At 40.3% G+C, this 144,179-nt stretch overlaps 2 protein-coding genes across 26 annotated transcripts; both read left to right on the top strand.

The window, feature by feature from the left end:
• Nucleotides 1–9,259: 9,259 nt before the first annotated feature.
• On the top strand, nt 9,260–27,309 carry LOC131258038 (uncharacterized). Of its 5 annotated transcripts, XR_009177796.1 has the most exons (6): nt 9,260–9,597; nt 9,679–10,263; nt 10,360–10,440; nt 14,378–14,445; nt 17,895–17,966; nt 26,501–27,309. XR_009177796.1 is itself a non-coding variant. In XM_058259071.1 (4 exons), the coding sequence occupies exons 1-3, from the start codon at nt 9,574–9,576 to the stop codon at nt 10,408–10,410; spliced, it is 660 nt and encodes a 219-aa protein (XP_058115054.1). In that variant the 5' UTR covers nt 9,262–9,573; the 3' UTR covers nt 10,411–10,440; nt 26,501–27,309. The 5 variants fall into 5 exon arrangements, 1 of the variants encoding a protein (XP_058115054.1); XR_009177798.1 differs by lacking the exon at nt 17,895–17,966 and having other exon boundaries at nt 14,378–14,497; XR_009177799.1 differs by lacking the exon at nt 17,895–17,966 and having other exon boundaries at nt 9,261–9,597; nt 14,378–14,463.
• Nucleotides 27,310–64,798: 37,489 nt separating this feature from the next.
• On the top strand, nt 64,799–143,715 carry LOC131258036 (uncharacterized). 21 transcript variants are annotated; one of them, XR_009177788.1, is made up of 10 exons: nt 108,739–109,359; nt 109,440–110,024; nt 110,122–110,202; nt 113,393–113,460; nt 119,776–119,887; nt 137,597–137,667; nt 137,761–138,043; nt 138,279–138,393; nt 138,501–138,619; nt 142,944–143,703. XR_009177788.1 is itself a non-coding variant. In XM_058259070.1 (8 exons), exons 3-7 carry the CDS (start codon nt 65,691–65,693, stop codon nt 138,576–138,578), a joined length of 396 nt encoding a protein of 131 aa, XP_058115053.1. In that variant the 5' UTR covers nt 64,799–64,870; nt 64,952–65,536; nt 65,633–65,690; the 3' UTR covers nt 138,579–138,619; nt 142,944–143,714. The 21 variants fall into 21 exon arrangements, 5 of the variants coding, with proteins under 5 accessions (XP_058115053.1, XP_058115050.1, XP_058115052.1 ...); XR_009177790.1 differs by lacking the exon at nt 108,739–109,359 and adding an exon at nt 64,799–64,870 and having other exon boundaries at nt 137,597–138,043; nt 142,944–143,705; XR_009177791.1 differs by having other exon boundaries at nt 108,737–109,359; nt 113,396–113,460; nt 137,597–138,043; nt 142,944–143,704.
• Nucleotides 143,716–144,179: the final 464 nt, after the last annotated feature.

Genomic DNA, 144,179 nt, shown 5'->3' with positions numbered 1-144,179 from the left:
TTCACCCATGCCCATGTGGCCATAAGACAAGTTAGATTTTAATTGACCATCATGGTGAGTCCTATCAAGGTTTCAATGATTGGTATTATTATCATTGCTGTTTCGTGTGGCGTGGCCTACTTGAGCCTTGGATCTGCCTATTTTTTAGTTTGCACCCAAAATTGGTATGGCAAAATGAATGTACGGTGTAGATACATCCCACGAATCATAACTGCGCATATGCAAATTTTGTTGGGTGCAGCTTCATTGGATCCTCCGCCATAGACACACCGTACGTCCTTAAAAATCAAGTCAATTCATGACTTGGGTGAGCCTACCTAGATGTGGTTCACAAATCAAGCCCATCCATAGTGTGTGCATGTGTTCCACTTGGATGGGAGGTCAGACCAAGTTTCAGCTGTATGCAAAACTCATGTGGACCCCACCGAGTACTTTTATATGTTTTAGGTATGTCTTCCTATAATTTTAAATGGTATGACTCACCTGAGTTCCATATATGCGGATTATTGTGGTATGCCCTAACCTAAAGGAAACCCATCAAATGCACGGTATTGATGTTCACCACACTTCACAGTGGGGCCCACACACAGACCGCATATATATGTAGTCTCTTCATCCTGATCTCTGTGACATTATGAATAGATTGGATGACAAACAAACATCATATGGCCTTCATGAAGCTTTTAATAGTGGGATTCAATGACTACAATTTCGTGTGATACGGTCCACCTAAGATTCGGATATGTTTCATTTTTTTCTTTAGCATTCTAAAATCAGCTGTTAAAATGGATGAGCAGTTTAGAGGGTAAAAACGCACATCACATGGACCCCACAGATAGGGATCCAGCAACCTCGGTGGATCCCAAATCACGCCAGGTCTTTTTTAGCGGCCGGGTCCACCTCCACGGCTCAGCGCTAGACCGACATTGTTTCAACACTGATATTCCGGACAGAGTGACACGTGGCGTGTGCAAAAAACAAAAAAAAAATTCCAAGCATGCGCTTACCAACTATCAGATACGAGATTACCATGTAATTCGAAGTTTGCTTTCTTATCACGCGGATTTCTAGATCTGCGACAGGAAATTAGGTGGGGCCTCCTATGACGTTTTTGAAAAATCCATCCCCAGCCATCGCTTTTTGACAGATCATGGTAGCTAACTATTTATTGGGCGCCGGCATGATCTCCAAAATAAAGTATATTCAAATACCAGGTTGACCATAATACAAGATACGGTGTTAAATAGTATCGACCAAGTAAAATCTTTTCGTGCACCACGAAAATTTTTGGATCAAGCTGATATTTGTTTGGTCTCTTCATATGGGTCTCTTGGAACTTATTAAAGGTTGGATGGCAAGTAAACATTCTAATAACCCCTATGAAGTTTTTAATGATGGGGATTTCATCATTGTCATTGTTGTTTCTCGTGGTATAGTCAACTTAAGATTTAGATTTCTTTCATTTTTTAAATCAGGCCTAAAATGAGCTTTAAAAATGAATGGACGGTGTGAATTTAGAGCCTGTTTGGCGGGGCAGCTTGGAAGGGATTGGAAGATAGATCCCGGGATTGGCCAGGGTGCCAAACAGACAAGGGATGCTGATCCCGGGATATAGCAATCCCATGGATCTTAAGATAATCCACTACATCACCGTCGTTACCTTTAAATCCCATCCAATCCACCCCAATCCCTTCAAAATTGCCTTGGAAGTGTTTGGTTCGAGGGATTGGAAGGGATTGGAAGGTTCAATCCCAGGATTGGCTGGGCGTGCCAAACGTACCAGATATAGCAATCCCATAGATCTTGCACCAATCCATTGAGCAGCTATCATTACCTTAAAATCTGTGCAATTCACCTTAATACCATCCAATCCCATCCAATCTGCCCGGCCAAACAGGCCCTTAAGCCACATACATCACAATGGCCCACTGGATCTGGATATCCACCCACACCACTTCCCTGTTCATTTATAATATTAAGATAGACGGCAGCTGTCCCACAATGCGGCGGACGCACTCCATCCATGACAATGTCAGACGTGCAGTTTCCACGTCCCCAACTGCTCCCCTGTTCGTAGCTGTGGACAGGCTGAGGCTCCAGTCCCACTGGGGGTCCAACATGATAAATAAATTTTATCCACACCGTTCATTCATTTTTAAATATTATTTTATATTATAATCTCAAAAATAGCAAAGATCTAAGTCTAAAATGGACCACAAATGGGGATTAATAATGTTGAAAACTTCTTAGAACCCATGTAAATTTTGAATCAAGATGATATTTGTTTTCTCATTTCATCGAGGTTTATATTACCATATCAATAGGTTGGATGGCAAATAAACAATATGGTGGACCCTGAAAAGTTTTCAATGTTGGGCATCCTCAGCACGGTTACTTACCATGGTGTGGTTAACTTGAGATTTGGATCTGTAGTATTTCTGGTCCAGTACTCTCAGCTGATTAGGAAAAATGGATGAATGGTGTGGATTAAATTCATATATCTCATTGCCACTTCAGTGGCCCTTGAGCCTTTGCCTATCCCTAGCTCCGGCAGGTAATAGGGGGCGAGAATTTAGTACTATCCGGACCGAGGCTCGGGCTACTGAGGGGCAAAACGTGATGTATGAATTTTATTCACACCGTACATCCAAGGGCCACTGAGGAGCCAACGTGATGTGTGAATTTTATCCACACCGTCCATCCAATTTTAAATATTATTTTAGATTATTATGCCAAAATAGCAAAGATCAGAGGCTTAAATGGACCACAATGTGGGGATTAAATTACTACCGCTGAAAATTTCGTGAGACCACAAAAATTTTGAATCAAGATGATAATTGTTTTTTCCACTTTTATGCAGGTGTATATGACCATATCAACAGCTCGGATGGCAAATAAACAACACGGTGGAGCCTGAAAAAGTTTCAATGGTGGCCATCTGTAGCACGTTTGCTTCATGTGGTGTGGTCCACTTGAGACTTGGATCTACCTTTATTTTGGTCCAGTACTCTAAAGTGATTAGGAAAATTGATTGGACGGTGTGGATAAAATTTATGCATCAAGTTGACCCTAGCTATCGGAGGCGGCTTCCAAACAGGAGGGGTAGTACCCAAGTCATGGTGAGAAACCGGACAGCCTAATAGTCGATAGATGCTCTTGACCCGTAGGAAAGGCGTTGATTCGGGGACGGGGATTAGCCGCTTACTAGACTCCTGCTCAAGTAACGTCACTAAGTTCTATAGGACTCACCATGGTGCATGTGTTGTATCCACACCGCCCATTCATTTGGAGATATAAATTTAGGACATGAGCCAAAGAATAAGTCATATCCAAATCTAGAGTGGACCCCACCACCGGAAACAGGAGGAAGAGTGACGCCGATAGTTGAAACCTTCCTAAGGTCCACTATGATGTTTACCTGAGATCCAATGTCTTCATAGGTTAAAACAAACGTGGAAGAAGAGAAAACACAAATTTCATCCTTGATAAAAATTTTTAATGGTAGGTGTCACTCTCTCCTATGTTATGTGGAGTCCTATTGAGCTTTGGATTTACTCGTGCTCTAAATTTATGTCTCCAAATGAAAGAACAGTGTGGATATAACACATACGTCATGGTGGGTCTCACAGAACTTGGTGATATCACTTTAGTAGAGTCTCCCTACTCAACTTGTCATTAGCTCAATAAAACACATACATTATGGTGGGTCCCACAGAACTTGTGAACTAGCTTGAGTAGAGAGTATAGCTACTCAACCTGTCAGTATCTAGTCCACCTCCTTGATTTTGTGGATTTGGATAAGACACGGATTAGTAATTGGCAGTTTAGTAACAGATTCGACATTGAAGTCACGTCACCAAGTTTTATATGCCCCACCATGATGTATATGTTGTATCCACATCATTCATCCATTTTGATAGATAATTTTAAGGCATGATACAAAAAATGATTAAGATCCAAAGCTCCAATGGACCCATCACAGAAAACAGATGAGAGAGTGAAGCCCACCATTAAAAGCTTATAAGGTTTAAAAAAGTATTCAATCAAACGTATATTTGTTTTTATCCCTTATTTCATTTCTTTTTTTTAAAAACCTTATGAGCAGGTTGATTCTTAAATAAACATTATGGTGGACCTCATGAAGGTTTCAATTCTGGCCGCACTCTCCCCAATGTTTTTTTTGTGGTGGGGTACACTAGTGCTCTATATCTGCCTTATTCTTTTTCTTGTGCCCTGAAATGATCTCTCCAAATGGAGGGACAGTGTGGATAAAACACATACATTATGGTGGGGCTCACATAATTAGGTGACCTTACTTCATAAGCGAGTCTTGTTACTCGACTTGTCATTAGCTAATCCACATCCATTCCAATAACCACCAACCATTGTGGTTTGTGACGTGGCATCATTTGATTGAATATGTAGACCGGCTCACATAATAAGTGAACTAGCAAGGATTTTTAGACTAAACATTTACATCGAGGCCCACGTAATGAACGGTCCGATGTTGCACAGACATTCCATGTCAGCACGTGCGAGGCGATTGTGTGTGCTCTCTATTAAAATTAAAAACATCCATCTGCTTTATTGAAACGAAGAGTAAAAAGCCAAGAGTCATGTCTCGTAAGCGAGGTACACGGAAAGGGAAGCGGACTTGGTGGTGTACCACGCGACATCATGGCCCATCATGATTTATGTATTATATCCGTACTGTTTATCTGTTTTTTGAGATCATTTCAGGGCATGAAAGGCTAAATTAGGCAGATCAATAGATCAAGTGGACCATACCACTTAAAGGAGTGGGGACAAGGATTCCCACCGTTGAAACCATATTTATTTTCCATCCAAACCGTTCATAAGGTTATAAAGACTTGGATAAGAAAAAAACATATATCTGATTGATCCAAAACTTCTATGACCTTTGAAAGCTTTCAATGGTATACGTTCAATCCCCATTGATTTATTTGGTGCGGTTCACTTAAGCCTTGGATCTCTCTCATTTCAAGCCCTAATACGGTCTTGAAAACTGAAAGGTCGCTTTGGATGGAATACATACGTCTTGGTAGGGCCCAAATAAGTTGGTGACATGAACTCACGACGGTCATGATGCAAGGGAGTTACTGGTATTTTCGCCTGCATACGACAGTCTTACGATAAAATAATAATACATGTGGTAAATATCAACTCAAAACAGGGCGGATTAAGTGTTACACCTTAAGGTAGACCACACCACAAGGAAACAGTGGTGATTGAGTGCCTCACCGTTAAAAATTCCCAAGGGCTCATGTAAGGTTTCTGTAATTTTATTCGCAATCAAACTCGTTGATACTGTCAATAACTGATAATGCAAAGATAAATTGATTCAAAATTTCAGTGGCCCACAAAAAGTTTTCAGTGGTCATTAATCACCATCTGTAGTGGTATGGTCCACATGAGATTTGAACCTTCTTAAGGTTTGAGATCACTTACTAAAATGGGATTTAAAAAAAAAAAAAAAAACACACACACGGATGGACAGTTTAAATATACAACAAATACCCCACATGGTTAGGATAATTAACACCCCTAATCAGCTACTTCCAAAATAAACCAACTAAATTCTGTGAACATCCTGTATCAAATTGGTTACAAAAATGAAAATTATGGTGGAGTCCATTGATAAAATGGCTACATTGGTGCAGGTGCAGTAATAATGGATGAGACAAAAGTGAATAGACTAGACAAAAATTTAGAAGAGGGTTTGAATGGAATCCAAGGTGAGAAATAATAGATTAGACAAAAGTTAGGAAAAGATACGCGAGAAGAGTTTAGAAAAGGGTTTGAATGGAACCTGAGACGATGACTTGGGTAGAAAATCTTAGTTCACGTATTCTTTTTATAATACTATTAATGTGTAGAAAACGTATGGGCTTATAACGTCGTACTCTAAAATTCGGGTATCGAATAGAGTATTCATGACCCAAATTTTAAACCCGTGACATGTGAAAAAGATAAAGTATGATAAGTAAATATGTATTTCATTTCTTCCCACCATAGTTTACAAATTTTAAAATCCAAATTATATGTTAAGATAAATAATTTTATAATATGTTATTATATTGATGCATAATTATTTAACTTAATTCAAAGTAATAAAATTATAAATCAAATCCAAGACTTTATTACATTTATAATTCCAATATAAAATTAAACTAATTTTGTGCATAATGGCATATCACGTACATCCAATCACATCTAATGCTCCTAATACTAATAGTATCATCTAACATCTTTGAAATATTCATGGCATGAAATGATTAAAACATAATGAGTTGACAACTCAATATGATTGCATCAATCTCAAATTGAAAGCTTCACAAATATTACTAAATATAAGCCCAACATATCAATCAAAATGAGGCAAGTATTGGATTTAAGAACATAATTAATCATTCATCATTTATGAATATAAATGAATAAATTGTTCTAATACAACTTTCCTAAAATATTAAGAATATGAGTGGGCGAAACACTTATGTGTGCTAATCCTTTTAGAGAATAACCCACGACAGAGCACCGGTATTAATACTTTCAGAGTATGACTATTGGCAGAGCACCAGTACAAATTTTTAGGGACAAAGGCCCATGGGAGAGAATCCATGTGCGCATATCTTTTATAGAATCACACAGGGCAGAGCACCTGTGCTGATAATTTTGGAAAAGACCTTGGTAAAGCACCCGTATCTTGCTGGTCATTTCGGGAATGACCCTGGGTAAAGTACCCGTATCGTGCCCATCATTTCGGAAATGACCCTGGGCAGAGCACCTGTAAGAATTATTGAATCGTTCCATAAAAATAAGATAGTTCACATATGACACATTAATTCTATAAGTTTACAGCTTACATGTCGATTTACCATTTTAGATTTTTAAACAATATTATTTACCATATACAACATATCAAATTAGCAACATCAAATACACATGCAATTTGAATTCAGATTATACATCAATATCTAAAAATAATAATGTCTATACTCATTCATATTTAAACTATGATAGTAATACACCTAACTAAGACTTACATTTCACATACAATAACTAAAGAAACAACATATATTGTATCTATATTTACACAAATAAATTCTATTATAAAGACTAGATAATTTATAATATCAAATGGAAAAACAATATTTATATTGGCTCATTTCAGTCAAAAACATCTCAATGTCTAACTCATATAAGCTAATTATTTATGAATTTTTCAATAAGAAATGATCACCTATTTAGTTTAGGCATGAGAGGTTAAGTGACTTGACTTGAACTAGTACTAATGTAATTTGTTTAAATCAATCGGTTAAAATTAAAACTAAACACCTCAATTGGGTGATGACTTTGGAGAAGATTTGTCCAAACTCACGATCAATCTACACACAGAATTCAAAGATTAATGGTGATTTCATATAGGAAATTATTCATGCATATGGAAATTTTAAAGATATAGATCCGAATGCCTGATTTATATATACATGATTCATGCGTGACAGAAGAATACCTATTACGAAATCTAAATCAAAATGTAGCAGATAAATGATATTATGGATGTCATTTAAATGAGGAAGAATTGATGCTTCTCAAGAGGTTTCAGCTTATCCAAATGATGATGATCGATATCAAGGAGCTTGATATAACGAGATGTGAAGCTTTAATAGTGATTTTCCAAGGGTTCAGTGGTTCGTGGCTTTGGGGCGGCTAACACATGTTGTTTATATATATATAGTTAACGAAATCTGCCATATGGATAGTCTTAATAAGATCGGTGTGAAGCAATTACGTTGTAAAGCGATGAAAATGGGAGAGGAAGTAGGTTATACTGATTTTATAGAAATGTGTGTTCTACATCGAGTGCGCGTGTGTGGGTTTTTTCATATGATAGGTCAAAATGGCGGGACCCACCTACTGAATGGTTTGGATCGGGCTGTAAGCCCACATTACTGGTGGTTTAGAGGGGGTAGTGGGTCCCGAAACCCTTGTGTTAACGCGGAGGAGATGGGAGAGAGTCGGAGGAGTGGGAAAGTTATTTTACCACCTTTCATTCATTCATTTTTTTACGTAGTGGACCTCATAATGGTGTTACGACAAATCCATTATGTTCATCTGCTTCACTTGCCCATATTAGGGCATGTGCCTAAAAATGAGTCTGATCCAATGCTAAAGTGGTACACACCAAATAAAATAGTGGGAGGGGTTCCTATCGCTGATTTTGAAATGCAGGTTGTTACATATAATGTGCTTTATTACTTAGGCTCAATGGCCTAATTCTTTCTGACATTCACCGATCTAATACTAATGTGTATGAGGAAAAACACAAATATCAACTTGATGGAAATCTTTCATGGCTCTTGAGAATTTTTCAATAGTAGACATTCAATTCAATCTATTTCCTATAGTGTGGCCTAATTGAATTTTAAATATGCTTCATTTTTTAGTCCAAGCCTAAAATTATTTAGTAAAATGGATGGATCGAGTGGATAAAATACATGAATCATGTTGTATGCTACAAAATTTACTGAGTTTACTTAGGGGTCATTTGGTACTATAGATTTGGGAGGGGTCGGAGGGGATTTCAAATCCTAAGGTATGTTTGACACATAAAATAGTTGGGGTTTCAGGTACAGGGGTTTGAAATCCACCTTAAAGCTTGGATTACATCTAAAATTATTCCAAGAGTTGCATGTGTAATATATGTGTCACTAGACTATTAATCTATTAGGCATGTAACTCACTAATGATATCCCAAAATAGTTAGATTATCAATTGCATCACTATGATTACTTTAATACGATGATATGCCCTATCCACACATTATCCATGTAAATCAATGGTTAAAAACCGTTGGTTGGTCACTCGGACGTGATCTTGTGCCTGTGGCCTATATGAGGCTTAGAATTTTATCATTTTGAGACAAAGTATATATTTTAATGAGCTTATTACAATCATTGTGTCAAACATTACATATATAGGCTAATATATGCTAATATACTAATTAGAGATATTAAAATTGATTTAATAATCAAATTCAAATCCCTGTAAGTATAATATGCATAACTATTTTGGGATCAGAGGGCTTCTAAATTCCCGTGCCAAACACAATTGGAGGTTTCCAACTCCAGGGGAATTCAAATACAGGGGTTCCGAATCCACGCTCCCAAACAGGCCCTAGGCTACTGAGTTACTCAGCACTGTCAGCAGGCCATCCGGTTCCGCAGCAGTTGAGCAGAGCAAAGTACAAAAGAAAAGTGAAGGAAGAAAGAGATTCGGATTGCCAACATTCATCTAAAAAAGGCCCCACACGCACGCTTCCAAATACCCAACCATTTTCAATGCCGAAAAGAAAATTGACTTTTTGAGCAGCTGAATTCTTCTGGTTGTGGAAGCTTCGTGCAAGAAATTCCACGAGAAAATGAAGAAACTTGGAAAGCCTGAAAAAAGCTCACCGCCCATGTCCAACGCGACCGTCTATTCTATAAATCAAACCTTGTATCGTTCTTTCCTCATTCTTCATCCAATCTGTCTCCTCTTAGAAGCTGATTGATGACCCAATTCTCCCCTCATGAGGTAAAATCTAATCCAATCAATTTTTGTACTTGTTCTTCATATTTCATCGCAAATCAATAATTAGGGTTTTGATTTTTGCAGAAAGGGGGCTCTCATCAAGATATCGAAAAGGGCGGTGTCGACGTTCCAGGGCCGTCAGAGAGTCTCAACATTGCACCACCGTCGTTGGAATTGATGATTACGATCATCAGTATAGTATGGATGATCGTGGCGTTCCTCTTGAATCTCAACTATCCAATCAGTGATGGCAACAAAGTCCTGAACGCTTTATACCTTCGGCATAAGATGTCCTTCTACTCTATTGTCATGATCAGCGTCGCAGCCTTCTACTCCACGTCCGTGTGGATGATGATGATAGTGGGTAGATGCCGGCCCCCCATAGCCAGAAATCTCATCCTCGTTATCTTGGTTCTTGGAGTACTAGCTTCCACAGTATTACTGTATGTCCTGCTACCAGAGAGGTCCAGTTGGATCGTATGGTTCTTCTTTGCACTGACCATCTGGGTCATGTTGATTATGCAAGAGTGTGAGTGGGCCACCCAATTGAAGGGCAAGATTTGCAAGCCGGTTGAGGAAGGGTGTAAGTTGGCCACCCGATGGACCATAGACAAGATTCACAGCCTTTATGGTTATTGTTTCTGTTGTCTACCTATTCGCAGTCCCAGTGTGAGGGATGCAATTCCTATCTGTTGAATTCGTGGAATTTCTTTCCCAGACTTAAATTGTGTCTAGATTGCTAACTTATGATGGTTGCTTTTGTAGTGTAGAACGAGCCAGACAGTGGTAGTCATCCTCATCATCATATTCATATGAGATATCTATGCCGACAGATCGTTTATACAGGTATGATCTAACCCATGCAATTTTAGATTTGTTGAGAAATCTTATATGATCATGGATGGGAGGTACTGGATAGACGGGTTTTGTTTCTAAAATGCAGAGAAATGTTTTACTCAATTGCAATCTCCCTGCAAAAAATAAAAAAAAAAACTCAAAGGAGTAGGTGACCTTGTTAATCATAAGTTCAAGAGTAAGAGAAAAGGTAAAGGGAATTTGAAGAGGCTTTATGGGAAGATAGGGCACTTTAAGCATTAGTGAGAAGCATAACCATAGCATAAAGTAGAGATAGTGGAGGGATGGATTAAGGTTGATATCATGCCCTAAAATCCGATGCCCAGGTTGGGCAGACCCTAATCCTGCATCCCAGGACATGACTTGAATATAATATAAACATAAATTGCAATTCATTATACAATATCATTCCACACAACATACACTTCCTTAATACAAACATTAAAATATCTAATCACAACCATCTAAAAAGCCAATCGCTCTTCCCACTATAACTCTTCTTATAATGAATTTGAACTTGAAAAGGGTAACTAGACTAGATAGACAAAAATAAAAGGCTAGAACTCTGCTCCATTTGCTCCCCTGACTTGATCTTGATCCTGAAACTGAATTCCCAAGAGGGTGAGCTTATACACGCCTAGTGAAAAAAATTCTTACAAGTTAAAAAAAATAAAATAAAATTTCAAATCTAGTATGAGTTCAAAAAATAACATGTTCTAAATATGGCAGATTTTCAAATACAGTAAGTTTCCAAATATGGTAGGCTCACAAATATAGCTTTTATTTATTTATTTATTTATAGAAACTAGCACTTAAACAAAAACGAATAATACAATATGGTTAGAATCATGAATGATCGCAAGAAAGAGCTAGAATTCGATGCTAATAGAAATCATGATATCAAATCAAATAGTGCATGAATGCAGTATACAAGAATTGTGCCATCATTAACAAGTACGGATCATCAAAACACCAGGGCCTTTTTATCATCAGCAGATCAAAACTCTCTTAATCGTGACCTTTTGCAGATTCTATCATGCTCAATCATGTGAACTCATAGTGAGGGATGCGATCAGCTTGTTCAGGCAAAATCTACCTGCGTTCTTGTGTAAGTGACATACGATCACTACACCTGGGCCAAGGTAGGCCAAGAAGATCCAATTAGGGTTTAAGGCTGTTTCAACCTCAAGATCACAGAGCCCTCTTATTTTGCTTTATGGGATTTTCAACCTATGTATTGTTAGTGTTCCAAAAATCCATGATCAATCTTCAGTATAAGAACATTTTAAAAATGAGAGTTCCCTAAAGTGGACTTTTCATTTAAAATAAAAAATAAAAAAAATTGCCGAAAATAGAATTTCCATGATCAAAAGTTTCTAAATCTAAACCTTCCATGAATGTACTTTCTAAAGATAGAATTTTCAAAATATTTATTTTGTTAACTTATTTTTTCCAAAGCAAACCTTTCAAATTCACATACCATTCCATGATTATTTTCAAATCATGATAAAAATTAACTTCCATCAACATACATGCTTAACCAAGCAAGAATCCAAACCCTTTCAACACATAAACGAAACATGCATGGATTTCTAAAAATTTCAGCAACAAAAGACTTAATAAAATCATTGTTGGACTTTAGAGAATTTGAAATAAAAATCTTTACAATTAGTATATTTCACATCATAGTTATAAGATCACAACTATTGAACAATACATCATAGTTTTCAAGTCTAACCACTTGAAAAATGTGCATCACTATCCCTAACCTAATTGGGATTCAAAGTAATTTATTATTTAACCCTAGAATTCTAGAGAATTGGGGGAAAGAATCCTAGACTTCTTACGTTTACAGGAAATTGTGCATAATCTCCATATTCGGGTGAATTCGGTGTAGCATCAGTATATTTATTGTCCAACGGATCTAGAACTTAGGGATTTTATAAAAATTTCTCTATTCCAACATGATCGGGTAGGTTTAGTACATGCTCAGTGGTTAAAAGTGAACTAGTTTATGAATGAATATGTGACTTATATGCATGAGTGTTGAGAATGAACATGTACACGCACATACATATATTTATACATATAATTATATAATTACTAACTTTAAATTAATCTAAGTCATAAGTGGGTCTGTTTGGTATATAGATCAATGGTTAACAATATACAGGTCTAACATACATATAAATGGTTACACCTAGCATATATTGATGGATGCATAGCTGATCATGTATATGCATCACTTTTAAATATCGACGATATCGGCCGATACATCCCACGATATATCTTGTATCCCACCAGTGCGATACGAAACGCACAAGCAGTGCGATATATCCCACATGTTCGATCTAGTGAGCATTTTAAAATTTCGATGCTCTTATTTTCTGTAAATCATGTTAAATTAGTATCAGATTGTTACAAATTCATTATTTTTCATGTTCTGCATGAAAAATTATGGATTGGGATCTTTGATTCCGAGATTTGGAGGAGATGGGCCGAGTTGCGAAAAATTGAAAAAAAAATATTTAAATTTCCCAATTTCTCGCAAATCGTTTGCAATCTTTGTGTTCAAACATCACATCAAACATGTCTATAACCTAATCTAGTGATTCTTCTTTTGCTTTTGAATGTATTGCTTGTGTTTCCACTTGTCTTCTTACAATTATAAATTATATGAATAGACATTGAATATACTTGCATCAATTCAGTTAGACAACGCATAAATTAGGATCCCATACAAAGAAAACCTATTATGTGTACTTGGTTTTTGTAATGTTTTAATTTATAAGTGTGTATTGATGTCTTTTTTAATAATCACTGAACTTTCATCGAAAAATTCAACCAATTTCTCAATGTTTCCCCATGTTTCCAACAACAGCGATACATTACACGATACAACCGATATATCTCATGCGATAACCGATACATATCCGTATCCCAAGAATGCAATACGCCACGCGATACCAATATTTCGAACACTGATATGCATTGATGAATGGATAGATCTATGCATGTGTGCTTGGATGAATGCAAGTGCACATTTATTCGTGTACATGAAAGCATACAAAAATCCCAGGTTATTACATTCTACCCCCTTCAAAAGAATTTAGTCTTCAAAATTCAAGCATGCTTACCATGTGAACGAAAGATGATGCTTCTCTCTAATCAACGGTGTGTCTAAGCGTCTGCTATATTTTGTGTGTGCACAAGCGTGTATGATTGCCTACAAGAATCTGGGTTATTATAGTTGATGACCTAGTTTTATATTTTGGTTTATGGACCTAGTCATCGTTGTCCGTTTGTTTGAGAAATGGAAGTTTTAATCGTTTATTTGGTTGGTTATGATTTATCCTAATATTACTACTACTCTATACTTACTAAGCCTTATATCTGTGATTCATTATGTGGATATGTTATAATTGGTTTTCTCCACTCTCCAAGGGAATTTTGAAAAAGGGATCAGGTACTAAATACTATCCATAGATCCTGGAGAGATGCTGCGCACATGTGGCTCAGTTCCATTGATGACATCTAAAATATAACTCCATTGATGCCTCTGATGATGTCTAATGAGTGGAAAGCATGAGTCTGCACAATATGCTAACCTTCAACTAATTACACATCCGTATCTTCTTAGAGGATGGGTGTCACTGCCTATGATCTAGATAGTGCTGATGAGATCAATGATTCTGATTGTATCACTAGATGATACATGTTGAAATACAAGTGTGCTGAAATCCCATAACTGCAAGCATATATGGATGAATGATATGTTGATCTTACCCTGATCGTGAGCACTAGGGACTAGGGAGAGATGTTGATCACTTAATGTGATCACGGTATGGTTCTTTCCTCTCGCTTTAGTTTCCGCATATAAATTTTCATTGACATGGACTAACAAACTGTTAAACTGTTATTTGGGCAGAAGATATGAAGGAAGGAGGAGGAAAGTGAAGCCAAGGTTGAGCGCATATAGATCAGGTGTGAGGAAGGGTACAAGCTACGACTATAGTAAAGAGTAGTATTAATGGACGACTGGTTTAGGGTCTTTGACCAATATTATGTTTTAATTTTTGAACCTTTCCATTCTACTGAGAACCGATAGATTGATAATTATTATGACTGGTTTTTATTATTATTGCTCCTAGTAATTGTTATTACAATGCACTTTGCTTATATTATGTACATTTATGTGTGTGATTCACATAGTGGATATAAGGTGATTGATTTTTCTCCACTCTTTAAGAGATTCTCGCGTTATGGATTATATTCTGGATTCCATCCATAAAGCTTGAAGAGATACCACAAATCCATCATTCAATTCCATTGATGCCTTTACTTGTGTCATTTGATGATATATGTTGAATCACAAGTGTGTTGACATTCCACAACTGTATGTATATGTGAATGAATGACATGTTGTTATTATGCTGATTGTAAGCATTGGGGAGAGATGTTGATCAGTTTATGTGATAAGGGTTCATTACTAGTGTGGTTGTTTTTCCTACCATGATTGGTTGGATCTAAGGCTTTACTAAAATGAAACCAATTGAAAAGTGTTACTTGGGAATAAATGTTGAAATGCAAGTCCTGCCTGCTGACAGAGGTTCCCAAAATATACTGATGTACGCATGGAAATACAGATAACGGTTGTCTTAGCCAATGGGAGGAAAAACCACACACCGCAATAACCGTGATCTATGATGGAGGTCGTTCATGTTAAAACAACCTTATGTTTCCACATGAGTGGATGAAGTGCTTCTCGTGATGATATGATGTGACTATAGCATACCTATGTCTCTTGTAGGGTGATAATGGTCGATCAAGCATGTGACATGCTGGGTAGTTCCATGATGATCCAAGTGTGCTTATATGGCACAAGATCACTCCCTCGTGGATCATGGGGTTCTTGGTTGAACATGAGTTGGCGGGTGATCAAATCCTGATCATAAAGGATAAATAGGCAAGCATGTAAGACAATGATTGAACTAAGTATATGTAGCTGCGTTTCTTTGAGAATGAAAGTTGACTTTTGAGAGAGTGTGTGAACTTTAATAGCATTAGTATGATTCTGTAATCTTCTTGGCTAAGGAGTTCTGGTTCGACAAGAATGCTTAATGGATTTGAGCACAAATTGGTTTTAGGGCAAGTGAGAGATTGTTGGAGTATATACCCTAAGAAACCTTGTGAGCCCTAATCCACTAGCCATGTGGGTGGGACATGCTATTATACCTTAGGTTGTAGTGTCACCTTGAACTTATGTACATATATGGGTTAGTTGAGGAGTGAGTCCTTTGGTAGTCTTTGAGTGCTAGAGATTGGACACCACTGTCATTGACTGAGGAGAGTTATGATGCATAGATTTTAGTACCTTATATAGACTATGATCGTCACAGATACATAGGACACACCTGTGGACATTCATTTATGAAACATACTTGTAATCTTATGTGAGGGAACTGACTTGGGTCAAGATGGACAATCTCCACTATCAAGTTGTCATCTTAGTGTTGTTGTGCCTTCGCCCTTAACCCACATAAGACTGTAAGTGTACTACATATATAAGATCCAAGTCAAGACCTTTAGAACCTACATTGGCTGAATTGTGTTCAAGTCACTGGTCTGGGGGCCGGGATACTTTTCCCAATTAGCTGAGATAAATCCTACTTAGAGCTTCTGTGGCTAGAATAAATATAGCTCTAACTTGACGAGTCCTTCTTCGTGGAGACCTATGGATGGCTTGCAGAAACCGAAAATCTTATAATTGACCAAGGGGTCAAGAGCTTTAAGAAAATCTTCTATATGCAATTGTAGAGGCTTATTGGCTGAAAGTCCGACAATTTATATATATATATATATATCAGGCTCGTAGATTCTCTCTCCCCTTCCATGTACTTGCATACTAAATTAAGAATATCTTCCCCCACAATTTCCTAGAAGAACGTGAAAAAACTGCTTAAGTAGCCATCTAGTCTCGACACACTATCTTGAAGAGTAGAAAATGTTGCCGCCTTCACTTATTCCATATCCAAAGCGTGCAAAAGGTCCGCATTATATTGGTCTGGAACTAAGCTTAGGATGCTGCGGGATGCTGCTAAGGATGTCATCTGCTAGACCAACACCTTCTGATGTATAAATGGAGCTGTAGAACCTGGCTACTTTTGTCTCTGTCTCTGACTGAGATTCCAAAATAACTCCCAATTCTGTCTTTATCCTATTTACAAATAATCAATGTCGTTTCTCCATGACGGAGTCGTGAAAGAATCTTCTCCATGACAGAGTCATGAAAGAATCTATTGTTGCATTCTCCTTCTGGCAGCCACTGGCTTCTTGACTTTTGCTTTCAGAAGATTTCTTCCTAAAGGAGAGCCATAACCAGCTTGGATTTTGCATCCTCAAGGGCTGCACTATGTTCCTTTGATATGGACAACGTGAGATCATGTTCAGCCTTCAAAGTTGCATCATTTGCGACTCCGACGCTTCGGAAAATGTCCCCAAATTCCTTGTTTCATTCCCTCAGCTTAGATTCCAACTTCTTCATTTTTCAGAAAGACTTTGACAATCAGTGATGCAAACAACTTCGTCTCCCATATTTCCTTCACCACCTCTTTAAATCTTATTTGGTTTGTCCACATTATCTGAAATCTAAATGGCTTCGAGGAGTTCTCCACTAGTTCCTTCACAGGCACCAGAATAGGAGAGCGATTGGATAAGAGATAAGAGAGGTGAGAGACTTTGAAGGTAGAGATTCCCTTACCCACTCCATGTTAACTAGTACCCTATCAAGTCTTATTCATGCTCTCCTATGACCTTGTTTGTTATTACACCAAGTAAACCTTGAGCCTTCAAAACCCGCATCTACTATATGCCAACCTCATTTATAACTTGTTTGAATTCTTCCATAGCTCTAACTTCTGCAGTGTTGCCCCAAGCCTCTCTTTAGCATCCAATTGACATTAAAATCACTACAAACTACTCATGGACCCGTGATCAAGCCTCCCAGCTTTGCATTTCTACTCTTGCACCTTGATCGTGGAACTTTGCTCGGAGGCTTCTATCAAATCCCAATTCCTATGCTACTTAAGGTAACTTAGAAATATTAAACATAGGCTCTTGAAGCATAAGAATACAAGCCTTACGATTTCTCGTGTTTTTTTAGGCATTCTCTTTTTCCCATCTCATTTGTTCCTCTTTCTTTTCCTTTCAGTTTTACATAACTCTACATGGTATTAGAGCGGATTTCATTATGATTTACACCACTTTCTTTTCTTTTATGTCATAAATTCTTCCTTTTCTTTTCCTATTTGCTCTTCTAAGGTTTATTCTTTTTTGTTTTTTAGTGTGGTAAGCCTTCGTAATGGTCTGTGTGTTAAGAGTGTGAATGGTATGTTCGTGATCATCGCTCGTGTTCGATTGAAACGTGTGAGTTGATTGTTCGTCAGGTGTGGTGTGTACAATATGTGGAGCTTGCAATTGGAGAGTTCTTAGATCTAGAAGAGTCAGCTTGCATCCATGTAAGCATTTTGTTATTCTCTTTATTTCTTATAATTGAAATTAAGGGTGATCAAAGATTTGGGTTTCTAAATCCATATGATTTTCTAGAGGTTCAAATAACTTGCTATAAAACTTTAAATAACTTACCATAAAACTAAATGAAGCAAATTATCTATAGTGGTCTATCCGAGTGGTTTTTTTTGCGACCAAAGGCAAATTAAAATATTTCATTGTGGTGAAACCAAGTCGAAAGTGATGGCACATACAATCAGTGGCTTTAGGAAAATGCTCAGATCATGACGTGGTTGTGGAACAGTATGGAAACATCTATTAGTGAAAATGTGATGTTTTCAGATATGACAAATGAGGTTTGTGATGTGTTATGAGAGATGTATTCATCCGATAAAAAAATATCTCATACATATCAGTTGTTTGAAGAGATTTTTGCATTTTAACAAGGGGATAAGTATCTTGGTGAAATATTATTCAAAACTCAATGTAACACGGGAGGAGATGCATGTGTATCAACTACTTACTAATGATCCGGAGAAACAACATTGACAACGTGAAGATTTTCATGTTGCTAAATTCATGTTTGGCTTGAAACCAAAACATGAGCCAATGCATGTGCATATCTTGGGTGGCAAGGATGTTCCATCCCTAAAAGGAGTTTATGTTCACCTTCAATGTGTATAACTTGGCTCTATGGGTAGAGCAAGTGATAATTTTCATTTGACATTATTTGTTAGATGTGGAGATGAATGCGTATCAGCTACTTACGAAAGATCTAGAGAAACAACGTTGACAACGTGAGGATTTTTGTGTGGCTAGATTCATATTTGGTTTGAAACCAAGACATTAGCCAGTGCATGTGCATATCTTGGGTGGCAAGGATGTTCCATCCCTAAAAGGAGTTTATGTTCGCATTCAACGGGTATCACTTGGCTCTATGGGTAGAGCAAATGATAATTTTGATTTGACATTATTTGTTAGATGAGGTAGAGGTGGTGATTGTAGTGGCTAAGGTAATTAATCAAGGATGTGGCAAAGGTAATGAAGGTGATCATAGTGATGCAACAAGGGGTCGTGGACCTAAACAGTGCACTCACTGTGGGCATACAAATCACATTATTAATAAATGGGACATGGGAAGTTAGTTGGGCAAATGGGGCATCTTATTTTGAAGAGAGTAGTGGGTCTCGTTCTGTTGGTTCTACTCCTACAATTCAACAGACAAGTACATGTGATGACATAGTCATGCTTACCAAAGATGAATGCTTGAAGTTATTGAAGAATTAACCCATCTCTGTCGCTACTTTCACTTAACCACACTCATCAACTCAGGTATGACTTGTTTAGGGTTCTAGTCCTCTATGCCATGAATTATTGACTTTGGAGCTTCTGATCATATGACATGTAGTCTGGTGCCCATTCCTTTATTGATACATTATTGCTGAGTTCATTAGTCTCTTTGGGAGACGGTGCCTAGTCTTAAGTGTGTGAAATGGGTATTGCTCGTCCAAATTCCTTTCTTTCATTGTCATCAATTCTCTATGTACTTAAAATTTAATTTTAGTTTCATGTCTGTTAGTAAACTCAAAAAATCACTTAACTGCTCTATGGTATTCTATCCTTCACATCGTATTTTCCAAGATCTAAAGACGATGAAGTTTATTGGTGGAGGACATGAACATTGTGTGTTTTAGTATCTTGACTATGAAGTAATTGGAGTAGTAGTGCAAAGCAACATTTGTCCTTACTAGTGATACTGTCGTCTCGGTCACCCATTTTTGAAGATTCTCAAAAGTTCCATTCCTTTATTATTGCATTATTGGCTATGTCAACTTTAGAATGTGAAGTGTTTGAATTAGGTTTAGCATCATCGAATCACTTTTCCACCACATGTGGAAAAGCATAGTCTAGTTTCATCTTCTTTGGTTCATTCAAATATTTGGGGACTTGATTGAGTTTTAGTGTGTGAGGGTATAAGTATTTTGTTACTTTTGTTGATGATTTTTCAAGAATGACTTGGCTTTATTTAATGAAAAGATAGATATGAATTGTTCTATATTTTAAAGATTTTTTGTATGGAAGTAGATAATCAATTTAACTCCAAAGTGTGTGTGTTTCATTTAGATAATGCTAATGAGAATAAATCCAATTCTTTTAGCTTTTATTTATTTGAAAATGGTTGCATCAAACATTATGTGCCTCCACAACAAAATGGTGTTGTAGAACGGAAAAACCGTCATTTGCTTGAGATGTCACGTGCCTTGATTCATATAAATTTCCAATTTTTTTTTGAAGTGATGCAGTTTTAATAGTGTGCTATTTGATCAATAGAATGCCCTCTATTATATTGACGAGTTAGTCCCCTCATGCAATTTTGTTGTCAAGTCATTGTTCTCTATGCCCCACAATGTTTTTACATGTGTATGCTTTGTTCAACAATTAGAGTTGGGCCAAGATAAATTAGACCTTAAAGCAATTAAATGTATTTTACTTGAGTATTCTACAATACAAAGGGGTTTTATAGGTGTTACAGTCCTCATCTTTGAAGACAATTTATTTGTGCCCATGTTGCATTCTTTGAGCCCACTCAATTCTTCTCAAATAAAGGTAAATCTCCTGACTTGGAAGCTTCACCATCTCATCCCTTAGTGCCCACACCTATTCTTGTTGAAGAAAACACTATCTCGTTGCCCATGTCCACTGGTTCGTCTATTCTTGATTGTGGCGAGAAAGAAGTTCGATGAGAAGAAGAAGAGGAGTTAATCATCTATTGAGTACATTAGCATTTTCAATCCTAGGAAATCACATGGGAGTGGGAGGAAAAGGACGCGAGAGTCAAAAGTCATTGGAGCAAATGAGGCTAGAAGATTAACATTTTGAACCCCATCCAGCGAAGCTGTGGCATTTCGTGTTCGTAAGGCTTCCTTCAGACCTTTGGCAAGGAGAAGCAAACCCCAACCTTCACTCCAGAAGTAAATCCCCAAGGTACGTCTCGCGTGTCCCTTCTCGCAATCTGCTGGGTACCTCTCTTTGGCAGAGGTTTTCACACGCATAGTCCTTCTCAGTAGGCTTTCTAGAGAGAGTTCTAGGGTTATTAGCAATCAGTACCCTGATTTCCCTTCCCATTCTTCTATCCCCAATTCCCCCGTCTCTCCTTCCCATAGTTGTGTCATTATTTCTTCCTGTCTCGTAGGGGGTAGGCTGCCGGGCATCTTGGGTTAAGGTCCGGTTCCACTATCGCAATCGGTTCATCTGGCTAAGGGTGATTGGACTCAGGTTGTAAGAAGAAAGTCTCATGAGCTAAAGAATAGGGAGCAGAATCCTAGTAGCGTGAAGAAATCTCCTTACTCAACTTTTGCAATTTTCCCAACCCTCTCTGTTGCTAATTTGCCACAATCTTGTGATGAAAAAAAATGCTATCTAGGGTCTTCACCAAGGGAAAGTTAAGGAATCTGTAATCCCTAGGACGAAAGGGTCCTTGAAACCACAGAGTTTTGCTTTCGTTTGCATGGTATTTATGGATGCCACCTTTGCCATTGACATCCTTCTTCGGTCCACAACTATAATAGTTGACGTATCTCAGTGCAGATGGCTCGTTATGGACCACTTCATCTTCCTGCAGCCAGGGTCCCAACCAAATGAATAGAGATGTCTCCTGATTGCAATGCATCGATGATATAACAATACACTTTTTGAAAATATCATTGTTATAAGTTTCTGATATTGTCGATACATTTGCACATATTGATGATATCGCACTTGTGTTGGTCCTATTTCAAAATTTTTAGGAAATTTGCCAAAAATCTACAAAAATCGATTTTCCTTTTAAGTTTTTATTTTATTTTATTTTAATACTGAGATCAGTTTTTGAAGTATCGATATCACTAGAAACTATATTGATATTGCCGATAATCGTAAATGTGGGGAACTGGGGGGAAATGGTGGAATTTTTAGCGAAACTTTAGGATATGCCAAAATACACATATTTGGATATTTAGGAATTAAAAAAAAAAATGAAAAAGATTCCATACATAATAAGTTTCCATTTAATTGGAGCCTAAAAGCATGTTCTTTCATAAGCAAGTTATTCAAAATTGGTTGCATAATGGTTACGGACGTTACATAATGGTGACGATCATAACCATTATGCATTATGGGGCCGAAACGGTCGTAAAGGCCGTTATAGAACAAACAAGCCATAGTGGCCATGTAATGGTCTTATAACAGTTTTTTTTTTTTTTTTTACAAGGGGGGTAAAAAAAAGAGCCATAACGGCTGATATGGGGGTTGTAACAGCCGTTACAACCCGTATCATAATGGTAATGGTGGTGGCCATTACGGTCACCATTATAGTTATGGAACACCTTGATCATTAGAAATCAATCCAACCATCCCCATCTATTCATCCAACCATCCCATGTATCTATCCAACCATCCAACTTTCCATCCGAACGCCCATCGATATTTCAGAATATCGACAACACAATATTTAGCCATGAAATCATTGGCAACTGGAAAGGAAATAAAAGATTATGGTCTTGATATTGCCCATGTTGTGATAACAATAATATCCTGATGTTATTGATATTATCATCGACAAATTGAACATTGCTTAAAACCATGTGCCCATAAAAAATTTTTAATATGGATTTTTTTAATAAACAAAATTTTGATGATATCGATACATTGGTGATATAATCAAAATATTGTTGAGAGACTGGCGATATGATACCTAGAATTTACATAGTTGAAAATATTGGCGATACATTGGTGATATCGAAATACAAGCAACATCTAGAATTTACATAGTAAAAAATATTAACGATATCAATACATTGGTGATACTCAACGATACATTGCCAATACCTGGAACTCTTGATACTATCGGTGTTATCGGTATCGCTACCAGTGTTATTAGTATCGTCGAGCTAGAGACACAGATAATATTGGGGATATTTTGATAATATTGGAGATACTTCAAACAATGACTGTGATTGTATTGCTAAAGGGATTTCAACCAATTCTTTTCATTTGTTTGGAGGGGAAAGGGAATTTGGGTGTTGAAATCGAGACGGGAGAGCATGTGGTGAGTTTTTGCTAATTTAAATTGTTTTCTCTTGTATAAATTTGTTGGAATTTATGGAATTAAGTTAGTAATTCATGATTTTGCATGTTTCGTACTTTCAATTATGGATTTTGACCTTTGATTTTTGAATTTGGAGAAAATAGGCACCCATTTAGCTTGCAATTAGAGTGTAGAAAAATCATGTGAGAGTGCTTGAAGGTTGATTTACAGATTGACGAAACTTTTGGGAACTTTCAAAAAATTATTTTTTAATTAAAAATAATCAATAAATAAATAAATAAAATAAATTACTCATGCCTAGATGGTAGATTCAGAAGAGTTTCAACACGAGGTCGTGGGTTCAAGTACCCATTGTGGTGAAATCCCACTGCGGTGTGAGTGCGTGGGTGTGTAAAATAAATAAATAAATTGTTTGAAAAAAATTACATTGACCAGATGTTACTTATGTACTTATGAGTGCTGATCTTAACATCAGCTGCACTCATTTATTTACTTCAAATTTTTTTTAAAAAAAATTATAAATATAATTTTAAAAATATATATTTTAAATACATGCACTGTATAGTGAAGGACAAATTTGGCTTTTGAATGTATTGATTGTGTTTTCATACATGTCTTTTATGATTTATATTACATGAACTGATCTTGAATATAGTTGCATCACTTTTGTCCAACATTGTAGAGTTTAGGACCTTATACGAAGGAACTTATGATGTGTAGTACTGGTTTTTTATGATCTTTTGAATTCTAAGCGTGTATTAATGCCTATTATAATATCTCCTGAAGTTTCATTGAAAAATTTGACCAATATTCTGATGTTTCCTAAAGACAACAATACATTACGCGATACACATTATATTTCCCATGCAATGCCTAATATGTTTCCATATCCCAAGCATGGTGTGCCAAAACGGTTACGTATCGGCCGTTACAACGGTGGGAACCGTTACGCGTTTTGGTGTCGTATCGGCCGTTACCCGATTTTGTACCCGTATCGGCCGATACAGGCCCGTTACGGGGTGTAACGGCCGTTACGGGCCCGTATTGGCCGAATAACGGTAACTTTTTTTTTTTTCATTTTAAGCTCTGTTTTTGCTGTTTTTTTGAAACCTCTTGCTTTCAAACTGTTTCTCATTCCTTCTACTACTAATTTCGACCAACCTTGGCTGGGTATTTGAGATAAAAACACATTATATTACGGATTTTCATGAATCAAAGCTCGGTGGGCCATTTTTCAGAAATTCGTCAAAAATAGGTATTTATACTTTTTTTAAATATGTTTTGCTGTTTTAATCATGCCATATGATGTGTTAATCATAGTAGAACATGTTAATATGCATTTTACAGATTTGGGGTGCCATTTAATAATTTTTTTATATTTTTTTCTATTTACGCATTTATTTTGGCCCTTTTTTTAAAATTCGAAAAATCAATTTTTAATGGTTGTTTTGCTGTTTTAATCATGCCATTTGATGTGTTAATCATAGCAGAATATGTTAATGTGCATTTTACAGATTTGGGGTGCCATTTTATATTTTTTTAATATTTTTTTCTATTTACGCATTTATTTTGGCCCTTTTTTTGAAAATTCAAAAATTATTTTTTAATGATTCTTTTGTTATTTTAATGATGCCATATGATGTGTTAATCATAGTAGAACACGTTAATGTGCATTTTACAGATTTGGGGTGCCATTTTATATTTTAAAATTTTTTTTTTCTATTTACGCATGAATTTTGGCCCCTTTTTTTAAAATTCGAAAAATCAATTTTTAATAGTTATTTTGCTGTTTTAATCATGCCATATGATGTGTTAATCATAGTAGAATATGTTAATGTGCATTTTACAGATTTGGGGTGCCATTTTATATTTTTTTCTATTTACGCATTTATTTTGGCCCTTTTTTTGAAAATTCGAAAAATCATTTTTTAATGATTCTTTTGCTGTTTTAATGATGTTATATGATGTGTTAATCATAGTAGAACATGTTAATGTGCATTTTACATATTTGGGGTGTCATTTTATATTTTTTTTTAATATATATTTTTTTTCTATTTACGCATGAATTTTTTTTGGCCCTCAAAAATAATTGCAAACACCTAAATGTAAGATATTGTCATATTACATTCATTCCAATGTATCTATCATTGATAGTAGATAGTTAGAAAATTAAATATATGAATTTTGTAGTCAAATTCAGGTTATCTGGTTCATAAATTCATTAGACAGTCCGATACAACTTCTCACCAAAGAGTGGACCGTTACACCACCATAAACATGTTCCAATTTATAAATGAATGCATATTTGGAATGATTAGAATATTCTGGATTTAATTCATATTTTTTCATATTTTTTTGGGAAAAAAAAAATTTTGCGCTGTTATGGGCCGTTACGCCCCCATATCACCGTTACGCCCCCGTATCCGTATCGGTTTCGGAGGGCACCGTTACACCAACCGATGCCGATACGGGACACCTTGATCCCAAGGGTGTCATATATGCATCAATACTGACACTCGAAACACTGCTCATATCTTCTATATATAATGGGAGTAAACGGGCAAAATTTCCAGCATTTAGTTTCCTGAGAGGCTAAAAGCTTGTGTTACTCAAGGACATGATAAAGGGTTTTAGACTGAAATGATGGGCATGCAGGTAATTTGGAGAAGTTATTTGGCTGTTTGAAGATGCTCCTCTCTTTATAATGAGAAATTCTCTTTACAATGAAAAAAGCTTTGATAATGTGGCAAAGTATGATAATTGATACATGAGCATTAATAAATTTGTGCAAGTGGCATGTAATGAACTCAAAATAAACCATAAAAATCGTGGGTCCATTTGAATCTCTTAAACAGAGGATTGCATTGATTTGATTTCTGTTTGGTGGGTGTTGAATGAACAGTTGAAATAAAAACAATTAATGGCACAAAATTCAAGAAATAGATGTTTATGGTGAGCTATTTAAAGTGGATCCAACCTGGAGGTCTTGGATGGTTTGAACCATTACTATTTTAAAACTGCCCCTCCACCGATTCCCACTTTTCTTACACACCACTCCCTCTATTTATTACTGCTGCACACTCTCTTTACAATCATGTGATACGGGGCTGTAAAGCCCGACCTGTAAAAAGGCCTTTAAAGGCCTGATATGGGGCTGATACATTCTATTTCCTTTAAAGGAAGCTTTGACCATTACAAGGCCGCACGGCCTGCATGGTATCCGTCATACAGCCAGCCGTTACCATTTCTAAATACCTTGCTCCACATGCATTGTATGTGCTATATCTACTAGTATGTTAAATGTTACTCCATAATATTTGTTGATCGTGGAGATTTATGTTTCTAATTCTTATTGATCTTGTTTCTATTATTCGTTTTTGGAAAATTACGATTTTGTTTGCAAGCCAACTCCTGCCATTGTTATGTTATGTAATAAAGTGATGCATTTTCTTACAGGAAAGATTGTCAGGGGCAGTGACATGTCCGTCTTCATTTTCTAATGCATCCATTGGGAATAAAACATATGGTTACTTGCCTGTAATCGAAACCATAGAGCATCAGAACCATCAATTCCATTCCTGCCCTTCAATTCTCAAAACAAGAGAAATCAAAAGAGAAGGCTAAGATGGTAGTGATTGAAACCAACAAAACAGCTGGTATCGGAAATGCAACAGAAGCAAGCAGTTAGGTCTAGTTTCGGCAGTTGGTGAATCCTTTTGCAAAGGCATCTTACAGCGATGAGAAGTTGAAAGAGAAGAAAAAGGCAGGACAAGAGAAGATGGAATTGAATACAACTGCCAGTGAGGGTAGTGCTAAGGAAGATACAGTTTCAACGGCTTAAGAATCCTTTCAGAAAGGCATCCAACAACCAGGAGAAGTCTCTGTTCGAGTCTCTCAAGAATATGAAGAAGGTAGGCTATGTTAGGAAAAACAAGGGAGGAAAATAGGAGCGGGCTGCTTTAGCACCTTTGCCACAAAAGAACCAGCCCTGAGATAGAACAGATAGCTCCCAGCACTCGAGCTTCATGCAATTGTTGAGTTTCTGTTATTGCCATGAAGTAACAAAATGGTGATATGATTGATATCATCGACATGAATGATGGCATATATTTCAATGGTGATTATGTAAAGTTTGCTATGTTTATCAACAGTTGTTAGTCATTCATTGTATGGCTGGAAATCTACTCTTAGATGTGCTTGGATGGGTGCAGCTCATGTATTGAAATGCTTGAGAAATAACAAAGAAAAATGCTGTCGTCCCATCATTCCCAGAATTTTTAAGTAACATTTGAACAGAAATGTCAAATCTGCATTTGTCCCTCGTCATTATTGACCAGTCATGATGCAAAGATCGAACTGAGCTGATGATCCCAACCATCCGATTTAATAGCATGAAAGTTAGGAACTGTAGATCAAGGTTTCAAGTCTAGTATAAGCACTGGCCGACTTGTCCGAGTTGAGTCAAACCTGATTAGAACAGATCCCTTTTGACACTGCAATTCAGCGATGAAAACAGGGGTGATTCGATCAACTAAACCAAGTTACCTCAACTAGGGAAGCGGATTGGCTGGTGTACCACACACCACTGACATCAGCGGTGTGTTGACATCACCAAGTTCTGTGGGCCTGATCATGAGGTATGTGTTATATCCAAACCGTCCATCCATTTGGCGAGATTGTTGTAAGTCTTGAGCCTAAAATTAAGATAGATTCCAAAGATCAAGTGGACCACACTGCAGAAAGCAGTGAGAGATAGAACATCTACCATTGAAACCTTCATGGGTCACAGAAGTATTGGATCAATATGAGATTTGTTTTTTAGTTTTTTTTCTTTCCTTCATCCACGTCTATGTTACCTTATGAACGGATTTGATGGAAAATAAACATCATGGTGTGCCTTACAAATGCTTTAACGTTGTGAATCATTGTCCCAACTTCTATTTGTGGTGTGGTTAACTTGATCTTTGGATATGACTCATTTTTCATGCTCTAAAATGATCTAGCCAAATGGATGGATTGTGTGAATATAATAAATATATCATTGTGGGGCCCACATAACTTTGATTTCCTTTCCACCAAGGCCTTCCGCTTTGCACACCATTGAGGTCAGTGGTGTGTGGTACACCAGCCAATCCGCTTCCCTCAACTAGGATGAGTGGTGAGTGTGTCATGGAAGGGAAATCTCCACTCAGCTCTCAGACCTAACTAGTTGAGTCGATCCTTTACTGAGTTACCCCTGAGTCCCTGACTTTGACTTAAGTTAAGACCCAATGACTCAGTTTGAGTCAACGAGTCTTGAAACAACGGTCTAGATCGAGTAGAGATACAAAATACGTCCAATCATCATATTGAAACGTCCAATGAGACCAAACTTGTCTTGCTTATGATTTCGAAGCACCTTTATAATTTTGAGAATTGGGGGGTCAAGATCCGGTAATCCAGACCGTTGGTTTGTAATTCGCTCCAATAGTACTCTCTACGAATTCAATATCCAGATACCACTGTTTTGTTTCTCTTCCTAACTATTCATATTTGCACAAAAAAAAAAAAAAGCCAGAGAAAAACATTCTTCTTTTGAAGAGTCTATCCATGGTGAGAAGCAGAGATCTATGGTCTAGATTACCAGATCATGGGACCCACTTTTTAGAACTGTAGCTTGTGTATGCAAAAGTACGGTGGTCACACACTAGTAATTTACTTCTAAGATTGGGTACTTCGGTCATTTATGAATTCCAGTGGTTGAAATAAATCTGGCCACGCATAGGGTAGGGCGTGGATTGGGTACTACCCCACCCGGACCTACCTAGAGAGGAAGGTCCAGTCAGGGGATTGGTGGGACCCACAATAATGTATATGTTTTATCCACGCCATCCATCCATTTTTACTGATCAATTTAGGGCATGAACCTCAAAAGGAGGCAGATTAAAAGCTCAAGTGGACCATACCACAGGAATCAGTAGGGATTGAATTCCTACGGTTGAAAACTTCCTAGGACCTATCATAATGTTCATTTGCCATCCAACTTGTTAATAAGGTCACATAGTCCTGTACGAAGGAAAAGCATAAATATCAACTTGATCTAAAATTCAATTCCCCGTGGAAATTTTCAGTAGTAAGTTTTCAATCCCCACATGTGGTGTGGTCCATTGAGCATTAAATCTGCCTCTTTCATCAGCTAATGCCTTAAAATGATATGTCAAAATTGGTGTTTTATATGAATAAAACACGTATGTCATGGTGAGTCATGGAGCCCCGACAGGACCATCTGTCTCTAGTTAGGTCATGATGAGAAGCAATTTTGTCCTCCCTCTGCCTGGATGTAAATTAATCCAAACAGGGGATTTGTGGGGCCCACCGTGATGTATAGATTGTACTCTGTTCATTTGTTTTTAGATCATCAAAGGTGTAAGTCCAAAATTGAAACAAGTGAAAAGGCTTTATTGGACCTCGATGTTTATTTGTTGGATGAATGGAAAGAACAAATCTCAATCACAACCCGTGAAGTTTTGAACGTTGGATGTTCAATCTCCATCTTATGGCTTACTAGTGCCTTGTATTTATCTCAATTTTAGACTTATATGCTTAAAATGAAAGCGGATTGCGTAGAAATGTGTGAGGTCCACCATGAATTATGTATTTTATCTGCTCTGTCCATCCATTTTATCAGATAATTTTAAGGCTTAATCTCAAAATGAGACATATATAATGTTCAAATGGACCAAGCTACAGTAAACAGTTGAAATGAATGTTTACCATTGAAAAATTCTTCGGCCCACAGTAGTTTTAGATCAAGCTTATATTTGTGTTTTCTGTCCTTCCATTTATGTATAATCCTATGAAGAGGTTAGATAACAAATAAACATCACGGTGGGGCCTAAAAATGTTTCAACGGTAGAAATCATTATCCCCACTGTTTTCAGTGATACGATCCACTTGATCTTTGGATAATTTTAGGCTCGACCCCTTAAGTGGGCCCAACTGAGTTTACTCAATACGATGTCGTATTGAGTAACTTAGCAGGCAATCCGATTTCAGTTAAAATGATATTGAAAATCTGATAAACGCCTTAAACGGCAATCCGCCTTCCTTCAACCACGCCTACCTTACCTACTATGTTTTTGAGAAATCTACTCTGTCTATCCATTTTGCAAGCTCATTTAATGACATGCAACCAAAAATAAGGAGGATTAAAAACTCAAGTGGGTCACACGAGAGTAAAAAACGGTTTTTCAACGAGCACCGTTGAAATATTATTCTGGTCATAAAAGTATTGTATCAGCCTAAATTTGTTTTGTTTTTACTTCATCCAAGTGGGGAATAACCTTATAAGCCGTTTGGATGACATATAAACATCAAGGTGGAGCTCAGAAAGGTTTCAACGGTGGAAATTTCTTTCCCCAATTTTCCATTTCATGAGACCCACTTGAGTTTTTAATTCTCCTGATTTTTAGTCGAACGTAATGAAATGATCTCACAAAACGGATGGACGGAGTGGATTTCTCACAAACACAGCAGTGGGTCCCACATACCATCCTTGCGCAAAAACTTCATGGGAAAGGCTTTCGCTGGAAATCACCGTCCACGGCTCAGTGCTGGACCGGTACGCGGATTAGATACAGACTGGTTTTGTAGGCCCCACTATGATCTATGTGTTGTATCAACACGGTCCATACATTTGGAGAGATCATTTTCGAGCATGAGCTAAAAATCGAAGCAGATCCATATCTCAAGTGAAACTCACCGTAGAAATATGTAAAGATGGTGACGCCCATACTCGGTTTCTTTTAAACAGTAGGTTCTACAATTGCCTTTGTTGTGGCCCAACAGAGCTGTGGATGGCCCTCATTTTTGGAACACATATTCTAATTTGATGGGCAAAACTAATGAACGTTGTGGATTTATCATTTGATACCTGTGGGGCCCATTCTTTAAAAAAAATTCAATTCACAAAGTGACTTGCGTCAACCAGCCCTCTCCTCCACGACTCCCTCTCTTTCCCACTTCTCTGCGGCACGGTTGTTGATGTGACCCCATCCACCAAGCATGATATCATCATGGTGGGGCCCACTAATCAATCTAAACCGTCAAATGAATTCCCAACCCACTAAACTCACCTGACATTATTTTTATACCTCATTTCTCATGCTACCTATAGAAAACAATAGAGAAAATCACAAAAGAAAGATTGTGAGAAGAAAAGAGATATCAAGAGAAGGGAGAGTATCCATGAGGGTTCAACATCGAGTTCATGACTCACTGACTCAATCCCCAATGATGCGTTGTCGGTTTTTCCAGTATTCCTTACAACTATTTTAGAGAGAGAGAAATCCTGAGTGGAGATAACGTATATCGAGCCGTTCCACCAAGTTGACTGAATCTACCGAGTGTAGGTTAACCTGAAGATCCTTCTATAACATCTGATTTTTATGGAGATGGATGCATTTATATGAAGTTCTACTTCCCAAGTTGGGTTGAGTTCAGAGTTAGTCAATCCAAGTTAATACACGTAGAAATTAGCATCGCTTCAGATTATTTTCCTCCCATCAAACAATTTTTTCATAACAGGTAGGTGATCATTCTCCATTGAAAAATTCATAAGTAATTGCCTTGTATAATTTAGACATCGAGATATTTTATTTTTTTGACTGAACCAATGCAAATATTATTATTTTTTCATTTAATTTTATCTATAGGTGATAATGGATATTTATTATGTGAACATAGACACTATATCTGTCATATTTCTTTGTAAGTTAGATGCATTTTATGTGAACTATTTTTTTAATACAATGATTCTTATGGGTGCTCTGCCCAAGGTCATTCCCGAAATGATCAGCAAGACACGGGTGCTCTTTCCAAGGTCATTCTCAAAAGGATTAGCACGGGTGCTTTGTCCTAAGCGATTCCCTGAAAGGATCAGTACACACGGTTGCACTGTCTTGGGCTTTTGTCCCTAAAAGGTTATACCGATACTCTGCCGAGGGTCATATGCCGAAAGGATCAACTCCGGTGCTCTGCCGTGAGTCATCCCCTAAAAGGATAAGCACAAATAAGTGTTTTACCCACTCCAAATCTTAGTATTTTTAGAAAAGCTATGTTAAATAATTTATCTATTTTATATTCATGAATGTCAAATTATTAACTATAATTTTACATCCAAGGTTCGCATTATTTTGATTAATATGTCGAGGTTAAATTTGATAATATTTGTGAGACTTTCAAGTTGGGATTGATATGATCCTATTGAGTTGTCAACTCATTATATTTTAACCGTTTCAGGTTATGAATATTTTGAAGATGCAGGATACTTCTATTAGTAGTGGAGCATGAAATGTAGTTGGATGCACGTGGCATGTCATTCTAAATAAGATAAATTTTATTTTATTTTAGAACTCTGAATGTAGTAATATTTGGCTTGATTTTCTTATTTTAAGTTAAGTTAAATAATCATGCATCAATGTAATAACAGATTATGTAATTAGTTATCTTAGTATGTGTTTGGATTTTAAAGTTTTGGGCTATGGTGGGCAAAAATGAAATGCATATGAAATTGTCATACTTTATCTTTTTATTTTTATTTTATTTTATTTTTTTTATAAGTCACGGGTCTGGAATTCGGGTACTGGATACTATATTCGGGTACTCGAATTTTAGGGCGTTACAACCATTGATTCATTCCGAGGCCCACCATGATGTTTATTTGATCTTAAACCTTTTTATGAATTTGTGGTTTAGGGTTTAGAGCATGGATAAATGGAAAACACAAATATGGGCTTAATTGGAAACTTTTGTGGCCACCAAAAAGTTTCTAATGGTAGGTATTAGATCCTTGTTGTTTTCTGTTGTGGGTCCACTTATCTTTGGATCTGCCTATGATTTAAAATGGTCTCTCGAAATGGATGGACGGTAGGTGTGGCTTACATAACTTGGTGATGTCACTTCATTAGCGATATTGCTACGTAGTAGCTAATCCCCGTCCGCTGGACCGGCTCTGTCTCGGACGTAAATCAGCTACTGACAGAAGTAGGGTGACTTGCTACTTTAGTGATGTTACCAATTTCTGTAGGCCCCACCATGAGAGACATGCTGTATCCACATGGTCCATTCATTTAGAGATATCATTTTAAGACAGACAAAGAATTAGTCATATCTAGAGCAGTAGTGGACCCCACCACAGAAAACAGCGGGGAGAGTGACACTCACCATTGAAACCTTTTTAAGGCCCACCGTGATGTTTATTTGAGATCCAACCTGTTCATAAGTTAACACGGAGAAGAGAGAAGTGAAAACACATATATCGGCTTCATGACAACTTTGTGGCCCTTAGTAGTTTCGAGGGGTGAGCATCGGACGAGGATCAGGTACTGACAGGTTGAACTGGGAGACTAGCTACTGAAGTGATGTCTCTAGTTATGTGGACCTGATGATGACATATGATTTGTATCCACTCCGGCCATCCATTTGGAGAGATTATTTTAGAGAAATAGCCAAAGAATGAGTCTAATCCGTGGACCACATCACAGAAAAGAGTGGGAGAGTGACGCCCACCATTAAAAACTTCTAAGGCTCATAAAAGTTTTAGATCAAGCTGATACTTGTGTTTTACTTATTTCATGTCTGTGTTAACTTGTGGACAGTTTGGATTTCAAATAAACATCATGGTGGCCCTTAGGAAGGTTTCAACTGTAAGAATTACTCTCCCCACTGTTTTCTGTGGTGGGATCTACTAAAGCTTTGGATCTGCCTCATTCTCTGGATCATTCCCTAAAATGATATTTCCAAATGGATGGACGGTGTGGATACAACACATATATCATAATAAGCCGCACAGAACTTAGTGACGTCACTTCGATAGCAAGTCTCGCTACGCAACCTGTAAGCAGCTAATCCGCGCCCAGTATCTTAACACTGATAACAGGGACAGAGTGCGACGTGGTTTGTGTAAAAAACAAACAAGGAGTTCCGTGCATGCGCTAACCAACCCTCAGATATGATATTACAATATAATTCGAAGATTGCTTTCTCATCACGTAATAGGCTTTGCATTGGGATCGGATTGTATACGCAAAGGGGCACTGAGTTTACATGTCACAAGATTATTGGCTCTAAGATATGAGGCTGCTTCCCTTCTCTTTCTTCCTCTCTCTTACACCTGGAAGGTTCTACCGGGATGCCGATTTCCTGCGAAAGACTTTCACAGAAAGTTCCTTTACAAGATTTTGTGTGGGTCGTACGTAGTTGTTAGTGTGAAATTTAACTCCTCTGTCCGTTTTTTAAGCTCATTTTATGACATGGGGCCAAAATCGAGGATGATCAAAAACTCAATGGATCACACGAGAGGAAACAGTGAAGATTTAGCGACCATCGTTGAAATATTTATGTCCATAAATGTTTTTAACGATATAATTTTTTTGATTTTTTTTCACTTTATCTAAGTGATAATGACCTTATAAACGGTTTAGATGGCATATAAACAGCAAGGTAGAGCCTAAGAAGGTTTCAACGATAGGCATTCCTTTCCCTATTGTTTCATCTCCTTGAGTTTTGGATCCTACTCATTTTTGGTAGAATGTCTTAAAATGAGGTCGAAAAATGGATAGACGGCTTTGATTTCTCACAAACATCGCAGCGGGCTCCACCTAGAACCCTAGCATAGGAACTTACTGCAAAAGGCTTTCGCAGGAAATCCGCGCCCGATCTACCGCTGGATATCTAGCGGATTGTGTACCGAGTTACTTAGTACGGTTACAGAGTAAACTTACTTGGCCCACTTTGAATACATGTGATCTATCCACGCCATTCATTAGCGTACTGAGTTAGTCAGTACACAATCCAATTCCCCTTGTATAACCACCTGTCCAGCTTATTACACTTTCGGGTCCCTATCATGGCGCCTTGATATAAAAAAAAAAAAAAAACCGCGGATTTCCAGTGGGGCCTCTGTGAGACTCTGACGTTTTTGAAAAATCCATCCTCATCCATAGCTTTTTTACGGATAATGATAGTTAACTATTTATTGGGCACGGCCATGATCTCCAAAATAAAGCAGATTAAAATATCAGGTGGACCGTAATACATAGGTACGGTGGTGATTGGTACTTGACAAGTAAAACCTTACCGTGGACCACAATTTTTTAATCCAACTGATATTTGTTTGATCTCTTCGTCTGATGTCTTTGTGAATTTATCAATATATTGGATGATGGGGATTGAATCACTACTATTTTCTGTGGTATGGTCCATCTAAGATATGGATCTGCTTCATTTTTAAAATCATGCCTAAAATGAGCTTTAAAAATAAATGGAGGGTGTGGATTTAATGCACATACATCACGGTGGCCCCACTGGATCCGGTTATCCATCCAAACCCCGCAGCTGTCCCGCAATGCGGCGGACGCATTATAATATTTAGATAGACGGCAGTTGTCCAGCAATGCGGCGGACGCATTCCACCTATGACTATGTCCATGTGCAATTGCCACGTCCCCAATTGCTCCCCTGTTGGTAGCGGGGGACTAGCTGAGGCTCCGAGGTCACTGAGGCTCCAACATGATATATATGAATTTTATTCATATGGCTCATTCATTTTTAAATATTATTTTATATTATAACTTCAAAAATAGCAAAGATACAAGTCTTGAATAGACCACAAACTAGGGATTAAATTCATACGGAGGCTTGATCCCAAAATGAGACATATATAATGTTCAAATGGACCAAGCTACAGTAAACAGTTGAATTGAATGTTTACCATTGAAAAATTCTTTGGCCCACAGTAGTTTTAGATTAAGCTTATGTTTGTGTTTTCTGTCCTTCCATTTATGTATAATCCTACGAAGAGGTTAGATAACAAATAAGCATCACGGTGGGGCCTAAAAATGTTTCATCGGTAGAAATCATTATCCTCACTGTTTTCAGTGGTATGATCCACTTGATCTTTGGATAATTTTAGGCTCGACCCCTTAAGTGGGCCCAACTGAGTTTACTCAATACGGCAAGAACGTATTTATACGGCAATCCGCCTTCCTTCAACCACGCCTACCTGCTACTAAATAAAATTACTCCGTGATTGGATATTTTCCTGCGTTTTCAGCACATCTTCCGTGGTAAAGTCTGCCAAAGCGGCCATTTTAAAGTCAGATTACTGGAGGAGTCCTAGACCGACTCTGTTCCACGGCTCAGGCACGCGGATTTTCAGTTAAAGCCTTTGGCAGGAAGTTCCTGCACAAGGATGCTGGGTGGGACCTACCACTATGTTTGTGAGAAATCCACTCAGTCCATCCGTTTTGCGAGCTCATTTCATAACATGCAACCAAAATCAGGGAAGATTAAAAACTCAAGTGGGTCGCACAAGAGGAAAAAGTGGGTTTTCAGCGAGCACCGTTGAAATACTTTACTGGCCATAAAAGTATTGTATTAGCCTAAATTTGTTGTGTTTTTACTTCATCCATGTGGGAATAACCTTATAAGCAGTTTGGATGAGATATAAACATCAAGGTGGATCCCAGGAAGGTTTCAATGGTAGGAATTGCTTTTCCTAATTTTCAATCGCGTGATACCCACATGAGATTTTAGTTCTCCTGGGTTTTTGGTCGACTGTAATGAAATGATATCACAAATTGGATGAACAGAGTGAATTTCTCACAAACATAGCAGTGGGTCCCACCCACCATCCTTACGCAGAAACTACGCAGATTAGATACTAACTTTTTGTAAGCCCTACCATGATGTATGTGTTGTACATATATTTGGAGAGATTATTTTGGAGCATGAGCTAAGAACCTAAGCAGATCCATATCTCAAGTGGACCCCCACCATAGAAAATAGTAGAGATAGTGATGCCTTGATTCATTCCTAGGCACACCATGATACATATTTGATCTTAAACCTGTTTATGAGTTTGGGGTTTAGGGTTTAGGGTTTAGGGCCTGGATGAAGGGAAAACAAAACCATCAGCTTGATTGAAAACTTTTGTAGCCCCAAGAAGTTTTTAATGTTAGTTGTTATATCCCGTTGTTTTCTGTTGTGGGTCTTGATCTTTGATTCATGCTCTGAGGTAGATGGACGGTGTAGATATAACACATACATCATGGTGGGCCTAAATAACCTTAACCTGGTGAGGTACTTCATTAGTGAGATTGCTACTCAAGTAGTCATTAGCTAATCCGCATCTGCTGGACCTCAACAATGTAACGGACAGAGTGCCATGTGGCATGTGTAAAAAAAATAAAAATAAAAATTAGGAGTTCCATGTACGCACTTACCATCCATCAGACACAACATTACAATAAGTGGACACAGATTTCCTTCGAAAGGCTTTCATAAGAAGTTCCTGCGCCGGGAACCTAGGTGAGACCCACTGTGATGTTTGTGAGAAATCCTTGCTATACATCAGTTTGGTAATTTCATTTAGGACATGATGCCGAATATGAATATGAACCATATCCAATGCTCAAGTGGACTGAAAACATGATATTTGAACGAAGATAATTGAAATATTCATGGGGCTACGGAAAGTTTTGAATCATGCTAATATTTTTATTTTCAGCTCATACCAGTTGTAATGAAGTTATTAATAGTATAGACGGCATATAAATACTACCGTCGAGCTCAAGGAGGTTTCAATGGTAGGAATTTCCCGAGCCATCTTTTCCTTTATCTTTTCCTTTACTACGGCTTACTTGGGCATTAGATGCTGTTCATTTTTGGCATCATGTCCTAAAATGAAATAAAAATCTGACGGACGGGGATGATTTCATAAAAACATCGCAGTGGCCCCACCTGAGTTCCAGCGCAGGAACTTCCTGCGAAAGGCTTTCCAGGAGATCCGCGTCCACGATGAGTTACTTTCTTATCACGGCTGGTGTACCACACACGAGCTATATAGCTGGTGTAGAAACGTGTCGTGCGAACACGACCGCCAACGCTCGTCGAACTCCCAGCTGTACGAAATATTCAAATGAAGTCAAAGTTATATGGCCTCACGATGATGTATTTATTATATCCACACTGTTCATCGAATTTTAGAGATCAGTTTAGAAGATTAGGCAAAAAATGAATCATATCCAAAGTTCAAATATACCACACCAAAAATAGCAGCCATGATAATGATTTTCACTGTTGAAAAATTTGTAGGGCCCACTATAACATTTATTTTCCATCCAATTTGTTAATAATGTCACAAATACATGAATGAAGAGTAAAAATAAATTTAATATTGATCCGAAACTTTTATGACCCCCAAAAGGGTTTCAATGGTAGACTTTTATGACCCCAAAAGGATTTCAATGGTAGATGTTGGGGATAAAAAAATACAAGTCCGCAGACTCGGACTTAATGCCTCGGGTCACAGAAGGATGTGTCAAGACCGAGGCATGATTCGCTAAACCGAGACAAAGGTTGAGTCGGTTCGGACGAGTCATCAGCGTCCCGGGCACGCATCGGGCGGACCACCTTGCCAGACCGACCATCGCTAGGACGAGTCTCATCCCGGATATCTCGGGATAAGATCTCCGACCCGAAGCTCACGGGATCGGATGAAGGCTCAAGATGGGCACGATCCTATCTCCGTGATCCCAGGAGAAGATCCCGCGCCCAGTATCAGGAAGAGAATCCTTGTGCGACAGAATGCCCCAGTAGCTATAAAAGAAGGACCCCGGTCACCTTGAGAGGTACGAAAAAATTCCTTCTAAAAACCTTTCAATACATTTAGACCCAGAGTCCAGGCCTGACTTTGGCATCGGAGGGTCCCCTGCTCGAGCCAGGGTCTCCTTTGTCCTCTTTCTGTGCAGGCATACAAGGGTCTAGGAGGACGAACCAGACATTTGCATCAACAGCTTTAACCGCGTCTGTGGGAACGTACAAAAAGCCATCTCGTATCTCTATACTGATTCCAATGGTGATGACTAGAAGGACGGTCCCAGAAGAAGATTTGAATGAGAACGCGATTACAGGGCCAGCGGGTCCAATCGCCGTTCCCCCAGCCCAAAACCCACCTAACAACCGCCGACAAGGGGCTACCGGAACAAGCAACAATCAGCGGGGTCGCGACGATGGGCGGTTGGACAAGGAGGTTCAAGAAATCCGCTCCGATATGAATATGATGAAGCAGATGCTGGAACGAATGTATCAGCAGCAAATGCAGCCACTCCCGCATCCTCACGAGGAGACAACGCACGTACCGACGGCGGCGGTTGATCCTCAACCTTCCGCGCCGCAGTCTTTCCGGCCGAGCCAACCCCAAGGCGGATCAGAACCATCTCCAGCGCAGTCAGCCAACGCCTCCCTCCCCCCGACTGATCTTCGGCACGAAATAGAGCGAAGAAGGCGCAATCGCCCTTCCATGGAAGGCACGGCAGAAAGCAGCGAACCTTGGAAAGCCGACATTCAAAATTTCAAAAAAGAAGTGCGGGAAGAGATGGCAAAAGAGATGGCGGACATAAAGCACGGCCGGAATGTATATTCAACCGGGTCCGAAGCGAAAGCGTCCCCCTTTGTGGACTCGGTACTGAAGGCCCGATTGCCCGAAAGGTTTCGATTACCTCAAATCACTCCTTTCACCGGCAAGACCGACCCGACCGAGCATATTGAGTGCTTCAGAACTTATATGGAACTCCACGATGCCTCGGATGCAGTAATGTGTCGGGCCTTTTCTCTTACGTTGACTGATGTAGCTCGACTGTGGTTCAAACAGCTGAAACCAAAGTCCATCAGTTCATTCGTTGAGCTGAGCGACGCCTTCCTCACCAACTTCATCGGCGGAAAGAAGAAATTGAAGCCCCCTGCACATCTGAATAACGTAGTTCAGAAGCAGGGAGAGCTATTGAAAGATTACATCAAGCGTTTTAATTTCGAATCCCTTCAAGTTCGAAAACATTCGGAAGAAACGGCCCTCAATGCGCTCGTGCAAAGAGTTAGGGATAAGCCATTCCTGGCATCTCTAGACAAAACTCCGCCTGATACTCTGGCGGAGTTTATGGCACGATCCGATAAATATGCCAACGCCGAGGAAGCGCGAATCCTGCGTGAAACTAAAACCTCGGCCAAAGAGTCGACCAAAAAAGAAGCCGACTCGGCCGGAGGAAGGAAACGCAAAGAGGATCAAGCGCGTGACGAGCGAAGGTCAGGAAAACGGCCGGATCGAAAATTTTCCACATATACTCCCCTGAATAAGACTCGGGAAGAGGTACTGATGGAAATAAAAAACGAAGGCTTTGTTAGCTGGCCCAGTAAGCTCAGGAGTAATCCCAATCGGCGGGACAAGGATAAGTACTGCCATTATCACCGCGATCACGGGCATAACACAAGTGATTGCCGTCACTTAAAAGAAGAGATCGAACGACTCATAAAAGACGGCCGACTCAGAGAACATATGGTCAAAGCTGGGGCATCTGAGGCGCGCCCGACCGAGAGTCAGCCTATGGAAGAAATCCGGACGATTATCGGCGGTCCACAATGTGGGGGCGACTCAAACAACGCGCGAAGGAATCACGCACGAAAACTTAGTCAGCCTCAGTCCGAGCTCATGATTATAGATCGGCCATCAAAGGAAAAGAAAAGAGAAAGATATTGCGTATCGTTCACTGAGGAAGACGCCCGAGGTATCCATCACCCCCACGATGATGCGTTGATCGTCTCCTTGGCGATCGCTAACCGAAAAGTGTTTCGGATACTCGTCGATACGGGGTCATCTGCAGACGTGTTATTTACCCAGGCGTTCGACAAAATGGGAATCGAACGATCCACACTGCGCCCAGTTCGGACCCCGTTGATCGGTTTTTCCGGAGGACAGGTCCTGCCTGAAGGGATTGTCTCGTTACCACTCACTGCTGGCAGCGCCCCATGTCAGACGACGATGATGGTTGACTTCTTGGTCGTCGATCAACCCTCAGTATACAACGCAATACTCGGCCGACCTTCATTGAGTCTCCTCCAGGCCGTGGTATCTACGTACCATCTTTCAATGAAATTCCCGACCGAGTCGGGAGTCGGGATTGTCAAAGGAGACCAGCAGGATGCCAGGCGATGTTACATGATAGCCGTAAAAGGAGCCGCCGACAAAAGTCCGACCAACATATTAACAATCGAATCGTTGGACCCTCGGGGCGAGAATTATGAACGAGGACAGCCGGTCGAGGATCTTGTCTCGGTCCCCTTGGTCGAGACAGATGGATCCAAGACGGTACGAATTGGCTCGTCTCTGCAGTCCCCTTTGAAAGAAAAGCTGATAGCCCTGCTCCATAGGTACGCCGACGTCTTTGCCTGGGGTCATGAAGATATGCCCGGGATCGACCCCTCTGTGGTGACTCACCGACTCAACATCGATCCGTCGTATCGACCGATCCGACAGAAGCGGCGACCGCTCGGCCCTGAACGATACACTATCATCGAAGAAGAAGTCAACAAACTCCTCCAGGCTAATTTCATAGAAGAAATACACTATCCAGAGTGGGTCGCGAATGTCGTGCTTGTAAAGAAATCCAACGGGAAGTGGCGAGTCTGTATTGACTATACCGACTTAAATAAAGCCTGCCCCAAGGATAGCTTTCCGCTTCCGAGGATAGACCAGTTAGTAGATAGTACAGCCGGACATGAGCTCCTTAGCTTCATGGATGCATATTCAGGGTATAATCAAATTGTAATGCACCAAACAGATAAATCAAAAACTACCTTTGTCACCGACAAAGGCCTTTATTGTTACCGAGTGATGCCATTTAGTCTGAAGACCGGCGCAACTTATCAAAGGTTAGTTAACAAAATCTTTGCTCGGCTTATAGGCCGAACCATGGAAGTATACATCGACGACATGCTCGTCAAAAGCATACACGCGGCAGATCATGTGAATAATTTGGAAGAAATGTTTCTAATCCTACGGAAGTTCCGGATGAAGCTAAATCCAAGTAAATGTGCTTTTGGAGTAGGCTCCGGTAAATTCCTCGGTTTCTTGGTCAGTCAGCGAGGAATAGAGGCAAACCCTGAGAAGATAAAGGCTCTGATTGATATGGAATCCCCCAAAACCATTAAGGACGTCCAAAGGTTGACCGGACGAGTCGCAGCACTTAATCGGTTCCTGTCCAGAGCAACGGATAAGTGTCTCCCTTTCTTCAAACAATTGAAAGGAAGACAAGCGATGGGTTGGACGGAAGAGTGTGAAGCAGCATTCCAGCAATTAAAATCATATCTCGGTTCTGCACCTCTCTTATCAAAACCCGAACCGGGGGAGTCGTTGCTCCTCTACCTAGCTGTATCCGAGGCAGCGGTTAGCTCGGCTTTGATACGAGAATCCGAAGGAAAGCAACTGCCGGTTTACTACGTCAGCAAAGCGTTATTGCCAGCAGAAACGAGATACCCAAGCTTGGAAAAAGTGGCCTTGGCTTTAATAACTTCCTCTCGGCGACTTAGGCCGTATTTCCATGCCCACACCATCATTGTAATGACCGACCTTCCGCTTCGCCAGGTACTGCAGAAACCAGAAGCTTCCGGCCGACTCACCAAATGGGCTATCGAGCTGAGTGAGTTTGATATTCAATACCGACCAAAGGCAGCAATCAAAGGGCAAGCCGTAGCTGATTTTATCGCCGAGGGAACGTCTTCAACCGAACTTTCAGTAAATGATACACCGAAGGACGGTGCAGTTCCGACCTCAACCGCTCCCCCTTGCCCTATTCCGTGGAATCTGTATGTCGACGGTTCTTCCAACTCGAAGGCCAGTGGGGCTGGGGTTGTGCTGGAAACCCCCGATCATACCTATATACAGTATGCCTTACGACTTGGATTCCAAGCGTCTTTAAATCCTGCTGAATATGAAGCGTTGTTACTCGGCCTCCGACTCGCCGCTAGCATGGAGGTCACGCACCTAAGTGTTTTCAGCGACTCTCAGTTGGTTGTTAACCAAGTTACCGGTGTATACCAGACACGAAAAGACCAGTTAAGGGCATACATGCAGAAAGCAAAGGAACTTATCAACGGATTTCAACTCTGTCGTGTCACTCGGATCCCTCGTACGGAAAACAGCAAAGCCGATTTGTTAGCAAAGCTCGCCTCAGCCGATGAAGATGAGATACCCAGGTCCGTCCCTGTCGAATACGTTGACAAGCCAAGCATAGATGAACCAATTAGCGAGGCCGTCAATACAATCGACTCGAAACCTTCCTGGATTGATCCAATCCGCCAATACCTTGACGAAGGAAAGTTGCCCGAGGATCGTGCCGAGGCTCGACGAATTAAGATTCGAGCCTCCCGTTATACCATATTCAACGGAACCCTCTACAAGAAAGGTTACTACGCCCCGTTGCTGCGGTGCCTCAAACCCAGCGAGGCAAAATATGTGTTACGGGAAATTCATGAAGGAATCTGCGGAAACCACTCTGGAGGGCGATCCCTCGCCTACAAGGTCCTACGACAGGGATACTACTGGCCCACTATCCAACACGACGCTCGCGAGCTCGTTCAAAAATGCGACAGATGCCAACGGTTCGCGGCAATTCCGAGGCAAGCGCCCGAAGCACTAACGCCGATGACTGGTCCCTGGCCTTTCGCACAGTGGGGCGTCGACATCATAGGACCGCTCCCTATGGGAAAAGGTCAGACCAAGTTTGCTGTGGTAGCTGTTGACTATTTCACGAAGTGGGCCGAGGCAGAACCATTAGCTAAAATAACCGAGCAGAAGATCACCGAATTTGTATGAAAAAACATTATCTGCCGATTCGGGGTACCCCGTACCATCGTTACAGACAATGGAAGGCAATTTGATAATAGAAGCTTTTGCGGGATGTGCGACAACCTCGGAATCAGAAACGTTTACTCTTCGCCTCATCATCCTCAAACCAACGGACAAGTTGAAGCGGTTAATAAGATTATCAAGCATCATCTTCGGACCAAGCTTGGCCGGGCCAAAGGAGAATGGGCTGAAGAGCTCCCGAAAATTCTTTGGGCCTACCGAACCACCGCTCGAACAGCCACAGGGGAGACTCCGTTTTCACTAGCTTATGGCTCGGAAGCCGTCACTCCCGTTGAAATCGGATTACCTTCGGCTCGAATCACCACATTCAACGCAGAAGCAAACGAAGAACTCCTTGCACTCGGACTCGACCTTCTGGACGAACAAAGAGAAGTGGCACGGCTGCGCACGGAGGCGCGGCAGTGACAAGTGGCTCGGTTCTACAATACCCGAGTTAGGATTAGAAGATTTCGAATGGGAGATATGGTTCTTCGGAAAGTGTTTTCTAACACCAAGGAATTTGGGTCGGGTACACTGGGACCCAATTGGGAAGGACCCTACATCGTCTCGGGCACCATTAGACCGGGAACGTATCAGCTGGAAGACCTAAACGGACAGCCGTTGCCTCACCCTTGGAACGCTGAACACCTCAAAGTCTACTATCCTTAGTTCTATATTCAACGATTAAAGACTCTGAACTAAGAAAGGATAAAGCCAAGTCAAATAAGTAAAGATAGGCATTTCTCTTTCATTCATCAAAACATATGTATGTACAAAGCAAGCGAATACATCAAAGCAAAAAAATATATATATATGTCCAAGGGCCCCGGTAACGGTCCTCATGCACCGGCCTCGTCCCCAACAGTATCTTCAGCAGTGGCGTCCGGGTTCTCGGATCCCGAGGCTGCTCCACCCTCGATTTCTGAAAGGTCAAGGTCAGGGAAGGATTTCTTTATGTCCTTGACGCATTCCAGATATCCGCTTTGGAACAAGCGGTCCCTTTCATCCTCGAACTCCGCCGACTCGAGGAATGCTTGAACGGCTTGGTCCCTAGCCTTCTCGGCCTCCCGAGTCTTCTCGACGGCCTGCTGAATGTGCTCCGCCGCCTCAAGCTTAGCCCGAGCTAAGTCATCCGCGCACGAAGCATGGATCGAGAACTTGCGATTCTCTTCTTGACTTTGGAGAGTAAAGCCGATGCACGAGCGACCTCGCCTTCGCCGTCCAGGGCTCTTCTGGTGGAAGCCACCTCTGCCCTCGCGTCTTCGGCAGCTTTCCTGGCAAGGGCCGCCTCGCCTGTCAGGACACCGACCCGGATCTCGGCCTCCTCGCGTCGACCTACGGCCTCAGACAGAAGAGCCTGCAGCCGATGAGTTGAGGATAGCTCCTTGCTGGCCTTGATCAAGCAAGGAGCGAGTTCAAAAAGCATCCTGGCAGCGTGGCTGACGGTCTGCGACGACGGGGCGTTGTAGAGTTTCACGAACTCTCTTTCACACCCGTGGGCCAGGGCCCAAGGAACCATCCCCGACACCACTTGCTGCAGGAATGACGGCCCCTCCTGGTTCGTCTCCTCCCCTCGGGAGGACGCGGTCCTCGTCTCTCCCTCCCCCCTGGAGGACGCGGCCCCGGTCTCTTCCTCCCGAGTCGGAACATCCGTCTCAACGCGTGCCGAGTCAGGTGCCGCCTGAGGCTCCGAAGCAGCAATCGCCGTCTCTTCCGCCCTTTCGTCCGGGTCGGGAATCACGACGACGGAAGGGGCAGAAGAGCTCGCTGGCTCTTTCTCCTTCCGCAGCACCCTTTGCCTCTTCGGCGGCCGAGGCTCCGAAAGAAGAACTGACCGCGGAGGAGCCTTCAACTTCGTGACTGGCCTAAGGGCAGGACGAGCTCCAGTCATCTCCGGTTCGAGGACAATCCTGAGGTTGGGACGAGCTTCGGGCAGATCTGTAAAAAAAAAAAAAAAAAACAGAGAATAAGTTATGGCGAAGTAAGTCGGGGGAAATTCGGAAAATCCAGAAGATTCATTCTCAATTACCTGTAACTTCCGAGTCCAGACCTGCAAGATGAAGGCGCTCCGGCTGTAGAAGCACCTTCCAAGACCTGTTCCTCGAATCCAACGACCTCAACTCTTTGATCCGAGCCGAGGCACTGGTGCCGAGCTTCGGCCGCTTCTTCGGAATATCTGCCAAACACAAGCTCGTCAGACTCAGAATATTACAAAAATAAAAATAAAAATAAAAAGGAGGGGGAGAGAAGACCCAAGTCACCTGCTCTTTGAAACGCCCGAGGGACACGAGCCTCGCAGGACCCGGACTCATCCGTTTCCCAGCGACCACATGCCCAAAACCAACGCTCTCTCCAGTGTTTGTTGGAAGTGGGAGGGTCGGTTATCAGGGAACCGCCTCCGCCTCGCCAAGCAGCGAAGACGTAGAAGCCGGGATAGTTCGGATTTACTCGCACTTGATACAGGTGGAGAAATTCGTCGACTGTAAGCGGTGGCTGTTCCATCTCAGCCCACAACACCGCACATCCGAGTAAGTTCCTTCACCCATTCGGGACTATCTGTCCCGGGGCAATCTGTATGCGAGACAAAACTCCCCGGACGATGGTCTGAAGGGGCAGACGCAAGCCGCATTGCATCGACACTTGGTAAATCGCGACTGCCCCGGCAGGAGGGTGATCCGGCAAGTCATTCGGACGGGGGAGATAGGTGATGACCGACTCGGGAATATGATACCCGACTCGGATTCTGTCCAAGTCCGTCTCAGTCAAGACTGAGGGAACCGGACCACTTAAATCTTCCCCCGATCCTTCTTCTTCAGACTCGGCTTGCGCCGATTCACCAACAGGAGCAGGATTAGGGGTTCCTTCGGTGATTAAAATTTCTTCCTCCTCATCTTCCTCCACGTCCCTTGGCAAGTTAGGCCTTCCCGGGCGGGTTAATAGAGACGACCCGCCCCGAGAAGGAACGACGGAAGCAGGGCGCTCCGCCGGAGCTTCTGTGACTCTCTCAGATAGAAACGCAGCGTTGGCATCCACTGCTATCTCCGTCAGTAAGGAAGGCGATTCCGCAACATTCCAAAAACGTTGCGCTTCGCCTTCGTCTCCGGAAGCTCCCCCCTGGGGACTTCGAGAACCCCTATCCGCCATTATTATCTAATAAAGAGGAAGGAGAAACTCACCGGAGGAAGAAAGGAAAACGGAAATGGCGGAAGGAAGCGCTGACGGTTAAGAGAGAGGAAAGGAAGAAGATGAAAGACTGAAAAGGCTCCAAAGGGAATGAAAAGTAGGAATGACAATAGAAGTTCAAAATGCGGGACCCCCACCAATTTATAAGGTTGCCATACGGCGGGAGTAATTAATGAGGAAATGATTCGACGCCTGCATCGATTCCCCCACTCGACACGTGGCGCTCGTCGACTGACGGTAATAATGTCCTTGCTACGTGTCCAACCCTCATTGGCGGGATGAGCGACTTGACGGCTGACGGCGCATGAGATGTCAGGAACCGAACCGCCTCTCGTCAGAGGCGGCATGGAACGCATTAAATGACCACCTGCTGTCTTGGACTGGGTTATGAACCGACTCAAAACTCGCTACTCCTAGGTGTCATATGAAACACACGGAGTAGGGGGGGCTTACTGTTGGGGATAAAAAAATACAAGTCCGCAGACTCGGACTTAATGCCTCGGGTCACAGAAGGATGTGTCAAGACCGAGGCATGATTCGCTAAACCGAGACAAAGGTTGAGTCGGTTCGGACGAGTCATCAGCGTCCCGGGCACGCATCGGGCGGACCACCTTGCCAGACCGACCATCGCTAGGACGAGTCTCATCCCGGATATCTCGGGATAAGATCTCCGACCCCGAAGCTCACGGGATAGGATGAAGGCTCGAGATGGGCACGATCCTATCTCCGTGATCCCAGGAGAAGATCCCGCGCCCAGTATCAGGAAGAGAATCCTTGTGCGACAGAATGCCCCAGTAGCTATAAAAGAAGGACCCCGGTCACCTTGAGAGGTACGAAAAAATTCCTTCTAAAAACTTTTCAATACATTTAGACCCAGAGTCCAGGCCTGACTTTGGCATCGGAGGGTCCCCTGCTCGAGCCAGGGTCTCCTTTGTCCTCTTTCTGTGCAGGCATACAAGGGTCTAGGAGGACGAACCAGACATTTGCATCAACAGTAGACCTACTTTTTTAAGTGTTGTTCACTTGATCTTTAGATCCATATTATTTTTCATCTCAATCCTTAAGACTAGCTCCACGAGTAGATGAAAGGTTTAGATATAACACATACCTTACACTGAGACCCACAAAATTTGCTAACATCAATATTGCGGCTACGTAGCCGGTGCGTTGTACACCAGCAAATTCAGCTATAACGGTTCAAAGGAGATCAAAGTTACATGGGCCCCACAGTGATGTATTTACTATATCTACACTGTTCATCTATTTTTAAATATCATTTTAAAGCATTATCCAAAAAATGAATAATATCCAAAGATCATCTGGACCACACCACAAATAGTAGCGGAGATAATGATTTTCACCGTTAAACAATTCATAAGGCTCACCATAACGTTTATTTTTCATCTAATCTACTCATAAGGTCACAAAGACCTGAATGAAGAGGAAAAACAAATTTCATATTGATCCAAAACTTCTGTGACCCAAAAAAGGGTTTAAATGGTAGACTTTCAATTTTCCACTACTTTTTGCAGTGTGGTCCACTTGATAGTTAGATTTGTCTTATTTTTCGTCTTAAGCCTTAAGACGAGTTCACCAAATGGATTGACGATTTAGATATAATACATACTTGATGATCAAACTCAAAGAACTTGTTGACATCAATACAACCGCTATATAGATGGTATGAGCTACACTAGCCAAGCAGTTTCCGTTCAAAGGAGTTTAAAGTTTTATGGGCCACATTGATGTATTTATTATACCTACACCGTTCATCTTATTTGAGAGATCATTTTAGAACATTATCTTAAAAAAATATCATATCCAAAGATCATTTGGACCACACCATAAATAACAGCGGATATAATAATTTTTACAGTCAAATAATTTATAGGGCCCACCATAATGTTTATTTTCCAATTCATTTGTTCATAAGGTTACAAAGACTTGAATGAAAAGGAGAAACATTGACCTAAAACTTTCGTGACCCAAAAGCTCCAAAAAGGGTTTTCATGGTAGACGTTCAACCCTGCGCTGTTTTTTGCAGTGTGGTTCACTTGATAGCTAGATGTCTTATTTTTCATCCCAAGCCTGAAAATGGATGAACAGTTTGGATATAACACACTTCATCATGGTGGGATACACATAACTTGCTGACGTCAATGAGCAGCTACATATAGCTAGTGTGTGGTACACCAGCCAATCCGCTTCTGCGACCGGCTTTCTGCAGGTGCGTATAAGCCCCCTGTCCATCTTATTACGCACTCGGGTCCCTATCACGACGCCTTGATAAAAAAACCATACGCGGATTTCTGGATCTGCGACAGGAAGTAAGGTGGGGACTCCTGTGACGTTTTTGAAAAATCCATCCTCATCCAAAGCTTTTTTACGGATAATGGTAGTTAACCATCTATTGGGCGCCGCCATGACTCGAAAATAAAGCAGATTAAAATATCAGGCGGACCATAATACAAAGGTGCGATGGTGAATGGTAATTTACAAGTAAATCCTTCTCGTCGAACACAATTTTTTAATCAAACTGATATTTGTTTGATCTCTTCATCTAATATCTTTGTGAATTTTTCAATATGTTGGATGGCAAGTAAACATTTAAGTAAATATTCCAATGTCCCTATAGAGTTTTCAATGATGGGGATTGAATCACTATTATTTCTTGTGGTACTGTCCAACTAAGATTTGGATATGCTTCATTTTTAAAATCATATCTAAAATGAGCTTTAAAAATGAATGGAGGGTGTGGATTTAAGGCACATACATCACGGTGGCCCCACTGGATCCGGTTGTCCACCCAAACCCCGCAGCTATCCAGCAATGCGGCGGACGCATTATAATTTTTAGATAGACGGCAGCAGTCCCGCAATGCGGCGGACGCACCCATCTCTGACCATGTACATGTGCAGATGCCACGTCCCCAACTGCTCCCCGGTCGGTAGAGCGTGACAGGCCGAGGCTCTAACGCCGCTGAGGGCCCGTTTGGCCGGTCGGATTGGAAGGAATTGGATGGTATTGGAAGGGATTGGAACTTAAATCTCGGAGAAAATAACCACTGTAGACAAAACCTTTTATCCAGCGGTTTTTATGAAGGAATACAAACTTAAGTGACCAACTTAGACTAGCAGGTGCGGACAGTGTCTTTAAGGACGAAACTACCCCTGCCCTCTATTGCTACGGATTTGGTGGACATCTATGGCTAGGGATTATAACCGTAGCTACAGGAGCCGCAGCCGATCTAACAACTAACCCAACAATGGGGCAAGACATTAAAATGGGGTCGACCAAGTCAATGGGATGTGGTTTTTTGAGCCATGCTCTATCCACATTAAGTTGATTCAAGTAGCATTTTTCTACTGCAATATGAAAAGCGGTAGCTACGATTTGAATAACATTTTTCTAATGCAAGATGAAAACAATATGAATTTGCGAATCTTTTCTTTCAAAATCATGCATCATGATGCATTCTTCTTGCATTTGGGCATCAAATACAATGGGGCAAATTTCACATGCATCATTTACCAAATCACCTCTGAATCTAAACACGTATTGAACAATCATTCCTGTAAAAAAAATAAATTAGAGAGGCAAAGAACAAGAAGCAATCAATTTCTTAGAGAAGAAAATGAAAAATAATCCAACATTCTCATATGATGGTTAAATGATCTAACATGCATAAAATCCATCCCATCCCTCAGGTAAACCATCCTTATTTGGCCTTGATCCAAAAATCAATTGATTCAACAATCGACTTGTTTAAAAGTATACAGAACGTCAGAAACCACTAAATTCTCATGGTATGGCCAATACTGGGAATCGAAAAAGAATATAAAGAAGAAGAAGAAGAAGAAGAAGAAGAAGAGACTTCTCTATCCATGACACTCTCATTCTAGAAATCAGATTCCATTGAACTTAAGTGGGGAGTTCCACACATCTAAATAACCCCTAAGACACTTCATCGAAACCAACTAACCATGTGAGACACCAAGGAAAGGAATTGATGGCAAGCCAGGTATACTCATTCAACTAAACAAACAGAATAAGAAAACTCAACTGATCATGGATACAGATTGTATAAATGAAAGATAAGGAAACATAAAATTTACTAATAATGAGAGCAACAACATGCAAAGTATGTATTTTAGTACTAGTTAAAGTATGCTTTTTAATTAGTGGTAGTTAAAAACCATGTCTCTGCCTAAAGTTAGAACAGCCAGTAGTTGGGCATAAGCAACTATACAAATTGAGATAACTCAGATTCCAAAATAACCAGCTAAAAGTCAATGCAACCAGAACCAACACGGTGGAAGCAGCCTTCCAACAAAAGGTTAGGTTCAAATTGGCACAACAACTTAACCCATTCGATTAGTTTGCAATAACCTTAAAAAATTACTGAAATAACAGTATTCCAAGCATGCTATGAATTGGACTAAGCCATGTGGCATATTGACTATTATCTTAAAGCTTAGAACAGTCCAAAAGGGTCATACCCCAGCCAAATTGAGAGAGGCAACCTAGGATTTGAGTGAGGCAACATAGAAATTGAGCGAGGGAACCTAGGAAATGAGCGAGACAACGTAGAAATTCAACGAGGAATCCTAGGAATTGAGCGAGGGAAGCTAGAAATTAAGCAAGGAAACCTAGAAATTCAGCAAGGCAGCCTAAGATTTGAGCGAGGGAAGCTAGAAATTGAGCAAGGGAACCTAGAAATTGAGCGAGGCAAGGTAGAAATTCAGCGAGGAAACATAGGATTTGAGCGAGGCAACCTAGGAATTGAGCGAGGGAAGTTAGAAATTGAGCGAGGGAAGCTAAAATTTGAGCGAGGGAACTTAGAAATTCAGCGAGGCAACCTAGGATTTAAGCGAGGTAAGCTAGAAATTGAGCGAGAGAACCTAGAAATTGAACGAGGCAAGGTACAAATTCAGCGAGGAAACCTAGGATTTGAGCGAGGCAACTTAGGAATTGAGCGAGGGAAGTTAAAAATTGAGCGAGGGAAGCTAGAACTTGAGCGAGGCAACTTAGGATTTGAGCGAGGGAAGCTACAAATTGTGCGAGAGAACCTAAAAATTGAGCAAGGCAACTTAGGATTTGAGCGAGGCAACGTAAAAATTGAGCCAGGGAACCTATGAAATGAGCGAGGCAACGTAGAAATTCAGCAAGGAATCCTAGGAATTGAGCAAGATCAGCTAGAAATTAAGCGAGGGAAGCTAGAAATTAAGTGAGGGAACCTAGAAATTCAGTGAGAAAACCTAGGATTTGAGCGAGGAAAGCTAGAAATTGAGCCAGGGAACCTAGAAATTGAGCGAAGCAAGGTAGGAATTGAGCGAGACAACCTAAGAATTGAGCGAGGCAACCTAGGAATTAAGCGAGGGAAGCTAGAAATTGAGCGAGGCAACCTACGAATTGAGTGAGACAGCCTAACAATTGAGTGAGGGAACGTAGGAATTGAGCGAGGCAACCTAGGATTTGAGCAAGGCAACGTAGGAATTCAGCGAGGCAACGTAAGATTTGAGCGAGGCAACAGAGGGAACCTAGGAATTGAGCGAGGAAAGCTATAAATTGAGCAAGGAAACCTACAAATTGAGCAAGACAACCTATCAATTGAACGAGGTAGCCTAGAAGTTGAGCGAGGGAAGCTAGAAATTGAGCGAAGTGATTGAAATTGACCGTGAAGTGAACTTAGAAATTGAGCGAGGCAAACTGAAAATTGAGCGGGGCAAGGTAGGAATTGAGCGAGGGAACCTAGAAATTGAGCGAGGCAAGGTAGGAATTGAGCGAGGGAACCTAGAAATTGAGCGAGGCAAGGTAGGAATTGCGCGAGGGAACCTAGAAATTGAGCAAGATAAGGTAGGAATTCAGTGAGGGAAGCTAGAAATTGAGCGAGGCAACGTAGAAATTGAGCGAGGGAAGCTAGAAATTCAACGAGAAAACCTAGGATTTGAGCAAGGCAACCTAGGAATTAAGCAAGGGAAGTTAGAAATTGAGTGAGATAAGCTAGAATTTGAGCGAGGGAACTAGAAATTCAGCGAGGCAACCTAGGATTTGAGCGAGGGAACCTAAAAATTGAGCATGACAACCTAGGATTTGAGTGAGGCAACATAAGAATTGAGTGAGGGCACCTAGGAAATGAGCGAGGCAACGTATAAATTCAGCGAGAAATCCTAAGAATTGAGCAAGAGAAGCTAGAAATTAAGCGAGGGAACCTAAAAATTCAGCGAGGCAACCTAAGATTTGAGTGAGGGAAGCTAGAAATTGAGCGAGGCAGGGTAGAAATTTAGCGAGAAGACCTAGGATTTGAGGGAGGCAACTTAGGAATTGAGCGAGGGAAGTTAGAAATTCAGCTAGGGAAGTTAGAATTTAAGCGAGGGAACCTAGAAATTCAGCGAGGTAACCTAGGATTTGAGCGAGGGAAGCTACAAATTGTGCAAGGAAAGCTAAAAATTTAGTGAGACAATATATAAATTGAGCAAAGGAACCTAGGAATTGAGCGAGGTAACCTAACAATTGAGCGAGGCAACGTAAAAATTCAGCGAAGCAACCTATGCATTGAGCGAGGGAAGCTAGAAATTGAGCAAGGGAACCTATGAATTGAGCGAGATAGCCTAAGATTTGAGCGAGGGAAGCTAGAAATTCAACGAGAAAATCTAGAAATTGAGTGAGGGAAGCTAGAAATTGAGCGAAGGAAGCTAAAAATTGAGCATGGAAGTTCCTCATCATATTTTTATGATATCTCTATCAAATTTATGAATTGCTCTGTTATAATTCCTACATTGCCTCGCTCAATTCTTAGCTTCCCTCGCTCAATTTATACGTTGCCTCGCTGAATTTCTAGATTCCCTCGCTCGATTCTTAGGTCTTTCCTCAATCTATTCCTAGGTTACCTCGCTCAATTCATAGGTTGCCTCGTTAAATATCTACGTTGCCTCATTCAATTGCTAGGTTCCCTCACTCAATTTATATGTTGCTTTGCTCAATTTTTAGTTTCCCTCACTCAATTCCTAGGTTGTCTCACTCAATTCATAAGTTGTCTCACTAAATTTCTACGTTGCCTTGCTCAATTGTTAGGTTGCCTCGCTCAATTCCTAGGTTCCTTCGCTGAATTTCTAGCTTCCCTCGCTCAATTCCTAGGTTGCCTCGCTCAATTTTTAGCTTCCCTTGCTCAATTCCTTGGTTCCCTCACTCAATTTATAGGTTTTCTCGCTCAATTTCTAGCTTCTCTCGCTCAATTTCTAGCTTCCCTCACTCAATTCGTAGGTTGCCTTGCTAAATTTCTACGTTGCCTCGCTCAATTGCTAGGTTGCCTCGCTCAATTCTTAGGTTCCTTCGCTCAATTTATATATTGCCTCACTGAATTTCTAGCTTCCCTCGCATAATTTGTAGCTTCCCTCACTCAAATCCTAGGTTGCCTCGTTGAATTTATAAGTTCTCTCGCTCAAATTCTAGCTTCCCTCGCTGAATTTCTAACTTCCCTCGCTTAATTCCTAGGTTGCCTCACTCAAATCCTAGGTTTTCTTGCTGAATTTCTACCTTGCCTAGCTCAATTTCTAGCTTCCCTCGCTCAAATCCTAGGTTGTCTCGCCGAATTTTTATGTTCTCTTGCTTAATTTCTAGCTTCCCTCGCTCAATTCCTAGGATTCCTCGCTGAATTTATACGTTGCCTCGCTCATTTCCTAGGTTCCTTCGCTTAATTCCTACATTGCCTCGCTCAAATCTTAGGTTGCCTCGCTTAATTTCTATGTTCCCTCACACAATTTGTAGCTTTCCTCGCTCAAATCATAGGTTGCCTCGCTGAATTTCTAGGTTCCCTCGCTCAAATTCTAGCTTATCTCTCTCAATTTCTAACTTTCCTCACTCAAATCCTAGGTTGCCTCGCTCAAATCTTAGGTTTTCTTGCTGAATTTTTAGGTTCCTTCGCTCAATTTCTACGTTGCCTTGCTCAATTCCTAGGTTGCCTCGCTCAATTTTTAGGTTCCCTCGCTTAATTCATAGGTTGCCTCGCTCAATTTCTAGCTTCCCTCACTAAATTCCTACCTTGCCTCGCTCAATTTCTAGCTTCCCTCGCTCAATTTCTACCTTACCCCACTCAATTTTCAGTTTGCCTCGCTCAATTTCTAGGTTCCCTCACTCAATTTCTAAGTTTACTTTGCGGTTAATTTCAATCACTTCACTCAATTTCTAGCTTCCCTCGCTCAATTATTAGGTTGCCTCGTTCAATTAATAGGTTATTTCGCTCAATTTCTAGGTTCCCTCGCTCAATTTGTACCTTTCCTCGCTCAATTCCTAGGTTCTCTCGGTTGCCTCGCTCAAATCCTACGTTGCCTCGCTGAATTCCTGTGCTGCCTCGCTCAAATCCTAGGTTACCTCGCTCAATTCCTAGGTTCCCTCACTCAATTGCTAGGTTGCCTTGCTCAATTCGTAGGTTGCCTCGCTCAATTTCTCACTTCCCTCGCTCAATTCCTAGGTTGCCTCGCTGAATTCCTACCTTACCTCACTCAATTTCTAGATTCTCTCACTCAATTTCTAGCTTCCCTCGCTCAAATCCTAGGTTGTCTCACTAAATTTTTAGGTTCCCTCGCTTAATTTCTAGCTTCCCTCGCTCAATTCCTAGGATTCCTCGCTGAATTTCTTCGTTGCCTCGCTCATTTCGTAGGTTCCTTCGCTCAATTCCTACGTTGCCTAGCTCAAATCCTAGGTTGCCTCGCTCAATTTTTAGGTTCCCTCGCACAATTTGTAGCTTCCCTCGCTCAAATCCTAGGTTACCTCACTGAATTTCTAGGTTCTCTCACTCAAATTCTAGCTTCCCTCGCTCAATTTCTAACTTCCCTCGCTCAATTCCTAGGTTGCCTCGCTCAATTCCTAGGTTTTCTCGCTGAATTTCTACCTTGCCTCGCTCAATTTCTAAGTTCCCTTGCTCAATTTCTAGCTTCCCTCGCTCAAATCCTAAGTTGCCTCGCTGAATTTCTAGGTTCCCTCGCTTAATTTCTAGCTTCCCTTGCTCAATTCCTAGGATTCCTCGCTGAATTTCTACGTTTCCTCGCTCATTTTCTAAGTTCTCTCGCTCAATTCCTATGTTGCCTCACTCAAATCCTATGTTTCCTCGCTCATTTCCTAGGTGTTCCTTCGCTCAATTCTTACATTGCCTCGCTCAAATCGTAGGTTCCCTCGCTCAATTTCTAGGTTCCCTCGCATAATTTGTAGCTTCCCTCGCTCAAATTCTAGGTTGTCTCGCTCAATTTCTAACTTCCCTCACTCAATTCCTAGGTTGCCCAGCTCAAATCATAGGTTCTCTCACAGAATTTCTAGGTTCCCTCGCTCAATTTCTAGATTCCCTTGCTGAACTCCTACCTTGCCTCCCTTAATTTCCAGGTTCCCTTGCTCAATTCCTACCTTGGTCCGCTCAATTTTCAATTTGCCCACTCAATTTCATGTTTACCCCGCACAATTTCTAGTTTGACTGCGTAGTAATTGAAATTGACCGTGAAGTGAATGAAATGTATTTTCGACCATCGACCTGATGGAATCTTGGAAAATAACTAGGTTGGTTGGCTAAAGTAACTTCTCCTTCCCGAAAATCATTTGTGGTACGTCAAGTAACTAATTCTAGTTTAAAAGATATTCTTGTTAAATGAATAAAGAAAGAAATGAAAAAAAAAAAAAAGAGAGAGAGAGAATTTATATATATATATATATATATATATATATATATATATATATATATATATGTATATATATATATATATATATATATATATATATATATATATTAGAGAAAAATGTAGGTAAAGTTCTCCATGTAAAAAATAAGAATAGAAAGAGAAAAAAGTGCATAGCATTATAGTTATGCTACGGTTATAATCCGTAGCCATAGACCCAGCTCTGACCCGGTCGACCCCAACACGCTGGTTTCTTTCCTTTTTTTTTTCCCTGATGTAATCCCCACCAATTTTTGTGGGTCCCATTATGAGGTATGTGTTATATCTAAACCGTCCATCTATTTGGAGAACTCATATTAAGGCTTGAGATGAAAAATAAGACAGATATAGCTATCCAGTGGACCACACTATAAAAGGCAGTGGGGAATTGAACGTCTACCATTGAAACCCTTTTAGGGGTTACAGAAGTTTTGGATAATTATGAAATTTGTTTTTCCTCTTCATCTAGGCCTTTGTGACCTTATGAATAGATTGGATGGAAAATAAATGTTATGGTGGGCCCTATAAAATTTTTAACAGTGAAAATCAATTTCCTCGTTGCTCTTTGTGGTGTGGTCCAGTTCATCTTTGGATATGATTATTTTTTTTTTTTTGGATAATGCTCCAAAATGATCTCGAAATATGGATGAACGTTGTGGATATAATAAATACATAGCTATGGGGCCATGTAACTTTGATCTCTTCTAAGCCGTTCGTACAACTCTCAGTTGGAGGAGCGTCAGCGCTCGTCTTCGCAGTGAAAAGGAGGGGTAGTTTCGTCCTCAAAGTCGCTGTCCGCACGTGCTAGTCTAAGTTGGTAACTTAAGTTTGTATTCCTTCATAAAAACCGCTGGATAAAAGGTTTTGTCTACAGTGGTCATTTTCTCTAAATCCCGGGATTGGTCAGGCGTGCCAAATAGAATAGGTGATCTAATCCCAATCCCATGGGTCTTAAAGACAATCCACTAACAACACCATCATTACCTTTAAATCCCATCCAATCCACCTTAATCCATTCAAATTTGCCTGAGACGTGTTTGGTTCCAGGGATTGGAAGGGATGGGAAGGTTTAATCCCAGGATATAGCAATCCCATGTATCTCAAAACAATCCACTAACAACACCATCATTACCTAGAAATCCATGCCATCCACCTTAATACCATTCAATCCCTTTTAATCCACCCGGCCAAACGGGGCCCTGAGGGTCCAACATGATATATGAATTTTATTCACATCGTTCATCCATTTTAAATATTATTTTATATTACATTGGTGCAGTTTCCCGGCAGACCTTCTTAACTTACACAAGCAAAAGTGTGAGACAAAGGAGGCCCTAGTTTGTACATGGGACTCTCTGATGCCTAAGTAAGGCTTGAGGTCTCTGAAGTGGGGTAGGATCTTCAGAAAAAAGACCATCGAGTATTAGGATTTTTGTAAATGTACCTCAAACGGTTGGAGATGTCTATACATTTATAGGAGAGAGAGGATCCCATAGTATAGGGATTTTTTCCTAATATCTTGGAGATCCGCTACGATCCAGGATCTTTCCGAGATTGTAGGTTCTTGCAATTGTCAGGATTTGATCTTATCTCCCGAAGATCCTGGGAGAGATCTTCGAGACTTAGGAGGATTCTTTGAATCTATAGTTCGACTTTAGGTTGAATCTCAAGGCGAGTGCTAAGTTGGAAATGACTGTTGTTAAACTGATCGATAGATCTGCATTCACCATTTTCGATCGTCAGTCGAGTGGGAAGGTTCGTGTTCCCTTTCCTTTATCTGGGTGTTGAGACCTTTTGACCTCGTTAGGGGTGCCGTCGACCTATGATCGTGTTATGGCTAACTTATGGCCGATCTATGGCCGATATATGACTGATCTATGATCGTGTTATGGCTGACCTATGGCCAATCTATAACTGATCTATAGCTGATATATGACCGATCTATGGCCAGTCTGTGACCGATTTGTGGCCGATCTGTGACCGATCTATGGCCAAGCTATGGTCAATTCGTAATCGACACGTGGCTGATTTACAGGCAATCCATAACCGTCATTTAGCCAACCTATAAATTAGGTCAGTATCTCAGCCACTTGTGTGAGCTTGTATGCGAGCTCTTTAAGTGTCCTCATGGTTGTGTCGACCTCCTTGAAGGTTGCTATGTTTTCTGGACGTAGAGGTCTTATCAGGCTTGGGTTTCCATGGCCCCGTGCTGGCTCAGTAGAGTTGGTCCATTCCATAAGCCAACTTATGGACTTGTAGATTTTTCCCCAACAGGTTCGATGACATCGAATAAGGTCCCAAAAATGTCCAGCAAGGTTTGAAGATAAATCACGCATAAATTCGAGGAATCAAATTAGATTCGATGACATCTAGATTCAAACCTCGATGACATTGAAACGGGTTCGATGACATTGAACGCTGTCAGATTCTGACAATTATATTACCATTGGACTTTTTGCCTTTATAAACAGAAGCTCGGTTCTAGTAATGTATTGAGAAAAAGAGAGAGTTCCAATGAGGTAACTTCTTACCTACCATCATTAACCTTCTTCTCATGGAAGTTCATTCCCTAACCCCTTCTTATTCATTGAATACTCAATAGATTAGACTGGAGAATGAACTTCACCATCAAGGATCTTCCAGCAACCTCTTAATGACAAATCATTAGGTTGGAATCTCTTGAATGCACAAACCATGGAATTACTCTATCTCTTTAAAGATTCACAATTAATAGAGTAGATTCCAACAAGCACCTTGACCCAACCCTAGCTACTTACAGTAGAGCATCTTCAAGTGTTACAGTTCAAGGGAGTTGAAGAATCTCCGTCATTAAGGGCGATCATCTTCATCAGGTGTTAAACGGGGCTCACCTACTTTCAGGTAAAGTTTAAGAGTCCACAGACCCTGAGGATCCTCCTTTGTGTAGGATTGTAACGCTCCGAAAATCGGGGGTCGACCAAAAGCTAACTCCCAAGTTCCAATGCATCACTTATACAACATAGATAATGATGTTTGAATGTTGACCGTATTAGTGCATTAAACATGAGTGAGATTATACTAAAACAACATATCATACTTCAGAGATAAATTATGCAAGCGGAAGACTGTGATAAGTACATATAAGCATATAAGTGACTGTAAGTCCCCAGAGAATGAATGTCACTAAGTCAAATAGTTACATGTACTATACCAAAATTTACAAAATGATCAAGTGTAATGTCATCTAGTCCATATCCCTATAGCCCCGATACGTAACTTCAAGTCTACATAGACCCACCAGAGAGTTGCATGTAGAAGAACTCCTCGTCATCATAAAAGACAGGCTTCATCTTGTAGGCCTCGTCATCACCTGAAACTACAGTAGAGTCTAGTTGGTGTTTTAAAACACCGTCCCAGAGTGGGAGTGAGTGATCAACTCAGTGAAGCTATAAGGTAAAGGTTAACATGTTATCAATTCAATCAAGCAGTAATGATAAAGCAGTACAACAATCATATCCTAAGTACTCCTGTTAATGCAGGAATGGTATACGATAATGATGTATGCCCTCGCCTACACTCCCTCAGCGACATCATCTCATGATCGCGTCATGTACCACTCCGGATACGTGCACTTCCTCGCCAAAGCACATGCATTGCATGTATGATCGTGTTAGCCCATTTCTTAATTAGGTTTATTCAAACAGCAGGTTTAGGAAGCTAAGGTACCTCCCTTTATATCATTGACCCAAACAATGATCTATCTAGGGTCGTTAATCCTAGTTAATCACATATGATAGGTAGTTCTAGGTCGCTATGGAGAGGCTCGTTACCTCAGCGCAAGCCTACTTTATACTCGAGGTCACTACGGAAAGGCTCTCGTCACCTTAGCATAGTTCTAGTGTATACTCAAGGTTACTCCACCGACGCCTTACCAACTGACAGTCTATTTTTGAAGGCTCGTCACCAACCCAACTGGGAACCGTAGCAATGCTACGCTGAGGTAGACCGACAGCTCGAATACAGTGTCCCATACCACCGTATTCAGCTCACGAGTTTGGGTTGCTCATATGTCACTACGGGGAGGCTCGTCACCCCAGTGTAGGCCGACAGCTCGATCACGGTGTCCCATACCACCATGTCCGGCTCATGAGTCTTAGCGGATCGTGGTACCAAGGTTGAAATGGGTTTTGCATTGGTAAGTGGTACCTTAGATTCAAGTAGTAGCGTCTTTACATGGTAAACACACAATAGGCCAATCGATTTATTAAACAAGTTCGACTGGTACGAGCGTACGCTGAATGAATCGACATGGTACCACTATCGACAGTCATCGTACGACTCGGATTCATTGAACGCATCAAGTGTGGCGGACTAATTCGGCCACTCAAATAAGAATTGTTACCGATTGCCCGGACTACGCAGTAGTCCCAATCATACTCCAAATACCATAGGCATTCATATGTGCTAGTCGAAACAGCATGTATCAACCAATTCAAATATAAATCTCATATAAGCATTTTAACGAACACATAGATTACATGTTAACATACATAAGCATTCATCCATAAAACACGTAGCAGCGAGATAGATTACATGAGGAAAATTGTAACTACAGATAAGGTGATTGAGAATCTTCTCTCAATACCCTCATTAAATACATTTCAACAAGCATTTTCTCATTCAGACATTTTATCAAACACTTGGACTACACGTATCAACATATATGTAATATAGTAGTTATAACAGGTATTATAGCAAACCCTTTCACAAGGGAGTTGTCATACGTACAACAATCGTGTATCCTCAAACAACAATCATGGCAAGCACAAATCATAATTCCATGTTTATACAAACATTTAAACAAACACATGGAATGCAATATTTTTAACATAGGTCATATATCTGTGTAATATACAGCAATCATCGTATCTAAGTACATGTGATAACAATCAAGTCAGTTATAAATCATTAACTGGCATTGAAAGCCTTAAAAACCATAACCTAAACGTTTATAGTCCGCACCTTTGGCTGGTAGACTCGTATCGAGGTCAGTTCTAACAATACGTTTTGGTCTACGGCACAACGGCTACCTATAACATGAAATAGGTTAACTATCTCAGCATTTCCTCTATTTAGATCCCTAAAACAGATTAGGGTTAGGATTTCTTACCTAAGTATGGAGTCGAAATCATCGGTGTAGCAATACGGGTAGGATGATTCGACACGTGGAGCGGTGGGATCGAATCCCAGCAACGATCTCTCACTCTCTCTCTTCTCCTCACTCTTTCCTTCTCTTTTCCTCTCTTCTCTCTCCTAAGGTTTGAAATTCGTATGGAATGAGAGAGGGGTGGGTAAAGGTCCTTATATAGGCCCAGAACTGATGAGAATGGCCCCAGGGCCATTGTATACTTAGGTTATAGCTAAAGAGTGGCTGTTTCGGTCCAACAGGGCTCATCTGGAGGCCCATTTTCTACGTACAGTCCAGAGAAAGTTTTCTGATAATGGATCTATGTCAACTTAAGTTTTTAGTCCGATCAGATCTATGGATCGACCGTAGAGGACCAGTTTCAGTTCAACGGTTGTCGTCACTCGATCATGGCCACAAGTACACTGACATGTGTTGAAAATTTTTCCTGATCCAAGAATGTAATTGGGTCAGAATCTGATGGTTTGAAACTTTACAATTGGCCTGCAAGTGAACGGCTCAATTCACTTAAGTTTCAGTTTATTTTTTAAAGATATTCGCGTTTCCCACACACTTCACTCAGGGCTCAAGTCGTGCATTTTTAGATACTATTTGGACTTGATTCCCACGATGGTTGTCAAGCCCAGTAAGGCGGTCATAACCGTATAGTTTCGCGGTAATCGGACTTTCGACGAGCGGTCCAGGTCCGATATGGAGTTTCAAGATGCTCTCGAGAGCAACTGGGTTTTAAGATTGATCATAGATTTCTAAGTAATGTTGGGTTTGCGATTCTAATAGTTTTCGGTCTTGTAGTTCGTATAGAAAGTGGTTCAAGCCGAATCCATTAATTATTTAGTTTAGTACTTAATGAAATTCCGCCCTAATTATGACAGAATAAGTTCCTAGGATAGGAGAAGCTGATCTATCCAATTAACCTATTTATTTTATGAGATTCCATAGGGTTAATGGTCAAAAGCCCATTTTATTTATGTATTTACTATTTATAGTAAGTTTTAGTTGAAGTATTGTTCTTCATCATTTAAACTTTAGGATTAGTGTCTAATGTGAAAGTACTTAGAAAAATTTGAAGAATAAGGTAGTGAAATGTGAGATTTTAAAGGAAATGAGTTGAAAAGGGGATTTAAGACTTTAGGATTGAGTTATGAGAAGTCATTGAGGTGTTATGATTGACTCATTGCCCAAGGACGTTTAACTCTTGGTTGGCAAAAATCTGGGGCGTTACATGATTCCTCAGGTTGTGTGTTACAGATCATCAAGACCTTTTACAGGCCTCCGATGGGAGAATACGTATAGAGTCCTTCTGTAGGACATGTTGTGCCTTGTGTAGGCAAGTTTGTTTGCCTTGTGTACGCATGTATGTTGCCTTGTGTTGCATGTTTAAGTCCTTGTGTAGGACGAGTTGCCTTGTCTAGGCATGTATGTTGCCTTGTGTAGCCATATTTGAGTCCTTGTATAGGACAAGTTACCTTATGTAGGCATTCTTAGGAACCTTATGTAGGCCCTAGTGTCAACCTTGTGTAGGTTGTTACGGTTTGAGGTGAACCTGATTTGAAACCTCCGTTAGTAAAATCCGATACACTCAAGGGTTGAGTGCGTCCACCGGGAGTGGAATAGGCACATGGCCGAACCACTATATATGATTGTGTTTGAGATTACTATTTGTGTACTCATTTGATCATGCTTATTTTAATTGCTTAAAATGATGCATGTGAATGGTTAAAACTAATAAGAATCACATTCCACACGCTTATACATCCTACATAGACCAATTGCTTAAATTATTCATTTTAAGTAGTCTATTGTTTGAATCCTCTACTTGGCTTGGAAGCTTGTAGAGTTAAGTTTAATACATCTTGATTAATTGCATATTAGATCAAGATTGAGGAACTAGGATTTTAAATTGGCATAAATTTTATAAAGTCCTCTTCACCCTCCTCTAGGACACTTTGACTTATTCCATACTTCTACTAGAGCGATCTAAACCATAATTTAAATTGGTATCAAAGCATGGTTCCTCTTCAGGATTTAATCATCTAGAGGAAGATCTCAACTGAAGTTGGAATTATGGGCAAAAGAAATGGAACATCAATCTCATGTCCTCCCATATTTAATGGCCTAAACTATGTGTACTGGAAAGCAAGAATGATCTACTTCTTACAAACCTTAGATCATTACGTTTGGGAGATTGTTGAGAATGGATATGTTTCACCTACTGAACAGGTGGTTCTCGAAAATGCAACAACAATTTCTAAACCCAAACCAAAGGAGAAGTGGACTCAATATGACAAAGAAATGAGGATGTGTGAAGCCAAAGCCATGAATGCAATTTACTGTGGAGTTTCACTAGATGTCTTTAATCATGTGCAAACTCAAAGGCTGCATGGGAGTTATTAGAAACTACCCATGAAGGAACTAACACAGTAAAAATGTCAAGGCTGCAACTTCTGACATCTCAATTTAAACACATAAAGATGGAAGAACATAAGACATTCATAAAGTTTTACACTAGGTTAAGCGGCATATGCAACTCCATGGGGGGACTTGGGGAAAGAATTCCGGTATCTAAAATTTGTAGGAAAATTCTGGGATCTTTGCCAGAACGATTTAACCCCAAGGTCACCACAAGGTACAGTTGTATGTTGGTCCCGTAAAAAGTGTCCGTACAGTAGAGTAATAGCTTGGTAATATAAGTTTTGACAGGCACAGAAAGTACCGTGGGTTAAAAGTAAGGTATACAGTCATAAAAAACGCAACATACAATTGACTTTTGATCAGCTGAATTCTTCTTTTTGTTTTCTTAAGACACATGGTGTCCCGAAGTGAGACTAATCCCTGCGGTCCCCATCTCGAGACTAATCATCCGTGAAACACCGAGCAAACCTTTCGGGGAAACACCGACAACATGAAGAAACTTGGAAAACCTGAACAAAGCTCACCTACTCTATAAATAAATAAACGATTTTCATTTCTTTCCATATTTTTAATCAAATCCATCTCCTCTTAGAAGCTGATTGATGTCCCAATTTCCCCCTCATGAGGTAAAATCTAATCCAGTCAATTTTTGTACTTGTTTTTCATATTTCATTACAAATCAATAATTAGGGTTTTGATTTTTGCAGAAAGGAGGCTCTAATCAAGATATCGAAAATGGCGTTGTCGATGTTCCAGGGCCGTCAGAGAGTCTGAACACTGCACCACCGTCGTTGGAATTGATGATTACTATCATCAGTATAGTATGGATGATCGTGGCGTTCCTCTTGAGTCTCAACTATCCAATCAGTGATGGCAACAAAGTCCTGAACGCTTTATACATTCAGCATAAGATGTCCTTCTACTCTATTGTCATGATCAGTGTCGCAGCCTTCTACTCCATGTCCGTGTGGATGATGATAATAGTGGGAAGATACCGGCCCCCCATAGCCAGAAATCTCATCCTCTTTATCTTGGTTCTTGGGGTGCTAGCTTCGACAGTGTTACTGTATGCCCTGCTACCAGAGAAGTCGAGTTGGATCGTATGGTTCTTCTTTGCACTGACCATCTGGGTCATGTTGGATATGCAAGAGTGTGAGTGGGCCACCCAATTGAAGGGCAAGATTTGCAAGCCGGTTGAGGAAGGGTGTAAGTGGGCCACCCAATGGACCATAGACAAGATTCACACCCTTTATGGTTATTGTTTCTGTTGTCTACCTACTGGCAGTCCCAGTGTGAGGGACGCAATTCCTATCTGTTGAATTTGTGGAATTTCTTTCCCAGACTTAAACTATGTCTAGATTGCTAACTTATGATGGTTGCTTTTGTAGTGTAGAACGAGCCAGACGGTGGTAGTCATCCTCATCATCATATTCATATGAGATTTCTATGCCGAAGGATCGTTTATACAGGTATGATCTAACCCATGCAATTTTAGATCTGTTGAGAAATCTAATATGATCATGGATGGGAGGCACTGGATAGATGGGTTTTGTTTCTAAAATGCAGAGAAATGTTTTACTCAATTGCAATCTCCTTGCAAAAAAAAACCCAAAGGAGTAGGTGACCTTGTTAATCATAAGTTCAAGAGTAAGAGAAAAGGTGAAGGGAATTTGAAGAGGCTTTATGGGAAGATAGGTCACTTTAAGCATTAGTGAGAAGCATAACCATAACATAAAGTAGAGATGGTGGAGGGATGGATTAAGGTTGATATCATGCCCCAAAATCCGACACCCAGGTTGGCCAAACCCTAATCCTGCATCCCAAGACATGACTTGAATATAATATAAGCATAAATCGCAATTCATTATACAATATCATTCCACACAACATACACTTCCTTAATACAAACATTAAAATATCTAATCACAACCATCTAAAAAGTCAATCGCTCTTCCCACTATAACTCTTCTTATAATGAATTTGAACTTGAAAAGGGTAACTAGACTAGATAGACAAAAATAAAAGGCTAGAACTCTGCTCCAGTTGCTCCTCTGACTTGATCTTGATCCTGAAACTGAATTCCCAAAAGGGTGAGCTTATACGTGCCTAGTGAAAAAATTCTTAAAAGTTAAAAAAATAATAATAATATCTTTCAAATCTAGTATGAGTTCAAAAATAACATGTTCTAAATATGGCAGATTTTCAAATATAGTAAGTGTTGTGCAGCACACCAACAACGCAGTGAGCCTAGATCCAATCTCAGGCCTCACCCACAAACGATAAACAAGAATAAATATAAACTAGAAACAGATGAAAGCAATGCGAACAAACCACAAGACAAGATATACGTGGAAAAACCCCAAACTAGGGTAAAAAACCACGGATGCAAACTTTCACTATGAAGAACGAAGATTACAAGGCAATATACTAACCTCTCCCTTGGAAGTACAGAGAAAATCTCTTGCCCACACCTTAGAAATATATCCCAATATTCACCTTGTCCCTAGAATAGCCCAAGGGACCCCAATTTATAGTTTTGGCAACTTCCCTTTCGCACCCTTTCAAAAGGCGACACCGAAATTCGCAGTTCGCATCAGATTCGGAAACGAATCTGCGTAACCACGATCGGTCGAGCAAACTACATGACCAGTCGAGAGGACCCCACGACCGGTCGAGCACCTCGGAACCAAAAATCTTATGCTCGCTGGACTTTGAGTCGAGCCAGTCCACGACTGGTCGAGCAGGGGCCACGACCGGTCGTGCGACCCCCAGATGTGGCTCCACATCTCAACAATCTCCCACTTAGAGACACATCGCCATAAACCTTTGTCTTCTTCATCTGGAGTGCATCACCTCCCCGTCTTCAATCCTAAAGACCAATCAAAGCTAAACAGAGCTTCAGCTTCTCCCGTGTGACCGCCTTGGTTAGCATATCCGCAGGATTCTCACTTGTATGAATCTTCTCCAAAGCAATCGATTCATCTTCCAGTAACGAACGTATGAAGTGATATCTGATGGCAATATGCTTGGTCCTTGAATGAAAGGCTGAATTCTTAGCCAAGTGTATTGCACTCTCACTGTCACTGTACAGCTTGCAATCTGCTTGCTTTTTACCCAACTCTTCCATGAAACCTTGCATCCATACCATCTCCTTGCACGCTTCTGTAGCCGTAACATATTCTGCTTCTGTCATATTAATAGATACTATCTTCTATAACTGAGAGACCCAACTGACTGCAGCACTACCCAGAGAGAAAACATAACCTGTAGTGCTTCTTCTGCTGTCGATGTCTCTTGCCAAATCTGAATCCACGTAGCCTTGTAACTTGATTTCTGATCCACCATAATACAGCCCTACATCCTTAGTACCTACCAGGTATCTAAGGATCCACTTCACAGCTTCCCAATGTTCCTTCCCGAAGTTGTTCATGGACCTGCTAACAACTCCCACTGCTTGAGCAATGTCTGGCCTCGTGCTCACCATAGCATACATGAGACTCCTTATCGCTGACGCGTATGGGACTTTAGCCATGTAGTCCCGTTCCTCCTGCGTCTTTGCACCTTGCTCCTTAGATAACTTGAAATGGTTGGCTAATGGAGTGCTAGCCGGCTTTTCACCTCCCATATTGAATCGATCAAGTACCTTGGCTATGTACTCTGCCTGTGACAAAACTAGTTTCTTGTTTTCCCTGTCACGCTTTATCCTCATGCCTAGAATTTGTTTTGCAGCTCTTAAATCCTTCATGGCAAATTCTCTAGACATTTGAGATCTGAGATGTCCTTCATGCTTGAACCGGCCACAAGCATATCATCAACGTACGGAAGAAGGATGATGTACGACGTATCAAACTTCTTCAAATAACAATAGTGGTTTGCATGACATCTCCTAAAACCGTTTCCCGACATGAAACTGTCGAACTTCTTGTACCACTGTCTCGGAGCCTACTTCAGGCCATATAGACTCTTCTTCAGTCTGCACACCTTGTTCTCCTTTCCTGGTGCCACGTATCCTGTCGGCTGATGCATATATATTTCTTCTTTAAGGTCCCCATGAAGAAAGACTGTCTTAACATCTAGCTACTCTAGATGTAAGTCCTCTGTAGCCATTATACTCAAGACCATGCGAATCGAAGACATTTTCATTACCGGTGAAAATATTTCAGTGAAATCGATACCTGCCTTTTGTTGAAACCCTTTCACAACCAATCTAGCCTTGTACCGTTTCAAACCATCGTGCTCCTCCTTCAGTCTGTAAACCCACTTGTTATGAAGAGCTTTCTTACCCTTGGGTAGAGCGACTAGCTCCTATGTACGATTAGACTCAAGAGAGTCCATCTCATCATCCATGGCCTGCTCCCACTTAACTCGTGTATCTGATTGTAACGCCTCTTCAAAACACTCTGGCTCACCATTATCTGTCAGCAGTAGATAATGTAAGGAGGGTAAGTATCGGACCGTGGGTCTCCTCTCCTGAGTAGACCTCCTCACAATCGGTGTATTCGGCTCTGCCTCATAATGCTCCTGTGCATGATCATCCTGTGGCGCTGTAACACCCGTGTTCAGTAACTCTTCCAACTCTATGAATTCTTTTTCTTTGGCCTTATTTTCTTGCACACTGCCCTTATGCATCACTTTTTCATTGAAGATTACGTCCTTGCTTCTGATGATTTTCCTGTTTTCTGCATCCCAAAACCTGTAGCCAAAATCATACTGCCCGTAGCCTATAAACATGCACCTCTTGGACTTCGCATCCAGCTTATTTCTGTGCTCTGCATCAATGTGAACATATGAAGTGCAACCGAACACTCTGAGATGTGCAAGGTTCACTTCTTTCCCAGTCCACGTTTCTTCTGGTAACCCACCATCCAATAGTACTGAGGGACTTCTATTGATGAGATATGCGGCAGTATTCACAGCATCTGCCCAAAAGGTCTTAGCCAACCCTGCATGTAGCCTCATGCTCTTGGTGTGTTCAAAGATGTTCCTGTTAATGCGCTCAGCCACACCATTCTATTACGGTGTCCCTGGAATCGTTTTTTGATGTTTGATTTCATTTGCTGCACAATACTCCTCAAATCTCTTATCACATTATTCTCCCCCATTATCAAATCTGAGACATTTTACTGTTTTACTTATCTCGTTTTCTACCATAATTTTTCACTTCTTAAATACATCAAATATATCAGATTTGTGCTTTAAGAAATAAACCCACAGTTTTCTACTAGCATCATCAATAAAAGAAACAAAATAACGTGAGCCACCAAGAGATAATACCTGTGCCGGTCCCCACACATCAGTGTGTACAAGCTCCAACAGATGCATCTTTGGAGCGCGTCCCGTCTTCTTGAAGCTTACCCTCTTCTGCTTGCTATACACGCAGTCCTCGCAGAATTCCAAGTCAATAGACTTCAGCCCCGGTAGCTTCCCTTTTGACAATAGCACTTTCATCCATTTCTCACTCATATGTCCCAACCTCTAATGTCATAACTGTCCATTCACTCCAGTTGATGCTACTGAGAGTGAACTATACGATTCTAAAGTCACATATAAAGTACCTTCCTACTTGCCTCGAGATATTACCAGGGCATCTTTTGTGATCTTCTAGGAATCACTAGTGAATGTCGTCACATAACCAGTATCGGCCAACTGCCCCACTGAGTTCAAGTTACGTTTCAAACTCGGTACATGTCTGACATCCTTCAATTTCAAAACTGTTCCGTCTTTCTGATTTACATGAACGTCCCCCTTTCCAACAATACTACACGGCTCATCATCACCCAGGTAGACTCTCCCAAAGTCACCTGGCACATAATCACGCAGAACTTCCTTACATGAAGTAGCATGAAACGAAGCACCCAAGTCTATAACCCAAGACTCATTCCTCGCATCAAGAGACAAGATCAATGCCTCTGTGTCACTCTCCTCAGATAGATTCACTGAATCCTTCCCGCCTTGAGAGCTTCCTTCTTGTTTCTTGAGCACCCTACAATCACGTTTCATGTGCCCCTTCTTGCTACAATGCCAACACCCGTTTTTGTCTTTCGGTCCCCTGGATTTCTTCCTCGACTTAGACCGCTCGTGTTTATGGCCTCATTCGTTCAGCGATCTTCCTCTTCCTTTAACGTGTAGAGCATTCCTTGAATCCCCTGAAACTCCTGATATCTTTCTTCTAGATTCTTCGCTGAGAATTAGACCGGCCACATCATCAAATTTCAGCTTTGTCGACCCTGGAGAATTGCTCATAGCAATCACCAAACCATCCCAACTGTCTGGCAAACTGGATAAGATCAATAAAGCCCTGACCTCATCCTCAAAAATAATGCCAACGGATTCCAACTGGCTTGTGACTGTATTGAACTCGTTTAGATGTTCAGCCACGCTCCCACCATCTGACATATTTATGTTGAATATCTGTTTCATAAGATGAACCTTGTTGGACGCTGAGGGCTTTTCATACATGGTGGCTAGGGCTTCCATTAATTCTTTTGTAGTTTTCATCTTAGATATGTTGAAGGCAACGCTCTTAGGCAAAGAGAGTTGGATCGTTCCTAAAGCCTTCCTATCCAGTAAAAATCATTCATCATCTGTCATCTTTTCTGGTTTCTTCTCTTTTCCTCTTAGAGGAATATAGAGATCCTTCTGATACAGATAGTCCTCCATCTACATCTTCCAGAAGGCAAAGTTTGAACCATCAAACTTCTCAATTCTAGTTTTCCCTTCTTCTGTCATCGCTCCCAATAGAACTAAACCAATAGCTTTGATACCAGTTGTTACGCAGCACGCCAACAACGCAGTGAGCCTAGATCCAATCTCAGGCCTCACCCACAAACGATAAACAAGAATAAATATAAACTAGAAACAGATCAAAACAATGCAAACAAACCACAAGACAAGATATACGTGGAAAAACCCCAAACTAGGGTAAAAAACCACAGATGCAAACTTCCACTATGAAGAACGAAGATTACAAGGCAATATACTAACCTCTCTCTTGGAAGTACAGAGAAAATCCCTTGCCCACACCGTAGAAATATATCCTAATATTCACCTTAGCCCTAGAATAGCCCTAGGGACCCCAATTTATAATTTTGGCAACTTCCCTTTCGCACCTTTGCGAAAGGCGACACCGAAATCCGCAGTCCGTATCAGATTCGAAAACGAATCTGCGTAACCACGACCGGTCGAGCACCTCGGAACCAAAAATCTTATGCTCGCTCGACTTTGAGTCGAGCCAGTCCATGACTGGTCGAGCAGGGGCCATGACCGGTCGTGCGACCCCCATATGTGGCTCCACATCCCAACAGTAAGTTTCCACATATGCTAGGCTCATAAATGTAGCTTTTATTTATTTATTTATAGAAACTAGCAGTTAAACAAAAACGAATAATACAATATGGTTAGAATCATGAATGATTGCAAGAAATAGCTAGAATTCGATGCTAATAGAAATCATGATATCAAATCAAATAGTGCATGAATGTAGTCTACAAGAATTGTGCCATCATTAACAAGTATGAATCATCAAAACACCAGGGCCTTTTTGTCATCAGCAGATCAAAACTCTCATAACCGTGACCTTTTGCAGTTTCTATCATGCTCAATCGGGTGAACTCATAGTGAGGGATACGATCATCTCTTTCAAGCAAAATCTACCTGCGTTCTTGTGTAAGTGACATACGATCACTACACCTGGGCCAAGGTAGGCCAAGAAGATCCAATTAGGGTTTAAGGCTGTTTCAACCTCAGGATCACAGAGCCCTCTTATTTTGCTTTATGGGATTTTCAACCTATGTATTGTTAGTGTTCCAAAAATCCATGATCAATCTTCAGTATAAGAACTTTTTAAAAATGAGACTTCCCTAAAGTGGACTTTTCATTACAATTAAAAATAAAAATAAAAAATGCCAAAAATAGAATTTCCATGATCAAAAGTTTCTAAATCTAAACCTTCCATGAATGTAATTTCTAAAGATAGAATTTTGAAAATATTTATTTCGTTAACTTATTTTTTCCAAAGCAAACCTTTCAAATTCACATAGCATTCCATGATTATTTTCAAATCATGATAAAAATTAACTTCCATCAACATACATGCTTAACCAAGCAAGAATCCAAACCCTTTCAACACATAAACGAAACATGCATGGATTTCTAAAAATTTCAGCAGTAAAAGACTTAATAAAATCATTGTTGGACTTTAGAGAATTTGAAATGAAAATCTTTACAATTAGTATATTTCACATCATAGTTATAAGATCACAACTATTGAACAATACATCATAGCTTTCAAGTCTGATCACTTGAAAAATGTGCATCACTATCCCTAACCTAATTGGGATTCAAAGTAATTTATTATTTAACCCTAGAATTCTAGAGAATTGGGGGAAAGAATCTTAGACTTCTTAGGTTTACAGGAAATTGTGCATAATCTCCATATTCGGGTGAATTTGGTGTAGCATCAGTATATTTATTGTCCAATGGATCTAGCACTTAGGGATTTTATAAAAATTTCTCTATTCCAACATGGATTCCAACATGATTGGGTAGGTTTAGTACATGCTCAATGGTTAAAAGTGAACTCGTTTATGAATGAATATGTGACTTTATATGCATGAGTGGTGAGAATAAACATGTACACACACATACGTATATTTATACATATAATTATATAATTGCTAACTTTAAATTAATCTAAATCATAAGTGGGTCTGTTTGGTATATAGATCAATGGTTAACAATAGACAGGTCTGACATACATATAAACGTTTACACCTAGCATATATTGATGAATGCATAGCTGATCATGTATATGCATCACTGTTTTAAATATTGAAGATATCGGCCGATACATCCCACGATATATCTTGTATCCCATCAGTGTGATACGAAACGCACAAGTAGTGCGATACATCCCACATGTTTGATCTAGTGAGCATTTTTGAATTTCGATGCTCTTGTTTTCTGTAAATCATGTTAAATTAGTGTCGGATTGTTACAAATTCATGATTTTTCATGTTCCGCCTGAAAAATTATGAATTGGAAGCTTCGATTTCGAGATTTGGAGGAGATGGGCCGAGTTGCGAAAAATTGAAAAAAAAATCTAAATTTCTCAATTTCTCGCAAATCGTTTGCAATCTTTGTGTTCAAACATCACATCAAACATGTCTATAACCTAATCTAGTGATTCTTCTTTTGCTTTTGAATGTATTGCTTGTGTTGCCACTCGTCTTCTTACAATTATAAATTATATGAATAGACATTGAATGTACTTACATCAATTCAGTTAGACAACGCATAAATTAGGATCCCATACAAAGAAAACCTATTATGTGTACTTGTTTTTTTGTAATGTTTTGATTTATAAGTGTGTATTGATGTCTTTTTTAATAATCACCGAACTTTCATCGAAAAATTCAACCAATTTCTCAATGTTTCCCCATGTTTCCAACAATAGCGATACATTACACGATACAACCGATATATCCCATGCGATAACCAATACGTATCTGTATCCCAAGAATGCAATACGCCACGCGATACCGATATTTCAAACACTAATATGCATTAATGAATGGATAGATCTATGCATGTGTGCTTGGATGAATGCACATGCACGTTTATTCGTGTACATGAATGCATACAAAAATCCCAGGTTATTACATTCTACCCCCTTCAAAAGAATTTTGTCCTCAAAATTCAAGCGCGCTTACCATGTGAATGAAAGATGATGCTTCTCTCTAATCAACGGTGTGTCTAAGTGTCTGCTATATTTTGTGTGATGTAAGTTTGTGTGTGCACAAGTGTGTATGATTGCCTACAAGAATCTGGGTTATTATAGTTGATGACCTAGTTTGATACGTTGGTTTATGGACCTAGTTATTGTTGTCCGTTTGTTTGAGAGATGGAAGTTTTAATCGTTTATATGGTTGGTTATGATTTATCCTAATATTACTACTACTCTATACTTACTAAGCCTTGTATGTGTGATTCATTATGTGGATATGTTATAATTGGTTCTCTCCACTCTCCAAGGGAATTTTGAAATAGGGATCAGGTACTAAATACTATTCTTAGACCTTGGAGAGATGCTGCGCAGATGTGGCTCAGTTCCATTGATGACATTGAAAATATAACTCCATTGATGCCTCTGATGATGTCTAATGAGTGGAAAGCATGAGTCTGCACAATATGCTAACCTTCAACTAATTACATATCCTTATCTTCTTAGAGGATGGGTGTCACTGCCTATGATATAGATAGTGCTGATGAGAGCAATGATTCTGATTGTATCACTCGATGATACATGTTGAAATACAAGTGTGCTGAAATCCCATAATTGCAAGCATATATGGATGAATGATATGTCGATCTTACCCTGATCGTGAGCACTAGGGACTAGGGAGAGATGTTAATCACTTAATGTGATCACGGTACGGTTCTTTCCCCTCGCTTTAGTTTCCACATATAAATGTTCATTGACATGGACTAACAAACTGTTAAACTGTTATTTGGGCAGAAGATAGGAAGGAGGAAAGTGAAGCCAAGGTTGAGTGCATATTGGTCAGGAGTGAGGAGGGTTACAAGCTACGACTATAGTAAAGAGTAGTATTAATGGACGACTGAATTAGGGTCATTGACCAATATTATGTTTTAATTTTTGAACCTTTCCAATTCTACTGAGAACCAACAGTTTGATAATTATTATGACTGGTTTTTATTATTATTGCTCCTGGTAATTGTTATTACAATGCACTTTGCTTATATTATGTACGTGTATGTGTGTGATTCATGTAGTGGATATAAGGTGATTGATTTTTCTCCACTCTTTAAGAGATTCTCGCATTATGGATTATATTCTGGATTCCATCCATAAAGCTTGAAGGGATACCACAAATCCATCATTCAATTCCATTGATGCCTTTACTTGTGTCATTTGATGATCTATGTTGAATCACAAGTGTGTTGACATCCCACAACTGTGTGTATATGTGAATGAATGACATGTTGATATTATGCTGATTGTAAGCACTGGGGAGAGATGTTGATCAGTTTATGTGATAAGGGTTCATTACTAGCGTGGTTGTTTTTCCTACCATGATTGGTTGGATCTAAGGCTTTACTAAAATGAAACCAATTGAAAAGTGTTACTTGGGAATAAATGTTGAAAGGCAAGTCTTGCCTGCTGATAGAGGTTCCCAAAATATACTGATGTACGCATGGAAATACAGATAACTGTATGTCTTAGCCAGTGGGAGGAAAAACCACACACCGCAATAACCGTGATCTATGATGGAGGTTGTTCATGTTAAAACAACCTTATGTTTCCACATGAGTGGATGAAGTGCTTCTCGTGATGATATGATGCGACTATAGCATACCTATGTCTCTTGTAGGGTGATAATGGTCGATCAAGCATGTGACATACTGGGTAGTTCCATGATGATCCAAGTGTGCTTATATGGCACAAGATCACTCCCTCGTGGATCATGAGGTTCTTGGTTGAACATGAGTTGTCAGGTGATCAAATCCTGATAATAAAGGATAAATAGGCAAGCATGGAAGAAAATGATTGAACTAGGTATACGTAACTGCGTTTCTTTGACAAGGAAAGTTGCCTTTTGAGAGATTGTGTGAACTTTAATAGGATTAGTATGATTCCGTGATATTCTTGGCTAAGGAGTTCTGGTTCGACAAGAATGCTTAATGGATTTGAGCACAGATTGGTTTTAGGGCAAGTGAGAGATTTTTGGAGTATATACCCTAAGAAACCTTGTGAGCCCTCATCCACTAGCCATGTGGGTGGGACATGCTATTATACCTTAGGTTGTAGTGTCACCTTGAACTTATGTACGTATATGGGTTAGTTGAGGAGTGAGTCCTTTGGTAGCCCTTGAGTGCTAGAGATTGGACACTACTATCATTGACTGAGGAGAGTTGTGATCCATAGATTTTAGTACCTTATATAGACCATGATCATCACAGATACATAGGACACACATGTGGACATTCATTTATGAGACATACTGCTAATCTTATGTGAGGGAACTGACTTGGGTCAAGATAGACAATCTCCACCATCAAGTTGTCATCTTAGTGTTGTTGTGCCTTTGCCCTTAACCCACATAAGACTGTATATGTACTTCAGATATAAGATCCAAGTCAAGACATTTGACCAAGGGGTCAAGAGCTTCAAGAAAATCTTCTATATGCAATTGTAGAGGCTTATTGGCTGAAAGTCTGACAATATATATATATATATATATATATATATATATATATATATATAATGTTAGGAATCATGTAGATGAGAAAGCTACCAAAGGCTCGCAGATTCTCTCCCCTTCCATGAACTTGCATACTAAATTAAGAATATCTTCCCCCACAATTTCCTAGAAGAACGTGAAAAAGCTGATCAAGTAGCCATCTAGTCTCGACACACTATCTTGAGGAGTAGAAAATGTTGCCGCCTTCACTTATTCCATATCTAAAGCGTGCAAAAAGTCTTCATTATATTAGTCTGGAACTAAGCTTGGGATGATACTAAGGATGTCATCTGCTGGACCAACACCTTCTGATGTATAAATGGAGCTGTAGAACCTGGCTACTTTTGTCTCTGTCTCTGACTGAGATTCCAAAATAACTCCCAATTCTGTCTTTATCCTGTTTACAAATAATCAATGTCGCTTCTCCGTGACGGAGTCGTGAAAGAATCTTCTCCATGAAAGAATCTATTGTTGCATTCTCCTTCCGACAGCCACTGGTTTCTTGACTTTTGCTTTCAGAAGATTTCTTCCTGAAGGAGAGCCGTAACCAGCTTGGATTTTGCATCCTCAAGGGCTGTACTACATTCCTTTGATATGGACAACGTGAGATCATGTTCGGCCTTCAAAGCTGCATCATTTGCAACTCCGACGCTTCGGAAAATGTCCCCAAATTCCTTGTTTCATTCCCTCAGCTTAGATTCCCACTTCTTCATTTTCAGAAAGACTTTGACAATCAGTGATGCAAACAACTCCGTCTCCCATATTTCCTTCACCACCTCTTTAAATCTGATTTGGTTTGTCCACATTATCTGAAATCTAAATGGCTTCGAGGAGCTGTCCACTAGTTCCTTCACAGGCACCAGAATAGGAGAGTGATTGGATAAGAGATAAGAGAGGTGAGAGACTTTGAAGGTAGAGATTCCCTTACCCACTCCATGTTAACTAGTACCCTATCAAGTCTTATTCATGCTCTCCTATGACCTTGTCTGTTATTACACCAAGTAAACCTTGAGCCTTCAAAACCCGCATCTACTATATGCCAACTTCATCTATAACTCGTTTGAATTCTTCGATAGCTCTAACTTTTGGAGTGTTGCCCCAAGCCTCTCTTTAGCATCCAATTGACATTAAAATCACTACAAACTACTCATGGACCCATGATCAAGCCTCCCCAGCTTTGCATTTCTACTCTTGCATCTTGATCGTGGAACTTTGCTCGGAGGCTTCTATCAAATCCCAATTCCTATGCTACTTAAGGTAACTTAGAAATATTAAACATAGGCTCTTGAAGCATAAGAATACAGGCCTTACGATTTCTCTAGTGTTTTTTTTAGGCATTCTCTTTTTCCCATCTCATTTGTTCCTCTTTTCCTTTCCTTTCAGTTTTACATAACTCTGCATGGTATTAGAGCGGATTTCATTATTATTTACACCACTTTCTTTTCTTTTATGTCATAAATTCTTCCTTTTCTTTTCCTATTTGCTCTTCTAAGGTTTATTCTTTTTTGTTTTTTAGTGTGGTAGGCCTTCGTCATGGTCTGCGTGTTAAGAGTGTGAATGGTATGTTCGTGATCATCGCTCTTGTGTTCGATTGAAACGTGTGAGTTGATTGTTCGTTTGGTGTGGTGTGTACAATGTGTGGACCTTGCAATTGGAGAGTTCTTAGATCTGGAAGAGTCAACTTGCATCCATATAGGCACGTTGTTATTCTCTTTAATTTCTTATAATTGAAATTAAGGGTGATCAAAGATTTGGGTTTCTAAATCCATATGATTTTCTAGAGGTTCAAATAACTTGCTATAAAACTTTAAATAACTTACCATAAAACTAAATGAAGCAAATTATCTTTAGTGGTCTAAATCTATCCGAGTGTTTTTTTTTGCAACCAAAGGCAAATTAAAATATTTGATTGTGGTGAAACCAAGTTGAAAGTGATAGCACATACAGTTAGTGGCTTTAGGAAAATGCTCAGATCATGGCGTGGTTGTGGAACAGTATGGAAACATCTATTAGTGAAAATGTGATGTTTTCAGATATGACAAATGAGGTGTGTGATGTGTTACGAGAGATGTATTCATCCGATAAAAAAATATCTCATACATATCAGTTGTTTGAAGAGATTTTTGCATTTTAACAAGGGGATAAGTATCTTGGTGAAATATTATTCAAAACTCAAAGTAATGCGGGAGGAGATGCATGTGCATCAACTACTTACTAATGATCCGGAGAAACAACGTTGACAACGTGAGGATTTTCATGTTGCTAAATCCATGTTTGGCTTGAAACCAAAACATGAGCCAATGCGTGTGCATATCTTGGGTGGCAAGGATGTTCCATCCCTAAAAGGAGTTTATGTTCACCTTCGATGTGTATAACTTGGCTCTATGGGTAGAGCAAGTGATAATTTTCATTTGACATTATTTGTTAGATGTGGAGATGAATGTGTATCAGCTACTTACTAATGATCTAGAGAAATAACGTTGACAATGTGAGGATTTTCTTGTGGCTAAATTCATATTTGGTTTGAAACCAAGACATTAGCCAGTGCGTATGCATATCTTGGGTGGCAAGGATGTTCCATCCCTAAAAGGAGTTTATGTTCGCATTCAACGGGTATCACTTGGCTCTATGGGTAGAGCCAATGATAATTTTGATTTGACATTATTTGTTAGATGAGGTTAGGGGTGCACATTTAACCGGTAGAATCATGGAACCGGACCGGAACCGTTGGATTGGTCCGGTTTGGTCCGGTTCTGGACAGCACCGGTTCCAGTTCCGGTTCCAAAATTGCAAGAACCATTGGATACGGTTTGGTTCCGGTTTAGGGGCATGTAGAATCGAACTGAACCGTGGACCCGAACCGTGGAACCAATCCGTTGAACTGTGGCCCAAAACCGTGGATCTGAACCTTGGATCCGAACCATTGATCCAGAGCCATTCCATTTTTTATTTCTTATACCTTGCTTCCTCGGCCCATTTACAGCCCTACTAATCTCATCGTTCATGTATGACTATCATAATGGCATTATGATATTGTTATCGCTTTCAACTATAGTTGTTTCTCCTTTATCACCTTCATTGCAAGTCGCAACACATTCTATTGTTGATTATAACTTCTTCAAGGTTTTAGAGATGCAGTAGTGTTGCTTGTGACTGGCCTCAAACAACTCCTGAGCAGGAACAGATCGTTGGGCTGAAGCTACTATGCCACCAACTGCCAGGCCTGCCAGCAACAACACCGTACATAAACACAAACCTGCTTGTAAGTCATTACAGCAGGTTCAAAATTCCAACTTGTTCCCTTCGAGCCCCTATGACACCTACTGCAGTGAACAGCTCCAAAGAGACGCTTGCTGTTGATGCACCAAAAATCAAAGTCATCTTCTAGTGGCCCACCTTTATTTTATAGATGTATATTGAAGCCAACCATCACTGCCTCTATCTGCCTCGGATCCGTCCTGAGCAACCACCAGTTTTTTGTTTCTTTTTCAAAGACAACAGCAGCACCATCATTCACCTCGAATTAGTACAAACACCAAATCAACCTAGGCATGGAATTACACACACATGAACGATGGGATTTTTTTTTTTCCACCTTTTTTCTTTTGTTGAATTTTCTAAAAACCCAGAACCATGGAACTGATCCGGAACCAAACTGGTTCTCACGGTCCGGTTCTGGTTCTGAAAATCCCAGAACCATTAGGAACGGTTCGGCTCCAGTTTTACCCCAGAACCGGACCAAACCGACCCGTGTGCACCCCTAGATGAGGTAGAGGTGGTGATTGTAGTGGCTAAGGTAATTAATCAAGGATGTGGCAAAGGTAATGAAGGTGGTCATAATGATGCAACAAGGGGTCGTGTTAGAGGTCGTGGACCTAAAGAGTGTACTCACTGTGGGCATACAAATCACATTGTTAATAAATGGGACATGGGAAGTTAGTTGGGCAAATGAGGCATCTTATTTTGAAGAGAGTAGTGGGTCTCATTCTGTTGGTTCTACTCCTACAATTCAATAGACAAGTACATCTAATGACATAGTCATGCTTACCAAAGATGAATACTTCAAGTTATTGAAGAATCAACCCATCTTTGTCGCTACTCTCACTTAACCACACTCATCAACTCAGGTATGACTTCGGTTCTAGTCCTCTATGCCATGAATTATTGACTTTGGAGCTTCTGATCATATGACATGTAGTCTAGTGCCCATTCCTTTATTGATACATTATTGTCGAGTTCATTAGTCTCTTTGGGAAACGTTGCCTAGTCTAAAGTGTGTGAAATGGGTATTGTTCATCCAAATTCCTTTCTTTCATTGTCATCAATTCTCTATGTACTTAAATTTAATTTTAGCTTCATGTCTGTTAGTAAACTCATAAAATCACTTAACTGCTCTATGGTATTCTATCCTGCACATCGTATTTTCCAAGATCTAAAGACGATGAAGTTTATTGGTGGAGGACATCAACATTTTGTGTTTTAGTATCTTGACTGTGAAGTCGTTGGAGTAGTAGTGCAAAGCAACATTTGTCCTTACTAGTGATACTGTCGTCTCGGTCACCCGTTTTTGAAGATTCTCAAAAGTTCCATTCCTTTATTATTGCATTATTGGCTATGTCAACTTTAGAATGTGAAGTGTTTGAATTAGTTTTAGCATCATCGAATCACTTTTCCACTACATGTGGAAAAGCATAGTCTAGTTTCATCTTCTTTGGTTGATTCAAATATTTGGGGGCTTGATTGAGTTTTAGTGTGTGAGGGTATAAGTATTTTGTTACTTTTGTTGATGATTTTTCAAGAATGACTTGGCTTTATTTAATGAAAAGATAGATATGAATTGTTATATATTTTTAAGATTTTTTGTATGGAAGTAGATAATCAATTTAACTCCAAAGTGTGTGTTTCGTTTAGAAAATGCTAATGAGAATATATCCAATTCTTTTAGCTTTTATTTATTTGAAAATGGGTGCATCAAACATTATGTGCCTTTACAACAAAATGGTGTTGTAGAACGGAAAAACCGTCATTTGCTTGAGATGTCACGTGCCTTGATTCATATAAATGTCCACTTTCTCTTTTTCTTTTGAAGTGATGCAATTTTAATAGCGTGCTATTTGATCAATAGAATGCCCTCTATTATATTGACGAGTTAGTCCCCTTGTGCAATTTTGTTGTTAGGTTATTGTTCTCTATGCCCCACAATGTTTTTACATGTGTATGCTTTGTTCATCAATTAGAGTTGGGCCATGATAAATTAGACCTTAAAGCAATTAAATGTATTTTACTTGAGTATTCTACAATATAAAGGGGTTTTATAGGTGTTACAATCCTCATCTTCGAAGACAATTTATTTGTGCCCATGTTGCATTCTTTGAGCCCACTCAATTCTTGTCAAATAAGGGTAAATCTCCTGACTTGGAAGCTTCACCATCTCATCCCTTAGTGCCCACGCATATTCTTGTTGAAGAAAACACTATCTAGTTGCCCATGTCCACTGGTTCGTCTATTCTTGATGGTGGCGAGAAAGAAGTTTGATGAGAAGAAGAAGAGAAGTTAATCATCTATTGAGTACGTTAGCATTTTCAATCCCAGGAAATCACATGGGAGTGGGAGTAAAAGGACGCGAGAGTCAAAAGTCATTGGAGCAAATGAGGCTAGAAGATTAACATTTTGAACCCCATCCAGCAAAGCTGTGGCATTTCGTGTTCGTAAGGCTTCCTTCAGACCTTTGGCAAGGAGAAGCAAACCCCAACCTTCACTCCAGAGGTAAATCCCCAAGGTACGTCTCGCATGTCCCTTCCCGCAATCTGCTGGGTACCTCTCTTTGGCAGAGGTTTTCACATGCATAGTCCTTCTCAGTAGGCTTTCTAGAGAGAGTTCTAGGGTTATTAGCAATCAGTACCCTGATTTCCCTTCCCATTCTTCTATCCCCAATTCCCCTGTCTCTCCTTCCCATAGTTGTGTCATTATTTCTTCCTGTCTCGTAGGGGGTAGGCTACCGGGCATCTCGGGTTAAGGGCCGGTTCCACTATCGCAATCGGTTCATCTGGCTAAGGGTGATTGGACTCAGGTTGTGAGAAGAAAGTCTCATGAGCTAAAGAATAGGGAGCAGAATCCTAGTAGCGTGAAGAAAACTCCTTACTCAGCTTTTGCAAGTTTCCCAACCCTCTCTGTTGCTAATTTGCCACAATCTTGGGATGAAAAACAAAAATGCTATCTAGGGTCTTCTCCAAGGCAGGGAAAGTTAAGGAATCTGTAATCCCTAGGAAGAAAGGGTCCTCGAAACCGCAGGGTTTTTCTTTCGTTTGCATGACATTTATGGATGCCACCTCCTCTGCCATTGACATCCTTCTTCGGTCCACAACTATAATGGCCGACGTAGCTTAGTGCAGATGGCTCGTTATGGACTACTTCATCTTCCTGCAGCCACGGTCCCAACCAAATGAATAGAGATGTCTCCCGATCGCAATGCATCGATGATATACCAATACACTTTTTGAAAATATCATTGTTACAAGTTTCTGATATTGTCGATACATTTGCACATATTGATGATACCGCACTTCTGTCGGTCCTATTTCAAAAATTTTGGGAAATTTTCCAAAAATCTACAAAAATCGATTTTCCTTCAAGTTTTAATTTTATTTTATTTTAACACTGAGATCAGTTTTTGAAGTATCAGTATCACTAGAAACTATATTGATATTGCCGATAATCGTAAATGTGGGGAACTGTGGGGGAAATGGTGGAATTTTTAGTGAAACTTTAGGATATGCCAAAATACACATATATGGATATTTAGGAATTTTTAAAAAAAATAATAAAATGAAAAAGATTGCATACATAATAAGTTTCCATTTAATAGGAGCCTAAAAGCATGTTCTTTCATAAGCAAGGTATTCAAAATTGGTTGCATAACGGTTACGGACGTTACATAATGGTGACAGTCATAACCATTATGCATTATGGGGCCGAAACAGTTGTAAAGGCCGTTACAGAACAAACAAGCCGTAGTGGCCATGTAATGGTCTTATAACAGTTTTTTTTTTTTTTTTTTCAAGGGGAAAAAAAAGGAGCCATAACGGCTGATATGGGGGTTGTAACAACCGTTACAACCCGTATCATAATGGTAACGGTGGTGGCCATTAAGGTCACCATTATAGTTATGGAACACCTTGATCATTAGAAATCAATCCAACCATCCCCATCTATTCATCCAACCATCCAACCTTCCATCCGAACACCCATCGATATTTCAGAATATCGACAACACAATATTTCACTATGAAATCATTGGCAACTGGAAAGGAAACGAAAGATTATGGTCTTGATATTGCCCATGTTGTGATAACAATAATATCCCAATGTTATTAATATTATCATCGACAAATTGAACATTGCATAAAACCATGTGCCCATAAAAAAAAATTAATATGGATTTTTTTAATAAACAGAATTTTGATGATATCGATACATTGGTGATATTATCAAAATATCATTGAGAGACTAACAATATGATACCTAGAATTTACACAATTGAAAATATTGGCGATACATTGGTGATATCGAAATACAAGCAACATCTAGAATTTGCATAGTAAAAAATATTAACGATATCAATGCATTGGTGATACTCAACGATACATTGCCAATACCTGGAACTCTTGATACTATCGGTGTTATCGGTATCGCTACCAATGTTATTAGTGTCGTCGAGCTAGAGATACAAATAATATTCGGGATATTTTGATAATATCGGAGATACTTCAAACAATGACTGTGATTGCATTGCTAAAGGGATTTCAACCAATTCTTTTCATTTGTTTGGAGGGAAAAGGGAATTTGGGTGTTGAAATCGAGACTGGAGAGCATTTGGTGAGTTTTTGCTAATTTAAATTGTTTTCTCTTGTTTAAATTTGTTGGAATTTATGGAATTAAGTTAGTAATTCATGATTTTGCATGTTTCGCACTTTCAATTATGGATTTTGACCTTCGATTTTTTAATTTGGATAAAATAGGCACCCATTTAGCTTGCAATTATAGTGTAGTAGAAAAATCATGTGAGAGTGCTTAAAGGTTGATTTACAGATTGACAAAACTTTTGGGAACTTTCAAAAAATTATTTTTTAATTAAAAATAAATAAATAAAATAAATTACTCATGCCTCGATGGTAGATTCACAAGAGTTTCAACACGAGGTCATGGGTTCAAGTACCCATTGTGGTGAAATCCCACTGTGGTGTGAGTGCGTGGGTGTGTAAAATAAATAAATAAATTGTTTGAAAAAAATTACATTGACCAGATGTTACTTGTGTACTTATGAGTGCTGATCTTAACATCAGCTACACATTTATTTACTTCAATTTTTTTTTAATTATAAATATAATTTTAAAAATATATATTTTAAATATATGCACTGTATAGTGAAGGACAAATTTGCCTTTTGAATGTATTGATTGTGTTTTCGTACATGTCTTTTATGATTTATATTACATGAACTGATCTTGAATATAGTTGCATCACTTTTGTCAAACATCGTAGAGTTTAGGACCTTATACAAAGGAACTTATGATGTGTAGTACTGGTTTTTTATGATCTTTTGAGTTCTAAGCGTGTATTAATGCCTATTATTGTATCTCTTGAAGTTTCATTGAAAAATTTGACCAATATTCCGATGTTTCCTAAAGGCAACAATACATTACACGATACACATGATATTTCCCATGCAATGCCTAATATGTTTCCATATCCCAACGGTGTGATATATGCATCAATACTGACACTCGAAACACTGCTTATATCTACTATATATAACGGGAGTAAACAGGGGCAAATTTTCCAGCATTTAGTTTCCTGAGAGGCTAAAAGCTTGTGTTACTAAAGGACATGATAAAGGGTTTTAGACTGAAATAATGGGCATGCAGGTAATTTGGAGAAGTTATTTGGCTGTTGGAAGATGCTCCTCTCTCTCTTTACAATGAAAAAAGCTTTGATAATCTGGCAAAGTATGATAGTTGATACATGGGCATTAATAATTTGTGCAAGTGGCATGTAATGAACTCAAATAAACCATAAAAATCGTGGGTCCATTTGAATCTCTTAAACAGAGGATTGCATTGATTTGATTTCTGTTTGGTGGGTGTTGAATGAACAGTTGAAATAAAAACAATTAACGGCACAAAATTCAAGAAATAGATGTTTATGGTGTGCTATTTAAAGTGGATCCAACCTGGAGGTCTTGGACGGTTTGAACCATTACTATTTTAAAACTGCCCCTCCACCAATTCCCAATTTTCTTACACACCACTCCCTCTATTTATTACCGCTGCACACACTCTTTACCATCACGTGATACAGGGCTGTAAAGCCCGAATAAAGGCCTTTAAAGGACTGATATGGGGCTGATACATTCTATTTCCTTTAAAGGAAGCTTTGACCATTACAAGGCCGCACGGCCTGCATGGTATCCGTCATACAGCCGGCCGTTACCATTTCTAAATACCTTGCTCCACATGCATTGTATGTGCTATATCTACTAGTCTGTTAAATGTTACTCCATAATATTTGTTGGTCATGAAGATTTATGTTTCTAATTCTTATCGTTCTTGTTTCCATCATTCGTTTTTGGAAAATTATGATTTTGTTTGCAAGCCAACTCCTGCCATTGTTATGTTATGTAATAAAGTGATGCATTTTCTTACAGGAAAGATTGTCAGGGGCAGTGACATGTCCAACTTCATCTTCTAATGCATCCATTGGGAATAAAACGCATGGTTACTTACCTGTAGCCGAAAACCATAGAGCATCAGAACCATCGATTCCATTCCTGCCCTTCAATTCTCAAAACAAGAGAAATCAAAAGAGAAGGCTAAGATGGTAGCGATTGGAACCAACAAAACAGCTGGTATCGGAAATGCAACAGAAGCGAGCAGTCAGGTCTAGTTTCAGCAGCTGGTGAATCCTTTTGCAAAGGCATCTAACAGCGATGGGAAGTTGAAAGAGAAGAAAAAGGCAGGACGGGAAGATGGAATTGAATACAACTGCCAGTGAGGGGAGTGCTAAGGGAGATACAGTTTCAACGGCTTGTGAATCTTTTCAAAAAGGCATCTAACAACCAGGAGAAGTTCTCTGTTCGGGTCTCTCAAGAAGATGAAGGTCAGCTATTTTAGACAAAACAAGGGAGGAAAATTGGAGGGGGCCGGTTTAGCACCTTTGCCACAAAAGAACCAGCCCTGAGATGGAACGGATATATGCTTGTATTGCTCACCCCACTCGAGCTTCATGCAATTGTTGAGTTTCTGTTATTGCCATGAAGTAACAAAATCGTGATATGATTTAGATCATCGACATGAATGATGACAGATATTTCAATGGTGATGATGTAAAGTTTGCTTTGTTTATCAACACTTGTTAGCCATTCATTGTATGGCTCGAAATGTACTCTTAGATGTGCTTGTATGGGTGCAGCTCATATATTGAAATACTTGAGAAATAACAAAGAAAAATGCTGTCGTCCCATCAATCTGGGAATTTTAAGTAACATTTGATACAGAAATGTCAAATCTGCATTTGTTCCTCGTCATTATTGACTGGTCATGATGGAAAGATCGAACTGGGCTGATGATCCCAACCATCTGATTTAAGAGCATGAAAGTTAGGAACTGTAGATAAAGGTTGTGAGTCTATTATAAAGCGCTGTGCGACTTGTCCGAGTTGACTCAGACCTGATTAGAACAGATCTCTTTTGACACTGCGATTCAGCACTGAAAACAGGGGTGATTCGATCAACTTAACTAAGTTACCGCAACTAGGGAAGCGGATTGGCTGATGTACTACACACCACTGACCTCAGTGGTGCGTTGACGTCACCAAGTCCTGTGGGCCTGATCATGAGGTATGTGTTATATCCAAACTGTCCATTTGGCGAAATTGTTGTAAGTCGTGGGCCTAAAATTAAGATAGATTCCAAAGATCAAGTAGACCACACTGTAGAAAGCAGTGAGAGATTGAACGTCTACCATTGTAACCTTCATGGGGTCACAGAAGTATTGGATCAATATGAGATTTTATTTTATTTTTTTCCTTCATCCACGTCTATGTTACCTTATGAACGGAGGTGTGCCTTTAAAATACTTTAACGCTGTGAATCATTATCCCAACTTCTATTTGTGGTGTGGCTAATTTGATCTTTGGATGTGACTCATTTTTCATGCTCTAAAATGATCTGGCCAAATGGATGGACGGTGTGAATATAATAAATATATCATTGTGGGGCCCACAACTTTGATTTCCTTTCCACCAAGGCGTTCTGCTTTGCACACCATTGAGGTCAGTGGTGTGTGGTACACCAGCCAATCCGCTTCCCACAACTAGGATGAGTGGTGAGTGTGTCATGGAAGGGCCAGCTCCACTCAGCTCTCAGACCTAACAAGTTGAATCGGTCCTTTACTGAGTCACCCTTGACTTTGACTTAAGACCCAACGACTCATTTTGAGTCAACGAGTCTTGAAACAACGGTCAAGATCGAGAATGAGACCAAACTTGTCTTGCTTATGATTTCGAAGCACCTTTATAATTTTGAGAATTGGGGGGTCAAGATCCCTGTAATCCAGACCGTTGGTCTGTAATTTGCTCCAATAGTGCTCTCTACGAATTCAAGATCCAGATACCACTGTTTTGTTTCTCTTCCTAACCATCCATATTTGGGAAAAAAAAAGCCAGAGTCAAACATTCTTCTTTTGAAGAGTCTATCCATGGTCAGAAAGCACAGATCTATGGTCTAGATCACCAGATCTTGGAATTCACTTTTTAGAACTGTAGCTTGTGTATGCAAAAGTATGGTTGCCACACTAGTTTATTCCTAAGATTGGGTACTTCGGTCATTTATGAATTCTGGGGGTTGAAATAAATCTGGCCACGCATAGGGTAAGGTGCCGATTGTGTTCTGCCCCAACACGACCTACCTAGAGAGGGAAGGTCCCGTAAAGGGATCGGTGGGACTCACAACAATGTATATGTTTTATCCCAGCCGTCCATCCATTTTTACCTATCAATTTAGGACACTAATACCAAAAGGAGGTAGATTGAAAGCTCAAGTGGACCATACCACAGGAATTAGTGGGGATTGAATTCTTACTGTTGAAAACTTCTTAGGAACTACCAGGATGTTTATTTGCCATCAAAACTATTAATAAAGTTACATAGACATGTATGAAGGAAAAAATAAAAATATCATCATGATCCAAAATTCAATTACCTCGTAGAAGTTTTCGGTAGTAAGCTGTCAATCCCCACGTGGTGTGGTCCATTGAGCATTAAATCTGCCTCTTTTTCCAGCTAATGCCTTAAAATGATATGTCAAAATTGGTGTTTTATATTAATAAAACAGGTACATCATGGTGGGCCATGGAGTCCCAACAGAACCACCTGTCTTTAGTTAGGTCTCCATGAGAATCAATTTCGTCCTCCCTCCGGTTGGATGTAAATTAATCCACACAGGGGATTTGTGGGGCCCACTGTGATGTATTGGTTTTACTCCGTCCATCTGTTTTTAGATAGTCAAAGGTGATAAGCCCAAAATTGAAACAAGTGAAAAGTCTCAATTGGACCTGGATGTTTATTTGTTGGATGAATGGAAATTACAAATCTCAATCATGGCCTGTGAAGTTTTTAACGGTGGATGTTCAATCTACATTCGGATGGCTTACTAGTGTCTTGTATCTATCTCTAATTTAGACTTCTATGCTTAAAATGGAAGTAGATTGCGTATAAATGTGTAAGGTCCACCATAATTTATGTATTTTATCCACTCTGTCCATCCATTTTACAAGATAATTTTATTGAGCTCAAAATGAGGCATATATAATGTTCAAATGGACCACACCACAGTTGAATTGAATCATCTACAGTTGTAAACTTCTTGAGGCCCACGGAAGTTTTAGATCAAGCCTATATTTGTGTTTTCCTTTCTTCCATTTATGTATTATCCAATGAACAGGGTAGATGACAAATAAACATCACTGTGGAGCCTAGAAATGTTTCAATGGTGGAAATCAATATCCTCACTGTTTTCAGTGTTATGATCCACTTGATCTTTGGATATGCTTCAATTTTAGGCTCAACCCCTTAAATTAGATTGAAAAACAGATGGCCGGTGTGGATATACCATATAGATATTCAAAGTGGGCTCAACTGAGTTTACTCAATACGATAAGAACTAATTGAGTAACTCAGAATGCAATCCCATTTCTGTTAAAATGATATTGAAAATCTGATAAACGCCTTAAACGGCAATCCGCCTTCAACCACGCTACCTGCTACCAAATAAAATTCACACTCCCTGATTGGATATTTTCCTACGTTTTCAGCACATCTTCCGTCATATAAGAATGCGAGGCGGCCATTTTAAAGTCATGATTATTAGAGGAGTCCTAGGCCGACTCTGTTCCACGGCTCATGGATGTGGATTTCCTGCTAAAGCCTTTAAGCAGAACCAGGAAGTTCTTGCGCAAGGATGCTGGGTGGGACCTACCGCTGTGTGTGAGAAATCCACTCTGCTCATCCATTTCGCGAGCTCATTTCATGGCATGCAACTAAAAATAGGAGGATTAAAAACTCAAGTGGGTCACACCATTTCATGGCATGCAACAAAAAATAAGTAGGATTAATAACTCAGTGCGTCACACGAGAGGAAATAGTGGATTTTTAATGAGCACCGTTGAAATATTCTACTAGTCATAAAAGCATTATATCAGCCTAAATTTGTTGTGTTTTTATTTCATCAAGGTTAACCTTATAAGTAGTTTGGATGACATATAAGCATCAAGGTGAAGCCTAAAAAGGTTTCATAAGTAGGAATTTCTTTCCCCAATTTTCCATCTTGAGAGGCCTGCTTGAATTTTTAACTCTCCTACTTTTTGGTCAAATGTAATAAAATGATATCGCAATAAGGATAGACGTAGTGGATTTCTCACAAACATGGTGGTGGGTCACACCCACCATCCTTGCCCAGGAACTTCGTGCCAAAGGTTTTCGATGGATATCCGCGTCCACGGCTCGGTGATAGACCGGTAGGATTAGATCCTAACTGGTTTTGTAGGCTCTACTATGATGCATGTGTTGTATCAACACGGTCCATACATTCGGAGAGATCATTTTAGAGCATGAACTAAAAACGAAGTAGATCCATATCTCAAGTGAACCCCACCCTAGAAAACACTAGAGATAGTGACGCCCACCGTTGCTTCATTCCTAGGCGCACTATGATATTTATTTGATCTTAAACCTGTTTCTGAGTTTAGGGTTTAGGGTTTAGGTAATGTACGAAGGAAAAACACAAATATCAGCTTGATTGAAAACTTTTGCGGCCCCAATAAGTTTTTAATGTTAGGCGTTCCTTACTGTTTTCTGTTGTGGGTCCACTTGATATTTGGATCTGCCTGATCTTTGGTTCATGCTCTAAAATGGTCCCTCGAAATGGATGGACGGTGTGGATATAACACATACATTATGATGGGACCTAAATAACCCGGTGACGTACTTCATCAGCGAGATTGCTACTCAACCAGTCAGTAGCTAATCCGCGTCCGCTAGATCGAGTCTGTCGGGAAAGGATTGGCTACTCCCCCTGACACCAGCCCCGTGGCTTGTGGTTGGTGCTCTGTGGGGCCCACCATGATGTACGTATTTCATCTATTCTATTCATCCATTTTTACAGATCATTTTAGGGATTGATACAAAAAATAATAGGGATATAAATCTTAGGTGTGCCACAGCACAGGACAAAAATAATGAATGGATATTCACAATTAAAATTCTCCTAAGGCCCACTGTACTTTTGTTTTGACATCCAATCTGTTTATTTGGTCATAAAGACTCAGATGAAGGGAAAAAATAAATATCAGCTTGATCCAAAACTTTTATAGCCCCCAAAACGTTTTTAATGGTCAAAATTCATTCAACACTATTTCATGTAATGTGGTCTACTTGAGATTGATATATACTTCATTTTTTGTACCACATCATAAAATGAAATATAAAAATATATGGACGGAATGGATGACACACATACATCATGGTGGGGCCCTCAGAGCACCGACCACCAGCAATGGCTGGTGTCAGGGGGAGTAGCCAATCCGTTCCCGAGTCTGTCTCAACAACGCAACGGATAGAGTGCCACGTGGCGTGTGTAAAAAAAATAAGAGCTCTGTGTACGCACTGATCAACTATCAGATACGACATTACAATAAATGCTTTCAGATACGACCTTACGAACTATCAGATACGAGGTGTAGTGACTAGATACGTGTCGCCGCTCCTCGAACTGAGCGGGATAAACTATTCAAATGAGATAAAAGTTACGTGGCACTGCGACGATGTATTTATTATATCCACTCCATTCATCCTTTTTTTGAAATCATTTCAGAGAATTAGACAAAAAATAAATCATATCCCAAGCTCAAATGTACCAAACCAAAAATAGTAGGGAGTAAAATGATTTTCACCGGTAAAAAATGAATAAGGCCCACCATAACATTTATTTTCCATCTAATTTTTTAATAAGATAACAAATACACGGATGAAGAGTAAGAACAAATTTAACATCCATCCAAAACTTTTAGAGTTCCAACGGTAGACATTCAATACCCAATTGCTATTTTCAATGTGGTTTACTTGATATTGAAATCTGTATTATTTTTTCATCTCAATCCTTAAGACGAGCTCCCAAATGGATAGGCGGTTTAGAGATAATACATACATAACTTGCTGACGCCAATAAAGCAGCTATATTGCTGTGTGGTACACTAGCCAATCTACTTCCGCATTAGGCTTTCTGCAAGTGCGTATAGCCCCACGGTCCAGTTTATTACACACTCGGGTACTTATCACGACGCCTTGATAAAAAAATTAGCGGATTTCCGAATCTGCGACCGGAAGCAAGGTGGGGACTCCTATAACGCTTTTGAAAATTCCATCCTCATCCATAGCTTTTTAAGGATATTGGTAGTTAATTATTTATTGGGCCGCCATGATCTCGAAAATAAAACAGATTAAAATATCAGGTGGACCATAATATAAAGTTACGGTGGCGAATAGTAATTGACATGTAAAACCTTCTCGTGGACCACAATTTTTTAATCGAATTGATATTTGTTTGATTTCTTCGCTTAATGTCTTTGTGAATTTATCAATACGTTGGATGGCAAGTAAATATTTAAGTAATTATTCCAATGCCCCTATGGAGTTTTCAATGATGCAGATTGAATCACTATTATTTTATGTGGTAGAGTCCATCAAAGATTTGGATCCGCTTCATTTTTAAAATCATCCCTAAAATGAGCTTTAAAAATGAATGGAGGGTGTGGATTTAAGGTACATATATCACAGTGGCCCCACTGGATCCGGTTATCCACCCAAATCCCTCCCCTGTTCATTTTTATAATATTTAGATAGACGGCAGCTGTCCCGCAATGCGGCGGACGCACTCGCTCTATGACTATGTCCATGTGCGGATGCCACGACCCAACAGCTCCTCTGTTGGTAGCTGGGGACAGGCTGAGGCCCCACGGCCAGTGGCGTCCAACATGATATATGAATTTTATTCACACCGTCCATCCATTTTTAAATACTATTTTATATTATCACTACAAAAATAGTAAAGATCTAAGTCTCAAATGGACCACAAACTGGGGATTAAATTACTACCGTTGAAAATTTCTTGGAAATTACATAAGTTTTGAATCAAGATGATATTTGTTTTTTAACTTTAACAAGGTTTATATGACCATATCAACAGGTTGGATGGCAAAAAAACAATACGGTGGACCCTGAAATGGTTTCAATGTTGGGCATCCTTAACACCGTTACTTCCAGTAGTGTGGTTCACTTGAGACTTGGATCTATGGTATTTTTGGTCTCAACTGATTAGGGAAAATGGATGAATGGTGTGGATAAGTGGCCTTGAGCCTTTGCCTATACGGAGCTCCGGAGGTAGTAGGGGCCGAATTAGGTACTACCCGGCCGAGGCTCCTAGGGGCGCTGGGGGGCCAACCTTATGTATGAATTTTAATTACACCGTCCATCAAAGGGCCACAGAGGAGCCAACGTGATGTGTGAATTTTATCCACACTGTCCATCCATTTTTAATATTATTTTAAATTATTATGACAAAAAAAAAAAAACCAAAGATCAAAGGCTCAAATGGACCACAAGGAGGGGATTAAATTGCTACCATTGAAAAATTCTTTGGAACACAAAAGTCTTGAATCAAGTTGATAATTGTTTTTTCCCTTTCATGCAGGTGTATATGACCATGTCAACAGCTCTGATGGCAAATAAACAACACGGTGGATCCTGAAAAGGTTTCAAAGGTGGGCATCGGTAGCATGTTTGCTTCCGGTGGTGTGGTTGATTACGAAAAATGGATGGACGGTGGGGATAAAATTCATGCATCAAGTTGACCCTAGTAGCTCTCGTAGCCGAGCTCCGAACAGGCGGGGTAGTACAATGTACATCATCCACGCCCCCGGGCAAGGTAAGAAACCGGGCAGCCAGCCCCCGTGGGAGAGGCGTTGATTCGGTGGATTCGGATAAACACCAACCATCGCAGTTCGTAACGTGGCAGCATTTGATTAGGTATGTAGACAGGCTCGCTGATGTGTGAACTAGCAAAGATTTTCAGGCTAAACATCTACAGCGAGGCCCACCTAACGAACGGTCCACTGTTGTACAGACATTCCAATTCAGCACGTGCGAGGAGATTGTGTTTGCTCTCTACTAAAAACATTCATCTGTGAAAAGCCGGAGTCATGTCTCATAAGCGAGGGACACGGAAATGGAAGCGGATTTGGTGGTGTACCACGTGACATCATCATGTTCTGTAAGCCCAACCATGATGTATGTATTATATCCACGCCATCTATCTATTCTGAGATATCATTTTAGGCATGACACAAAAAATTAGTCAGATCAATGGCTCAAGTGGACCACACCATAGAAATGAGTGGGGACAAGGATTCCCACCGTTGAAACCTTCCTAAGGCCCACCGTGATGTTTATTTTTCGTCCAAACCATTCATAAGGTTATAAAGACCTGGATGAAGGGAAAAACAAATATTATATTGATCCAAAACTTCTATGACCCTTGAAAGCTTTCAATGGTATACATTCAATCCCCCACTGATTTATTTGGTGTGGTTCCCTTAAGCCTTTTATCTATATCATTTTTAAGCTCAAGCCCTAATACGATCTTGAAAACTGAAAGGTTGGTTTGGATGGAATACATGCATCTTGGTAGGGCCGAAGAACTTGGTGACTTAAACTCATCACCTTCATGATTAATGGCCGGTATCTTGGAGTGCATATGACACAGTCGCATGAGATATTAATACATGTGGTAAATATCAATTCTGAATAGGGTGCGTTAAGTGCTAACCTGCAAGGTGGACAGCATGAAACAGTGGTGATTGAGTGCCTCACCATTAAAAATTCCCAAGGGCCCATGTAAGGTTTTTGTAATTTTATTTGCAGTACTCCAACGGGTTGATGGTGTCAAGAGCTGGAAATACAAATATCATCTTGATCTAAAATTTCAGTGCCCCACAAAAAGTTTTTAATGGTCATTAATCACTGTTTGTAGTGGTATGGTCCACATGAGATTTGAACCTTCATAACGTTTGAGATCGCGTGCTAAAATGAGATATAAGAAAAAATAAATGAACGGCTTAAATATACAACAAATACATCAAAGTGTTCTGTTACGGGGAAAATGGGGTAACTCATGAAAAGAGGTCGAACCAACAATCAACACTAACCAAATGGGTCAAGGTACTCGAAAGATAACTACTGTTAGAGAAGGGCCGACCATAAGATAGGTCAGCACGACCATAGGTCGGTACGACCTCTGACAAACTTCCCAGAAGAGCGACCTAAGGGGGTGTTTGGTGCATGGTACCAAATGTGATTCCATCTAATCTAATTCCAAGCTTTTCTATTCTTCCCAAACATTGAGTGGAATTGCCACGGGACCAAATTTAATTCCATCCCACCTAATCTCATCTAATACCATGCGCCAAACGCCCCCCTAATGGGGTTGTCAGGTCCAACAAAGGAAGCTAAAGACTACTGGAGTCAAGGACATCCCAAACTTGTTTGGTCAGTATTATCATCGGAATGATACCGACATACTGATAGCTCGGTATTGTCTGTCTCTAAGGTGTTGTCTGCCTCTATTGTCCGACATTATCTATGGGTCGGATGGATCTATCGGCTTTCGACTGACGTTCAATCCTATCCAAATAAAACTACCCGAGGATCTCTCCTGGAATCTTGGGGGATAGGGTCGGAATTCCAGAGATCTCGGCCGTCAAGGATCTCGGGAAAATCTCCGAGATATGAGGAGTCCTGAGGTGATCTCCAACAATGCGATCTTCCCTCTAACAAACAAAATCTCCTACAGTGTGATCTTTCCTCTAACAGAAAAGATCTTCCGACAGTGTGATCTTCCCTCTAATAGAAAAGATCTTCCGACTATATGATCTTCCCTCTATTATAAATAGAGAAGCCCCTAAACGGTGAAAGGTACACACTAAAAAATACAACCCAAAAGCTTTTATAGATTGGTGACTCTTTTCCCTTAAGATCGTTTCTACAAAGACCCATATATCTGGCTTTGTCATCGGAAGGTCCCTGCATTAGCCAGGGTCTTCCTTGTTTGTTTTATGTGCAAGTACTCAAGGGTCTATCGGAAAACTGCATCGACATGGCCCCCACATGGTTAAGATAATTAACACACCTAATCCACTACTTACAAAATAAACTGACAAAATTTTGTGAACAGATGCTATCAGATTGGTTTTTTTTTTAATGAAAACTGTCATGGAGTCTGTTGATGTAAAAATCTCGTTCACCCTTCGCCCTGCTCCGAACACTTGAACCTCGCCCTATGTGTTGCACAAGAGGACAAAGGAGACCCTGGCTAAAGCAGGGGACCCTCCGATGCCAAAGTCAGGCTAGGAATCTAGGTCTAAGTAATGTTGTTGGGGTTCAGGGTATGAATTATTGTGTACCTGTAGCAATGGGGTATTGATGTATTTATACCTGACCATTGGATGGTCTGTGTTCGTTAATCTCGGCACGATTCCCTCAATCAATAGGATTGTCGGATCGTGGGGATATCATATGCAATTCAAGGATCGTGTAAGATCTTATGCGCACCATGCATATCTGCGAGAGGAATAATCGGCCACGTCCACTTACGGTAGTTTCTAAGCTTGGCTCATGGGACGTCTAATTCGGAATAAAGCCTCGGTTCGGACCTTCTGGCAGATAAGGTTTCAACCAGTAATAAGCCTTCGTCGAAGTGTCCGTCCGCACTTACAGTCCGAGCCGATCTGGTAGTCGTCCGTCCGATCGGATGACGTTAGCCCTCGGGATTATAAGGGGCTCGGATCTTCCCATAACAGAAGTTATCTACTCATCGAGGTCGGTTACAGACTCGGAAAGTAAACATGTGGAAGATCGACCCCCTCAGCCGTCGAACCGTTCATATGTGCCGATATTATCTTGTCTTCGAAATTTTAAAGCGACGCACCCTCAGGGTTTCTCATCCACAGACCAAATTCAGCTGCCGCGTGGTGACGGTTAAGATTTCAAATCGTCGTCCACCTATGGTTTATTGCCACGTACACCCTGATCAGTGTTTCGAAAGGAGCTTTCATTGCTCGGGCGTCGTTTCGTTTATCCGGGTGTCAGGGACATACTGTTCGACAGAGCCTGAGCCAATAGTGTGCGGCCACGTACGCTCCGAAATTGGCTCGCGACGATTCAGCTGCTACCATCATTGCTTGTCATTAATGCAGAGATCTGGCAAGGTCTATATAAGCCTCCTTTAGAGATCTCTGCTCTTCTTCTACACTGTGTTTTGAGTTATTACCGGAGGAGGCGATTTTCGACGAGGGTGATTTCGGCCGTTCAAGGTTTTCCGACAGGCGATTCCGACCGATCAGGCATTTTGGCAAAAGCAATTCTCGGTGATCGTCCAGTGAGTCTCCTTGTGCTTCTTTGCATACTTTCCTTTTAAGATGTCGTCCGACCTGGATACCGTTCGAGATTATGACTACGATTCCGAGTCGGGGAGTTCTGACGACACGAGAGGGGTTTCTAAAGGTCCCTATGAAGCCGTACCCTCCGCCCCAAAGACAGAAAGAAGCAGGGGCTCGGACTCGAAGGGTTGTTAAGAAGACTGCTCGAGCCCCCAGGGTTACAACTACCAAGGCTGCAAAGATGCCAACAAGTGGACGAGCCTCGGAGGTAGTCTCAGGAGGTTCCGTTCTCTCTGAGTCTCAGATGGAATGGATCCGCTCGGAGTTTCAGATCCCCGACTCCGTCAAGATAAGAGCCCCGGAGCCCTTAGACACCGCTGGTGTGCCTGCTGAGGGAGAGGTCGCCATTTTTCTCTGTGCGCTGCAATGCGAGCTCCGACTTCCTCTGCATCCATTCATCTGAGTCGTGACAGCCTACCTCGGCCTAGCTCCCGGGCAATTCACCCCCAATGCTTGGAGGGTGATGATTTCTTCTTACATTATCTGGCGTCAAGTCGGGAACCCGGAGCTGACCCATGAGGAGTTGATAAGTTTGTAGCTGGTCAAGCACGACAGTCAGGAACCATGGTACTACTTCGCGACCCGAGAGAGCAAGGGGTCGGGGCTCGTAATGAATCTTCCGTCCTCCAATAAGGACTGGAAGAATAAATGGTTATGGGCTGCTGGCGAATGGGAGGCGCCGGTGACTGAGCTCAGAACCTTGACAACTCGAGTTCACACCCGATTTTCTAAACTAGGTCGGACCAGTTATTCCCTCCTCTACATTCTTCCTTTTTACGCCGGTCAGACTAAAGTTAAATTTATCTTTGCAGATTTTTCAAGGGGCACACCTCTCCTTGATTCGGCCTAGAAGAATCGCATAGCTAAGGCCAGGGTGCGATCGGGAGAGCTCCGTTCCTAGTCAGACCTGATCACCGCAACCAACCTTCATTGGTGCGGGCTGTGCAAGTCCCAACCTCTTCCGATGTCTTTCAGTAAGTTTTTTTTTTGCCAGGATTGAAATCTCAGACCTGATTATCTGACCTGTTACTTTTGGCAGGTATGGTCGAGGCATCTGGTTCTCGGAGGAGGAAAGCCGCTCCAACAGCTGAAGAAATGTTACGGGCCGAGCCTCGGGCGAAGACTACTGCTCGAAAGAAGCAGGCCATTCCTCCCTCTGGCCCTGCTCCCGTTTTTGCAGCTCTAGTTGCTGCTCTAATTCCTGCTGCGGCGCCAGCCACAACATCTGCTGGGCCCCAAGTTCCAACAATCATTGCGCCGGCTCCAGCAACTATAACTCTTTCCCTTCCCCCTCCACCTACCGCTGCCTCCCCTGCCGCAGAGGCTCCTCTTCCAGCCCCCGAGGCTTACATTGATGTCCCTTCTTCCTCTGAGCGGGAGGAGGCCATCTGGATAGCTGATGACATGCTTTCTCCTCCCGATGACGGGAATGATCTCAGGGCAGAGGTCCAAGTCTCAGGGGGCAATCGGACCGGAGCCGAGGAAGCTAGGGGCTCGGCCCAAGTAGGGACAAGTGGCGGGAGGTTTGAACCAGGCTACCATCTGTCTTGCCTGACGCCTTGGGCTGCCAAACATACCCCAGAAGAGGATATAACCCGCCTTCTCAACAAATCGGATAGCTCTTTCTTGAATGACATGGCTTCCATTTTTTACAAGGTATTTTTTGTCACCTTTCTACTTCTTAGTTTCCATTTCTTTTATACCCGTATGTTTAATCTCTATTTTCGTTCAGTCTATCCCGAAGCTCCTTTCGGCTCGGGAGAGGATGCAGGAGTTGGATAAGAGGGAGGCTGAGGTGGAGACCCTCAAGATCGAGGTGGGGATCTTGCGGGATGAAGCTGACTTCCTCCGACTTGAGCAGGGTGAGCTGCATCGGCAGTTTGAGGACGGGAAGGCTAGAGAGCGGGATGGGCAAGACAGGGAGCTCCATCTGCAAGGGGTCGTGAGTGATCTTGAGGCCTGTTGCTGTGCGACAGAGGTTGAGCTGCCCCAAGCTAGGGCTCATGTGGATTCCTTCGCTAAGGAGATTACTCGTTTAGGCGAAGTTCTAGATCGGACCAGAGCCGAAGCAACGAAAGAACGGAGCTGAGTTGTCTCCCAAGTAATGGAGGCTCAACGGGCCAAGGATGAGGCCTCCCTGGCTGAGGCAGTGGCCGCGGCGATAGACGCCTTCAAGACTTCGAAGGAAAGGGACGTCGAAGCCACTAAGTTTTACAACTGTGGTTTCGATGCTTGTATTGAAGCGATCCAAGACCTGTACCCGGACCTCAACCTTGAACCTTGGTTGTCCGAAGATACCGGTGAGGTACCTGCTGAAGATGTCCACCTGAACCAAGCTCCCGACTCCCAAGCACCTCCGACAGCGTGATCGTTAGCATTTTTCTTTTTTTGTAAACTTGAAACTTTTTCGTGTATGGATTTTTTATTGGATGATGATGATTTTTGACCCTTTGGAAAGGGCGTTCAAATGATGACAGTTGTGGTTAATTTTTTGGGTGTCGACTGTTGTTTGTTGCTTGCTGAACTGATTCGCTGATAGTTCGGTTTATCCCCAGGCATGGCCGACCCTTTGACGGGTCTGCTCCCTCCAGTCCCATCTGGTAGAAATTTTTTTGAGCCTTTATGGCATGATCATTGGAGTACGAATGCCTAGGGAGTCGGGTCGTTTTTTAGCTCTCCCTTGACTTGGGGGATGCCTTGTCGAATTTGCGTTCTAACCCCTTCTCTAAGGGATCAGCTCGCAGAACCTGCCTCTGGACGCGAGAAGCAAAAAAAATTTTTCCCTAATCTGAGTAGAGAGGAAGTAGTGAATTTCATTAAGGGCCTTAAAGACTTGTTACTCGGAGGCGTACACTTGTCGAGAGCCTTAGAGGCTTGTCGCTTAGAAGCACACATTTATTGAGGGCCTTAAAGGCTATCTTGGATGCTTGGCATTCTAGGGGCGAGGGAGCGGACGACCCTCAAGATCTTCCAAGTGGTAAGAGCCTAGTTTGGTCAATCGGACAACACGGTAAGGCCCTTCCCAGTTAGGCCCGAGTACTCCATCCCCCGGCTCAGCGGTGTTCTGGAACACCCGGCGTAGGACCAAGTCCCCCGGACGGAATCGCCTGGTCTTGACTTTTGAATTGTAGAATCACACAACTTGTTGATGACGAGCGGCGACTCGGAGCTTTGAGATATCTCTGACTTCTTCGAGCAAATCCAGGTTGGCCGCGATCTGCTCGGAGTTCCTATTTTCATGATAATTCTTAACCCGAGCCGTGGGGAGACCGATTTGTACTAGCATCATTGCCTCTGAGCCATAAGAGAGCGAAAACGGAGTTTTTCCTGTTGAGGACTGAGCCGTGGTCCTGTAGGCCCAGAGAACAAACGGAAGTTCCTCGGCCTAGTTGCCTTTCGCTTTCTCCAACTTCGTCTTGAGATGGTGTTTGATAACTTTATTGACTGCTTCCACCTGTCCGTTTGACTGGGGATGTTAAGGAGAAGAATATGCATTTGTGATGCCGAGTCCTTGGCACATGCTTCTGAATTTGTCCTTATTAAACTGCCAGTCATTATCTGATACGATGATGCACGGGATTCCAAACCGGCAGATAATATTTTTCCAGACAAAGTTAATCACCTTCTGTTTGGTGATCTTGGCGACAGGCTTGACCTCGGCCCACTTGGTGAAGTAGTCGACCGCAACGATGACGAACTTGACTTATCCTTTCCCTGTGGGCAAAGAGCCGATGATGTCGATTCCCCACTGGGCGAATGGCTAGGGACCGCTCATAGGAGTCATTTCTTCTGCAGGTTGCCTAGGCACGGCTGCAAAACGCTGGCATTTGTCACATTTCTGAACATAGTCCTTCGTATATTCTTTGATGGTTGGCCAAAAATATCCTTGTTGGAGTATTTTTAGAGCTAAGGATCGGCTGCCAGAATAGTTCCCGCAAATTCCTTCATGAACTTATCGAATGACATATTCAGCCTCATCAGGCCGGAGACACCTGAGGTAAGGCCGAGAATACCCTTTTTTGTATAGGACACCCTCCAAGATGGTATATCGAGCTGTGCGAACTCTCAGTCACCTGGCTTCTAACTTATCTGAGGGGGGTGCACCAGTCGTGAGGTAGTTAAAGATCGGGTCCATCCAGCTCGAATTGGCATGACTCAGATTGACCTCCTTTTTCTCAACCTTACCGATGCTTGGGTGCTCTATGAATTCGACGGGGATGACTCGTGGGATCTTCCCTTCCGCGGCTGAGGCGAGCCGTGCTAGGGCATCTGCCCATGAATTCTCCACTCTCGGAATCTGATGGACGGTGCAACTCCAAAATTTTTCGATCAATTTCTTTGCCTCGCCGAGATAAGCGATCATCCTTGTTTCCTTAGCTTCATACTAGGCGGAAATGTGGTTTACCACCAACTAAGAGTCGCATCGGACCTGAAGGAATTGAACACCCAGACTCGCTGCTAGCCTGAGTCCGGCTAGTAAAGCCTCATATTCTGCCTCATTGTTTGGGACCTTGAATCCGAGTCTGATCGCATATTGGATAGTTGTGAAATCAGGCATGATCAGGACGATCTCGGCACCGGCCCCTTTGATATTGGATGGCCCGTCCACATAGAGGACCCATCCCGGGTCCGATACCTCCTTTTGGTCTCCTGGGGGGACATGTGGACTTATTTCGACCTCAGCATTGATCTCTTTCGTGCTCGGAGTGGTGAACTCTGCAATGAAGTCGGTCACCGCTTGGCCCTTGATTGCCGTCTTCGGACGAAACTGGATGTCGAACTCTCCCAGTTTAATGACCCACTTGGTCATCCGACCTAACCCCTCGGGCCTCTGGAGAACTTGTCTGAGAGGGGAGTCTGTCAACACAACTACGGAGTGAGCTTGGAAATATGGACGTAACCTCCGAGCTGAAACAATGAGGCCGAGCGTCAGCTTTTCCAAGAGTGAATATCTCGTCTCAGCAGGTACCGTAGCTTTGCTCACGTAGTATACGGGGTGTTGCTTGCCCCCGACCTCCCTAATCAGGGCCGAACTAACAGCCGAGGCCGAGACTGCGAGGTAAAGAAACAATAGTTCGCCTTCTTCAGGTTTGGATAGCAAGGGGGGTGAGCCCAGATACTACTTCAGCTGTTGGAAGGCTTGTTCGCACTCCGTCGTCCACTCTGCCTTCTTATTACCCCTCAACTGTTAGAAGAAGGGGAGACATTTATTTGTAGCTCGAGATATGAAGCATCCGAGCGTCGCGACTCGCCCTGTGAGGCATTGTAATTCCTTTATAGTCCGAGGTGAGCTCATGTTGAGGAGAGCCTTGATTTTATCGAGATTTGCCTCAATGCCTCTCTGACTGACTTGAAACCCAAGAAATTTTCTTAAGCCGACTCCAAAAGCGCACTTTGTGGGATTCAGCTTCACCTGGTATTCTCGGAGGACGGCGAACGTTTCTCCGAGGTCCATCAGGTGATCGGCTGCCTTAACGCTTTTTACCAACATATCATCAATGTATACTTCCATTGTGCGCTCGATCTGTTTAGAGAACATTTGATTTACCAGTCTTTGATATGTGGCCCCAGCATTTTTCAGGCCAAATGGCATGACCCGATAGTAGTAAAGTCCCTTATCTGTGGCAAAGGTAGTTTTCTGCCTATCTGGGGGGTGCATTGCAATCTAGTTATACCCGGAATATGCATCTAAAAAAGAGAGTAATTCGTGACCGGCCGTGCTGTCCACTAGCTGATCGATCCGCGACAACGGAAAACTGTCATTCGGACAAGCTTTGTTCAAATCTAAGTAGTTTACGCAGACCCGCCACTTCTTGTTGGCTTTCTTCACAAGGACCACATTCGCGATTCAGTCGGGATAATGCACTTCTTTTATGAATCCGGCGTCGAGTAGAACGGAGACCTCGTCAACTATTGCTTCATATCGTTCAGCGTCAAACGACCTTCTCTTCTGCTTGACAGGTCTGTGATCCGGATCCATGTTCAGCCTGTGCACTATGACATCTGGAGAAATCCCGGACATATCTTGGTGGGACCATGCAAAGACAGCCCTATGTTGTCGTAGGAAGGTTAATATTCCGAGTCACTATTCAGGGTTCAACGCTGTCCCGAGTTGAACAGTTCTACTCAGATCCGCTTCATCAAGTGGTACCTTCTCTAAGTCTTCCATGGACGAGCTTTCCGCAGGCCCTCTGGGGTCCAATATATTGATGGCGAGTGCTTGCTTAATCGAACATTTCTTTACTGCCATTGCACAACATCTCCGAGCTTCTCACTGATCGCCTCGGAGGTAGCCTATTCCGCCCTCACCGGAGAACTTCATCATCAGATGATACGTGGAGACCACTGCTCTCATCGTGTTGAGAGAAGGTCTGCCTAGAATGACGTTGCGTACTGATGGTATATTGACGACTAAGAAGTCTACCATGAGCGTGACTTGATGTCGTCCTTCTCCCACAGTCACCGGGAGGGAGATGGCTCCTTCGGAGATCACTCTTTCCCCGGCAAAGCCGTGCAGCGGAGTCTTCACGGGCCTAAGATGAGACCTCAGAATCTCCATTATTTCAAAGGCTTCGGAATAAATCACATCGGCTGAGCTCCCGGTGTCAACCAAGATGTGATATACTTTATGGTTCACTATGGTCATAGTAACCACTAGGGCATCGTCGCGCGGATGCTGGATTCTGCATGCATCTTCTTCCGTGAAGGTCAGAGTGCATGGGCTGACGCGGAGTTCCTTACTGGGTCGCTCGGTCAAATGGACGTAATGTTCCGGGTCCGGCTTCTGTGAATGGGCTTTCCGTGCCTTGTGTGAATCTCCTCCCCCAGAGGAGCCCCCGAAGATGGTACGGATTTCGATGGGCTCTTCTGTGGCGTTATTTGGCTGTTCTCTCTCTCCTTCTCCTTTCCGAGCAGCTTTTCCTTCCTTGGTGTATTGGCGCAGGTGTCCCTTCCAAATAAGGGCCTCGATCTCATCTTTGAGATCTACACAGTCAGCTGTATTGTGGCCATGATCTTAGTGAAAGCGACAGTACTTGCGCTTGTCTTGGTGATCCGGGTCAGCCCTCATGCAAACAAGCCAATTTAGCAGCTTCTCTCCTCGGATATCCAACAGAATCTGCTCGACAGACGTGTTAAGAGGGGTGTAGGAATGAAATTTTCTTCTGGCCTTCTATTTGGACGACGATCGCGAGGGGCACGGTCGTCGGTCCCCTTGCTGGACGGCTGGGCTTCCCCATTCCTCGGCCTCTTCCCTTTATTATTCATCTCTTGCACTTGGACATTTTTACAAGTATTGGAGAATTCTTCCGCGTTGGTATATTTTTAGCTCGGGCGACTAGCTTGGCCAGCGTCTTCGGCAGGTTCTTTCCAATGGAGAAAGTGAATTTTCCTTCTCTTAGCCTGCTGAACACAGCAGCGAGCGCCATTTTATCGTCGTAATCTTCTATCAACAGTGCTTCCTCGTTAAAACGGGCGATGTAGTCTTTCAATGAATCCTTCGGCTCTTGTTTGATAGCGAACAGATGAGTGTTGGGCTTCCGACTTCTCTTACCATTTATGAATTGGGTAAGGAACTGTCGGCTCAACTCCGCGAAGGAACTGATGGAATTTGGTTTGAGCTGCCAGTACTAACTCCGAGCAGAACCTGTGAGTGTGATCGAGAACCCTCGGCACATCATGGTGTTCGTCGCCGTCTGGATCTGCATCCATGAGCGATAGGCTTCCACATGCTCGGATGGGTCTCCAGACCCAAAATATTGGACGACGAGAGACATACGGAACCTCTGGGGTATCACATCACTCATGATTTTCGAGGTGAAGGGAGGCTCGGTCTCTTCCGTCATTGCCTGAACGGCGACAGGGACTGATGTCGGCTGCTGTTTCTTTTCTAGAGCTAAGAATCTGTCGTTAAGCTCCGCGAACCGTTTCTCCTATAGATCCTTGTTTTCTGCTATGATTTCTCGGGTGTTTTATCTCCGGAGTTCTCCTTCCCCTCCTCCGTTCTAGCTGGTGGCGGAGATCCGTCAGCGCCAGGGCTGAAGTGACTGAAGCATTAGTTGGAGCTCGAGTGGCATCGTTTCGAGCCGAGTCTCGGATTTGGGTCGGAATAGGATTCTGCCTAGAAACTGGCATCTGAGGGTGTTGAGGCGCTTCGAGTCTCATGCTTCCCGGCACGGGGTGAGTGTCCACGACCAAATCAACTGCTTCAGGAACAGGATTCTCCTGAGCTGGACGCGGCTGTGGCTCCTGTTGTTGCTTCATCCTATTCACTTCATCACGTAGGGCTTGTAGCTCGCCCTGCATGGCGCGATATTTACTTGCCCGGTTACGAGAACGCTGGGATGGCCCCGGGGCTGATTCTGCATGAAATAGCGAGGAGGAACGAATTTGCTCATTCGGCTCCGGGAACCTGACCTTTTGTATTAGATTCCCACAGACGGCGCCAAAAAATGTTGATGTAAAATCTTGTTCACCCTTCGCCCTGCTTCGAACACTTGAACCTCGCCCTATGTGCCTGCACAAAAGGAAAAAGGAGACCCTGGCTAAAGCATGGGACCCTCCGATGCCAAAGTCAGGCTAGGGTTGCTAGGGTTCAGGGTATGAATTATTACGTACCTGTAGTAATGGGGTGTTGATGTATTTATACCTGACCGTCGGATGGTCTGTGTCCGTTAATCTCGGCACAATTCCCTCAATCAATAGGATTTTCGGATCGTGGGGATATCGTACGCAATTCAAGGATCGTGTAAGATCTTATGTGCACCATGCGTATCTGCGAGAGGAATAATCGGCCACGTCCACTTACGCTAGTTTCTAAGCTTGGCTCATGGGATGACCAGTTCGGAATAAAGCCTCGGCTCGGACCTTCTGGCAGATAAGGTTTCAACCAGTAATAAGCCTTCATCGAAGTGTCCATCCGAACTTACAGTCTGCGCCGATCTGGTAGTCGTCCGTCCGATCGGATGACGTTAGCCCTCGAGATTATAAGGGGCTCGGATCTTCCCATAACAGAGTCCATTGGTAAAATGGCTACATTGTTTCACATGCAGTAATAATAGATGAGACAGAAGGGAAGCGACAAGAGAAAAGTTTAGAAAAGGGTTTGAATGGAATCCAAGATGAGGAGTTGGGTTGAAGATTTTAGGCCACGTATTCTTTTTTATAATACAATTAATATGTAGAAATCATATGGGCTTATAATGGATTTTATTACTTAGGCTTAATGGCCTAATTCTTTATGACATTCACCAATCTAATACCAATGTGTATGAGGAAAAACACAAAGATCGGCTCGATGCAACCCTTGAGAATTTTTCAACAATACACATTCAATTCACACCGTTTCCTATAGTGTGGCCTACTTGAATTTTAGATATGCTTCATTTTTTAATTCAAGTCTAAAATTATCTAGTAAAATGAATGGACTAGGTGGATAAAATACATAAATCATATTAAATTCTATAGAGTTTACTAAGTATGCTTAGGGGTTGTTTGGCACCATAAAGTAGCTAGGGGTGTCAAATACATGGGGCTTGAAATCCCTCAAAGAGGGGTTTAAAATCCACGGTTAAAGCTTGAATTACATATGAAACTCTCCTAAGAGTTGCATGTGTAACATGTAGAGGTATACACGAGTCGAACCAAGTCGAGCTTGGCACAACTTGACTCGGCTCAGCCACTAGCTGACCCAGCTCGAACTCGGCTTAGTCCTCGAGCTTAACTGGCCAGCTTGGCTCAGTTCGGTCAACAACTTAGGACAATTCGAGCTGAGTTCGAGCCAAGATAAATCCTGTGTGACATTTTCACAAACACATGGAGTGCACTTTCAATTTCTTATTGTGTGTAAAACAACAGTAGTTGTTTATAGGTATTTCATTGAACACCTTGTAGGCACTATCAAAATCAAGAAAAAAGGGTATTTATTTCATATACATGCCTTCCTTGCCACCAGTTGACACTTGGTTGAGTCATTTCATCGAACACTTGGTGAGCAACATCAATATCAAAGTATCGAGTCACCGAACTGGTTCGATCCGAGTTCAATTTGAGTTAGGGTTTGATCCGAGTCAAGTCGAGCTTGGGCAAGCTCGAACTCCGTTCAAATTTTTTTTGAGTTAAAAAAATCAGCTCGACTTGGCTCAAACTCAGTTTCGAACCTGGTCGAGTCGAGCTTTTTCAAGTCGAGTCGAGCAAGCTAACCGAGCTAACTCGGTTCATGTACAACCCTAGTAACATGTGTGTTACTAGACCATTAATTTATTGGGCACATGGCCTACTGATGATATCCCAAAACAATTAAATTATCAATTGCATCACTATAATTACTTTTATACGATGATCTGCACCATCCAAATATCATCCATGTAAATCAATGGTTAAAAATCATTCCTTAGTCACTCATATGTGATCTTGTCCTTGTGGCCTATACAAGACTTAAAATTTTATCATTTAAAGACAAAAGTATATATTTCATCTTACTTGTTACAACCATTGTGTCAAACATTACATACATACACGAATTAGAGATATTAAAGTTGATTTAATAATTTAACTCAAATCTCTGTATTAATATATTATCCATATCTATTTTTGGATTAGGAGCGTGGATTTGGAACCCCTTGGATTTGGAATCGTTGGGATTAGAAACCCCTTGGATTTGCAATCCTCCCAGTGTGTTTGGCACCCTGGAGTGTGAATCAACTTTAATCCAAAAGTACCTATCCATGGTATATTTATAGGGGTTTGAATTTAATTACTAAATCAACTTTAATATCTCTAATTCGTGAAATAAGTAATTTTTGACACAATGGTTGTGATAAGCCCACTGAAATATATGCTTTTGCCCGAAAATGATGAAATTCCAATTCTCTAATGGGCCACAAGCACAAGATCATGTCTGAGTGACTAACCAACGATTTTTAATCGCTAATTTACATGGATAATATTTGGACGGTGCTGGACAATATTTGGACAGTGCTGATTTACATGGACAATGTTTGGATAGTGCTGATCATCATTAGTAGGTCACTATGATTATAATACGATGATTTGCACCATCCAAACATTATCTTGTGCACGTGGCCCATAGGAGACTTAGAATTTTATCATTTTGAGACACAGTGTATATTTCAATGGGCTTATTACAGCCATTGTGTCAAACATTACATACATACACTAATACACTAATTAGAGATATTAAAGTTGATTTAATAATTAAATTCAAATCCCTGTAAATGTAATATGCATAGCTATTTTGGGCTTTGAGGGGATTCTAAATTCCCGTGCCAAACACAATCGGAGGATTCCAACTCTAGGGGAATTCAAATCCAGGGGTTCAGAATCCATGCTCCCAAACAAGACTTAGGCTACTGAGTTACTCAGCAGGCCAACGGGTTCCGCAGCAGTTGAGCAGAGCAAAGTGCAAAAGAAAAGCGAGGGAAGAAAAAGATTCGGATTGCCAACATTCATCTAAAAATGGCCCCACACGCACGCTTCCAAATACCCAACCATTTTCAATGCCGAAAATAAAATTGACTTTTTGAGCACCTGAATTCTTCTGGTTGTGGAAGCTTCGTGCAAGAAATTCCACGAGAAAATGAAGAAACTTGGAAAGCCTGAAAAAAGCTCACCGCCCATGTCCAACGCGACAGTCTATTCTATAAATCAAACCTTTTATCGTTCGTTCCTCATTCTTCATCCAATCTGTCTCCTCTTAGAAGCTGATTGATGACCCAATTTTCCCCTCGTGAGGTAAAATCTAATCCAATCAATTTTTGTACTGTTCTTCATATTTCATCGCAAATCAATAATTAGGGTTTTGATTTTTGCAGAAAGGGGGCTCTCATCAAGATATCGAAAATGGCGGTGTCGATGTTCCAGGGCCGTCAGAGAGTCTCAACATTGCACCACCGTCGTTGGAATTGATGATTACGATCATCAGTATAGTATGGATAATCGTGGCGTTCCTCTTGAATCTCAACTATCCAATCAGTGATGGCAACAAAGTCCTGAACGCTTTATACCTTCAGCATAAGATGTCGTTCTACTCTATTGTCATGATCAGCATGGCAGCCTTCTACTCCACGTCCGTGTGGATGATGATGATAGTTGGAAGATGCCGGCCCCCCATAGCCAGAAATCTCATCCTCGTTATCTTGGTGCTTGGAGTACTAGCCTCGACAGTGTTACTGTATGCCCTGCTACCAGAGAAGTCCAGTTGGATCGTATGGTTCTTCTTTGCACTGACCATCTGGGTCATGTTGGATATGCAAGAGTGTGAGTGGGCCACCCAATTGAAGGGCAAGATTTGCAAGCCGGTTGAGGAAGGGTGTAAGTTGGCCACCCGATGGACCATAGACAAGATTCACACTCTTTATGGTTATTGTTTCTGTTGTCTACCTATTCGCAGTCCCAGTGTGAGTGGATGCAATTCCTATCTGTTGAATTCATGGAACTTGTTTCCCAGACTTTAATTGTGTCTAGATTGCTGACTTATGATGGTTGCTTTTGTAGTGTAGAGTGAGCCAGACAGTGGTAGTCATCCTCGTCATCATATTCATATGAGATTTCTATGCCGACAGATTGTTTATACAGGTATGATCTAACCCATGCAATTTTATATTTGTTGAGAAATCTAATATGATCATGGATGGGAGGTATTGGATAGACAGGTTTTGTTTCTAAAATGCAGAGAAATGTTTTGCTCAATTGCAATCTCCCCCTGCAAAAAAAAACCCCAAAGGAGTAGGTGACCTTGTTGATCATAAGAGCAAGAGTAAGAGAAAAGGTAAAGGGAATTTGAAGAGGCTTTATGGGAATTCAGGGCACTTTAAGCATTAGTGAGAAGCAAAAGCATAGCATAAAGTAGAGATAGTGGAGGGATGGATTAAGGTTGATATCATTCCCCAAAATCTGGCACCTGGGTTGGCCAGACCCCGATCTCGCATCTCAAGGACATGACTCGAATATAATATAAACATAAATCGCAATTCATTATACAATATCATTCCACACAACATACACTTCCTTAATACAAATATTAAAATATCTAATCACAACCATCTAAAAATTCAATCGCTCTTCCCACTATAACTCTTCTTATAATGAATTTGAACTTGAAAAGGGAAACTAGAATAGACAGACAAAAATAAAAGGCTAGAACTTTGCTCCACTGACTTGATCTTGATCTTGAAATTGAATTCCCAAAAGGGTGAGCTTATACGCGCTTAGTGATTTTTTTTTTTTTTTTTTTACAAGTTAAAAAAAAATATTATCTTTCAAATCTAGTATGAGTTCAAAAAATAACATGTTCTAAATATGCTAGGTTTTCAAATATAGTAAGGTTCCAAATATGTTAGGCTCACAAATATAGATTTTTTTTTTTTTTTTTTTAATAGAAACTAGCACTTAAACAAAAACGAATAATACAATATGGTTAGAATCATGAATGATCACAAGAAAGAGCTAGAATTCGATGCTAATAGAAATCATGATATCAAATCAAATGGTGCATGAATGTAGTATACAAGAATTGCGCCATCATTAACAAGTACAGATCATCAATACACAAGGGCCTTTTTATCATCAGTAGATCAAAACTCTCTTAACCCTGACCTTTTGCAGTTTCTATCATGCTCATTCATGTGAACTCACAGTGAGGGACACAATCAGCTCGTTTAGGCAAAATCTACCCGCGTTCTTGTGTAAGTGACATATGCTCACTATACCTGGGCCAAGGTAGGCCAATAAGATCCAATTAGGGTTTAAGGATGTTTCAACCATAGGATCACAGAGCCCTCTTATTGTGCTTTATGGGATTTTCAACATAAGAGAGTATTTTTCTCCCTACTATTTGCTAGTGTTCCAAAAATCCATGATCAATCTTCAGTATAAGAACTTTTTAAAAATAAGACTTCCCTAAAGTGGATTTTTCATAAATAAACTTACCAAAAATAGAATTTCCATGATCAAAAGTTTCTAAATCTAAACCTTCCATGAATGTGCTTTCTAAAGATAGAACTTTCAAAATATTTATTTTGTTAACTTATTTTTTCCAAAGCAAACCTTTCAAATTCACATACCATTCCATGATTATTTTCAAATCATGAAAATTAACTTCCATCAACATACATGCTTAACCAAGCAAGAATCTAAACCCTTTCAACACATAAACGAAACATGTATGGATTTCTAAAAATTACAGCAACAAAAGACTTAATAAAATCATTGTTGGACTTTAGTGAATTTGAAATAAAAATCTTTACAATTAGTTTATTTCACATCATAGTTATAAGATCACAACTATTGAACAATACATCATAGTTTTCAAGTCTGATCACTTGAAAAGTGTGCATCACTATCCCTAATGTAATTGGGATTCAAAGAAATTTATTAATTAACCCTAGAATTCTAGAGAATTGGGGGAAAGAACCCTAGACTTCTTAGGTTTACGGGAAATTGTGCATAATCTCCACATACAGGTGAATTTGGGGTTTATTGTCGAACGAATCTAGCACTTAGGGGTTTTATAAAAAATTCTCTATTCCAACATGGATTCCAACATGATCGGGTAGGTTTAGTTCATGCTCAATGGTTAAAATTGAACTAGTTTATGAATGAACATGTGGCTTTATATGCATGAGTGGTGAGAATGAACATGTACACACACCTACCTATATTTATACACATAATTATATAATTACTAACTTTAAATTAATCTAAGTCATAAGTGGGTCCGTCTGGTATATAGATCAATGGTTAACAATAGACAGGTCTAACATACATATCAACGGTCACACCTAGCATATATTGATGGATGCATAGCCGATCATGTATGTGCTTAGATGAATGGATAGATCTATGCATGTGTGCTTGGATGAATGCAAGTGCACGTTTATTCGTGTACGTGAATGCATACAAAAATCCTAGGTTATTGCATTCTACCTGCTTTAAAAGATTTTTGTCCTCAAAATTCAAGCGTGCTTACCATGTGAATGAGAGAGGATGCTTCTCTCTAATCAATGGTGTGTCTAAGTGTCTGCTATATTTTGTGTGATGTAAGTTTGTGTGTGCACAAACGTGTATGATTACCTATGAGAATATGAGTTATTATAGTTGATGACCTAGTTTGATACTTTGGTTTATGGACCTAGTTACTGTTGTCCATTTGTTTGAGAAATGGAAGTTTTAATTGTTTATATGGTTGGCCAGGATTTCTCCTGATATCACTACTACTCTATACTTACTAAGCCTTATATGTGTGATTCATTATGTGGATATGTTATAATTGGTTTTCTCCACTTCTCCAAGGGAATTTTGAATTAGGGATGTACTAAATACTATCCATAGACCTTGGAGAGATGCTGCGCACATGTGGCTCAATTCCATTGATGACATCTAAAATATAACTCCATTGATGCCTCTGATGATGTCTAATGAGTGGAAAGCATGAGTCTGCACAATATGCTAACCTTAAACTAATCACATATCCATATCTTCTTAGAGGATGGGTGTCACTGCCTATGATCTAGATAGTGCTGATGAGAGCAATGACTCTGATTGTATCACTCGATGATACATGTTGAATTACAAGTGTGCTGAAATCCCATAATTGCAAGCATATATGGATGAGCGATATGTTGATCTTACCCTGATCCATGAGCACTAGGTAGCGATGTTGATCACTTAATGGGATAACGGTACCGTTCTTTCCTCTCACTTTAGTTTCCATGTATAAATGTTCATTGACATGGACTAACAAACTGTTAAACTGTTATTTGGGCAGAAGATATGAAGGAAGGAGGAGGAAAGTGAAGCCAAGGTCGAGTGCATATCGGTCAGGAGTGAGGAGGGGTACAGGCTACGAGTATATTAAAGAGTAGTATTAATGGAGGATTGGTTTAGGGTCATTGACCAATATAGTGTTTTAATTTTTGAACCTTATCCATTCTCCTGAGAAACAACAGTTTGGTCATTATTATGACTGGTTTTTATTATTATTGCTCCTGGTAACTGTTACTACAATGCACTTTGCTTATATTATGTACATGTGTATGTGTGTGATTCATGTAGTGGATATAAGGTGATTGATTTTTCTCCCCTCTTTAAGAGGTTCTCGCGTTATGGATTATATACCAGATTCCATCCATAAAGCTTGAAGAGATACTGCAAGTCCATTCAATTTCATTGATGCCTTTACTTGTATCATTTGATGATATATGTTGAATCACAAGTGTGTTGACATCCCACAACTGTGTGTATATGTGAATGAATGACATGTTGATCTTATACTGATTGTAAGCACTGGGGAGACATGTTGATGGGTTGATGTGATAAGGGTTCATTACTAGTGTGGTTGTTTTTCCTACCATGATTGGTTGGATCTAAGGCTTTACTAAAATGAAACCAATTGAAAAGTGTTACTTGGGAACAAATGTTGAAAGGCAAGTCTTGCCTGCTGACAGAGGTTCCCAAAATATACTGATGTACGCATGGAAATACAGATAACGGTATGTCTTAGTCAGTGGGAGGAAAAACCACACACTGCAATAACCCCAATCTATGATGGAGGTTGTTCATGTTAAACAACCTTATGCTTCCACATGAGTGGATGAAGTGCTTCTCGTGATGATATGATGTGACTGTAGCATACCTATGTCTCTTGTAGGGTTATAATGGTCGATCAAGCATGTGACATGCTGGGTAGTTCCATGACAATCCAAGTGTACTTATATGGCACAAGATCACTCCCTTGTGGATCATGAGGTTCTTGGTTGGACATGAGTTGTCGGGTGATCAAATCCTGATCATAAAGGATAAATAGGCAAGCATGTAAGACAATGATTGAACTAGGTATACGTAGCTGCGTTTCTTTGACAGTGAAAGTTACCTTTTGATAGATTGCGTGAACTTTAATAGGATTAGTATGATTCTGTAATCTTCTTGGCTAAGGAGTTTTGGTTCGACAAGAATGCTTAATGGATTTGAGCACAGATTGGTTTTAGGGCAAGTGAGAGATTGTTGGAGTATATACCCTAAGAAACTTTGTGAGCCCTAATCTACTAGCCATGTGGATGGGACATGCTATTATACCTTAGTCTGTAGTGTCACCTTGAACTTTCGTACATATATGGGTTAGTTGATGAGTGAGTCCTTTGGTAGTCATTGAGAGCTAGAGATTGGACACTACTGTCATTGGCTTAGAAGAGTTGTGATCTATAGATTTTAGTATCTGATATAGACCATGGTCGTCACAGATACATAGGACACGCCTGTGGACATTCATTTATGAGATGTACTGGTAATCTTATGTGAGGGAATTGACTTGGGTCAAGATGGACAATCTACACCATCAGGTTGTCTGCTTAGTGTCGTTGTGCCTTCGCCCTTAACCCACATAAGAGTGTGTGTACTATGGATGTAAGATCTAGGTCAAGACCTTTAGACCCTACATTGGCTGAATTGAGTTCAAGTCACTGGTCTGGGGGCCGAGATACTTCTCTCAATTAGCTGAGATAAACCCTACTTAGGGCTTCTTTGGCTAGAATAAATATAGCCCTAACTTGAGGAGTACTTCGTGGAGACCTATGGATGGCTTGAAGAAGCCGAAAATCTTATAATTGACCAAGGGGCCAAGAGCTTCAAGAAAATCTTGTAAATGCAATTGTAGAGGCTTATTGGCTGAAAGTCCGACAATTTATATATATATATATATATATATATATATATATATATATATATATATATATATATATATATATATATATATATATATATATATATATATAACTTCGTGATCTTAGGAATTATGTAGACGAAAGAGCTACCAAAGGCTCGCGGATTCTCTCTCCCCCTTCCATGAACTTGTATACTAAATTAAGAATATCTTCCCCCGCAATTTCCTTAAAGAACGTGAAAAAACTGCTCAAGTAGCCATCTAGTCTCGACAGACTATCTTGGTGAGTAAAAAATGTTGCCGCCTTCGCTTATTCCATATACAGAGCGTGTAAAAGGTCTTCATTATATTGGTCTGGAACTAAGCTTAGGATGTTGCTAAGGATGTCATTTGCTGGACCAACACTTTTTGATGTATAAAGGGAGCTGTAGAACCTGGCTACTTTTGTCTCTATCTCTGACTGAGATTCCAAAATAACTCCCAATTTTGTGTTTATCCTGTTTACAAACAATCAACGTTGCTTCTCCATGACGGAGTCGTGAAAGAATCTTCTCCATGACAGAGTCATGAAAGAATCTATTGCTGCATTTTCTTTCCGGCAGCCACTGGTTTCTTGACTTTTGCTTTCAAAAGATTTCTTCCTGAAGGATAGCTGTAACCAGCTTGGATTTTGCATCCTCAAGGGCTGTACTACGTTCCTTTGATCTGGACAACGTGAGATCATGTTCAGCCTTCAAAGCTGCATCATTTGCGACTTCGACACTTCGCAAAATGTCCCCAAATTCCTTGTTTCATTTCCTCAACTTAGATTCCAACTTCTTCATTTTCAGAAAGACTTTGACAATCAGTGATGCAAACAACTCTGTCTCCCATATTTGCTTCACCACCTCTTTAAATCTGATTTGGTTTGTCCACATTATCTGAAATCTAAATGGCTTCGAGCAGCTGTCCACTAGTTCCTTCAGAGGAAACAGAATAGGAGAGTGATTGGATAAGAGATGAGAGAGGTGAGAGACTTTGAAGGTAGAGATTCCCTTACCCACTCCAAATTAACGAGTACCCTATCAAGTCTTATTCATGCTCTCCTATGACCTTGTCTGTTTTTAGTTTTTACACCAAGTAAACCTTGAACCTTCAAAACCCGCATCTATTATATGCCAACCTCATCTATAACTTGTTTGAATTCCTCCATAGCTCTAACTTCTGGAGTGTTGCCCCACGCCTCTCTTCGGCATCCAATTGACATTAAAATCACTACAAACTAGCCATGAACCCGCGATCAAGCCTCCCGACTTTGCATTTCTACCCTTGCACCTTGATCGTGGAACTTTGCTCAGTGGCTTCTATCAAATCCCAATTCCCATGCTACTTAAGGTAACTTAGAAATGTTAACCATAGGCTCTTGAAGCATAAGAATACAACCCTTATGGTTTCTCACCAAACGTCATATCACCAGCCTACACTTGCATTGTCCGGTTCCCAATTTTTGTCCAATTCCCAATTTTTTCTTCATCACTAGCCTTTTATCATTATTTCTAGTGCTCGCTGTCAGCTCTAACTTGCCCTCTTTTTTCATAGTAGAATTGAAGAGGATATGCTCCAAGGAATCCCCATCATTTGGAAAGCCTAGAAATTACCGTACTGCAACTTGAATTTGAATGTTACTACACTCATGCAAGCAGGAAACTCAAATAATATGCCCTTGTACACATCCACCAAAAAAATGCAGGGGGGCAGGGGATGTAACGAAGGGCATTTGATCCAGTTAATGGATCCAAGCAGGTTCTTATGACCCATTTGGCTAAGGGCTCTACGTCAGCAGTTAGTTAATGGCCATACACAAATGAAAATCTAACAGACCAAAATTATTAGGTGATAACCAGCTCTTCTCATTCTCTCAGGTAATGAAATGCTCACCGAACATATTCATGGCCTCATGAACCAATACCTCCCTCTGTACCTAACAGCCTGTACTTGAAGCTTTTCTGCAATAATAGACATAGGAACCAAACCAATCACATCAGCTCTCCAAATAGTAGGACAATATTACAGAACCAAATAACTCATTAAAATGAAAATGATTCAAATACGCCTATTCACCTAGTGAACAACAGGCTTAGTAGCAAATTTCTAATAGTGGATATGATTTGTAGAAATCAATGTTCTGCTATCAAATGCTAATGGGATGGTATACGGTAAAATGGTACATGAGAATCAGCAATGGCCATAACAAAGCCCAAAGGCCCCAAACACATAAAGGTGGATAAACTACGTCGAGATTGATCTCTGAAATACAGTTCCCCATTACATGATAAAAATAAACAGATCTCCAACTTCAATATCTCTATATCATTACTGAATAAAAATAGTAAAAAACAATGAAGAATTGAATAGTCTGACGTACTCTTTCCCCTTTTGCAGATATAGTCGAGGCCAAAACTGAAAGTATTAAGTTAAGGTATTTCTGTAATTGGTAAAAATGATGATGAGCTTGACCAGTGATTTCTAAAAGAAATGGTACAGATAGCAACACCGAAATAGAGGGCTAGTACTTTCAAATCTGAATTTGCCATCATTTCATAATGCACTAATGGGGATGAATGAATTTCAGAGGCTTTGAAACAGATATTGTCGAGCTTGTTGTCATCAAATCATAAGTTAATGTTTGGCATTGTAATATTGCACTGGCAATTCCATATCGTTCCCATGCCTTTTCTAGTACATTTTGTGGTAATCCTAACCTTTTCAACAATATTTATGGTGGTCCCTAAGAAGCAATGACCTTGGACTTTTCTAACCTTATGGTTAATAAATAATACAAGGGGCCATAGTAAGAGGAAATAATGATGGTTGGGATCTCAAAATCTCGAAGGTTTCTTGCTTATCCCTGATCCACATTGCATTAAATAACATCGATGGTCTAGATCAATGAAATATTGGTCTCCCTAATAAGAAATGGGCACTGAGGATGTTATTCTAGTTGTGATCATGGTGTGCCGTAAAGGCCGTTACGTAAAGGTAACAGTGGCAACCGTTATACGTTACGGGGTCGTAACGGCCGTAACAACCGTTATGGAAAAAATGACTGGTAATCGCCATTAATAGCACGTTACATCCCCTATAAAGGCCATAATAGTCCCGTAATGGTCTATTACGGGACATATACATGTTTTTCATACTTTTTAATCAACATTACAAGGAAGACATAGGTTTTTCAGGGTTTTTTCAATAAATAAAAAAATTAAAAAAGAGACCGTAACGGCCGTTACGGGGCCGTAACAGCCGTTATGCCCCATATCGTAAAGGTAATGATGGTGGCCGTTACGGCTACTGTTACTGTGACGGAACATCTTGGTTGTGATTTATTAACACTTTATGGTGTTATTTGGATTTGGGCAAACTTGTGCTACAACAAGCAGTTAGAATAACTGTACACGTCCATGATTTGTCTAACTCCTTTGATAGGAACTGCATTTTTGGGCTAGTTATGGTTATATGACTACTAGACCATGAATCGGGCATCTCCGATGGAGAGTGGAACTACTTGTTAATAACAGTTTATGATTTTGATGCTCATGAAAATTACACTTATTCGTGCAGTTATGTGACATGTTCAAATGTGTCATGTGTACAATCATCCAACTCCAAGCATCCCACATGTGCATGTGTCATCATCAATCTTTGAGTACTAAAAAATGTGGCACATGTGCAAACGTGCCACCAACCAATCAAGTTTGACAAACAAGGGATGAAACTACTTCTTAGTGAATCTAAAACTCTTTGTCCATCCGAATGCCCCTATTGAGCAAGACCCTATCCAAATCCGGTTATGGTTAGCAAGTCTATTAGTACTCTTAACTTGTTTATAAAAGGCAAATAACTTCAACCGTAGTGAGAGCGATGCTCTGTGTCTTTTGGTATGAACTTCATAGAGCTTTTAAGTCAGAACTCAAAGCGTTAAGCAAGTCCAGTGCTATCGGGTTAGAGAATTCCCTCATCTAAATATGTATAGACCGTGGAAAATTATTGTTATTAGGGTTTGCAACCATTTGATTCGTTGCTTCCATCCTGTAACCTTTAGTTCCAGTAGCAACAACCTGTCCATGACCCTACTAGCCTTGACAACATGCAGTGGATTGCTGATCATACACAACTTGCACAAAGCCAAACAGGCCCCATGATTCCTTTTAAATTTTTATGAGAGAAGACTAAAAGAATTGAGATATGGTAAGGAAATGAAAGTTTTGAGAATGTTGATCTTAGGTGTCCTAGTTTAATTGGAGTTGGCCATTCACCTGGTGCAGACCACTGTCTGGTAAGAGTACCCAAGGTTTTCGATTGGTCTTATCACTCGACTACAACATTCTATGCTTATCTACAAGCGTGTGGCATGTGTGTTTCATTTGTTAGAATTTTACCCTTTCCTTTTACGATTATATTTTTATTATAAAAGGTCTCTAATGTGGTACTGATGAATTTATCCAAATTTTCAGGCATCTTCTTCCAATGTGTTTGTGTCCACATACTTAAATGCTACCGTCACTTTCTTCTTAGCAGTACACACCCACAACAAAGGAGCACTGGAATCTTCACGGTTTATATTAGGTTAGCATTTTTTTCGACACTTCCATCCACTAATAATGACTTTGATTTTTTTAATTTCCTATACATATAAGTGTTAGTGTAGTATCTACTTCTTCATTTACCTCTTCTAGAAGTTTTGATTTTCCTGCTCAGTCGTGGTTAATCCAATGGTCCGGTTGTGATCCACCAAGTTACTAGGTTTGTATGTGTTAAATGTAACACAATTGTGGTGAAAACAACCTCCTGAGCCTCACCATGATGTGTTGATGACATCCACTTCGGCCATCATGAACACGCTCCCATTTTTCAGGGACCCAAAATCATACCAATCCATGGCTTAGGTGGGATACACCATAGGGAACACTTGAGAGTGCACACCCTCCTCCCAATCATTCTTGCTCATGTGACCTGAGTAATGGGTTGGATAGAGTGAATGCCATTAACACATCATGGTGAGACTCACACAACTCATTTACACTATAATTATAGTGAAAGCATTTGCACTAAAGAAAGGTTGAAGCTGTTCTTTGAGTATTTCCAACTACTCAAAGTCTCTCTCTCTCTCTCTCTAAGCTTTGATATGCCAGTGAATTGTGCCTTAAACAATGACCTTTTCTCGAAATGACTTGCTTGACACTGCTTTCCTCATAATGGGTACAAGTTCTTAGGATGCCTGCTTGTTACCATGGGTAATGGCTAAAGATAGTGTTCTAACAAATATATGTATTCTGTTGTCTATGATGAAAAATCCAAAGGCTTAAAATTTTTGAAAAAAAAAATAACATATATGTATTCTGTTTTATTTATTTATTTATTTATAAATTTCCAATAAATAGCTTATACATACATACATACATACATACATACATACATACATACATACATACATATATATATATATATATATATATATATATATATATATATATATATGTATGTATATATATATACATATACATATATATATATATATATATATATATATATATATATATATATATATATATATATATTATGGAAAAGGTACTATGCACTCAACCACATGGTAGCATCCCGTAAGGTTGAGTGTTGTCGGTGCATGAGTCGTTGGATGGTGAGTTTTACTCATTATATTGAACTAAGAAAACTGGTGATACCAGTTATTTTGAAGTTGAGTATATACACAACCATATAAAAAGGGGGTTTTACCCCATTGCAACCCTAGCCGTGTAGCTCTCTCTACTTATGTCTCCTTGCCAGCGTCCCTCTCTCTTGCAATCTCAAGCGGCAATGGTGGACAGCGAGCACATGCAATCTCCTTGTCTTAGGTCTCTCTCTCTCTCTCTCTCTCTCTCTCTCTCTCTCTCTCTGTCTCTGTTTATCTTTTGTTCATACTGGTGAGCTTGAGCAAATTATCAGGTTTGATGAAGGATACACGACATGGTAGCCCGATACAAACCTATGGTCGGCATCCCATTCCCACCATTCAATTCAATGCAAGTCATATATCTCAATTTTTATTTTTAGCTAAAACAAGATCCTTAGGGGATTTGTAGCATTTTATTAGAAGAATTACCCTTGTATATGATTTTTTTTTTTTTTTGGAAGACACAAGGTGTCCCCACCTCTTTTTTGAGGTGAGACTAATCCCTGCGGATACACGCAATCACCCACAACCATGTGTATTGGGTAAAGCCAAGGAGGGGAATCGAACCCTCAACTATAACCCTTGTATATGAAATGGGAGAGGACCTGGTGCTGATCTCTCTTGTCTATGTTAGATCCAAGCCATTCATCTCTCCGGCCATTATATTAGCAGCCCATTTTCCATAAAATAAATTAGTGGCTATGGATTTTTTTCCCTTGTAAATTTCATTTCTAGAAAGACATTCAATTGTTAGCTAGGATCATCCAACCAATGCAATCTTTGCCATGTGGTCCATCATTTTGATTTTCTTTCCTACCTAAATGCTTTTGCCTTATTTTGGGGCTTTTGATTTATTGGGTCCATTTTTGGCCAATGATCCAAACCACTTTGTGAGTGCTTTGCTATTTAGACTGTCGATCAAAATGCTCATGGTTGAAAGAGCATTAACATTTAGAGCATTTTCCATGATTGTTAACAATTCATGGACTAATCTAAGGCATCTTGTCTTTGCAACATTCACTAGGTTCGTGGTCCATTTCGCCTCAAAATGGTCCATCGAGTATGGGAATTTTGATCTATTTTGCTCATCAAAATGACCTATACCATTAATCAGTTAAGCCTCGGGACCAGTAAACATTGATAGGGCTGCCAATGAGCTGGGTTTGGGCCCCCAAACTTTCTTTTGCCAGGTCTGGTTTTCATTCTTGAAGGCCTAGACTTGGATTCAATGGGGTTGGGGCATCCCTCGGTATCTATTGGGTTTTTAATTTAGGCTTCTAGTTGGGTTTGGGACAAGTAAGACCATTTACATGATTGGCCCCACCCCATGAATGGATTAGATCTCATAAACATGTGCCACTTTGAGACGTGTGTGGTGTAAATGGTCTCTCTTACATGTAGGTTTTCTTGGTAAACCTTGTTAATTTTCTAGAATAATACATACATTTAACTAGCTTATACACATGTACTATTCAACTAATGCAAATCAGACCAATAATTCTGGGGATTTTAATTTTAAAAGGCCTATTGTAGTCATCTATACCAATGATTGGTCAGGCCCCGGAGCATATAGACAATGGCAATAATATCTGTCCATACCATTGATCAGTGGTTAGGATTGTTTGATGCAATCTGATTTTTCTTTTTCATTTTAACGGTCCTTTTGTATGTTTGTGTCCCACCATGCAATGCATTGGTGAATTGTAGTTAAATTTGAATTGTGGCTAAGAACAATTACATAGCATACTAATAAATATGACAGGGTACCCAATTGAAGCTATGGTTTGGTAACTATTGGTTTGATTATGAAAATGAGAAAAGGTATTATACGTTCAAATGAATGCATGCTCCTATAAGTTCAATTTTTAGCTATGAAACTAATGATTTTGTGGAATCCATGTGGATGGCTCTTGTGCATTTCTTTATATTATTATTATTATTATTATTATTATTATTATTATTATTTACTTTTGCCCAGCAAGGGAGGCCTCACTACGCAGTGGTCGGGGGTATTTGGGCTAATGGTGTGTTTGGCAACAAATTAGACTATTTAATCAAGAAATAGCTTGAAATTTCATGATTTTTGGGGCAACGAAACACATGTAATCTTGATCAGTGTTATTGAAGTTGCAATATAGGGTGCTTATTGACACTAACTATCATGAAATTTCATGATTAATGATGTTATTTTTCATGATATTTCATAAAGTTCTACAACGGTCACAACCATTTAATGTAAAATGGGCCAAACATAAAAAGAGAAAACCTCTAATCCAGAATATGTTGGGACCATCATGGATATATTTTAGTGGATGGACATTTTAGTTCTTATTCCATTTCACAACAGATGACTTTTTCACTGGTTCATGTCTTTGTAATCCATCTAAAACAATGCATTTTTTAATTAATTTTTATAATTGGATTGTAAACCATCTTTTGCTATTATGTTTTTCAATCATGAGGATCTCAATTCCCAACTAGTGTCAATAACACATTCTTCACATGGATGTCCACAACACAATAAAGCGGAAGCATGAATGATGGTCCTATTGCCAAGGTTTACTAGCCGGGGATTCTCTTTCGGTGACAGAAGAATGATGGTGGTTCCTTGCAATGTTGGTCCTGCTGAATTACTTTTGTAATTGGAGAGACTGTTATTTTTCTTTCTTTTATTATTATTATTATTATTATTTTCCGAACAAAGTCAGAGACCACACTTGTTGTTGGAGTTGTTGATTATGCAACTGATGGTGTTGGAAGATGGGATGGTAGTTAATGTTGACTAACTGGGGCAATATGTAGAGATGGTTGTTATTATTATTATTTTAAATTTTCTTGTCTTACAAGGTCATTGTGATCAGCTACTTCTTGAATGTGTTCTTGGCACATCAAATTGTATGATGATAAATATAAATTTCAATTCCTTGGTGATGTATTTGTTATTGTGGATGTTGCATATGTGGGTTGGATGCAAGGTGTTCTGTAATGGTAATGGTGGCTGTAACGGTCACCACCGTTACCTTTACAATATGGGTCGTAACGGCTGTTATGGCCCCCGACACGGCCGTTATGGTCTCTCTCTCTCTCTCTCTCTCTCTCTCTCTCTCTCTCTCTCTTTTTAAATTGAAAAAAAATATCCTGAAAAGCCTGTATTTGCCCCGTAATGTTGATTAAAAAGTATGGAAAACCTGTGTCTGCCCCATAACAGACAATTACGGGGCTGTTATGGCCTCTATAGGGGATGTAACGTGCCGTTAATGGCAATTAAGGGTCATTTTTTTTTTTTTCCATAGCGGCTGTTACAGCCGTTACGACCCCGTAACGCGTAACGGTTGCCACCGTTACCTTTATGTAACAGCCTTTACGGCCCTGCAATGGCCTTTACGGCACACCATGGTTGGATGTGGTTTCCGATTTTTATTCACACATGTTTTAAGTCTTCTAAAGATTGCTGAACAAAGTATCAAAGATCATACTTGCTAGCGAAGCCATTGATATGCAACTGCTAGTGTTGGAGCTGTTGATATGCAACTGTTGTTATGGAACACCAACATCGGATTATGCAAATCTGATTGTTTATTAGCTGCTGCTGCAAACTAGATCTTCGACCTTAAATTGGGATATTATTATAAACTTGGAGGCAATCAAAGATGGAGTGGTTGCTTTATGAATCCAAAATAGCTTTATAATGGGCTGGTCTTGAGAAGTGTAAGCAATCTTTAGGATAGACATTCTGTACGACAAAAGCTGCTTGAAGAAGGCAAAACACAAGTGTGTCCAATGCTAGAGTTACTAGGTCTGTTTGGTTGCACCCCAAATGTCAATCCATTTATGGATGTCAGTTGACCAAACATGAATTCGTTTCATGGTGGTTATTGATAAATAAGACTTGCAAAATGGAAAGTGGGCCTGGTAAGACCATGATTGCACATCACCCACAGTTACCGCGATCGGGTTTGCCTATTAGAGATTAACTCATTCCAATCACAAGAAGCTTTGATCCATTGCGTTGTAGAATGGACGCAAAGATCATAGCATTGAATTTATTACAGAACAGTAATCTCCAATAAATGAGACAATTGAACAAATTAAAAATGTACTTATTTTGAAAACCTTCGAAATATGTTTGATGGGATACTTGAGCCTTTTTTTTCTTGGCGAAAGGTGAGAGCACATCACACCACCTGAAATTTTATTAATCGGAAAATATACACATTCATTTGGGCGGGCATCAATAAAAAAATTCTGGCCTCACCTATCAAATATGACCATTGAGTTACAACATCGGCACAAGAGACCAACAACAACTAACACAACAAAATTAACCGCCCATTACATCTCATGCACCTCAAAACCCATCCCACCTTCAGATCCCAAACAGCCACCAAGGATTACTTATTTGTGATAAAATCTTACATTCAAAATCTACAGAAGCACACAAAGGCACTTGCACTGTTGCACAAGAGCGCCAGGGACTAACTTTGTCAGCTCAACATCTGGATTAATTCAGATAACATAGAAGGCGCCCCTTCAGGAGACATTTTCACATCCTAGACCAAAGAGTTTGATGAAAATGCAGTGTTCTAAGTCATTGGGAGACAACCTCAAGTTGTACCTCTCACCCCTGAACTTGGCAACCAATGCTAGCCATGATAGAGCACATCTTCACTAGGACGAATCGCAGGCCGGATATTTCTAGACAGAACCAGCAAAAGGCTGAACCTGACTAGCTGAGCAACTTTAACAGAGGCAACAATCTTCGTCTTCATCGGTCCAGGAGCATTGTATGGATGGCAGAAACAACACCTAATTAAAAAAGAAAAAAGAAAAAAAGGAAAAAAATTTGACAACAGGATCCACCACCGATTCACATATCAATAGGCAAATGGACACCAACACACTAACCGCTTCCGCAACCAGCCCACAATACTATGGCTAGAGAGATGAATGGCTTAGATCTAAAACATACAAAGGAGCTCAGCATTGGATTGTCTTCCTTGTGATCTTTACATCTTAGTGGGAATCAGTTGAATGGGAATATCCCTGCAACTCTTGGAGAATTGTCTCCCTTACAAACTTTATATCTCTAGGGGTATCAGTTGAATGAGAACACTTTGCCCTTCATCCTCTCTTGCCATGCACCCATAAACATCCAACATTGCCCTCCATCTGCACCTGCACCTGCACCTGGAAAAGAATTCATTGCATCTGCACCTGCAAACACATCCAACAAGCAACCTCTTCCTGTGATGGTAACCAAACCCACTGCACAGACACTAAAAGCTGTGACCAAGAAGATGCAACAACAACTTACCAAGTCTACAACATCCATCCCACATTTGACCCACATGTTGAAAATAATCTTTCCACATTTAATCCAATTTCATAATCAATCTAGATTCATCCTTCATTAAACCCATAAAAGAAAAGAAAAAAAGAACGAAAGAAATAAAAGACCAGCGCATTCATTCCACATTTAATCCAATTACATAATCAATCTAGATTCATTCTTCATTCAACCCATAAAAGAAAATAAAAAGAAAGAAAGAAATAAAAGACCAGCACATTCATTCCAATATTTCCCTCTGTACCCAACAACCCGCACTTCAAGCTTTCCTGCAAAAATCGACATAGGAACCAAACCAATCAGATCAACTGATAGTCCAAATAACTGGAAAGTATTTCAGAACCAAATAACATATGAACCAAACTAATCACATCAACTGATACTCCAAATAACAAGAAAGTATTACAGAACCAAATAATCCAGAGTAGATTGCAAATAATTTAAATACAGCTACTATCCAGTGTTTGCGCTTTGTAGAAGTCAATGCTCTGCTACCAAATGCAAATGGGATGGTAGACAGTAAAATGGTATATTAGAATCTCAGCAAAAATCAACAATGACCATACCAAAGCCCAAACCCAAACACATAGAGGTGGATAAACTAGATCGAGATTGAACTCCGAAACACAGTTCCCCATTGCATGATAAAAATAAACAGATCGCCAAACTGAAATATCTCTATATAATTACCGAATAAAAATTGAATAATGAAAAAGAATTGTATAGTCTCACGCGCTCATTCCCCTTCTACAGACATAGTCTAGGCCAAAAGCGAAAGTGAAGCAGGACGCATGCATGTGGCTAAATGATTAAGTGATATCAATCAGCAAATTAAATTAAATAATCAAAATTCAGAAATCACGCCAAACCATCAAGTATATCAAGATTCTAGCATGAAACTATGAATACTTTAGGCCACACAAGTCAAACTAGCATGATTGCTGGTTATGCTCAGAATGATCTCGCAAAAGAAGCTGTTGGGTTTTTTAAAAGGATGGTGGTGGATGGTGTTAAACCGGATGCTGTTGCGATGGTTTCAGTGCTCTCCGCTTGCACGCAATTAGCGGATTTGGATTTGGGCAAATGGGTTCATCAGTTTGTTGATAGAGAGAGGATCAACATTACTCAAAATTTGGGTGTTGCTTTGATTGATATGTGCACAAAGTGTGGAGATGTAAATGCTGCACGCCAGGTTTCGATAGAATGGTTTGGAAGATTGTAGCTGCTTGGAATGCCATGATCGATGGTTACTGTAAATTAGGTGATTTTGAAAATCCTCGTCTGCTTTTTGATCAAATGGGCCAGCATGATCTTATCACATTCAATTCGATGATCATAGGCTACATCCAAAGCAGTAGCTTCATGGAGGCCTTATTATTGTTCGCAGAGTTGCGGGCTTCGGATTTGAAGCCCGATTAGTTCATGATGGTGGGTCTACTCACTGCTTGTGCAAACTTGGGCGTGCTCGATCAGGGGAAGTGTTTGCATACTCTAATTGAGGAAAGTCCAATTGAATCAGATGTTTTCCTTGGGACGGCACTTGTAGACATGTATGCAAAGTGTGGGAGGATAGATCAAGCCATATTGGTCTTTAATAGAATACATGAGAAGGATGTGTTAGCTTGGACCGCGATGATTTCAGGCCTGACAATGCATGGCGATGGGAAATCCGCTCTCACCCACTTTTCGTTGATGCAAAAGGAAGGGATTCAGCCTAACAGAGTGACATATATTGGTGTTCTAAATGGCTGCAGCCATTCGGGCCTTGTTCAAGAAGGTCGGCAGCATTTCAGTGAGATGACATCTTTGTACAACATAGAGCCTGAGGTTGAACACTATGGATGCATGGTTGATCTTCTCGGCCGTGCCAGTTACCTAGAGGAAGCAGATGAGCTCGTTCAAAACATGCTGATGGAACCAAATGCCGTTTTATGGGGGTCGTTGTTAGGCGCTAGCAGAGTTTATAACAATGTCACTTTTGCTGAAAATGCAGCAAAGCATCTTCTTGTTCTAGAGCCTGATAAGGATGCTGTATATGTACTCCTATACAATGTATATGCGAGTACGGGAAGATGGGCCAATGCCGCCCAGATCAGGGGCATGATGGAAGAGAAGGGGATAAAAAAGATAGTTGTGTGTAGTTCTATTGTGGTGGATGGGCAAATACATGAATTCACTGCAGGCAATAGATCGCATTCTCAATTTGAGGAAATCCAATTGATGGTTGGTGAAATGGCAAAGCAACTGAAGTTAGTAGGACATGAGCCAGGCATGTCGGAAATCTCACTGGATATTGATGAGGAGGAAAAGGAAGATGCTTGGTTTAATCACAGCGAAAAGATGGCTATTGCTTTTGGGATCATGAGATTAGGGGCCAATCTGCCTATTCATGTACTTTAGAATCTGCGAGTGTGCAGAGATTGCCACACTGCAATCAATAATTGCTAAGATTTGGAATAGAGAGATTGTAGTTAGAGACCGGAGTCGGTTCCACCATTTTAGAGATGGGTGTTGTTCCCGTAAGGATTTTTGGTGAAATCTAACTGAAACGATTCTTAAGATTGCAATAGCTTACCATTTTTAACTCAAAGTGGAATATTCATTGTGGCAGAACATTATTCATCTCTAGTATATACAATGCGAGCAAAAGTGAACCACTTTCCCACACAATTAGTCTTTTGGGAGTTGGAACTTTGAGATTTAATAGGGCATTAGAAGGGATTTACAACATAGTTGAGAGTATTTAGAGAACCTATGCTCATGGTTTGTTTATGTTTTCATAAAATAATATTTTGTTCAATTTATTGAAATATTGAACCTATGCTCATGGTTTGAGTTAGTTGCATATCAGACTCTAAAACTCACTAACTCGACTTGAAATCAAGTTGAAGTGAGTCGCTCGCTTACTCGAGGAGTTGTTCTTGGCAGAGACCTTTGGATGGTTTGAAGAAACCCAAAATCTTATAATTGACTAAGAGGTCAAGAGCTTCAAGAAAATCTCGTAAATGCAATTGCAGAGGTTTATTGGCCGAAGGTGTGACAACTTTTTTTTTTTTTGACTTCGTGATCTCAAGAATCATGCAGAAGAGAGAGCTACCAAAGGCTCGCAGATTCCCTCTCCCTTTCCATGAACTCGCATACTAAATTAAGAATATCTTCCCCCACAATTTCCTAGAAGAATGTGAAAAAACTGCTCGAGTAGCCATCTAGTCTTGACACACTATCTTGAGGAATAGAAAATGTTGCTGCCTTCACTTATTCCATATCCAGAGTGTGCAAAAAGTCTTCATTATATTGGTCTGGAACTAAGCTAGGGATGCTGCTAAGGATATCATATGCTGGACCAATACCTTCTGATGTATAAAGGGAGCTGTAGAACCTGGCTACTTTTGTCTCTATCTCTGACTGAGATTCCAAAAAAACTCTCAATTCTATCTTTATCCCATTTACAAATAATCAATGTTGCGTCTCTATGATGGAGTCGTGAAAGAATCTTCTCCATGACAGAGTCGTGAAAGAATCTATTGTTGCATTCTCCTTCCGGCAGCCACTGGTTTCTAGACTTTTGCTTTCAGAAGATTTCCTCCTGAAGGAGAGCCATAACCAGCTTGGATTTTGCATCCTCGAGGGCCGTTCCTCGTTCCTTTGATTTGGACAATGTGAGATCATATTCACCCTTCAAAACTGCATCATTTGCGACTCCATGGAAAATGTCCCCAAACTCACTGTTCCATTCCCTCAGCTTAGATTCCAACTTCTTCATGTTCTGAAAGACTTTGACGATTAGTGATGTAAAAAACACCGTCTCCCATATTTCCTTCACCACCTCTTTAAATCTGACGTGGTTTGTCCACAGTATCTAAAATCTAAATGGCTTCGAGGACAGGCACCAGAATAGGAGAGTGATCAGATAAGAGATGAGAGAGGTGAGAGACTTTGAACGTAGAGATTCCCTTACCCACTCACTCCATATTAACTAGTACCCTATCAAGTCTTACTCATGCTCTCCTATGACCTTGTCTGTTATTACACCAAGTAAACCTCGAGCCTTCAAAACCCGCATCTATTATATGCCAACATCATCTATAAACTTGTTTGAATTCCGCCATAGCTCTAACTTCCAGTGTGTTGCCCCAACCCTCTCTTCAACATCCAATTGACATTAAAATCACTACAAACTAGCCATGGACCCGTGATCCAGTCGCCCAGCTTTGCATTTCTACTCTTGCGCCTTGATCGTGGAACTTTGCTCGGAGGCTTCTATCAGATCCCGATTCCTTTGCTACTTAAGGTAACTTAGAGATATTAACCATAGGCTCTTGAAGCATAAGAATACAAGCCTTACTATTTCTCACCAAACGTCATATCACCAGCCTACACTTGCATTGTCCAATTCCCAATTTTCATCCTTACTATTTCCCTCTGGTTTTGTTTTTTTGTAAAGTTCCAATAAATAGCATTCTATATATATATATATATATATATATATATATATATATATATATATATATATATATATATATATATATATATATATATATATATATATATATATAAGCCACGTAACATGAACACATTCATACATTTGTACATTATGTAAAAGACCACCCCAAGTTTTTTTCCCCTTTAATGGTTAATTGAATGGTTGACATGTATCTTGACCATATCACTACAAGAGCAAAAGCTTCATGAAGATTTTTATGGTTAGCTAGTCTCATGAGTAGTAGATCAAGCCACAGGTGAGCAGACACAAGTTTCAGACAATCAAATCATATCTGTGATCTTAGATCCATGGATAGAAGTCTCCATCTACTCTTGGATATCATACATAGCCCAAGGAACGAAGAAAAGGTCATCCAAATGTCACCATACATTGACCACTAAAATGGCTCAAAATCTGGCAAGCAACTGGCCCTGCCACACAACTAAATCTAAGCCACTAGCCTTGGTCTCACAACTAGGGCCATGGAGAAAACTTTGGTCACACGGACAGAACCCGAGTGACTAGCTCTGGTCATGCAACCAGAGCTCAGGAGACCAGCCTTGTCATTCAACCCAGGTTGGGCCAGCACAGTCTCATTGTGTTGCTTGACCCCATGATTGCTATTTAGAGGTTGGTTTCCAATAGTTGCAACCAGTGTTCGAAATATCGATACTATCGGCCGATATATCGGCCGATATTATCGTTATCGGGCCCCAACGAGACGATACCCGGACGATAACGCCCGGAAGATACCAAAAATGCAAAAATTCAGATATCGCACGATATATCGTGCGATATCGCCATGCGCATAGGTGGAGAATAAAAAAAAAAAATTTGAATTAGATTTTAAAAAAAAGAGAGAGAGAGAAATCGGAGAGTACCAGCGAAGATTGGTGATCGGAGGCGGTCCATTACGATATATCTGTGGAGATTTCTCGGAGATTCCGGCGAGAAATCGGGCCAGATTGAGGAACCCCTTCCTCCGGAACGAGAATCGTCCCCGCCGCGATCGTCGGAATCTTTGCGTGCGTGAAGGAGAGGGAAAACGAAGAAGAAGGGCGCGGAAATGGGGTGAAAAGGGGTTTCGATCGTGCGGTGGGTTACGGAGTACGCTCTTATCGTACACAGTAAACTCAGTTGGGCCAACCTTTAATGTATGTAGTCTATCCACACCGTCCATCCGGTTTACTTTCTAATTTAAGTGGTTGATATATAAATTTAAGAATTTTAAGGGCCTACCTTAAAGGCGTCACTCTTTCTACTGTTTTCTATGGTGGGGTCCACTCGAGCTCTGGATCTGACCCATTTTTTGGCTCATGCAATAAAATGATCTCTTCAAATGTATAGACGGTGTGGATGCAAAAAATACATCTTAGTGGGACCCACGTAAGTTGGTCACGTGGCATTGGGGCTGTCAATTACGGAAACAGATTGGATACTCCCCTGACACCAGCCGGCGGATGATGGTCGGTGCTCTGTGGGCCCCACAATAATGTATGTATTTCATCCATTCTGTTCATAAATTTTTAAATATTATTTTATGGCTTTATCCAAAAAAATAGAGAGATATAAATCTCAGGTGGACCACACCAAAGGAAAACAATAGTGATTGGACATCCATTATTTAAATGTTCCTAAGGCCCACTGTACTGTTTATTTGACATCAAATCTGTTGATTAGGTCATAAAGACCCAGATGAAGGGAAAAAGGAAATATCAGCTAGATCCAATACTTTTATGGACCCCAAAAAGTTTTTAATGGTCAACGTTCATTTCAGACTGTTACCTGTAATGTGGCCCAGTTGATATTGGAATATATCTATTTTTTTCTTTAATATCCTAAAATGATATATAAAAATATATGGACGGAATGGATGAAACACATACATCATGGTGGGCCCACAGAGCACTGACCATCAGCCATTGGCTGGTGGAGTAGCCAATCCGTTTCCGTCAATGACGGGCGACGTGGTACGCTCGTACCGAGTAAACTCTGTTGGGCCACCGTGATTGCATGTAGTTTATCCATGCCGTCCATCCGTTTTTACTGATCATTTTAGGTGTTCAGCCCAAAATTGAACCATACCCGCAACTCAAGTGGACCATACCACAGGAAATAGTGGAACTGTTAATTTCTACCATTGAAACATTTTTAAGGCCCACAGTGATGTTTGTTTGTCATCCAAGCAGATATTTATTTTTTCCCTTCATTTGGGTCTTTATGACCCAATCAACAGATTGGATGTCAAATAAACAGTACAGTGGGCCTTAGGAGGATTTTAATGGTGGATATCCAATCATTATTGTTTTCCAGTGGTGTGGTCCACATGAGATCGTATCCCTATAATTTTTTGTATCAAGCACTAAAATGATCCGTAAAAATGGATGAACGGAATGGATGAAACAAATACATTATGGTGGGGCCCACGGAGCTGAGATGAACTGAAATCACAAATATTAACCTGATTCAAAACTTTTATGGGCACACGAATATTTCTACTGTGGATTTTCAATCCTTACATTTTCAGCCCATTTGAAAATTGTATCCTGTTTATTTTTGGCTCTTTGTTCTAAAATGATCTCAAAAAATGGATGAACAAAGTGGATTACTTACAAACATCACGTTGGGCCCCACCTACGTTTTCAGCACCAGAACTTCCTGCAAATGGCTTGCGCAGGAAATCCGCGTCCTTGGATTCTCACGCGTAGCCTGACCGGCTACTAAAGTAACGTCACCAAGTTCTGTGGGGCCCACCATGATGTATGTATTGCATCTACACCGTCCATCCCTTTGGCCAAATCATTTTACGGCATGAGATAAAGAATGGGTCAGATCCAAATTTGGAGTGGATCCCACCATAGAAAACAGTGGAGAGAGGGACACCCAGCGTTGAAACCCTGATCATGGGTCCACTGTGATGTTTATCTGAGATCCAACCTATTTATAAGTTAAGACACATGAAAAAAAGGGAAAAAACAACTTTCAGCTTGATCAAAGACTTTTGTGGCCCCTAGAAATTTTTAATGGTGGGTGTCACTCTCTCCACTATTTTCTGTGGTGGGGTCCACTCGAGCTTTGGATCTGACTCATTCTTTTTCTCATGGCCTAAAATGATATCTTCAAATGGATGGACGGTGTGGATACAACACATACATCATGGTGGGCCCTTCAGAACTTGGTGATGTCACTTCATGTCCCCATCAATCATAAGTATATTTCTCAAAATTTACTTCTTAAGTTATTCTTTGTCTTTTCAATAAATTGGTTGTGTTTTAATACATGACTACGATATATTTATAAATATCATGCATCTAATTTAAATATAGTTGCATTAGTTCAGTTAAACATCGCATAACTTAGGACCCTATACAAAGGAAACTTATTATGTGTATATTTTTTTTGAGATGTTATGATTTAAAAGTGTGTATTAAGGGGTTTTTTAACAATCCCCAAAGTTTCATTAAAAAATTCAACAATTTTCTCAATGTTTCCCCATGTTTCCCAAAAAGTACGATAAACTATGCGATACAAACGATATATCCCATGCGATAACCGATATGTATCTGTATCTCAAGGGTGCGATACATTGTGCGATACCGATATTTCGAACACTGGTTGCAACCACCAAGAACATGGGATTGTGCAATCTCCCCTCTGCTTGCTAACACATCGATTAGAGGGCAATAGACATTCCCTCTTGCAAACAAACAAAAAAAAAATATTTTTTTTTTTTAAAAAGAGGAGGAAGAAGGAGAAAAAATTGCAATACTTATGCTTGATTGACAATCTTCGACAGACCACAAATTGCGAATTCTTCAAATCACAACCACTCACCTTTTATTTTAAATCTCTTGTTAATCACACTGTAAAAATGTAATAAATTTCTTAGGAAGAATAAAAGACGAGAATCATACTTCTAATCTTCATTGGATTGAAGAATCACTTGTTCGAGATTAGGAACCCACTTTCTTACAAAGCAGTTTTCTTTTTTCAATGAAATCCTCTGCGCCCCCTTCCCCCCCCCCCCCACCCCCCCCACTTGAAAGATCTAAACTTTGATAAGTTTTCAGACCCCAAAACTCCTGATAAGAAACAAGTCTGTACAATCGTATATACACGTGCACATAGTTTGAATATAAAGCATATGGAACATAGAAGATATTCAGAAGCTCATTCGACCAAAATTCTAGTTTCAATTGCTTTCTTATGGGTGGAAAAATGTACTTGAAGACATGAGCGATGGAACATGTGCGAATGTCCTAGACTCATGTGCACAAGATGCAAACCATATACTAAGTTTGGTTCTAAAATATGAACATGCTCTCTTAAAGTGGGTTCTATGTGAACATGCTCTCTTTCGAAACTAGAGCCACGTACTGTTGGGTTGCATTTTTTTTTTTTGTAGTATAGCATTTAGCAGGGATTTGGAGGAGAGATCCCTTTTAGGTGGATTCCTTTGTCTGTGAAAGCTCTAATCCCAAGCTTGAGTTGGAAGCCTTAGTATTCAAATTTTACAGAAAACCCATGTCAACCATGATTTTCTTCGTAGCCAAACATGCCGGTAGGCAGCCAAATCCTGGAATCCTTTGTTATTTGTGAGCGATGGTTTCCGTCCATTCAAACAACTCATGTTGTATGTTCTGATCATAGGACAAAATTCGATGGTACACATCCAGACACCTATGTCTATCGAAATCACAGTCATGATTTAGTTACCACTATCATTGCCTTTCGCTTGTGACTTGATCGTGAAACTTTAGTCAGAGGCTTCTATGTCACCTGAGATGCAGTTTCATTTACTCAATACTCAAATCCCAATTCCTTTGCTACTTGAGGTAACTTAGGGGTCGTTTGGCACTGTGGATTGGAGGGGATTGGAGGGGGTTTCAAATCCCCTAGTTGTTTGGCATTGTAGCGTAACTGGGGGTTTCAAATCCAGGGGGTTTCCAATCCCCTCTTTGAGGGGGTTTGTAATCCACGGTGAGAGCTTGGATTACACCTAAAATCATTTCAATAGTTGCAGGTGTAACGTGTGTCACTATACACTATCATTCTATTGGGCACATGGCCCACTAATGATGATCAGCACCGTCCAAACATTGTCCATGTAAATCAGCACCGTCCAAACATTGTCCATGTAACTCAACGATAAAAAATCGTTGGTTAGTCACTCAGACATGATCTTGTGCTTGTGGCCCATCCGAGACTTGGAATTTCATCATTTTCGGGCAAAGCATATATTTCAGCGGGCTTATCACAACCATTGTGTCAAAAATTACATATCTCACTAATTAGAGATATTAAAGTTGATTTAGTAATTAAATTCAAACCCCTGTAAATATACCATGGATAGGTACTTTTGGATTAAAGTTGATTAAGACTCCAGGGTGCCAAACACACTGGGAGGATTGCAAATCCAGGGGGTTTCTAATCCAGGGGGTTCCGAATCCAGGGGGTTCTAAATCCATGCTCCCAAACAGGCCCTTAGAGAAGTTAACCATAGGCTCTTGAAGCATAAGAATAAATGCCTAATGATTTCTCACCAAATGACACAGGTACAAAATCGTTGGTGCTTTCCCCATGCCCCTCGCATTCTAGGATATCATTTTAATCATTAGATACCATCCTGATTGCACAACCTGAGGCCTATGCTTGCATTGTCCAATTCCCAATTTTTGCCTCATCGCCGGCCTTTTATCTTTCTTTCTAGTGTTCCTCATCGGCCCTAATTCGTCCTTTGTAGAATTGAGGAGGATATGCTCCAAGGAATCCCCATCATTTGAAAAACCCAGAAATTTGCCCAACTGCATCTTGAATTTGAATGTTACTACAGTCATGCAAGCAGGAAACTCAAATAATGTGCCGTTTCTACACATCCACAAAAAAAGATGCAGGGGGTAGGGGATGTAACCAAGGGCATTCCATCTATTTAATGGATCCAAGCAGGTTCTTATGACCCATAAGGTTATGGGCTCCAACTCAGGAGTTCAAGTAAATGGTCATAAACAAATGAAAATATAACGGGCAACAAAATTATTAGGTGATAACCAGCTCTCCTGATTCTCTTAGGTAATGAAATGCTTACTGAGCTTATCCATGGACCCATGAACCAATATCTCCCTCTGTACCCAACAATCTGTACTTGATGAGCGAGTAGTGATTTCCAAAATAAATGGTACGGAATAGCATCATCTAAATAAAGGGCTAGTACCTTCAAATCTGAATCTGCCATCATTTCATAAAACACTTTTAGTCCCATATTGGGGACGAATGAATTTCAGAGGCTTTTAAACAGAGATGTTATTGTGCTTGTTGTCATCAAAATCATAAGTTAATGTTTGGAATTGTAGTATTGCACTTGCAGTTCCAAATAGTTCCTGTGCTTTATCTATTACAATTTGTGGTAATCCTAACCTTTCAGCAATATTTATGGGGGTTCCTCAGAAGAAATGACCTTTCGACTTTTTAACCTTATGGTTAATAAATAAAAGAATAAGGGGCCATATTAAGAGAAAATATATGATGGTTGGAATCTCATAATCTGTAAGATATTTTTGGCTGATCCCTGATCCACTCTGCATTGAATAACATCGATGGTCTAGATCGATGAAATATTGGTCCCACTTATATGAAATGGGCTTTCAAGATGCTATTCCCATTGTGATTTATTACAGTCTATGGTGTTGTTTGGATTTGGGCAAACTTGTGCTGCAACAAGCAGTTAGAATAACCATACATGTTCATGATTTGTCTAACTCCTTTGTACGCGGGAAGTGCTGCATTTTTGGAAGTCAGAAGAAGAGAACTATTGGATTGTATGTAAATCCCCTGATTCATACCCACTGGTAGTATGACTCTCTCTCCCCTTTGATTCCACTTCATTTATCATCCATTAAAACCATGGAAATAATTTATTATTGATTTATTTATTTTTGCAGGTGATCCCAAAGCCAGTTTTTATGCTAGTTAGCTTTTCATTTCCCCTTGCATCTTCTGATTTAGGAGCTGACACTCCCGAAAATGAGTTTATAATGAACTACCTACATCTCTCACAGGTTCATTGTCTGCTTCTTTACTAGATGTGTAATGCTAGCAGTTGATGTGCATCTGCAGACTCCAAAGAAATCAGCGCACATGCTGACGTGTCACAACTGCATGAGATTCAAGCCATTCGTTAGGATGGCATGCCTTGTCTTAATGATAGTCTGGTCAACTCATCAGGTGGGCCACGTGAACAAATTACAGTCAGTTACAGAATGGATAACAGATGGTCTACATTCAATGTGCATGTGCTGTTCACTTGGGTGCATTCACTGCAGGGTCTACCTGATGAGTGGCTTGGAGTTATATACATGTGTCATGTGTGGTGCTTGTTTAACATTGAGAGATGCATGTGTGCATGTAGCAAAGCTCTAGCTAAGTTATTAATCTGTTGGGTATTCAAACCACCTCGCAGACTCAGAGAAAGATTGAAGACAGAAGTAGACACCACAGTACTAGATGATGAGGCTTTCAACATGGAAGCAGCGCTTGACAGATACATCTTAAGGCTTATCCCAGCTGCTGCAATGGTAAGAATTTAAAGATTAAAGATTAAAGATTTCACTATGGAAAATGAACGATCTTTCTGGGCTCATGATATGAAAGCTGTTCTTGACTGGATGAGTTGTTATTTCAGGTGATAAAGGGCTATGGAACTTGCCAGACTACTGTCACAAGTAGCCAAGGGGTGCGATCAAGCTTGTTACTGCCCTGAAGCTTCCGATTTCAGCTGAGTGGTTAAATGGAATACTAGAGGTTGGCATGGCCTTTACTTGTTCATCAGTTCGTTATGGAGTAAACCATGACTGATTCTAGCTGCTCATTATTATTTCATCTCCATTATATGGAAGGAATGTGATGTCTACCCCCTGGAGTAGGATTTGGATTCCACACTGCATATGTTCCAGTACTGGAATGTCTGATGTCCATGCCATTCATCTGGTGGGTTCTGTCGTCAGGTGGTCACCCAAATAAAAGGATGGCTAATCAGGATGGACCCAACCATGTTTGACAAATGGGTGTTCCCCATGCTGACCAGACCAGCCTAGTACATACTGGGCTCACCTGATAAATGGCTCAGATCTTGCACACTTTTCACATTGGCATGTGTGGGGAGAGTAGGATTTGTTATCCTATTCCCTTGACTAACCATTATGTGTCTAGCTACATTGCATCTGTACCGTCTACATATAACAATAATTGGTAGGGGCAAAATAAGTTATCGTAGTTAGAATAGTTAAACCATGCAATTATTACCAAAAAAAAAAAAAAAAAACTACGGGGTAAGCCATCTTTCCCCAAAAAAAAAAAAAACCCTACCGGGTAAGCCATTGTCCCTTCCCACCATAAAGATACTTATTACAGCTTTCTTGTCATCTCTCCCACAACTTAACAATTTCCTCTCCACATGCATTGCACGTGTCAGTTGGGCTCATTGTGTATGTGCTAAGGCAAAATCAAGCCAGTAGTCATCAGATGGGTCACACGTGTATGAAAGAAATGGATGGTTAGATAGGATGGATCAACAGTCCATAGTCAACTTATGTGTAGGTGTAGCACACCTAATGACCAGACTGGCCTGACTTATTGGCCACAGTGGGATCACCTAATGAATGGCTCAGACCTTCCACGTGTGTCACATTTGCATGTGTAGCGAGAGGAGAATGAAATCGTACTCTATGAGTAGCCTTTACATGGCTGGCTATTTGATGTTCTCATATCAAGTGGCTGCAACATTCCCAGTATGGGTTATATATTGGTTGATAATATCGATGTCACGCAGTGCCAATACAAAATTGGGTTGTAGTTGGGGAACGTATTGGTCAATGTACCAATGATATCTCGATATTCTAAAATTCGGTGTTATAAGTTTCTAAAATTCTTTGTTATAAGTTTCTTGATATCATCAATATATATCACACGTATCAGCGATATCTCACTTGTGTCGGTCTTACTGTGAAAAATTTTGGAAACTTCACCAAAAATCCACAAAAAATGATTTTTTTCTAAACTTTTTTGCTAGGATTATGTTGTTAAGGAGATTTTGACAAATCCTTTTCATTTGTTTGGAGAGAAAAGGAGATTTGGATGCATAAATCAAAATTGGAGAGCGTGTGGTCCCAGAAACTCAATCAATAAGTTTTTTCTAATTTAAATTGGTTGGAGTTTGTATAATGAAGTTAGTAATCCATGATTTTGTATGTTTTGCATGTTCGATTATGAATTTTCACCTTTGATTTTTAAATTCGAAAAAATGGGGGAATTCTGATTTCACCCATTTAACTTGTAATTAGATTGCGGAAAAATCCGGTGAGAGTCTTTGAAGGCTGATTTACAGATTACAGGTTGGACACCTTTCCTGGATCTACATACGTGTAGGCACCCCAGCCTAGCAGTGCTTAAATGCAATCTAGTTCCCAAGCAGCTGCCTCTAGTGATGCTCTAGGGTCAAGGAACATGGTTGATTACCTTTTTAATGCCCTGTAGTAAGAGGTAGATGGAGAAAGGCTAGGGTTGTGATTATCAAATTGTGTTTTACTGATTGGTGAGCAAATCTTCTCGTCTCTAATTCTGTCTCTACAAATTTAGTAAATCTGCTGCTCCTTTGTGCCTCTGCTACATAGAATGCTACAGTAGCAGACTACAATACTTATTCAGGGCTTATTTAGTGTTTTCCACTCGTAAAAAATATACGGCTTTGATAGAATAAACAACGGGCTAAGTTTTTTTTTTTTTTTTTTTTGTTTTTTAATTCTGTAATTGCCGGATTTATGATTGGTTTTCTTTCTCGACTATCCATTTCAGTTGTGATTTTGTTTTGTGGGATCATGGGTGAATCAGAGGATAATTTGAACAATCAGCCCTAGTTTGCACCTGAAAATTCTCTTATTAGCTTTGCTTGTTGTGTAAGATGTGATTGAGCACACAAGTTTTATGTTTTCTTGTGATATTTAGTTTTACACTTGGGTTATGATAAGCACTTACAGCTGTAAACGTTCATTTTTACATTGACCAGATGTTATGTACTTATGAGTGCTGATCTAACATCAGCAGCACTTATTTATTTACTTCAAAAAAAAAAAAAAAACAATTGTTAAAATTATAAATATATATATTTTCAATATATGCACTATATAGTGAAGGACAAATTTGGCTTTTGAATGTATTGATTGTGTTTTCATACATGTCTTTTAAGATTTATATTATATGAATTGATTTTGAATATACTTGCATCACTTTTGTCAAACAGGGCAGAGTTTAGGACCCTATACAAAGGAACTTATGATGTGTAGTAATCGTTTTTTATGATCTTTTGAGTTCTAAGCATGTATTAATGTCGATTACGCGATACAAGTGGTATTTCCCTTGCAATGCCTAATATGTGACATATGCATCGATACCGACACTGAAAACACTGCTCATATCTACTATATATAATGGGAGTAATCAGAAGCAAATTTTCCAGCATTTAGTTTCCTGAGAGGCTGCTTGTGTTACTTAAGTACATAAAACGGGTTTTAGACTGAAACGATGGGCATGCAGGTAATTTGGAGAAGCTATTTGGCTGTTAGAATATGCTTCCTTTCTCTTTACAATGAGAAAAGCTTTGATAATCTGGCAAAGTATGATAGTTGATACAATGGCATTAATCAATTTGTGCAAGTGGCATGTAATGAATGTTGTGTTTTTGTAATAAAAATAAATTTCAAAAATAAAAGTTATTTTTAGAAAGTAAATAAATATATTAATTATTTAAATTTTCCATAAATAATGTGTATAACCAGTCGGTAAGAGAAGGGGTTTTTGCTCATGCAACCAGGGTTCAAATCTCCTTGAGAGTAACTGTGACATGATTGTACATGTGGCACTTATGCCACATGTCGCTCATATGGAAATAGTATATACTGTTGGATGACTTTTTCTGTTTAAAAGGAACAGAAATAACTTCCATGGGACAAAGGGTCATGTCCTTTCATGGAAGAATGTTGTTTGCTGCGAATGGATCTTGAAGAGACACATTGGTATCTCTTCAGGAAGAACTCCATGACCATTTAATTGCTATAAATCCTGGATACGATAATCTAGAAATTTTTTACATTCTCTCCATTTTCAGATTTATCATCCATTCTAAAGTTCTCTCAAATCTGATCTTTTGCTGTGTTTATTCAAAACCTTTTTTAAGGCATATCGGTGTCAAAACTAGAGATTTGTTCAACACTTAAATGTGCAAATTTTCGTATTGAAATTCGGATTGAGAGTTCATTGTATCCTAAAGACAATTTGCAAATTTCCTTCGTTTGCACTTGCTGTAAATACCAAAAAAAGGGCAGCAAATCTGTCTTGAGAAATTGACTATTCGAGTCGAGCCTTGAACTCAATAGATCTGATCATTTCATTATCTTTTTCATCTATCCTCCATTGTGTACTAGATTCTTTGCTTCTTAACAATGAACTCAAAATAAACCATACAAATCATGGGCCCATTTGAATCTCTTAAACAGAGGATTGCATTGATTTGATTTCTATTTGGTGGATGTTGAATGAACAGTTGAAATAAAAATAATTAACGGCACGAAATTCAAGAAATAGATGTTTATGGTGAGCTACTTAAAGTGGATCCAACCTGGAGGTCTTGGACGGTTTGAACTATCACTATTTTAAAACTGCCCCTCCACCAATTCCCACTTTTCTTACACACCACTCCCTCTATTTATTACCCCTGCACTCTCTCTTGACCATTACGTGATATGGGGCTGTAACACCCGACCTGTAAAAAGGGCCTCTAAAGAACTGATATGGGGCTGATACATTCTTTGACCATTACAAAGCGGCATGGCCTGCATGGTATCTGTCATACAGCCGGATGTTACCATTTCTGAATACGTTGCTCCACATGCATTGTATGTGCTATATCTACTAGTATTTTTAATGTTACTCCACAATATTTGTTGATCGTGGAGCTTTATGTTTTTAATTCTCATCGATCTTGTTTCTGTTCTTCATTTTTGGAAAATTACGATTTTGCTTGCAAGCCAACTCCTGCCATTGTTATGTAATAATGTGATGCATTTTCTTACAGGAAAGATTTTCAGGGGCATTGACATGTCCAAGTTCGGCTTCTAATCATTGCGTACCGTAGCCAAAAACCATAGAGCATCAGAAGATTCAGAGACCTTCGATTCCATTCCTGCCCCTCAATTCTGAAAACAAGAGAAATCAAAAGAGAAGGCTAAGATGGTAGGGATTGAAACCAACAAAAACAGCTGGTATCAGAAATGCAACAGAAGCGAGCAGTCAGGTCTAGTTTCAGCCACTGGCGAATCCTTTTGCAAAGGCATCTAACAGCGATGAGAAGTTGAAAGAGAAGATGAAATTGAATACAACTGCCACTGAGGGGAGTGCTAAGGAAGATACAGTTTCAACGGCTTACGGATCCTTTCAGAAAGGCATCTAACAACCAGGAGAAGTTGTCTCTTTTCGAGTCTCTCAAGAAGATGAAGAAGGTCAGCTACGTTAGAAAAAACAAGGGAGGGAAATAGGAGTGGGTCAGTTTAGCACCTTTACCACAAAAGAACCAGCCCTGAGAAAGAATGGATATACCTTGCATTGCTCACCGCACTTGAGCTTCATGCAATTGTTGAGTTTCTGTTATTGCCATAAAGTAACAAAATGGTGATATGATTGAGATCATTGACATGAATGATGACGGATATTTCCATGGTGATTATGTAAAGTTTGCTATGTTTAGCCATTCATTGTATGGCTGGAAATCTACTGTTAGATGTGCTTGTATGGGTGCAGCTCATGTAATGAAATGCTTGAGAAATAAGAAAGAAGTGCTGTTGTTCCATCATTACCAAAGCTTTTAAGTAACATTTGAGACAGAAATGTAAAATCTCCATTTGTTCTTCGTCATTAATGACTGGTCATGATGCAAAGATCGAACTGAGCTGAAGATCCTAACCATCTGATTTAATAGCATGAAAGTTAGGAACTGTAAATCAAGGTTTTAAGTCTATTATAAAGCATTGTGCGACTTGTCCAACTTGACTCGGACCTGATTAGAACAGATCCCTTTTGACACTATCGATCGACTTAACCAAGTTAGCACAGCTAGGGAAGCGGATTGGCTGGTGTACCACACACCACAGACCTCAGTGGTGTGTTGACCTAACCAAGTTCCATGGGTCCGACCATGAGGCATGTGTTATATCCAAATTGTTCATCCATTTGGCGAGATTATTGTAAAGCTTGAGCCTAAAATTAAGATAGATCCAAAGATCAAGTGGACCACATTGCAGTAAGCAGTGAGAGA

Source organism: Magnolia sinica, chromosome 10, assembly GCF_029962835.1.
Source record: "Magnolia sinica isolate HGM2019 chromosome 10, MsV1, whole genome shotgun sequence".
NCBI lineage: Eukaryota > Viridiplantae > Streptophyta > Magnoliopsida > Magnoliales > Magnoliaceae > Magnolia > Magnolia sinica.
Note: the sequence above shows the minus strand (reverse complement) of the source record. Positions and strands in the feature narration are given on the sequence as shown.

Excerpts from the sequence above, each read along its gene's own strand:
- LOC131258038 (XM_058259071.1), top strand. The coding sequence starts at position 9,574 with ATGACCCAATTCTCCCCTCATGAG. Across the intron at positions 9,598-9,678 it reads CCCAATTCTCCCCTCATGAG|AAAGGGGGCTCTCATCAAGA; the intron begins GTAAAATCTAAT and ends TGATTTTTGCAG. Across the intron at positions 10,264-10,359 it reads TACCTATTCGCAGTCCCAGT|TGTAGAACGAGCCAGACAGT; the intron begins GTGAGGGATGCA and ends TTGCTTTTGTAG.
- LOC131258036 (XM_058259066.1), top strand. The coding sequence starts at position 109,336 with ATGACCCAATTTTCCCCTCGTGAG. Across the intron at positions 109,360-109,439 it reads CCCAATTTTCCCCTCGTGAG|AAAGGGGGCTCTCATCAAGA; the intron begins GTAAAATCTAAT and ends TGATTTTTGCAG. Across the intron at positions 110,025-110,121 it reads TACCTATTCGCAGTCCCAGT|TGTAGAGTGAGCCAGACAGT; the intron begins GTGAGTGGATGC and ends TTGCTTTTGTAG.